The sequence below is a fragment of the Prionailurus viverrinus genome, chromosome A3 (genome assembly GCF_022837055.1).
Source record: "Prionailurus viverrinus isolate Anna chromosome A3, UM_Priviv_1.0, whole genome shotgun sequence".
Taxonomy (NCBI): domain Eukaryota; kingdom Metazoa; phylum Chordata; class Mammalia; order Carnivora; family Felidae; genus Prionailurus; species Prionailurus viverrinus.
The window spans coordinates 43,331,242-43,473,624 of record NC_062563.1 but is presented as its reverse complement, the minus strand read 5'-3'; the positions used below and the strand labels follow the sequence as shown (position 1 = coordinate 43,473,624).

The following is a 142,383-nucleotide window of genomic DNA, read 5'->3' as shown; positions in this document are numbered from 1 at the left end:
TTAATATAGCCACCTCTGCTCTCTTTTGGTTACTATTTGCGTGGAATATCTTTTTCCATTGTTTTACTTTCAATTTATTCTGCGTCTTTAGATCTAAAGTGAGCCTCTTGTAGACAGCATGTAGTTTGATCATATTTTTCATACATTCTGCCGATCTATGCCTTTTTATTGGAGAGTTTAATCCATTTCATTTAAATAGGGGGCATTTATCACTATTCATTTAAATAGTGATGGGGGCACTTGGCTGGCTCAGTTGGGAGAGCATGTGACTCTTGGTGTTGGGGTTTTAAGTGTGAGGCCCACTTTGGGTGTGGAGATTACTTAAAAATAAAATCTCAAAAAAAAAATAATTACTGTGAAGAAGGACTTACTTCTGCCATTTTGCTATTCATTTTCTGTAGGTCTTATGACTTTTTTGCCCTTCATTTCTTTCATTACTATCTTCTTTTGTGTTTAGTTGATTTTCTGGCAATGATATATTTTTACTTCCTTTTCATTTACTTTGATGTATATTCTACAGATATTTTTTGTGGTACTCTGGGGATTACATATAACATCTTAAATTTTTTTTTTTAACATTTATTTATTTTTGAGACAGAGAGAGACAGAGCATGAATGGGGGAGGGGCAGAGAGAGAGGGAGACACAGAATCTGAAGCAGGCTCCAGGCTCTGAGCCATCAGCCCAGAGCCTGACGCAGGGCTTGAACTCACGGACCGCGAGATCTTGACCTGAGCCGAAGTCAGACACTTAACCGACTGAGCCACCCAGGCGCCCCTGCATATAACATCTTATAGATATTCCCATATAATTCAAATTGATGCCACTTAACCTAATTGCACACAAAAATGCTACTCCTATAAAACTCTATCCGTCTTCTTTATGTTCTTATGTCTTGGTGTCACAAATTACATCTTTATATAATTTTGTGCGTGCTAACATAATTATTTTTGTGCATTTGTCTTTTAAATCCTGCAGATAATAAAAAGTGGAGTTACGGTGTCCCAATTATAAAACATAAAATGTTGAAGTATAATATATTTATAAAATATGGAATATTATCATCTAGTATAGATGTTTTATCTCTTCATGTATTTACCTTTACCACAAAACTTTCCCACTATTTAGAAAGTGGGTTTTTTTTTTTAAGTTTATTTATTCTGAGAGGGAGCAAGCATGAGCGGGGGAGGGGCAGAGAGGGAGAGAGAGAATCTGAAGCAGACTCTACGCACCGTCAGTGTGGAGCCTGATGTGGGGCTCAGTCTTACATACCACAAGGTCAATACCTGAGCTGAAATCAAGAGTCCACCTCTTAGCCCACTGAGCCACCCAAGCACCCCTTAGAAGGTGTTTTTTCCTTGACTGAGTGTTTATTTGGTTGCTGAAAACCTTTTGTTGGTTTCTAGAGCTCCTACAATGTTTATTCAGAGAGGTTTTGATTGTTTTCTGACTGTTTCTGTGAATGGACAAGATTCCTGAAGTAAGGCGTGCTTTCTAGTTCACCGTTTTACCCCTGTCACTCCCTTCCTTTCCTTTTGTTGTCTCATTATAGCTTACTTAATTGCATGTAGCTCTCATTTATGTTCTTGAACTTGCTTTGTTGAGTGTTATGAGTCATGGAAATATGTATGGTCAAATTTGTATCTACTGTTGGGCAACATTGTTTCTGGTGAGAGCTCTTCCTCTACCATTTTTTTTTTCTATTATTTTTCTCCTTTTGTTTCTCTTGTGGGTATTCGCATAGGTCCTTTACCATTTCGTCTTCTATAATTATTATCATTATTTTCATCATTATTATTAATCTTTGAATGAAGTGAGTTCTCTGTGGTGCTATTTGCAGGAGAAATGCATGGAAGAAGGATCAGAACATAATACAGGACCTCAAGAATTGTTCTCATGATATAAAGTTCATGGTTAGTGAATTTAGCCTTTACCTCTCCTCAACCAACCAAGAATGACTGCTCACAGTCAGGAATCTCTCTTCGTCCCCTGGTTCTCCCCAGCTTCGCTGATAGATTGAGTCTCCAAATAAGAATTCTCTGGTGATTTCTCATTCAGCCCTGTTTTCATTCTTCATTCATTCACTCCTTTGTTCAACAAATATATTTTTTTTTATTAAAGTACAACTGAGATACAATATCCTATTAGTTTCAGGTGTATGTTGATATTTTTATACATTATTAAAGAATCCCCACGACGACTCCAATTACCATCTGTCACCTTGCAAAGTTATTACAGTATTATTGACTATATTTCCCATTCTGTGCATTACATCCTATGACATTTATTTGATAACTGAAAGTTTGTCCTTCTTAATCCCTTTCACCTATTTTGCTGCCCACCCACCCCCTGTAATCAATGTTTTGTTTCCTGTATCTATGAGTCTAAATTTACAACAGATGTTTATTTGGTGCCTATCAAGGGTCAGGTGTGGTTTTAGGTACTTGGAATATATGTATATAAACAAAACCAATATCTAACCTTAAGGGATTCTTGTGGAGAAAACAGATAATACAAATATACGTTGATAACTTGTATCGTGTGTTGGAAAGTGATAAGGAAAGCCAGGCAGGATGGGAGGATTAGGAGCGCCAGTGGGGAGAGAAAGTCTGATTACAATTACAAATATGATGACCAGTGTTGGCCTCACTGACAATGTGATATTGACCAAAGATGGGAAGGAGCTGAGAGAGGAGCCCTGTGGGCCTCTGGGAGAAGAATGTTCCAGTCAGAGGGAATAGTAGATGCAAAGGCTCTGAGAAGCAGCCATGCTTGACCTGTTTGGAGCATAACAAAGAAGTGTGGCTAGGGTGGAGTGATCAGGGTAGAGAATGATAAGAGAGGGTCAGGAAGGTAATGACAGGGCCACATCATTTATTGCCCTGTAGAACACAGGAAGGATTTTGGCTTTTACTCTGAATGGAATGGATGTCATTGTAGAGAACTGGAACAATCTGAATTACCACTGAAAAGCATCACTCTAGCAGCTGGGTAGATAATAGACTGTAGAGGATAAGGGTAGAAGCAAAAGGCCAGTCATAGGACTATTTCATTAATCCTGACAACAAGGTGTGGTGGCTTGCTCCTGGATGGAAGCAGTGGCAATGACGAGAAGTAGGTAAATTCTAGATGTATTTTGAAGATGGAATCAACCAGATTTGCTATGAGTTAACTGTAGGGTTTAAGAGAAGGAAACCATTAAGGATGACTCCAGACTTTTTGGCTAGAGCAATTGGAAGGATGAGTTCACCATCTACTGAGATGAGAAAGCCTGTGGATACAGGACCTTGTAGGCAAAGATCAATGATTCAATTTGTACATGGTAAGTGTGAGATGTGTACTAGACATCTAAATAGAGATGTTGAGCAAGCATTTGAATACACAGGTCTGATATCCAACATTGAAGTCTGTTCCAATTTATACATTTTGAGGTTTTCATATACCTGGAATTTGAGGTCATATGACTGTGTGATATCACCAAGGAAATAAGTGTAAATAGAGGAGACTGAGGAAAGAGTCCTCAGACACTCCAGCATGAGGTAGTTGAAGATAAAGAACCAGCAAAGGCAACTGAGAGAGAATAGCCAGTGAACAGAAAGAAAACCAAGAAGCCAGATGTCCCAAGATCTGGTTTAGTGGAACAGTGATCAATGGTGTCAAATGCTACTAATTTAAGAAGGAGGAGGGCTAAGACTGAATTTCTCCATGTGGAGGTTACTGGTGATTATGAAAAGAACTACTTCAGGGGTTTTCTGTGGGGGCACAAACGCCAGAGTGGAGCGGATTTCAGAGAGAATACAGACAATGATGACGACAACGACAACAAAAAACAAACAAAAAAAACCCCACAAAAAACAAAAACAAAGATAGTAACACAGACAACCCTTCAGAGGAGTTTGGCTGCAAAGTAATAACGTAGGGTGGTAGATGATGGTGAAAGTAAACTTAAGAGAATTTTTGTTTTGTTTCATTTTTTAAGGTGTGAGCAGCAACAGCATCCTTGTCTCCAGATGAGAATGATCCAGCAGGGAGGGATATATTGATGGTGTGGGGAGGGAAGGGGAGAATCACTGGAGGGATTTCTTTGAATGCACAAAAGAGGATGGGAAATAATGTTGAGGAAGAGGGATTGGTTTTAGATAAGAGCATGAATAGTGATTGCAGCATCAATGGTAGCAGGGTATGAGTGCCGATGGTAAAAGTGGATAGATGGGGCTGTGGGAGATGTGGAAGCTACAGGCTAAGATTCTAAGATTCTTGCAGTAGGAAGCAAGGTCATCAGTTGAGAGTGAAGATAGAGGAGGAGGTATTGACTGTTCGAGGACAAAGGAGAAGGGTGTGCAATAACCATCTAGGAAGGTACAGGGAGTGAATGGACAAAGAAAGCATAATATGAATCCTGGGCAGCATTGGGGGTCCAACTAAAGCTCTTAATGTGCATTTCAAGTGTTTTTCTTTAGCTTGTTCGGCTACACGGGCGCGAAGCCAGAACAAGTGGAGAGGTGGATTTAATCAGTTTTGAGGTTTTGCCAAGTGAGTATGTGAAGAGAAAAAGGGATAAGCAAGGCGGGGGGGGGGGGGGGGTGGTGATGATCACTACCGGTAATAGAAAGTGAGCTGGCTGGGGATGGAACAAAAGGTAAGAGAGATGGGGGGAAAGTGACCAGATTAATGGAGTGGGGGTTCTGGTGGGTCAAATGATTCATTGTTGGAGATACAATAAGGGATGGTAGTCAGAAGTGGAACGCCTGAAAAGGGAGATTATGTCACAGAAGCAGTTATTGGCAATGACAAGGGGTAGGCAGGGCATCTCAAGCCAGCTAGCCAGCTGCAGTGATGGAGTAAGTGTTTTTCTTTCTTCTCCCTCACCCAATCTGTCACAAACTGCACACACACACACACACACACACACACACACAGAGCTGGAAAAAATGGAAACATATTTTAAAGATATAAAATACACTGACCAAAAAAACACTGATCATGTGATTGGATGCCACACCAATGTCAAATTGCTATGAAAGTCTCTAAATGCTTCCTCTACAATTTCTGTGCTTACCTCATGTGAGCCACTAATAAGAGTTCCACTAGCACTTGCCCATGGACCGCACTAAGTAGCTCTGGTCTAGGGTGTGACCGTAGAAATGAGTGGCTGAGGTAAGATAAAGGTCAAACTCATTGGAGAAGTTCAGGAAAGTGAAAGGCCAGAGGTTGGAAAGATCACCTACGTGTATATTGAAGTCACCCAGAGTTAAAAGTTTTAGAGAGAGTGATTTTGAGCCAAGAGCTAAGATTGTCAAGAAATAAGGGGTGAGGAATGTCCCCAGGGAGTAGGTGACAGCCACAGTGGGGTAGTGGGTGATACAAGCTGATAGATGATATTTAAAGCTGAGATTTGGGGAGGAAAGAAGAAGAATGATCTGGAAGCAGCAATGAGGAGCAAGGAGAACACCTATCTTACCTCCTGCCTGGTGTGGGGGAAAAAAAAAGCCACCCCTGGGAGGGACAGAGGGGATACACAGGTCCTCAGGGGAAAATCAGACTTCTGGTAGAACAGAAGAGGGTTGCTGTTGAGAGAAGTTAAGGATACAGGGGGTTTTGTTGTGGCGCAGTAGAAGAGAGGTTTGATGAGTGGCAGTGATGGGGAAAAGGACAGAACAAAGAATGGGCAGTTTTTCTGGGACAGGTGTGTATGGGTGATGAGAGATGAGCTCGGCCTCCAGGGCTCCTTACACACGAGTGAAAGGTGTAGTGATGTAAGTCTTAGATTCAAAGCAGGTTGTAAAAGCGGGATGAGTGTTGGGTATAGATAGGAATGGGGGTCTGGGGATCTCTCCTGATCCTTATCCTTGGAGAAGAGGAGAGCTAAGGAGTCTGGGTCCCCTCCTGATCCCAATGATGGGAATAAAAGGCCTGAGGAGGATTGTGTCTCAAGACTTCTACCTGAAGGGTTCAGGGGAGATGCCACCAACAGCCTAACAACCCTTTCCTGCTGTTGCAACAGGAGGTTACTTGTTTTAGGGTCTTAGGATGCAACACTTATTTTGGGAAAGTGTTCTAGGCTGATTATTTTCTAATCTCTGCAGCTGCAAATATCCTTTATCCATATTGTTTCTGCACTTTGGCTGCTCTGACTCCATATTTTGGTTTAAGGCTTCAGAACAGTCTAAGCTTTCCTGACAATGAGTTTGCATTTTTGTTTCTTGGTTTCCTTGTTGATTTTGAGTATTTCACATCAGAAAGAAGACATGTTGACTCCACTTCATCATTTTTGAACTGGAAGCTCCCTTTTTCATTTATAAGCAATCATTTTTTTTTTAATTTTTTTTTCAACGTTTATTTATTTTTGGGACAGAGAGAGACAGAGCATGAACGGGGGAGGGGCAGAGAGAGAGGGAGACACAGAATCGGAAACAGGCTCCAGGCTCTGAGCCATCAGCCCAGAGCCCGACGCGGGGCTCGAACTCCCGGACCGCGAGATCGTGACCTGGCTGAAGTCTGACGCTTAACCGACTGCGCCACCCAGGCGCCCCTATAAGCAATCATTTTTTATAGTATCTCATTCTTTACTTCATTGGAGAACCCTGAATGTTTATATCTACAGGTCTTTTCTCTTAGATTGAGAATTTCTACAAAAAAGAATCTTCTAATGTCCCGACTCTGAGGTAATAGGTCTGGTAGTCAACATCCTAGGATCCTAGCAGGAGAAGGATGCCAGAAATCCCCCATTAGGAGGTAGACTTTTGTTCAATTCCACTGTTTCCACTAAAGCCTTATCTGTGCCTGGTGTCCCCAAGTGGAAAAGTTCTCTGGTTGAGGTTCTTTATTCAGGGACTGGGCAAAACAAGATGGTAGACAGCATGGGGCAGGAGAGAGGCCTACGGTTCTACTACTCCTTCCTTATATAGATATCTACGTAATATGCCCCACCTCTTATCCCTGTGGCAAATTATATTTTCCCAAATGGGCCCACCAATCTCACTCCACAAACACTTTTTACAAACTAATGTTGACACACTTCCATTGAGAGGTGGGGGTCTATGTTCCCTCCACTTGAGTCTGCGTGGACCTTTGTAACTGCCTTGACCAACAACAGAATGCAGCAAAAGTAATATTCTGTGGTTTCCAAGCTAGATTATAGAAAGTAATATGAATTTACCCTGGACTTGCCTTCTCTCTCGGGATGCTTGCCACAGAACCCAGATTGAAGAACCCCAGGCCCCATGGACAAGCCACTTGTGGGTATTCTGCCCAGCTACCCCAGCTAGGGTCCCAGCCAACAGCCAGCATTAACTACCTATGAATGAACCCTCAGGTTACTCCAGCCCTCACCTTTGAGTCTTTTGTGTAAGTCCCAGACACTGTGGAGCAGAGACAAGCTGTCCTTGTAGTGTGCTGTGTGGATTCCTGACCCAAGGGAACCATGAGAAATGATAAATTGTTCTATTTGTTTTAAGCCACTAAGCTTTTGGGGTAATTTGTTACTCAGCAGTAGATGACTAATACACCCCTATCTTCAGCAATCTCTTGTGCCTCTAATTTGTGGGTTTTTCCAGTGTTCTGATGTTGCTTGCTTGTCTGTCTTTCAAAACTGTGTTGACATCTCTTGTCTGCATGTTATCACGTCTTCTGTTCTCTGTGTCCTAATAGGGTTTGCTTATTTTTATTTTGTTTTGTTTTGTTTTCATTTCATTTTAATCCTCATGTGGTTATTTTAGTGGACTCAGGGATGAGTGGGGATAAAGACATGTGTTCAATTCACATGCATAATTTATGGTCTTTCCTCTCTGATTGGGTTAATCCTTTTCTGAATGCTTGCAACATCATATGATTTACTTTTGTGGCAAGAAATAGAAATGAACTCCAGCTAGTTTATACATATACATATATGAAGCATATGAGGTTTTCAAATTATTGAAGAGTTGAATGACCAAGACGTGAGAAGGGAAGATGGAAGAAATTTTTCACTGAATAAATAAAAAGAAAAAAGAAAAAAACTTTCACCAAATGTTCACAGATCTCTTTTTGTCTAGAGTGCTGTCTAGGAGATAGAACATAAGTCACAGATGTCATTTTACATTTTCTAGTACAAAAACAGATGAAATTAATTTTTATATATTTTATTTGACACAGTATATCCAAAATAGTATCCTTTCAGCATGCAATAATATAAAAATTTATTAATGAGATATTTTGCATTTTGCTTTGTACTAAGTCTTCAAAATCTGGTGTGTAATTTACACTTACAGTACATCTCAGTTCAGACTAACCACATTTTAAGTCCTTAATAGCCACATATGGCTAGTGGCTACCATACTGGACAATCAGGTATGGAAAATAATTGTTATTGCCCTTGAAGAAACTCTGCTCCGGAAATCTTTTTGTCTGGTATTTTCAAGTATCTGAAATCTCTTCAGATTTCAGAAGAGAGAATCTTATTGGTCCGTCTTGAGCCTACTCTAGACCAATCAGCCATGGCCGGACACCATCATGTCATCTTGAAGACCTGACCACTGGGGGACATCTTGGGTATCAGAGAAGGTGGAGCCATAAGTCAGACCGCTATCCCAAGAAGGAGCAAATACTCTCACATTAATACTTAATCATTTATCCTATTATGCTTCTTGCCCACTCTGTTGATTTCCCTAGTGCTTCCCTTGCACACTGTACTTCCTGTTTCTTTTTTAAAAATCCTTTTTAGTGTTTATTAATTTTTGAGAGAGAGAGAGAGAAAGAGAGAATGAGCGGGGGAGGAGCAGAGAGAGCTGGAAACACAGAATTCAAAGCAGCTCCAGGCTCTGAGCTGTCAGCCCGGCACGGGGCTCAAACTCACAAACTGTGAGATCATGACCTGAGCTGAAGTCAGATGCTTAACCGACTGAGCCACCCAGGTGCCCCTGTACTTCCTGTTTCTAGGGGACTACAAGTACAAATTTCTTCCTTTGTGAAAATCATTGCCATGTCCAGTGTCCTACCATAACTGATTAAAATAAATTCTGAGTACATTTTAAAACACATTTGTTCATTTCACAAGATTTCCAAGTATAAGATGGCCCTCAGTGAAAGTTTTTCTTCCCATTTGCTCAGTTCTCCTTCTGTCCCAAGATAACCTCCGTCTTAATTTTTTCATTAATCTTTCCAGAGTAAATATATGTAAGCAAATACAAATGTTTTCCCTCCTTTCTACCAAAAAGGCAGCATAATACACCCCCTGCAATCATTTTTAATCATCTTGTATCTACCAGTGTCACTTCTATTTTTGATGTTCCTGTAGGAGTCTTAAAAGATTCTTACATAGTTCTGTGTAGTTTGTCTAGTTCTTGTACTATTATTACTATTTAATTTACCACATCTATAGATGTCTTCACAGATGTCATCTTTTAAGTTCCTGGAGGCAGGGGCCCCTGGGTGGCTCAGTTGGTCTGAGTCAGTTGGTCTGACTCTTGATTTCAGCTCAGGTCATGATCTCAGGGTTGTGGGATGGAGCCCTGTGTCAGGCTGCTTAAGATTCTCTCTCCCTCTGTCCCTTTCCTCTCTGCCTCTGCCTCTCTGCCCCTCTCCTCATCTTGCATGCCCACTCTCTCTCTCTCTCTCTCTCTCTCTCTGAAAAAAAAAAAAAATTCCTGGAGGCAAAATCTGGGTCATATTTATCTTTGACAGTGTTACCATTTATTACAGTACAAAAGCAAAATAAATTGAAAAAGATGATGAACAGATCTTTGTGGAATAAATGAGTTAACATTTGGAAAATGCATGCAACATCTCTCCTTTTCCAATAATAACTGATCTGATAAATATTGTGCTTTTTTTTTAAAATCATTTAGAAAATATAGTTGTCAAAAAATACAGTTGTCTCAGGTTATTTCTGTTTGAAATGACTTTTTGGATTTTTTTTTTCAACGTTTATTTATTTTTGGGACAGAGAGAGACAGAGCATGAACGGGGGAGGGGCAGAGAGAGAGGGAGACACAGAATCGGAAACAGGCTCCAGGCTCTGAGCCATCAGCCCAGAGCCTGACGCGGGGCTCGAACTCACGGACCACGAGATCGTGACCCGAGCTGAGGTCGGACGCTTAACCGACTGCGCCACCCAGGCGCCCCGACTTTTTGGATTTTAAGGATAGGCTGGATTTGGAAGTACTTGGGAGGTTGGGGGAAAATAAGTGTAAAAATCATATCAGAACATCGTTCAAACCTAACATATGTAAATAACCTCCTCAAATAAAGGAGTTGAGGTTTAGTATTTTTTTTACATTTTTTTATGTTTTTTTTTTTTTTTTTAATTTACATCCAAGTAAGTTAGCATATAGTGCAACAATGATTTCAGGGGTAGATTCCTTAATGCCCCTTACCCATTTAGCCCATCCCCCTTCCTGCAACCCCTCAAGCCACCCTCTGTTTGTTCTCCATATTTTAGAGTTTCTAATAGGGGCGCCTGGGTGGCTCAGTGGGTTGGGTGGCCGACTTCAGCTCAGGTCATGATCTCGTGGTCTGTGAGTTCAAGCCCTGTGTCAGGCTCTGTGCTGACAGCTCAGAGCCTGGAGCCTGCTTCCGATTCTGTGTCTTCCTCTCTCGCTGACCCTTCCCTGCTTGTTCTCTCTCTCTCTGTCTCTCTCTCAAAAATAATAAACATTAAAAAAAGAGTCTCTTATGTATTGTCCCCCTCCCTGTTTTTATATTATTTTTGCTTCCTTTCCCTTGTGTTCATCTGTTTTGTATCTTAAAGTCCTCATATGAGTGAAGTCATATATTTGTCTTTCTCTGACTAATTTCACTTAACATAATACCCTCTAGTTCCATCCATGTAATTGCAAATGGCAAGATTTCATTCTTTTTGGTTGCCGAGTAATACTCCATTGTGTGTGTGTGTGTATATATATATATATATATACACACACCACATCTTCTTTATCCATTGATGGACATTTGGGCTCTTTCCATACTTTGACTATTGTCAATAGTGCTGCTATAAACATTGGGGTGCATGTGTCCCTTCGAAACAGCATACCAGTGTCCCTTGGATAAATACCTGGTAATGCAATTGTTGGGTCTTTTTTTTTCTTTTTCACATTTTTATTTGGGAACTTTTTGTGAGGAGCGTGAAGGCATAAGACAAAACAAGCATAAATCAAACTAACGTGAGGACAAAGAGAAAGAACAGTATGTTTCCAGGAAGCTCTATTAGAAGCTAAATGGCACACAAAAACCTCTGCTCCTGAGATCATTCTGGTATGAATCCTGATCTGTGCTTTATTACAGTCCATGGCAAGTTTTTCCTTTAGAAGTGGTCTGTAGTAAGCACAGTCTAATCCCCTCCCACCCCCAGGGTGCTATTATAGGTACGTAAAAAACCTTTTTCGTCTTGTGGAAGATGGTCATTTGTTCTCATGCAGCTGTGTTTTAACCAAGCAGGGACAAAATGTAATCCTGAATTTGGGGGATTCCAAATATCATCATTCCCCGCTTTGCTATCAACGGCAAATATTTATTGAGGGCAGGGACAGCGTTTTCACTCAGCTGTGTCCCTGTCCATATTTGTTAAGCGGAGATTAGAAGCCCATTCTCAGGGGTGCCTGGCTGGCTCAGTCGGTAGAGTGTGTAACTGTTGATCTTGGGGTCGTGAGTTTGAGCCCCATGTTGGGTGTTAGAGCTTTCTTTAAAAAAAAAAAAAGCTGGCAACCAGCAACCAACAGTGAAGCTTAGCACTTTGTATACCACCACTACACACGGACAAATCAGATTAGAATAATCTAAACCTCTTAAGCATTTAAAAACACATATACTGGGCACCTGGGTGGCTCAGTCAGTTGAGCCTCCAACTCCTGATTTTGGCTCAGCTCGTGGTTGTGGGATTGGGCTCCGCACTGGGCATAGAGCCTGCTTAAGATTCTCTCTCTCCTTTTCCCTCTCCCCTTCCCCTACTCCCGTGAGCTCGCAAACACACGAACTCTCAATAAATACATACATACATACATACATACATACATAAATACATATATACAAGTAAAAGTACAAGTCTTAAGTATATAGCTTAATGACCTTTTACAAATGAGTAAGTTCGTGGAGTCACCCCCAGGTCAAGACGGAACACATTGCTAGCACCCCAGATCCCTCCCATATATCCCCTTCCAGTCACCATCCTGACTGGCATCAACTTAGGTTCATTTTGCTTGTTGGTGAGCATTATATAAATGGGATCATATGTTGTGTTCTCTTTTGTGTCTGTCCACTTTCACTTAATACTATGTGAGATTCATCCATGCGATTGCACGTACCACTAGTTTGTTCTTTTTCTGCCCTGGGTAGTATTTTGTCGTTGGAACATATCGCAATTTACATATCCATTGGGAGGCTCTCAGTTTAGCTGTCATAAATAAAGTGCTATGAACACATCCATATGCTTTTTTTGGGAAAATTCAATCTATTTACTGAATTTAGGGGGTGTCATTTTATGGGTTTTAACATGTATATAGATATATACAGTCACCAATCAGGATACAGTCCCATCATCCCAAAGAACTCCCTATCCCCTTCACCCCTAATCTCTGACAACCACTAATCTACTCTCCATGACTATAGTTTTGTCTTTTTGAGGATGTCATATAGATGGAATTATTTAGTATGTAACCATTGGAGGCTGGCTTCTTTCACTAGGATAATTCCTTTGATAGCCATCAACATTCCTTTTTATTGTTGACATGATTACATGCCTTTTGATGGGCATAGGCGCTCACTTCTATTGGATTTGTTTGCAGGAGAGCTGCTTGATTACAGTTTCCTCCTGTGTTTAAGGACGGCCACATATTGTCCCCAAAGTGATCGAGCCAGCAACATAAGAGAGTTCCAAGCATTCCCTGTCTTCGCCAGCATTTGGGAAACATTCTGGTCAGTGCGCATGTCAGCTTTTAGCCCTTCTTATAGGTGTGTATGTAATTATATTTTAAAGTTTGTCATAAATCATGGGAAGAATTAGTCATCTTCTGGAGCAGATGCTGTTGGTACCTTGCTTGAATCCTCTGGGATCCCCTTTACTGTCCTATAGCTGCTGCAGGTGCTATTGCTAATGGCTCACACCTGCAACTTTATTTAACACTTGCCCTTGGGCCATTAGAGCTGCCTCATGGTTTTTACCCCCAGCCCCAAACACACACACACACACACACACACACACACACACACACTGGGGTGGTCCCAGCCAATGGTTGGCTATTATGGGGTGCAAGAACCCAGTTCCCTTGCCTCAAGGCAGACAGATTCACAGTGTTGCGATTTATACTTCAGAGCTCCCCATGGGATCAAGCTGAGGCTGGCTTCACCTGAAACTACATCCGTGTTTGGCTTTTCCTCCCGCCAGGTCCTGTACTCCTTACTTCCTTACAAGGTTTTCCTGTGAGCACCCCCTCCACCGCCCCCCCCAAGTAAAGCACCTTCACAGCTCTACTTTTTCAGCTCTACTTCTAGGGAACCTGCCCCAAGACAGCTTTGCGCATCTATTTCTCTATCCTCTGCCCCCAAAGGCTCCACTTTCTGTGTATCTGTTGAGTTTTTTAAAAAAACTCAACACTTGACATTTGACCGAGAGGGACAAAACACCCGATAAGTGGTAGCTTAAACAAACAAGTGTTTGTTTGTTTGTTTGTTTTCTCAAGCAACGTTAGCCTCAATGTGACAAGTGCCAATTAAGTTACAGGTCTGCAGGCAGAACTAGGAGCTAAATGAAATTACCCTTGACTGTCTCACTTGCCCTTCTACCTGTGTAGGTCCCTCTTTCTACGTGCTTCCCCGACAGTGTGTCCCAGTGATCTTGGAATGCTCACTCCAGTCATTTCCAAACAGTACCTCCTGAGAATTTTCAGGTTCCTGGGGTGCTTCAACAATTCTGCAAACATAAATTAGTATTTTATCTGAAACAATGGGAAATTTTAAATCCTGAGATTTTTATCACTTGGCAAATTAATAATTGGACAGTTAATTTCATTAAACTTTTCAAGACATCCCTCTAGTTATTTCTCTTCATAGGAAGCGGTCAGATAAACTCATTTGTTGCTCAGGTGTTAATAACATTCATTAATTCTTTGGTTCAATTAGTGTTGAGGGAGGTTCTGATCCAGGCTCCTTAATTAGATGTGTCTCAAATATGAATAATATATTGGCTTCTCTTTTATTTATTTATTTTTTAAATCTTTGCTCCTTTTTTAAAAGTTTATTTATTTATTTAAAATTTTTTTTAATTTTTTAACGTTTATTTATTTTTGAGACAGAGAGAGAGACAGAGCATGAACGGGGGAGGGTCAGAGAGAGAGGGAGACACAGAATCCGAAGCAGGCTCCAGGCTCTGAGCTGTCAGCACAGAAGTCGGACGCTCACCGACTGAGACACCCAGGCGCCCCTATTTATTTATTTTTGAGAGACAGAGACAGTGAATACAAGCTGGAGAGGGGCAGAGAGAGGGGGGAAGGAGAGAGAATCCCAAGCAGGCTCCACACTGTCAGTGTGGAGCCCAATGCAGTACTTGAACTCATGCACTGTGAGATTGTGACCTGAGCCAAAATCAAGAGTAGGACGCTTAACCAACTGGGCTACCCAGGCACCCCTAGCCTTTCTTTTAAAGACCATATACATACACATATCATTGTATTTTTCACTCTGTTAACATTATCGGTTTGTGGTTTATCTTGCTCATTAGACTGTAAGCTTCTTGAGGTCAGGGACTATGTGTTATCTCTGTGCTCCTATACCTGGCATTGTGACTGGAAGATCCCATATTTGTGTGTGTGTGTGTGTGTGTGTGGAAAGCAGAGTGGCAGAGAGGGATGAGGGAGGACGGAGAAGCAGAAGCAGGTAAGGGAAGTGGGGTACGTTAAAGGTGGCCACCGATTCTTTGTGATTTTCCCAACTGAGGGACAGAGTCTATTTCTGCTCCCCTTGAATCAGGACTGATCTTGGAACTTGCTTTGACCAACAGAACATGGCAGACATGACGTAATTCCAGGCCTAAGCTTGAAAAAGATCCAACAACTTCTATGTTTGCTCCCTAAGGGAAACCAGACCGCGATAAGAAGTCCAACTCTCTTGACACTACCATGCTGTAAGAAAAGCCAAGATAACCTCACAGAGAGGACACACAGTAGAGGATGGAGGGACCCAGTCAACAGCAAGACCCTTAGCCCCTAGACATACAACCCCAGCTGGATTGTGTCAACAAGAACTCAGCCATGAGCTAATCCAGCTGAGGCCCCAGATATCACAGAACAGAGATGGGCTCTTCCCACCGTGCTCTGATCAAGTACTGGCCCATGAAATCACGTTCACGTGAAATGTTGTTTTGAGCCAGTAAGTTTTGGGTATGGTTTGTTACACAGCAAAAAAATACCTGAAACAGGAAGTATTCACCATCAAAAGGGCAATTTACAGTTTGATTGTTCCTGGTAATTTTTCTTCTATTTAACATACGCCTGTGGGAAGAGAACATTCTTAATACAAGGTAAAAGCTGTAATAGCGGAGATATTTGGGGTGCAGAGAAGATATTTCTGATACATTCCTCATATCCTACAAAGTGTATAACATGCTTTGGTTGGTCATGTGGGATACCTTGATCAGAGCTAGGAGGGAAGCTGGGGAGTTCACTACATATATTGAAACTCAATTAGGGGCGCCTGGGTGGCTCAGTCGGTTAAGCGTCCAACTTCGGCTCAGGTCATGATCTCGCAGTCCGTGGGTTCGAGCCCCGCGTCGGGCTCTGTGTTGACAGCTCAGAGCCTGGAGCCTATTTCAGATCCTGTGTCTCCCTCTTTCTCTGACCCTCCCCTGTTCATGCTCTCTCTCTGTCTCAAAAATAAATAAATGTTAAAAAAATTTTTTTTTTAATTAAAAAAAACCAAAAAACAAAAAAGAAACTCAATTAATTACTGTGGTCAGGAAGCTAAGGTAAATGAATGAAAAGAGTCCGTCATGGCAGGCATAGGGAATGGTGGGCACTTTGCGTTGGAAGCCACCAGCATTCAACTGCAGCCAATTACAGTCATGAGAGAGCATGGACCTTGTATTGCTGGATCATCCATTTTTTTTCCAGAAGCAAAAAAGCCATATTTTTATATGAAATCTCCAGATTGCCTACTAGGCTGTAACATTTGTTGGGCTGCCAATTTGAGCGTCCTAGTCCCGGGAATGAGAACGCTGGATGATGTGTCATACTTGTCATCTACTGCATGTGTGTCTCTCCTAGCATCCTGTGGCCTTTGAAAGTGAATGTGGGTCTGTCTGTGTACGTTCCGGCAAAGTCCAACTGGATCAGACTCAGTGCTTGAAGTTGTAAGTGTTGGTGTGGATATAGAGCAACCAGAATTCCCACACTGCCAATGGGTGTGGGAACAGGCACAACTATATGAAGAAGTCCCTGGCAATAAGTACCAAGGCTGAGCATGCACCTACTCTGTCCCTAGGACTGAGCAATGCCAACATAAATATTCAAGAGAAAGGCAATATATATTTGTCAAGAGACATGCATTAGAGTGTGCAGAGAAGCACAATTAGTAATAGTCAAATACTGGAACATAGTGTCCGTCAATGGTAGAATGGATAAAGCATTCATCAATGGAATATTACCCAGCAGTGCAAATAAATAAACAAGTAAATAAATAAACAAACCAACAACCACGCAATAAACCTGTGTTGCTTGTTTGCTGTATGCAGTCACTGGATAAATCTCACAAACAAAATGTTAGCTGTCAGAATTGGATATGGAAGGGTCTGTACAATATGATATACAGTGTATGAGGGTCTTGGCTGTTCCACATCTCCAGCAACACTTGGTATATAAAGTTCAAACACAGGCAAAGGTAATCTAAGGCTTAGACATGATGGCAGTTACTCTTGACAGGGAGGCGGTAACTTGATGGAGCATGGGGGGTGGGGGGCTTCCAGATCACTTTTTTGGACTTGCGCACTCTTCTTTATGCATGCTGTGTTTCAAAAATATTATTTTGAGGGTCGCTTGGCTGGCCTAGTCAGTGGAGCATGTGGCTCTTGATCTCAGGCTTGTGAGTTTGAGCCCCACGTTGGTTGGAGATATTGCTTAAAAATAAAAGTCTTAGGGGCTCCTGGGTGGCTCAGTCGGTTAAGCATCTGACTTCAGCTCAGGTCATGATGTCGCAGTCCATGGGTTCAAGCCCCACATCAGGCTCTGTGATGACAGCTTGGAGCTTGGAGCCTGCTTTAGATTCTGTGTCTCTCTCTCTGCCCCCAATCACGCTCTGTCTCTCAAAAATGAATAAACATTAAATTTTTTTTAATCTTTAGAAAATTATTTTTAAAAAACAAAATTTGCAAAACGTCATGCTTCTCCTTGAACCTGGATCCTAAAGCAAGGACACCATCAACCTGGACACACCTCTAGTGCCCAGCACATACATGTAGGCGAGTACTACGCCTTTGTTTTCTTGAGTCACCGGACAATAGGGCGGTGCCCTGGGGCAGCTCCTCATCTCTGATCCCCTCCATCTCCCCAGATAGCCCTGCCCTACGAGGGGAGCATTGTCTGGCCTCCCATACTGGGCCAGTGGCAGGTAGGCAGAAGTGAATGATATGAGCAACCTTCTGGTCTCTGACTAAGCAGAGAAGGATAACATCCTGGGGGGTGGCAGAGCCACGAAGTGGAGAGAAAGCAGGTCTCTGAATGACCACGTGACCCAGAATCACCCCGTCATCCTGGGTCCGCGGGAATGTTGACATGAGACAAGCAGACCCCTTTCTTATTTAAGCTTCTATATTTGGGGGTCTCTTTATTACCACAGCGAAGCCTCTGTCTCTTACCGAATGTTTCATAGTGCAGCTGTCATCATGCACCCACAAGCAGCAGGGAATTGGGGTTGGTGGAAGGACCCAATGGGCTGCAATCAGAATGGCTGTGTAGCCTGGGCCTTTGTGGGCATAACTGTAGAATGAGGCAGTGAAAGAAATGGCATTATATTAAGTGTCAGGGTAGGGAGGTTAGAGCAGTGGTTCTCAAAGAGGGGCGTAGAGCAGCAGCAGCACTGGGAGCTTGTTAGAAATGCAAATTCTTGGGGCGCCCGAGTGGCTCACTCAGTTAAGCTTTGACTCTTGGTTTCAGTTCAGGTCATGATCTCATGGTTGGTGAGTTCGGGCCCCCATCGGACTCTTAGCTGGCAGTTCAGAGCCTGCTTGGGACTCTCTCCCTCTCTCTGCCCCTCCCCTACTCGTACTCTTCTCTCTCTCTCTCTCTCTCTCTCTCAAAAGAAATAAACTTAAAAAAAAAAAGCAAATTCTTGGGCCCTCCCCCAGATGGAATGACTCAGAGACTCTGGCCTGTGGCTCCTCGCTGTGGGTTTGCTAGCAAATCCTGTGGGAGATTCTAACACACACTCAAGTTTGAGAACCTCTGGCTTAGAGGAGTCAGCAAACTTTATCTATAAAAGGCCAGATAGTAAATATTTTAAGTTCTGCAGGCCATACAGTCTCCAGTCTCCACGACAGTGATTCAGCTGTGCCATTGTAGCCCAAGCAGTCACAGGCCACCTGTAAATGAATGGGTGTGGCTTGATTTGACTCAAGGTGGGTCTTAGAGAATCAGGTAAATGCTTAGAGTATTAGGTGAATGCAGGGCAAAGTTATTATTATTATTATTATTTTTTTTTTTTTTTACTTTGGAGGAAGAGAATGTTCCCTGAGTCTCTGTCTTCCCTGTGGTCTGTCTAAAGTCTACACTAGGCACCCTCTGAGTCCTTTATCCTCTGTGACTGAGCCCTTCCCTCCAGGTTCCTCATCTTACCTCCTACCTGCCTTTTACAAAATCTGTGAAATGCTATAATAAATCCCCCTTAAGTATTAAAATCTAATAATAGCTAATAGAGCTGACTGTCCCAAAAGCATCTGGATTTTGACTTGGCACAATATTTGGTGGTGGTGGTTGGGAGGTCAGGGTGTGGGGGGAAGTACTGTGTCCCCATATTGACATGGGCCAGTCGGTGGATGGATGTCTTTGGAGTAAGAAAAGGCTTCCAGTTTCCCTGAAGTCACCCTTCAGGGTACAGACTGCTTTCGTGTAAATCCTGATCTGTTTGGGTTCAGATATCCCTGGAAGGAAAGTAGAAATCTGCTGCCTTTAATGCTACCCGGGTTTAGGTTGTATGTAGTATTCATCAGGAGCTGCTGACAGCTTGTTTTCTTCTGAGTTGGGGGAGTCTGGAGAGAGGAGCTCTAGCTGAACATACTGGCCATCCTCCTTCCTCTAGGCTGCCCTCTGGGCTGGGGGTGCCTGGCCCCTCAGGGACCAGAGCAGCCTGTTCGAGTTTTTCCTCCTATGTAAGCAGAGAACAATCCCCACCCATGTCTCTGTGTATGCAGGTACTAATGCCCTAGTATAGTCTTTCTGTTCTATTCGGGCTCCTCCTCCCCCCTGAGTTGGATGATGCTGCCTTCTTCAGTGGTGAGGGCAGATCTCTCAGTCTGCTGAATCAAATGCTAATCTCATCCAGAAACCCCCTCACAGACACATCCAAAAATAATATTTTACCAGCCCTTTGGGCACCCCTGGCCCAGTCAAATTAACACATTACATTGAACTTCACAATCCTCCCAGGCTCAAAGTCAGTGAAAAGAAAGTCTCGTTGCATCTCATTGGCTTGGAATGGGTCACATGCTGCCCTCTGTGGCTAGTGAAAGATCAAAGCTGATTGGCTAGATCTGACCCATCTGTTCCTTGCTGGGGCTGGAGTGGGGCCACTAGGGAAACGGAGAGAGACAGAGAGAGAGAGAGAGAGAGAGACAGAGAGAGAGAGAGACAAAGACAGAGAGAGCGAGTGGGGCGGGGGGAGTGTTTCAAGGAAATCAAACCCCAGGTGGTGTCCCCGACACAGTGAGATTGGATGTATCTTAGTTGGAGTTCCCCCGGAATCTGACCCTGAGCTGAGTATTCAAAGGCAAGTAGTTTATTTGGGAGATGATCCCAGAGGAGTAGGGAAGCATGAGAAGAACGAGAAGAGAGCCAATAAACAAGGGACATGCTATCAAGCAAGTTTCTTCCGCGGGCAGCTGAAGCCCAGTCCCACTGGGGGACTCTGGAATACAGTATAGAGCCTGCCTCAAAGTTATCCCAACAGAGGGGCAAGGAGACTGAATAGTTACCCACCAACTCCTCCTCTAGCATGTTTATTAAGCTGCTGCTAGGACTTTAATTCTCCAGAACTTTCAGCTTGCCCTGCACACCAGCCAAGCTTGCTCTTACACACTCCTCCTCCCTCCACAAAAGCCCTCAGGCAGAGAATTTGGAGGCATTTGCAGCAAGCAGCCACAAAGTGTAGAGGTGAATGCCAAGGGGATGTCTGTGACCTGCCAGCAGCGTCTGCCGCAGGATGCCAGGATAACGAATGTCCTCCAACCTTCCCTCGCCCCATGCCAGGGATCCTTCCCACAGCAGGTGTTGGGTCTGTCTCTGGACCCCCGGGGCAACACACATTCTTCCTTCTGATGAATGAAAGAGAACATCAAGCCCATACCGTAGAAATAAGAGAGTACATTAAACAGACCCTATGTCACAGGAACTGCCCTGTGAAAGAAAGAAAAGGTTTGCAGGCAGGCACTGCATTCTGGGCCACAAGCTAAAGCTCCCAAAATGGCGTGGCTGACTCAGTTGATGGGAGCAGATGAGCCAAGTTTGAGACATCTCCACCTATAACACATGGACCAGGATTGAGAAGTGTGGACATCCAAACAGAACTCAGAACTGCTCCTGGAACTGGAGTGGATGAATGCTGGACCCTCAGAAATCCCCCACCGATGCCGGCCACAATTCTCACCCTTCGGTTGGTTGATGTTTCAAAATAGGCAACAGCTACCAGTTCTCCAACACGAATAAGACAATTCAGCATCTTTACAGTACCTGCTTGCCCCCCCCTTCTTTCATGATCCTATTTTTAAGTTCTTCCAATCGTTACTTTTGTAACTGTAAAAAGGACTTATACTTCTTTATCTCGATTTCTTAACTCTGGTGGGTTTTTTTCTTATTTTTCAAAAAATACTTTACTATGATCTGCTTACTTTGTCCATGGTGTCTGGCTCTTCCGATCTTTTGGGGAGTGGGGGGCATTAGAAAAATGTCTTTTCTTCCCTTTTTCTTTTTTTGCTTTTCTTCTTTTTATACAGTAATTTGTTTTTCATGGGAATTAGTTGATTCTCATAACTTGGACACTTGGAGGATATCACTGGTAAATTGCTTGGCTCTAAGTCATTTCTTTTTTCTTTTTAATGTTTTCTTTATTTTTGAGAGAGAGAGAGAGAGACAGAGACAGAGTGCGAGCAGGGGAGGGGCAGAGCGGGAGGGAGACACAGAATCCGAAGAAGGCTCCAGGCTCTGAGCTGTCAGCACAGAGCTTGAGCGGGGCTCGAACCTACGAACTGTCAGATCATGACCTGAGCCGAAGTCAAACACTTAACTGACTGAGCCACCCATGCACCCGGCTCTAAGTCATTTCTAAGAGGTATTTTAAACTTTGAAAAATTTTATTTTAGGTGTGTTCTTTTATAAGGAGTTTATAATTGATTTGGAAGGAAACAGTATGTATCTTTAAAATGGGGGCTTAGGGATGCCTGGGTGATTCTGTTGGTTAAGCTTCTGACTTTGACTCAGGTCATGATCTCACAGTTCACGAAATTGAGCCCCGCATCGGGCTCTCTGCTTTCAGCTTTGGATCTTCTGTCCCCGTCTTTCTCTGCCCCTCCCTGCCTCATGCCCACAGGTGCTCTCTCTGTCTCAAAAAAAAAAAAAAAAATTAATTAAAAAAATAAAAATAAAGTGGGGGCTTAAATTTTAATTATTTTTAAAAAATATTTATTTATTTTTGAGAGAGAGAGAGACAGAGCGTGAGCAGGGGAGGAGCAGAGACAGAAGGAGACACAGAATCTGAAGCAGGCTCCAGGCTCTGAACAGAAGCACAGAACCTGACGTGGGTCTCAAACTCATGAACTGTGAGATCATGACCTGAGCCAAAGTCGGACGCTTAACTGACTGAGCCACCCAGGTGCCCCTGACACGTTATTATTAACTATAGTACCTGATTTATTTGGATCTCCTTGGTTTTTACCTAATGCTCTTTTTTTCTGTTCCAGGATCTATCCAGGACATCACATTACATTTCGTCTTCCTGTCTCCTTAAACTTCTCTTGAGGATGACAGTTTCTCAGACTTTCTTTGGGGTGTGTGTGTGTGTGTGTGTGTGTGTTTAAGTAGCCTCCATGCCCAGTGTGGAGCCCAACGAGGGGCTTGAACTCACAACCCTGAGATCAACACCTGAGCTGAGATCACAAGTCAGACACTTGACTGACAGAGACATCCAGGTGCCCCATGACTTTCTTTGTTTTTGATGACGTTGTCAGTTTTGAGGGGTATAAACAGGTATTTTGTAGAATGTTCCTCATTGGAATTTACCTGAGACTTTTCTCATGAGTAGACAGGAGTTACAGGGTTTGGGGAGAAAGATAACAGAAGTAAAGTGCCATTCTCACCACATCTCATCAACAGTGCACATTACCCACATGACTTATCACTGTTGACGTTGATCTTGACCACCTGGTTGAGACAGTGTTTGTCAGGTTTCTCCACTATAAACTTCCTCTTTTCTATCCTGTCCCCTTTGGAAGGAAGTCACACTTGAGGAGTGAAGAGTGATGCCTCACCTCCTAGAAAATGGTGTAGGAGTCAGAATAATCCTCTCCCCAAAGAGGCCCACGTCCTCCTCCCCAGAACTTATCAGTGTGTTACACAACACAGAGCACATAAGGATGTGGAGGGTGGGCACCTGGGTGGCTCAGTTGATTAAGGATGTGGAGGGGCAGTGAAAGAAAGGAAGAATCAAGGACAACTTGGAGATTTCTGGCTGGGGATCCTAAAGGAACGCCATTTATTGAGATGGGGAAGACTGGGGTGGGGACATGGGGAAGGAGAGATTGAGGGGGAACATCAAGATGTTTTTAAGACTTACTGGGATATTTTGGAGACATTCACATGGAGTTACCAAATAATTGAATCCCGGGAAATGTGGAGCTCTAGGTTGCACTCATAACATTAAGGAATGAGTGAAATTTCCTTGGGAGAGAAAAGGTGAAAGAGGCCAGGACCAAGCTCTGAGGAAGAGTTGAGAACAGAAGCCAGGCTGGAGTGGGTTCCATGGGAGGAAGAGTGAACACCAAGTGAAAAAGTGTAGTTACTTATTGTTGAACACATGTTGGGTTCTTGAAATCAGGCAAACACCTGTAAGGCTTATAAGACCAACATTTCTGGGCCCAGAGTTTCCAACTCAGTAGGTCTAGGACGGTACCTGGGAATCTGCATTCTAACAAATTTCCGGGTGATGTGGTTGCCACTAGCCTGAGGACCACTGTCAGAATGAACTGTTCTTGGCTATAAATGGGCATGAGAGAACTGGCAGGGAGTGGGGATAAAGGAGGACTTCTAAAGATTAAAGATAACAGCATATTTGCTTGCTAGTGGGAGTGACCCAATAGAGTTGGGAAGACAGATGGTGTGGAACGGGAAGGGACAAATGAAGACAGAGTCTTTGGCAACTCAAAAGGGGGCTGGATTTGGAGCATCATGGGGGCTTTGGCCTCTGTTAGGAGACTGAACATTTACCCCAAGGAAGCAAGTGTGCATAGATTTTGAAGATTAGTAGTGGGAGATCGAGAAAGCTTGTTTATCGTCAAGAAGGATGAAGACTTTATCTGGAAACTTCTAATATTCTGTATTCTCAGGGAAGAATGAAGGGACAGTACAAGTCAAAGTTAGAGGAGATTTGAGACAAAGGGAGAAGTTATGAACCAGACACCTTGGGGGATGGGAAGTCAACTTTCCTAGACTGGCCTAATAGAACTTTCTATAATCAGGGAATGTCCTATAATCTACACTGCACAATATAGTAGCTGCTGGTCACATGAGACAATTTATATTTAAGTTAGGTGAAATTAAATAAAAATAGAAATGTAGTTCCTCAGACTCACTAGTCACATCTTAAGGGTCAATGATGTGTTCTCAGAGAGACATGGTTAAGTTGTAGGGGGGTGTGGAGGGTGCTCGAGGTTTGTGAAACCAGCGGCCCTGGTTTGTGATTTTTTTTTTCTTTTTGTCAGCAACACTCAACAGTTCAGTAACAGGCTCAGAGAGGGCGGGTGATACAGACCTTTCAGGGTGGGCTTTTTCCAGATAGGTAGGACCAAAGGGAAGAGGCCCAAAACATCAAGGGGATTGAGGCTGGAGTGATTATAGTGCAGGACTGTGGAATGTCTCGTGCAGGACCATGGACAAGAACAGCCGTGAAGTTTAAAGGACTCTCACATGTGTCCTTAAATGTAAAAATGACCCTCACAGAATAAAACATTTATCTCAGTTTTCTACAAATTCCATCTCAGAGATAAATTGCTGACAAGGTCAAGTTTCTCTTTATAGAACATGCCAGCTTGTAAAGAAAAGAATGATACAGTTAGAGCATCAACAATCCCAACGTCACCAATGAAATAATGCTCATATAAGCAATGCTCGTTAATGGCTGCTAAAACCACAAAAAAAAGGACAAGATATTTTGTGTCTCTTGCTGGAAGAACTCAGTCCCACCTGATATATCCTTGCCAAAAAATGAACCCTGAGTCTGATCAGGCTTCTAGATCCAACAACCAATCTACAGGACATGTCAGCACCAAGAAGATAGAATCAGTAAAATCTAGACTGCAGAAAATTCTACCAAGTAAACAACTTGCTTTCTTGAACAAATTAGGAAAAAAGAGATGGGAAGGAAATGTAAAAGGGATGTAAAAAACACATCAATAATGATACTTTGGTTTTCTGTGTTAAGTGTTTATATTTTAGGAGTACATACTGAAATATTAACAGGTGCAATTATATATTTGGGATGTATTTAAAATAATCTCACTACCATTTGTAGTGTCGCTGGTTATGGGTACTTGGGGCTTCGTTATATTATTCTTTCTGCTTTATGTATATTTAAAATTTTCCATAATTAAAAGTTTAGATAAAAACAATCCTCCCTAAGTTTGCCTGGCTGGCTCAATTCATAGACCATGGGACTCTTGATCTCAGGGTCATGAGTTTGAGCCCCACATTGGGTGTAGAGATTACCTCCAAAATTAATAAGAATAATAACCCTTCCTATAGTCTTTCTAGATATACACCTGCATCTCTCCTTCCTTTCATAGCCAAGTATCTTGAAGGAATCATCTCTGCTGTTTTTTCACATCCTTACTTTCTGCTCATGCCTCTAGGCATGCATTCCTCCATCTGTCTGTGTTCCTTCCCCAGACCCGCTCAGGCCAAGGTCCGCAGGACCTGCACTCCCTTGACACTGTTGGCCACATCCTCCTTTTCCAACTCTCTCTAAACCAGGATGAATGGAGTCAGAAAACAAGGGCTCACATCCAGGCTGACCACATCTTGGCTTGATTTCTGGAGAACCCCTTTTATTGTCCACCTCCCCACCTCTAAAATCATGATAATAATAATTATATGCTTCCTAGGTTCTAAATGCTATGTAACAATCCACCCCAAAACAGAGGAATTTGAAACACTGTTTATTATTTCCTATAGTTCTGAGGATTGGTGGTCTCAGCTGGGTGGCTGTTTCTTGGGGTCCCTCAAGTGGTCTCAGTTAGATGGTGCCCAAGGCTTGGGTTGCCTTCCTTTACATACTTGGCCCTAAACTGGGGGTGCTGGAGCAGCTGGGGCTGGTCAGGTATTTATCCCTCTCTCCATGTGCTAGCTTGGGTTTTTTCTCAGGAAACTTGAACTTTTTACATGGCAGCCAGCTTGCCCCAGAGTGAGCATTCAACAAGACAGGAAGCAGAAACTTCTGCTCCCTTATAGCCTTGAAACTGGCCTATCACTTCTACCATATTCTATTGGTCAAAGCTCTCACAGAGCCTGCCAGGATTCCAAAGGAAGGCCTTAGTGAAGTGCCAGGGAGAAAAATCTCAGAGTCATTCAGATGTGAAATAAACCCTATTCTCTCTTGTAAAAGCACCCTCTCTGTCTTCCCCACTCTTTCTTCCTACCCCCTATCATTTTCTTTTTTTTTTTTCAAGTCTATTTCCCTATTTTTGAGAAACAGAGAGAGAGAGTGAGCGGGGAGGGGCAGAGATAGAGATAGAGAGAGAGAGAGAGAGAGAGAGAGACAGAGAGAGAATCCCAAGTAGGCTCTGTGCTGTCAGCGCACAGCCAGACTCGGGGCCCAATCTCACAAACCATGAGATCATGATCTGAGCCGAAACCAACGGTCAGATGCTCAACCAACTGAGCCACCCAGGTGACTCCCTCTAACATTTTCTAAATCAGAATTTCTCAAAATATTAATGTGCTAGGTATTCCTTTGGCTGCAAGAAATGATAGTGGCTTAAACAATAGATATTTTTCTCTTGTTATAAAAGATATGAAAAGGCACAGTTGTAGATATTGCTTCAGCTGTTCAAGGTTGCCTTCAAAGGCCATGCCCTTTCTTCCTGCTCTGCCAACATCAGCATCTGGGCTTTCATCATCGTGCTGGTATCCTCATGGTCACAAGATGGTTGCCACACCTCCAGACATCAAATTGAAGCAGAGCTATGTTTAGGACTCTTTGGATGAAAGTATGTCACGTGCCCATAACTAGCTGAATGGGGGCTAGGAGAGAGAATGGAGCTCAGTACATTACTGTGCTGCATAATGTTAGAGGTCCGTTATCAAGGAAAAAGTACTGAATGGATATTTAGTAGGCAACAACTGTGACATATTATGTCACTCACATTTATGTGTGTGGGTCATTGTTCAGTATGTGGTGGGTAGTAGATATGAAACGATGTTTGATGGATGGTGGCCTTCATGGATTGGGAAGTCAGGACTCCAGGTCGCCTCCTCTACAGGAGGACTCTTACTCCTTGCCCTGCGACAGAATTAATAACCACATCCTCTGCCCAACAATACTGTAAAAGTACAGACTTTTATCAAAGCACTTAAAAGATGTTAGGACTCTTAAATTGGCATTTCTGGGGGCTCCTGGGTAGCTCAGTCAGTTAAGCTTCCGAGTCTTGACTGTGGCTCAGGTTATGATCTCACAGTTTGTGAGTTCAAGCCCCCTGTCTGGCTCTGTGCTGATAGTATGAAGCCTGCTTGGGATTCTCTCTCTCTTCCTCCCTCTGCCCCTCCCCTGCTCATGCGCTTTCTCTCTCTCTCTCTCGAAATAAATAAATAAATAAATAAATAAATAAATAAAATTTTTAAAAATTTATATTTTTGTCTTCTTTTTCTAGGTTGTGACCCTCTGAGGTCAGGAACCACGATTTGTTCACCTTTGGGCCCTCATCACCTAACACAGGTTGGGGAAACAAATGTGATCTTGAGTTACAGGTTTGGGGAAAGTTTTAATGGCAGAAGGCCTACTTAGGACAAGTGAGGGAAATCAGAAGAGAAAACAAAGCGGAAGAAACATTCAGGACCAGAGTTTTCTGAAAAACAGGAATGTAAGGGACATTACTTAGCAAGTGCAAGTACTTTTGCTGATTCAGTAAAAAGCGTAGGAAAAAAAGAAACACAGAAAGTGGTTAAAGAGAATCAACATGAAGAGGAAGCACAGAAGGAAGAGAGAAAAGAAGAAGGGAGGGGAAGGTGGATATATCCCTTTCCTCGGGCTGCTGTAGCAAGTTACCACACATTTGGTGGCTTTAAACAACAGAAATTTATTCTTTCACTGTTCTGGAGGCCAGAAGTCTGAAATCAGTCTCCTTGGGCTGAAATCAAACTATTGGCAGGGCCACACCCCCATCCCCCACCCAGGAGACTTTAGCCCTCTTGCAGGGTCTGGTGACCACTGGTATCCCTCAACTGTGGCCGCATAACTCCCATCCCTGCCTCTTTGGTCCCATGACCTCCACCTCTGTCTGTGTGACATCCTTGTCTCTCTCTTATAGGGACGCTTGTGATGGCATTTAGGTCCCCACCCCAGATAAAACCCAGGATAATCATCTTGTCTCAATGTCCTTAACTTAATTATATCTGCAAAGTCTCTTTTTCCCAATAACATCACATTCTGGCTTCCAGGGACTAGGGCATCAATTTCTTTAGGGTTAAAGGGCATTTTCCAGCCTGGTACAGTGGGAGAGATAGAGGAGGAAGAGGAGGGAACATCACTGTGGCAGCCTCCCCCACTTGAAAGGCCACCTTCCTTCAGACCAGCATTGCCCCCAAGCCATAGGAATTTAGCTCTATGGATGCCACACCCGTGCCATCATATGGTGGCCACGAGAATGTGCCACTCACATCTCCAACCGCTGGGAAGTGGTCAGCCCTGGGTCTGAGTGCTGTGCTCTGAAATCCATCACCTCCCTGGTGGCAAGGCCACGCTTCCTGTGGCTTGCTCACAGCAGGGATACGGAGGCAGGCCCGCTCCCTGGAGACATGGAACTCCTCTGACAGATGACTTTGACTGAGGAGTCCCCGAAGGCCTTGCTGAACCTTCCTTAGATCTGCCTGGCAGTCTCTGTACAACACTTCCACCCAATCTCCACCCCCCTTCTGTCTCTCCTTCACTGGGGCCAGACGTCCACCCAGTCTGACCCTTCCCCCTCCCCAGCCAAACTCCTCCCAGGCCCCTCTCCATCTTCTCTCATAGGCGTACCCCTTAATAGGAGTCTTGTGCTTTTAATCTCTGCTTGATATCTGATTCTTGGACCATCTATATTAATACGTATTATCTACTTAATACTCCTCCTTAGCTAAGTCATTCAATAAATGTATTTTATTTTTTTTATGATTTTTTTAATGTTTAATGTTTATTTATTTTTTGAGAAAGAGAGAAAGAGACACACACACAGAGTGCGAGCAGGGGAGGGACAGAGAGAGAGGGAGACACAGAATCCAAAGCAGGCTCCAGGCTCCGCGCTGTCAGCACAGAGCTCGATATGGGGCTCAAATTCATGAACCATGAGACCATGACCCGAGCCGAAGTCAGACACTTAACTGACTGAGCCACCCAGGCACCCCTCAATAAATGCATTTTAAAAGGAAAGTTTACATTCACTACTAGAAGTGAAAGCCGACATCACTTGCCATAAACACAAGGAAAGCTGAAAATAGAGAGATAGATCAACAAAATGATGTTATTAAATTTTAGTCAGGTACCCTTTGCTTGCCCACTAGAGGATCCAAGTCTGGAGTCGGCTTGCATTAAAAGGAATCTGGCCAGTGTTACAGATGTGTGAAAAACCTATTAGCACCAAGCTAAGACCTTCTCCTGAACCTCATCAGAGAGATCAAAAGTGAAAATAACTTTCTCACTTGGGACTTCCAAGTTAACGCTTACCATAGACCAGGGAGCCACCTCAAATGGTCCCAGAGTCTTGCACATGGTTGATAGGCAACAATGATGAATTCATTATTGGTAACGGGAAAATTCCTAAGATATTAATTTGTGTTTTCTTCTAGCAGTAACGTTTTCTCCATTCGTGCCAGTCAGGTAAATGTTCCTTCATGCTTTCTTGTCTTTGGGGAGGTCTGTGTTGCAAAAGTGAAGTCTTTTGAAGGCACCTCTCTTGGAGTCTTTAAAGAAAGCCTAAAGTCATGAGTGAGGAACAGAGAAGTGTGGCGCATGGAGGGAGAAAAGGGGTGTCTTAGGCCAGAGAGATGGATAGAGGCCCAGGATCCAGAGAGCCGAAGAGATCCTTCCCGTAGGGACGGCATCTAGAGGGGTGGGGTACCTCCATAGCTCTGAGGTTAGAGCACGGTTTTATAGAGCATTTGTGGCAAATCCACTACATTGGGATGGGCCCTTGAGTCAAAATAAAGACAATACAATCATGGGACATTGTGTCCCACCCTGGTTTGTGGATGTGCATTCAGGTATTCCTGTACGTATCTTAAGAACGTTAGATCGATAACTTTTATAAAGATAGCCAACTCACTCCCAAGCCATCTATCTATTTACCTTTATATTTTTGTGGTACCCCAAATGATAGAGATTTGTTGTTTCACAAGTATGCCCTTAATTCGCATAACCATGCCCTCTGTCTCACAGGAGTAAGCTGAAAAGTAACTGTGGTCTGGTGGCTTTTGGACAACCGGCTTGCAGTTCACCAGGAAAGGACACGTTGCCTTTTCCATGAGTCACGGGACAGCAGAGAAGTGAGCCAGTGTCATTTTAATAGGTGTTTAGTTGACACTCTTGGCAGTAAGTAAGAAAGCACAATTCCAATGGGCTTAAGCACAAGAGAGAGAGGGAGGGACGCCTGGGTGGCTCAGTTGGTTAAGTGACTGACTTCAGATCAGGTCAGGATCGTACAGTTTGTGAAATCGAGCCCCGTGTGGGGCTCGGATTCTGTGTCTGCCTTTCTCTCTCTCTCTCTCTGCCCCTCCCCTGCTTGTGCTCTCTCTCTCTCTCTCAAAAATAAAGAAACTTTAAAAAGAGAGCTGGGGCGGGGGGGGGGGGGCGTCCAGCCAGGGATAGATCCAGGACTGTCATGAGCACTCAGTATTGCTCTCCCATTCTCCTTGCTTTGCTTTCTCTGTTGGCTTCAACTTCAGGCTGCTGCTGGTGAAGGAAAGTGGCGGGCTGTCCCAGGCTCGTTCCTAGTCTCTCTCAACCTCAAGGGAACGGAATCTCAGTTTAGATCTCATACGCCTGCCCTTGAGGCAATCACTGTGGCCAAGGCAAAGGCTCTAATTAGCCAGGTTAGATGCCCGCCTTCCCCAGAGGGGGTGGAGTCCACCTGCTCAAAACTACACTGTTCAGTTACTGGAGGAAGGCAGCATAGATCCCGGGGGGGGGGGGGGGGGCAGGTGAAAACGCCAGGTGTCCGCAGGTAGACCCTAGATATGCCCAGGAGCAGAGAGAGCTCGTTAGTGCGGAAGACACACTGAGGTCTTTTTTTTTTTTTTTTTTTTTTTTTGTGGAAAGTTCTCGGTGTGTTTACAAACTGAGTAACCCGCAGGTAAGGGGGTCCCCCACATGGCACATGGCGCTGACTGAATGCCCTCTTGGACTCACTGCTGTTTTCTGTTTAGCTCAGGATGCACATTCTTGGCACCCGGGTGGATCCCTAATGACAGGCTTAAGAACAGGGGTTCCTGACTTTTCTAAACCTTCGCTTTCTCTCTTGTGAGAGATGGGTATAAAACGAGTCTTTCTCTCTCACAAAGGATTGCTTAGTGAAACAGTATGTCTGGGGCACATTACCCAGTGTCCAGATCAGAGAAGGCATTTAACTAACATTGGCCATTGTTATTTGAACAATAGAAAAATAATTCCTACAAGCACATTCACAAATATGATCCCATTTGATTCTCATAGTAACCTTGTGAGGTTGGGTAAGAGACACATTATTATCCCATTTTAGGGATGAAGACACTGAGACTCAAAGAATTTAAATGATTTTGCCATAAGCTTAGAACTTGTCAGTGGCAGAGCCAGGTTTCGAAGCCAAGTTGTTGTTGACTTCTTGTCATTCTCCAAATCACAATGCTGACCAAGAAAACATGGGGATGAATAAGGACCACCTTTCAGAATAACACAGACTGTTTATGGCAGTCATTACAGTGTAGACCAGCCCTATCCAACAGAAATAAAATGCGAACCACAGATGGTATGTTAAATTTTCTAGTAGCCACATAAAAAAGTAAAAACAAGGGGCGCCTGGGTGGCGCAGTCGGTTAAGCGTCCGACTTCAGCCAGGTCACGATCTCGCGGTCCGTGAGTTCGAGCCCCGCGTCGGGCTCTGGGCTGATGGCTCAGAGCCTGGAGCCTGTTTCCGATTCTGTGTCTCCCTCTCTCTCTGCCCCTCCCCCGTTCATGCTCTGTCTCTCTCTGTCCCAAAAATTAAAAAAAAAAAAAAAAAAAAAAAGTAAAAACAAAACAAAAAAACCCAAATAAACAAGAAAACACACAGAAGCTGATATTATTACTATATTTTATTTAAGCCAATACATCCAAAATATTATCGTTTCAACATGTAAATCAGTATACAAAACTATTAATGAAATATATTAGTCTTTTTGTAGTAAGTTTGCAAAACCTGGTGTGTGTTTTACACGTATAGCACATCTCAGTTCACATCAGCTACCTTTTCAAGTGCTCAGTGGCCGCATGTGACCAACCAGTGGTTCTTGCTTTGGACAGGGCGGGACTAGAGGTAGATGAGGCACATATTTAGGGCTCCAGAAAAGCAGGGGGTATGAAAGACAGGGGACTAAGGAAAGAGAAATAAGGATTTTTCTTCAGTGAGTTTACCCAAAACCTTGCAAATTATTCTAGAAAGAAGACATTTAATATAAGCACAGGTAAAAAAATAAAATAAAATAAAATAAAATAAAGTAAGCACACGTATTTTGTGGGTTAGCGTTGTTTTTATTCTGAATTACAGTAAAATGGGGATGATGAGGCACCATAATCTTGTCCTTGATAAAGACAACAACTGAAGATCTTAATGCTGTCTGCAGGACAACGCCAATTGCAGAATAGATGAGCCAAGATGTGGCAACAGAACCCACTGTAGCTAGTTGAATCAGAAAAGCAATTCATTAAAGGATGTTAGGCGGTTCGCGGAACCTCCGGGGGAACCATAGAGTCAGTCTCATAAGGAAGAAGCCGGAAATGGTGCTCAAACTGTAGTTCCTGGCTTCTCCAGTAGCTCTGTCGCTGCCATCTCTGGCCCAGGGCACTTCGGCCTACCACCCTCCCTGAGCACAGGACACGGCTACCAGGACCTGACCAGGGCCTCCTTCCTAAATGGAGTCTGTGCGTGTATCCTAGTTGTAGAACCTGGGTCACCTTCTTGCACCGTATATAGCAAGGGAGTCTGGGAAAACTATTTTCTGGCTCCCTTGTGAGGAAGAGAGACTCATAACATAAAACTACCCCAAAATTAAGATGAATAACGGGTTTCCTCATGCATGGTGCATGTCCACTCCACAAGTTAATTGGTTTTTTCTTTTATTTTTATTTATTTATTTTTAAAGTAGGCTCCACGCCCAACGTGGGGCTTGAACTCACGACCCTGAGATTGAGAGTTGCATGCTCTACTGACTGAGCCAGACAGGCACCCCTGGTTTTCTCTTTTAAAAATTATTGTGAAATATATCACACAGACAAAAGTGATTATAATATGGGTACATGGTTAAATAATAACAATTATTCTTATCCTCCAGGTTAAGAAATACAGCATTATTAGTACCTTGGAATCCCTGCCCCCGTTTGTCCCTCCCTACCCATTCCAGGTGATTACAACTATTCTGACTTTTGTATCATTTTCTTGCTTTGCCTAGTGTTTAAGTTGAGATATAATTGACATGTGACAGTTATTAGTTTCAGGTATATAATGTAATGACTTGATACATGTACATATTGCAAAATGACCACCACAATAAGTTCAGTTAACATTCATCCCCACACATAATTATAATTTTTTTCCCTTATGATAATTTTTAAGATCTACTCTCTTCGCAAATTTTTTAAAAAGTTTATTTATTTTTGGGGCGCCTGGATGGCTCAATTGGATAAGCATCTGACTTCAGCTCAGGTCATGATATCACGGTTTGTGGGTTCGACCCCCACATCCGACTCTGTGCTGACAGCTCAGAACCTGGATCCTGCTTCGGATTCTGTGTATCCCTCTCTCTCTCTGCCCCTCCCCACCCATGCTCACTTGCTCGCGTGTGCTCTCTCTCTCTCAAAAATAAACACTAAAAAAAATTTTTTAAAAAAGCTTATTTATTTTTGAGACAGAGAGAGAAAGAGCGTGAGCAGGGGAGGGGCAGAGAGAGAGGGAGACACAGAATCCGAAGTAGGCTCCAGATTCTGAGCTGTCAGCACAGAGCCCGATGGGGCTCGAACTCCAAACCATGAGATCATGACCTGAGCCGAAGTCGACCACTTAACCGAGTCACCCAGGTGCCCCTCTCTTCATAACTTTTGATTGTTTTGAAATTGAACTTTTTACATTGAGATCATGTAGATTTACATGGCAATTGTGTACCTTTCATTCAGTTTCCCCCAGGCATAAATTTTATAGAACTAGGGCACAGTATCACTAGCAGGATATTGAAATTGAGACAATCCACAGGTCTTTCTCAGATCCAGTTTTACTTGTACTCGTGTGTGTGTGTGTGTGTGTGTGCGCGCGCGCGCGCGTGTGTGTGTTTAGTTCCATACAACTTTATCACATGTGTAAGCTTGGGTATCATCTACCACAGATCCTGAACACTTCCATCACTACAAGCGTCCTTCGTGTTGCCCTTTTAGAAATCAACTCCTGACGACCACTAATCTTATCCCCATTTTCATGATTTTCTTATTTCAAGAATGTTATATGAATGGAATCAGATAATACATTACCTTGGGATTGCTTTTTTTAATTTAGCGTAACTCTCTAGAGATTCTTCCAGATGGTTGGTTGGTGCTTAATGGTTTTAACATGTGGGTTTGTATTCCTAAGCAAGATATTGTTTACTTTGATTAATTTTTAATAATCATTTGAATCATATTACAATTCTTCTGTAACTTGCTTTTTTTCATTCAACAATATGTTTTTGAGATTTACCTTTGTTAATATGTGTGGCTGTGGGCCATTCATTTCCACTAGATGCATTTTATCACAAAACATCAGTTATTGATGTACATTCTAGTCGTGTTCAGGTTTTTATATTTTTGAATATGATGAATGACATTACTATGAATATTCTTGTCTGTGATTCTTGGTGCAAAAGTGCAAGACTTTTTCTACATTTAAAACCTTGGTTGGGGGGGCAGAGGGCGGGGGGGGGGCACCTGGCTGGCTCAGTGCATAGAACATGTGTCTCTTGATCTTGGGGTTGGGAATTTTGAGGCCCACGATGAGTGTAGAGATTACTTAAAAAATTTTTTTAACAATTAAAAATAAATTTAAAATGAAAAAATAAAAATTGGAATGGAATTTCTGGTTCATTGAATATGTGTATGTTTAATTTTACCAGATAAAGTCAAACTTTCCCAAAATGTTTGAATGAATCTATATACCTATTAGCAATGCATAAACAGTCTTATTGTTCTATATCTAAAGCAACACTTAGTAGTATTGTCAAACCTTTTAATTTTGCCAGTCTGGTAAACATGAAGTAGTATTTCATTGTCATTTTAATTTGCATTTTCCTGTTTACTAATGAGACTGAGCATCTTTTTATATGTTGATGGGCCATTCACGTTTTCTCTTCTGGGAAATGCCCGTTCATGTCTTTTGTCGTTTTTAAAACTTATGTTACTTCTGACATTTGAGTTCTTTACATAGCCTAGATTCTAATCATTTATAAGAGAAATATGTTCCAAAAGTTCTCACAATGTGTGATTTAGTTTATCATTCCCCTTACCGGGTCTTTTGATAAAGTCATTCTTAATTTTTCTGCAGTCGGGTTTATCAAATATGTTCTTGTATGGTTTATTTTTTGTCCCTTAAGAAATTCCGCTCCATTGTGTGTCAACTATACTTCAATAAGATAAATAAATAGCAAACACACAAATAAACATAAATAAATAAATAAAATTCTGCCCTATCTTATGGTCATAAAGATATTCTCCTACCTATGCATATACATACACATACACTTTTAAAGGTTTAACCCACTGGAAATTGATGATATGTGTGTGCATTACTCAGTTTTCCTTATTTTTCCCCAAATGGATTACCAGTCGTTCCCATTCCATATTTGAATAGCACATCTTTCCCCACTGAGCTGTGATGCCTTCTGTCATAAATCAAAGTCCACATGCGTGTGGGTCTGTTTCAGGGCTCTCTCCTCTGTACTAGTGGTCTCCGTGTACCAGTGCCACACAATTACTAATGATATCTGATAGAGTGAATCCACACACCTTGCCTTCACAATAATGTTTTAGTTATTCTTTCATATAAACTTTAGAATAAATTTGTCAGATCTCACAAAAGGATATTTTTTTTCAGGTACATTTAAGAACTGTATTCAGTCTACAGATGAATTTAGGGGTTTTTAACCTCTTTTTCATTCGGAGTCTCCTAGTCTATTACTGTGAAAAATCTTTCCATTGATTAATGTGTTCCAATCAAAATTTTTCTAATATTACCCACAAAGATCTTCCACAATATTAAAAAAATTTTATTTCAAGGCACTTTGTGTTTCAGTTGTAGGTCATTTTTTTCATTAGATTTTTAATTTTTCTAAATGCTATTGACATTTAGAAATGCAACTGACACACAAAGATTTCCTATAAAACAACCTTCCTAAACTCTTATTAATTCCAATCATTTATCTGAATTTCTTCCGTTCTCCACATAGATAATCATACTGACTATAAATGGTGATTGTTTTGCTTTTTCCTTTATAATTCTATAAAGGAATTATAGATTTCCTATCTTATATTTCTTTTTTTCTGTCTTGTGCCCACAAAAAAGCTGGTCTAGTGTGAAATGGAGTGATCAGAGCAGACAGCTTGGTCTTGTCCTGGGGTGCTGGCTCCACAGGTGAATTCAGTTTGTAAAAATGTATCAAGCTGTGTACTTATGATTTGTGCATTTTTTTCTAACACTATGTTATTCTTCAACAAAAAGTTTAAAAAAAAATTTTTTTTTTTTTTTTTTTAGGAATATTTCCCCAACATCCTAACCTCTCCTCATGCTCTCAGGATGCCACTGAACAGGTCTGTACCTGTCTATTTTCAACCTGACTACATATTACTGTAGAAAGGAAGTCTTAAGTGAGAACACTCATGCTTGTTTTCTTGCATTTGAAGAACTACCAGGGGGAGGGGGCACAGAACTAGTCTCCGCAGCTTTAGAGGGCAGAGTGCATAGTGCAGAGGGGAGGTGAAAGTACAAGGAAACAGACTTTCCATTAAGCAGAAGGAAAGCATTCCAACAGCATCGTCGTCTAACCAGAGAATAGCCTGCTTTTTGAAAAAGTGAGCTCCCAGCACTGCTAAGTATTCAAGCAGGGCTGGATACAAACCTACTAAGGACACTACGCACAGCCACCCCCCTCCCCCAGCCAGTGGAGCGGTGGGGGCGGGGAGTGGGCCGAATCACTGCTTCTGTCTCTTTCAACGCCTAGCTTTGAGATTTTTAAAGAATTGAGTTTATTTCTTATCCTATGTTGGGGGGATGCTTGCTTTATCAGCTCCGTAGAAAGCTACTTAGAAAACTAACCTTAAAATAAAGAAGAGTCAACAAAAGCAAAACGGACTGCTCCAAAATGTTAGTACTATTGATAAACCCCTAAGTCCGATCAAGAAAAAGAGAAAGATAACACATTAGAATCCCCCCCCCCCCGAAACCAACCAGCAAGTGCGCCTCCAACAATCTTTGAATGCAAGTGTACTTTATTCTTATTTTTTATTCCGAATCCCCCAAACCTTGCACTGCTTCTCGAGGTTTCTAGCCTTATTAGTCTGTCATTCTACAGCCTTTTCAGATAAAGGACAAAGTGGTTCAGGCACTCATTGATTTGAAATCCAATAAGAGAAAAAAAATCTGTTAATGGGGCTGGCTGACTTTTTCATGAAATCAGGAATTTTGAACGAAGGGAAGTTCTAAAGATTTTTATTGAGATGGGAGGTGATTCTGTGATTTCACAGTTTTACTTTATTTTACTTTCATTCCACCAAGCTCCTTCTTTCCGAAAATCTTCAGTTTGTTGGTAGGTAAAATACATCCTCAGAGTCTCCCAGAAGCTGCGCCATCAGCCTTAAAGACTAAAAAGAAGCCTCGTTTCCTTGTGCCGCTATAGAAATGTCTTCCTTCTCCACACCCGGCTTAACCGGATCAAAGTCTTTTTCATTCTTCGTTGATTGTTCTCAGAAAATCTGGAGTCCAGACAGGCTTGAGCCAAGACAGGGTGACCTCTTGAGGGCAGACCCCGAGGCATGGCGCTTCTCTTCCCTTCGCAGACCCAGGAGAGCTGCGCCCCCTCTCCGTGCGCGGAAAGAGTACTCCAGCCGAGCCGAGAAATCCGTTACCAGGCTGCTGTGTCCCCAAGGGCCATTCCAGGGCGGAAGAGGACGGGGAAAACCGCTGTGTCGATTCCTCGGCCCTGTGGGCCGGGCGCGCAGCGGGTCGGGTTACAGACAGGTGAGTCTGGCGGATGGGCGAGCTGCGGGCGCCAGGGAGCTCCTGGCGAGACGCGCCCCGGCAGCCCCCGAGCCCGCACGAGTCTGCTCACCCACAGGAGGGGTGCGCCCACCGCAGCGGTGGAGGCAGTGCTGCGCGTCCCCGGGCGCACCCGAGCAGGGGCCGTGAGAGGGACAGCGCGCGCCCCAAACGCCGGCACTGCTGGTCTTAGAAACTTGGCATCTTTCTCTTACCAACTCCTCTTCCTTCTCTCCCAACTCCCCCTCCGCGAATAAAGCCCGAGAGGAAAAACCAAAACCAAAAATAAATACAAAGCTCTCCAGCCACCTCCCCAGTAGCAGCCCGTCTTCGTTTACTGGGAAAGGTATTTCCCAGCCTCTGATTTCGGGGAGCGGGCAGTTAGGCGAAGACTGTAATGGGAGTGGGCAAGGATAAGAGATTTGTTTCGGAGCTGCGTTTGCATAACAGGCGCTCGGCTTTTGTTTCCATTGTGTGTTTATTTGGGTTGATGAGGCTCTTGGGGTGGTAGGTCTTGGGATGGAAGCTGCTTTAGCAGAGCAAGCCGACTTGTTTTCCCCAGATTGTGTGGCACAGATCAGTAATAACGACGTGTTCTAAAGCTGCCGAGCTTTAAGTCATATTATTACTGTGCTTATTTGGGGGGGCGGGCTGTTGTAAATGATGGGGATCTTGAGTCCCCAAGTCGCCCTCTTTACCAGAACAGAGCCCTGGGTAATCTCCCTGCCGCCTCCCCCTTCCGCCCGCCGGGATTTCAACTAGCCGCGGAAACCATCCACAAAGTCCGGAGGAACTGAGCCATTTTCTTGCTTGCTTGTCGGAGACAAATCCACCCGGGGGCGGGGGATGGTGGTGGTGTGTGCAACTCGCAGGAAGCTCCAGCTCTTAGGATGGACGCCCCGGGAAGCGGACCTGGGGGTTAACCTCTAAGAGTTTGCCCTGAGGTGCTCGTGATGGGGAATGGGGCGAGAGGCTGATCAAAAAACGTTCTTCCCTTTTTAAAAAGGGGAGGGGGGGAAGAATCAGACGTTAAATTCTTTTGCAAACATTCATGCCTAAGGAAGGGCTGGAACAGGCAGCCCCGGCCGCCGGAACCGGTCGGACAGGTAGCGAGCTTGTTGACACCGTTATGTTGCAGGGCGCATGCTCACTCCCAAGTTTCCTGGTGTCTCTTCTATTCCACCTTATGAAACTTTTTCCCCGGCGTGGTCTCACCCGCGATTTAAGGCATAGGTGTCGCCGAGCCCGGAGGCTGGGAGTCGCCGGGCGTGCGGGGGAGAGGCCTGGGCCGCTGCGCGGCGGGGGGCGGAGGGAGAGGGCAGGCTAGGCGGGAAGGTGGTCTCTGGCCGCCGGGAGCCGGGGACCGAGTCACTGCCGCAGCCCCTATCAGGGAGCAGCCGGCAGGAAGGGGGCCGCCGGCCGGGGAGGGGGCCACACCATGCCCAAAGTCTTCCTGGTGAAGAGGAGGAGCCCGGGGGTCTCTGTCCGCAGCTGGGATGAGCTCCCGGATGAGGAAAGGGCAGACACCTACATCCCAGGTGAGCGCCGCGCGGGGGCCGGGCCTGGGCGCGGGACTCCCGGGGTGGGGGCAGGGGTGTTCGGGTCCCCTCAGCTCACCGCAGGGGCCGGACGGCCCACCCCATGCCCCCTCTTTCGGGGCGGGGGGAGGTCCTTGAGGCGCGTGAAGACGGAGAGGGAGAGGCTGGGGAACCCGCGACGCCCTGCGCCCCCTTCCTCCTAATGGGCGCCTGTAATTGCCCGGCGGCGGGACCGTTGGCTGCAGCGCGGGACGAGGTGGCCCAGGAGGGGAGACTGAAGGCCAGTAGGGGCTCCTCTCGGTCCCATGCCCTCATAGAGTCGCCCCAGGATCCGTCAGCCCCTCGGGCTAGGTAGGTTGAAGTCAGACCCCTATCCCCTCATCCCAGGGAGAGGCAACTTGGCGCGTAGTGTCCCCAGCCGCCCAAGGCCCTCGGTTCCTTGTGGGCGCGGAAATGGGACCGAGGAGCCGCCCCCCCCTCCAACCCCGTGCTCGCTCGGGAGGCCGAGCCGGGGACTCTCTCGCCCACCTCCGCGTGTTGCCCACTTGGCCTGGTGCCCAGGTCCAGGGCGGGGCGGCGGCACCGCCCGCAGGTCAAACTGCCGCGGACTCCCGGGCCTGACGCCGCGTGTCTGTGTCGGGGCGCCGCCCCTCCCTCCGCAGTGGGCCTGGGCCGTCTGCTCCACGACCCCCCCGAGGACTGCCGCAGCGACGGCGGCAGTAGCAGCAGCAGCGGCGGCAGCAGCAGCGCGGGGGAGCCTGGAGGCGCCGAGAGCAGCTCGTCCCCGCGCGCCCCCGAGCGCGAAATCCCCGAGCCTGGCGACGCAGAGGGCCCGGGTGGACACCTGGCGGCGATGCAGCGCCCAGTCGCTAGGTCGAAAATCAAGGTATGGTGTCGACTCTGCCCCCGCCGCCACCTGCACCACGCCCTGGCGTCGGGCTCCGGGAACCCGCGCCCCTCCCTGCAGCTCCCGCCCGCGCACCCGGGCACCGGTGTACCCCGGCACCGAGCGCGCCCGCCGCGCCGTTCCTGCACCTGCCTCTGGGTCTCGGCCAGGGCGGCTCAGCGCGTCCTCCCGCCTGCTGGGTAGCCAGCGGCCCGCGCCGCTGAGCCTTGGAGCCGGCACAGTCTGCCGGGGTGGCCTCTGGAACTGCTTAAAGGACCCAGGCCCAGCTTCCTCCCTCCAGCAGCCCAGTGTGTGTGCGGGGCCTGAAGAATCACCGGGCCGTCGGGGTTCCCGGGTTCAGAAAGGAGGGACCCAGGCTCTCAGCAATTGCGTTCTCTGGGGCGCATTTCCTAGCGCTATGTGAATTCTGAGTTCCACACACTTGGTTGCGTTCTGGAGACCGAGGCGGCAGTTTGGCACACAGTGGCCCTCTCGCAATAACAGCTATTCCCAGTGACAATTATGGAGTGCCCGTTAGACTCCAGGCCTGTGCTGGGCACTTTAAATTTGTCATACCTCTCCAATCTTCTTTAATTAAACTGATGGATAAAGGAGTTCACCTGAAAATTGCCTCAGTGCCCCGCCCCCAGTGGGTTGGAGTGTTTGTTACCCTCCCTTACCATCCTTCAGCAACCCCCTCCCCCTAGTCTTCTAGAATTGTAGGCGACATCTTATCAGGACACCCATCTGGCTTTTCTGGGTAGAACTTTCATGATCGCCTGCTCAAATGTATCCGCTACCCCCAAGATTAAGGAATCCCATTCCACTGACTCAGTCAGCTGGAGCCAGGGAGTGGTGTTTTAGGAATCACATGACCCCATTTCCGAGCTTGGTGGTACTCTGCGGGCTCCAGGCCCTCTTAGTGGGCGATAATTCTGGAGCGCTCCAGGGCGGTCCTGCAGCCCAGCCTCGGGGGGGGGGGGGGGTATGGGGGTATGGGGAGGGGGAACTCCAGTGTTCGCTGTGGATTGGGTGACACTAGGTTACTTTTCCTGGGCGAGGCCATCCCTCCCTATGCATGTTCCTGGTTCCTGGAGTTTAGCTTGGGGGCGGGCTAGGGTACATTTGGTTTTGAATTGAGGCTAGAGGCTGGAGCTGGAATCCTCGGGAAAAGACCTCTTTAAAGGTTACTGCGGTGCCGCGTGCTGCTCGCTGGTAAGTGGTGCTGCTGAGGTTCAAAGTCAGCTGGCCTGAGGCTTTTCTGGGCCAGATGGGGTTAAGTGGGAGGGGACAGTTTGCCTGAGGCTGGTAGCTCTGCCCTCCAGGAAATTCTACTAAGTGTCCCACTTGCATATTTATCACCGGGCTGGAAGGACAATTGCAACGTTGTTTTGGGATTGACTGTGGTCCGTTTGCCCCTCTGTCCCCCAATTTCCCAGATTACCCTGGGAAGAAAGTGGCAGGGGAGAAAGGTCTAGTCCCTTAACCAGCATTTTAGGAGCTCTCTCTTGTCTCAGGTAAACAGTGCCATCGTAGCCCTGGATTAAAGGAATAAATAAACCACAATCTTATTTCTGTGATCTTGCCTACAAACCGCCCCAAGGGCTGCGGGGTGGTGAGTTTGCTCCTCAACCTTAGCATAGCTTCCGGAGAAGTTTTATTTGTTTACTGAGGATGCTTAGATTCCTTTTCCCTTTCAGCTTCCGTCCGAAAATAGGAGATATCTTGGTGTTAAGATGCTCCAAGCCTCCAGAATTATCATCTGTGGTATTGGCCGTTTTTAAATGACTGTCCAAATTGCCCGTGACTTAGCATATTGGGTAATTCTCTAGTTCTGTGAAAAATATGCTGGACTCTTAAGAATTAGGTTCTCCAAGCGTCTGGTGGCTCAGTTGGTTGAGCATCCTCTTGATTTTGGTTCAGGTCATGATCCTAGGGTCATGGGATGGAGCCCCTCCTCGGGCTCCATGCTGAGCATGGAACCTGCTTAAGATTCTCTCTCTCTCTCTCTCTCTCTCTCTCTCTCTCTCTCTCTCTTTCTCTTTCTCTGCCCCTCTCCCCTGCTGGTGGGCTCTCTCTCTCTAAAATAAATTAAAAAAAAATTAGTTTCTTAACTAGAAGAAAAGAAATACCACTCAAGAATGAGGCCCATGCATGAAGCATAATGATTGAGTTTGAATAACTTCAAGACACTCACTAAGCAGCTGGCTCAGAGGAGTAGAGGAGGGGCAGGTTTGAGCCAGTGCCCTGTGGAGAGAGGCAACATCCCATCTAATTTTTTGGAGTGCCTGCTGTGTGCTAGGCAGCCGGGAGATAAAAATGTTCCCAGCTTGGTGTTCTACAATCATTTGACCGAAACAGTTAAGCCCCCAGGCTCTGGTTTTGTCACTTCTTACCTGTGTGACTTTAGGCAAGTTGCTAATCTTTCTGGGCCTCTGTTTCCTTGTCTGTGAAATGGGAATAATAATGAAACCTACCTCATAGAGTGGTGAAAATAAATGAGTAAAGAGGGGAATGTGTTAGGTGCCCTTTAACTCTAGCTGGGATTGTCTGGGTTGGTGGGGAGACACAAATACTAATTATTAACTCTGTTACAGCAAAGGGAATGCTAAAGCATGTGCAAAGATGTAATTCTGAGCAGGGAAGTTTTCTTGGTGTGGATTTGAGGGTGAGGAAGGGGGGGAGAGTCAGGCTTTAGGGGCGTATGGCTGAACCCAAAACTTGAGTCAGTAAAGGACTCAAAGCTATGGTGCCCGAAGATAGAAAATGGGCCTGCTGGGTCAGAGAGCAAGTGGGAGGTGAGAAACTGGGACAGGATGAGGTGGTGAAGGGGCCAAGCCAAGAGGTGGGGGTGCGCTTGGGCAGGCGGAGGAGGGCTCTGGAAGGGTTTTGAGAAGGAAGACCTCAGTTGGTTCCATCTTACCAGCTGTCTTAGAGATATATTATCTGTCTTTTTTTTTTTCTTTTGTATTAGAGAGGGTGCAAGTGAGCAAGGGAGAGAGGGAGAGAGAAAGAAGCAGGGCTCCCCGAAGCAGGGCTCTAACTCATGAGCCATGAGATCATGACCTGAGCTGAAGTCAGATGCTCAACTGACTGAACCACCCAGGGGCCCCTCTGTCCTGAGTCTTACTTCCCTCATCTGTAAAATGGAAAAGCAATGGAATCAGCCTCTCAGAAGTGGTGGTTAGATGAAATAAGGGCTGCAGAATGTCTAGCACTTCTGCATGTATAAATTGCCAGTAGGAAGTTAGTTTAATAGTGATGGATGGCAGATTTCGTTAACGTCCAGTATTTTGTTGTCTCCAGTGGGGACTAGGGATTTGCCAATCTGGTTGTGCTTGTGAGTAGATCTGGAAAGGAGTCCTAGGTGCTGGTTAGGAAAATGGCTCTTCCCAGCCTGTCTGCCTTCTGTGTGCCTCAGTGCTGTTTGCAAAATCGTCTCTTTACTGCTGAGGATTCAGTAATTTTCCAAACAGATTCGGGGGTGGGGGGGGTGGGGGGTAGATCATGTGCATCTGAGAAGGCGGTCGTGACAGGTCTAGGTGGCTTTAAGTCTCTTTTGTCCTGGGCCCATTTGCAGGAATCTAGCTGTGGAGCAGAGACCCCCAGACACCCTGATCACCATTGCCCTTCCTTTGAAGGTTTATCAGAAACTAAGTAACTCTGAAGTGAAATCAGTCAATTGACTGATGTTTTTCCTTCCTGTCTCAGTGGGTGGTGGGACCCAGGTGCAAGTATAGAATAGCAAATGAATCTCCTCCTTTTCCCCTTCTGTTCCCTTCCTTTGGCCTCTTCCAAGGATACTTCAAAAGGAACTGAGAGTAGAATTCCTTCTAAAGTATTTTTGGTCTTTTACCTGGCTCTGTAGTCTGAGTCTTCAAGTAGTGCCAGATATGTGAAGGTGCAGTAGTCTTTTTCCTTTTTTTTTTCTCATCATTTTTCATTTCTGGAGACTTTCAGAGGCATAGGGCCCGTTACCCCACCCCAACAACCGTTCTTCTATGGCTGGTCCTGCCCATCCAGCCCCCATCTAACACCCGACATGTGATTTTGAAGCAAATCTCAGTTATCCTATTATTTCAACCATAAATAACTCAGAATGTGCCTGTGATAGATAAAGATCAAGGTACACGATCACACCCATGTTAACAATGGTGTTCACATTGCTAATTGTCTCATAAATTCATACTTTTTTTTTTTTTTTCCAGTTTGCTGAGTCTGGTCCACACAATGTCTATACATTGTAATTGACTGACATGTCTTTCAGGTCTCTTTTAATTTACACATTCCCCCTGCCCCCCATCTCTTGTCCATTTCCTTACAAGTTAATTATTGAAGAGATGAGTAATTTGCTTGGAGAGTTTCTAACAATCTGGATTTTGAGGAATGCATCACCACAAAGGCTAATGCTCCTCGGTCTCCTAGATTTTTTCTAAATAGGTAATCGGGTAGAGTGCCTGGGTGGCTCAGTTGGTTAAGCGTCTGACTTCAGCTCAGGTCAGGATCCTGCTGTTAGTGGGTTTGAGCCCCACGTCGGGCTCTGTGCTGACAGTTCAGAGCCTGGAGCTGCTTCAGATTCTGTGTCTTCCTCACTCTGCCACTCTCCACTCGTGCTCTGTCTCTCCAAAATGAATAAACGTTAAAAAATTATTTTATTTTATTTTTTTAATTAAAAATTCTTTTTAATGTTTCTTTATTTTTGAGAGAGAGAGAGAGAGAGCAGGGGAGGGGCAGAGAGGGAAACACAGAATCTGAAGGAGGCTCCAGGCTCTGAGCTGTCAGCACAGAGCCCGACACGGAGCTTGAACTCACGGACTGTGAGATCATGACCTGAGCCGAAAGTCGACCACTTAACCAACTAAGCCACTCAGGCACCCCCAAAATTTTTTTTTAAAAAATGGGTAGTTGGTTCTGCAGCTGCACTGCCCAGTGTAGTAGCTAAAGTCACGTGTGACAATTTAAATTTAAACTAAGTAAAATTAAATATTAAGTTCCTCAGTTGCACAAGCCACATTTCAGGTGTGAGCGGTGTGAGCGGAGGCTACTGTATCGGACAGTACAGATTAGAACATTTCTTTCATTGCAGAAAGTTCTATCAACACTGCTTTAGGTGTCTGATCAGGTATGTTTGTTTTAGCCAAATAGTCTGTCACAGTGGGGGGCACCTATTAACATCCAGAAAGCACATAATATTTGGTTGTCTCTCTGTGATGTCAGCAGTTGTTGATATTCAGGGTCTAAATATTGTAGGTTATTAGGGGTTGTGATATTCCGTCCTTTGTTTATTAGTTGATATTCTTGTACAGAGATACACTTCACCTCATCTGCTGTTTAGTTCCCAGTGAGACAGTTCATTCAGGAAAGGCCAGATAAGATTCCCTTTATTTACCAGTTTTCAAGATAACCAGTTGGGTCACCAGAATTCCATAGCTATGGCCAACTTGTTTATTTTTAGATATGTTGTGAATCACGGATTTCAGTAGTTTTAAAAAACCCATCCATTTGATATTTGGAAGAGAACATAGCTCTGTCCCTAACTCCTTACCTATTGTCTGTTATAAGACAGAATTGGATGCCCCTCACCCCACCCCTATTGTAACTCACTGACCGTGTCCCTTACATTTGGCTGACCAGGCTCCTCTTCTTGACTCTAGACCCACCAAAGGCAAGGAACATTCCTCCTGGGCTTCTTGAATCCCCAGCACCTGGTACAGTAATGCCTGACTCATAGGAGGACATAGGTCAACATAGGACAGAAGTACAGGCAGGGAAGAAGGAATCAACAGTCCCTAGATGTAAATGACAACACTTGGAGGAAAATAGGCGAGAAGAAACTGTAAATCTGGGGAAATATCTGGACTAGATGCTCGAAAAAGGCCAGATTAATTAAAAGGGGGAAAAGGAATGGGGGAACCATGTAAGTGTTAATTGCACCAGCTTTTAATTTGAACATAGGTGAAGTGGGTTTAGCTGCAGACAACAGAATCCACTGTAGTTAGCTTCAGCTGGGAATGGTTAATGATAGGGTAGTAAATGGGCTAAAATACCAGGATTGAACTCCCAGAGCCACACTGCAGAACTGGGCCACCAAGGGAGGTCCACCTTCTGCCTCTATGGCTACCGACTGATGTAGAGTATAGAGTGATTGCCATGTGCCTGCCTCTGTCCAGTTAACTCAGGCCCAAATTCAAACCTCTTGATAGTGTGGGTCATTGGCGGAACCCCAGTCACATCTAGAACCTGTAACTGTAAAGGTGTCTGGGAAATGCAGTTTGTAGCTTTTTAGCCTCCAGTATGGGAAGGCGCACCAGAAAAAGTAGAAATAGCTGCTGAGAAGAGTGTCCATCCGTAGGATCCACTACAGGGAACTTTAAAGCTTGTGTGGTCCAGTCCCCTCATTTGCAAGGAAAGAAAGGTAAAGCCCTGGGGGGAGGGGGACGGGAGGTGTGTTCATTGAATTTATCACAGTTTTTAGTAGCAAAGCTCAACCCAAGGATCCTTGTTTTTTAAGGGTTGCTGTATTGCATTTTAGGAGGTATCTTTGACACCACAGCCATTAGCATTGATGGTCTGACAGGAAGCTGTGATAGGAGACAAACAATAGGATTCATCCCCTCCCTTTCCCCCACATCATGCCCAGACCCGTGGGCCTGTCCAGGTGAAGTGTAGGCACAAGTTTTGCAGACAACAGGCCACATCCAGAATCTCAGTGTGCGCACCGATAAGTCAGGTGACCAAGAGCAGGTTAGATCTCTTGGAACCTCAGTTTTTTCTGGATTCTAAGGATACTCTTCATTATCTCCGCATTTGAGAAGGTTCTCCATTCTACCAATATAGCAGAGCGGTGAAGCCTAAAGAAATGGTACAGGGACCAGGAGGGAGTCTTTCGTCCCAAAGGAATTGGGCAATATGCTTAGCATGTTTTGTTTTGTTTCTTGAGTAATCTGTATGCCCAACATGGGGCTTGAACTCACCACCCCAAAATGAGGAGTCCCGTGCTCTACCAACTGAGGCAGCCAGGCGCTCTGTGCTTAGCATGTGTTAATGCTGAAGCATAGCAAATGTGTCAGTTGGAAGTCTTGTCCAAACAGCCCCCACAAGGTGGCCTGGACGCAGTACTCTCCCACAGGAAATAGGACCATTAATACTTTAATAGACTTGTCTGGTGGAAGCATCAACAGACAATAAAGGATTTTCATTTCATTTTTTTTTTTTTTTGGTTTAGAAGTTTGACAGGTAAGTGACCTTAGCCAGCTTTCAAGTTGGTCGGGGGCCAGCCTAAGTCCTTACCTCCCCCGACACTCCTGAAGTTTTCCACAGCCCTGATACAATGATCAGTTTGTTTTTACTGCAAAGACTTTTTTTTTTTTTTTTTTAAGAAGAACTAGAGGGGAACCTTGTGTGTTTTTTAAAATGAAAGCCAAGGTCCTGCAGAAAACAGGACAGCAAGCAAGAAAGCGCCCAGCCATGGGGTTGGAGAACCACTCAGTCTCTCTTCATCTTTCTTGCCCTGAATTAATGTCCAGATTGATGTCCTCTCCCACTGTCCACGGTAGCTTCCCCATTTCATTAGTAAGCCTTTTGCAAAGTGTTGCTTTTTGATTAAGGGTGAGACTGTCAAGCTTTTCCAGAACATGGCATGGTGCATATGCCACCCTGGTACGTCTGGAGCAGTAGCCTATAATTAAACACGTTAGTGATTTCCATATCAAAACACATGAATATTGACCCCCAACGGGATCAAGTCTGCACGGCTTCATGTCTGCTCAGGTCCAGTTTTACTGCTAACACGAGATATGTGAGAATGTTGGTTTTCAGAGCTTTTTGGATTTCAGAGTCGTGGCGGAAGGACTGGGAGTTGGCAGCTCACATTGAAGGTCACTTCTCTTCTTTTTCCCAATCAGAGGGAAAATTCACAAGGCCAATGGAGAATCAAGGGATTTTGACCAATTACCTTTTACTTAGGATCCCAGAACTTTGGAACTGGTCTATAAGAGTGATAAGTTATTGACCATCAGGTCCTTTTTAAGTAGCTTTTCTTATTTGATTCCTTAATAATCCTGAGAGGCAAATATAGTTATTGTCCACATTTTACGGGTGATGAAATTAAGGCTTAGAGAGGGGGAGTTACCTGCCTACGTCCCACAGACTGTAAGTGGTGGATCAGGGCTTGAACTTAAGAAAAAGGAACAGAACTGTGCTCTCAGATCCTCATACTTGTGAAGATGGCTCATCTAATACCATTTTATCATTTTTAAAAATCTCTACACGAATGCGGGGCTTAAACTCACAGCCCCGAGATCAAGACTTGCACACTCTACCACCTGAGCCAGCCAGGTGCCCTGCCATTTTATCATTTTTACACGTGGGAAATTGTGGCTCAGGGATATTAAATGACATCCCGCAAATAGCTGACAGCCAGTCTAGGTTTTTATTTGATACTCAGCATTTCTTGTCTGTTCACTGCACTCTCATTTTGTAACTAAGATAGCCAAGATGTAACTAGTTTGGGTCTACTTGCAGAGTAACAAGGTAAGACTGGTTAACCTTATTTTGAACTTTTAGGAGGTTCAGTGTTAGGTATAAACCTGTGTACGGGGCACCTGGGTGGCTCATTGGGTTAAGCGTCCAACTTCAGCTCGGGTCATGATCTCGAGGTTCATGAGCTCAAGACCTGTGTCGGGCTCTGTGCTGACATCTCAGAACCTGGAGCCTGCTTTGGATTCTGTGTATACCTCTCTGTCCCTCCCCTCTCTGTCTCTCTCTGTCTCTCTCTTTCAAAAATGAATAAACATTAAAAAAAACAAAAACAAAAAACATACGTAAACATTGTAAAGATGGCCCAGTGAGCTGACGTGTGACCTGGGGAGGGATTGCTGGCCCTCTAACCCATGAGATGTCATTCCAAGGATCAGATGTGTTGTCTGTACCCTGCAGCCCATCCTGGGAGAGAACATTAGGAAATGTGGCAGATCTGATGTTCTGGAGAGAATGTGCTGCATCTCTTACTGTTCCAGTTACGCATTGCTCTTTCACAAATTACCCCAAATTTAGTAGTTTAATTTATTATTCTGAATTCGAGTTCTGAGGATTGACTGGGCCATTCTTGCCTGGGGTTTCTCTTGTGGTTGCGGTCAGATGGCAGCCGCCTGGAATCTTCTGGGGGCTTGACTGGGCTGGACATCAGAGGGCTCACTCATTGTGTCTGGCAGCTGATGCTCTTTCCTTTCTCTAGCTGTTTTGATTATATGGTTCTAGCATCTTTTAACAGTCCCTCTTGACGGACATATAGGTATTTCCTGGCCTTTTGCCGTTACAGACGGAATTTCAGGGTACCTGATGTGTGAAATACACTCTGTGGGATAAATTTCACATGTAGGAATTTATCCTACAAATATTCCTTCCTTTCTGAGAAGTGAAACAGTCTGGCAGAAGCTGGCTTCTTCAGCCATGATCCTTTGCCATTAGTTCATCTTAGACCTTTCAACAAGGCTCTCTTAAGGCTTCAAATAGAATTTGTTAATGTCTGGGTGCTGGATTGGTCATAGGTATAGAGAGGTGGCAGACAGTGCTTCAGGGATTGGAGGGTGCACCTTAGGGAAATTCCCCGAAATGAACCCCTGGGTGCTGGCTCAGTTTTCCATCCTGTGGAATGGGGATGTGTATGATGGTGGAGAAGTGAAAAAATTGCCTTTGTTGAGGCACATTTGGAGAATTTCTATTTTGTTCCAAGAAAACCAGAAGGAAACTCCCCCTTGGACTGGGGGAGGGCAGTTAGTCCTCAGTCTCCTCCCCCGTTATCATGTTTTCTCCTGTGTTAAAAGGCATTCTGTAGCTTGCTCAGATGATCCATTGGCCCTGCACTCCCTCAAAATGTCACTAATCTCCTTTCTATCTTTCAAGATTTTATTCTTTTCAAGCAAAATAATGCCAGTGATTTGAGGTTTTCATCTGGGACTGTAATAGAAGGTAAACAGGAGTTTGGGTTTGGACTGTAAGTTGGCAAATCCTTAAGAACATTCTGCAGGAAGACAGTTCTAGCTTTCTGCACGTTCCTAATCAAATTACCTGGGTCAGTTGTCTATGTTCTGCTTTATTAGGCACTTGCTAGCTCTCAATGGCCTTTTTCCTGCGTAGACATGGCCTCGAGGAGCTCCAGGTATTCAGTTTGCGAAGACTTGGGCCATATTTAGTCTTTTCACATCCCTGCAAGGGTTGAAATGACCAAAATGGGGACTTCTGGGCAAGGAGAAGACCTGACCTGTCCTGGTGACAGAAATAGGAAAGTCTTGGGCTCAGCTGGGTCTCCCTCAGGACAAATGCCAGGCCCAACCCTCTTTGGGGGATGCAGGGCAGAGGTGGGACGTGAGAGTTGGAGGCCCAGGATGGTTACCCACTGGGTCAACAACCCAACCCCCGAGGCTGTCCTCCACTGTAGCTTCCAGGGGCCCCTCTGCCTTTTGAGGTAGAGCCCCAAGGAGGACACTGCCCTGCTCTGCTACCACGGCTCTATGGCTCAGGCTAGCCATGTGGAACCACACACAGTCTCTCTCTTTTCCACTGCCCTCTTCTGGAATATTCTTTGCCATTGCCCTCCTCTTCCTCCTCATCTTTGACTGGCTGAGGAGCTCATTTCCTCTGGAAGTGCCTTCCCTCACAGTTTATGTCTGGGGTAGGTGCCTCTCTGAGGTGTCCATTGTGCCCTCGGGCTTCCCAGATATCAGGGGCCTTTTGACTGATCTCCTTCCCTACTAGACTGGCAGCTTCTTGGGATGTCATCCTGGTGACGTATTGCTTCCAGCTCTGAGCACAGGGCCTGTTGCAGAGAGGGCACTCCAGTGTCAGCTGAGACAAATTAAGCTCCAAGAAGACAAGGAGGCTGACCGAAAAACCCTGTTCTGGGGTCTTGTGCCTTCCCCAAGTCTCTTTGTATTTTGCCACCTGTGAGCCATTGCTCATCAACACGCTGTGCACTGGCCTGAGTCTGAGCTTGGGGTGTGGGGGGCAGGAATGTGCACAAACACTTCCTGGCTTCTGCAAAGGCATTTAGTCGAGGAAACCAGATGAACTATGATGAAACATCTGTGCATGATGGAACCTTCTGGAAATAGTGGAATCAAGTACTGAACTGTGTGAGGGCCAGTACCCTAGCCTCATGTCTCAAGGATGGTCTGTGCCACAGTGGCATCTCCTGGGAGCTGGTTAGAAATGCCGCGTTGAGACTCCACCACATCTCCTGAATCGGAACCTGTGTTTTAACAAGCCCCCCAGGGGATCCGTGTGCATGCTGGGGTTTAAGGGCCTTGGCCTTAGGGGTATAGGAAACCAGTTTGGGCAGAAGCTGCAGAGAAGCTAGCTACATCAGGGAGGCAACAGTTGAGCTAGGTCTCAGTGGAGGGCAATACCCTGGGTGGAGGGGAGGGGGGTGGTTGGTGTTGGAGGCTAGGGAGGTGTGTGGAGCCAGGCAAGGACCAAGTCTTCCTGCTAATGATGTTTGTATGAAAATAAGGTTATTAGGCCCTTTTATAAGTAGTAGAGCAATTGGATCAAGCTTCTAAATGATCTGGTTTGGTAACTAAGAAAACTTTGATGAATATATTAGATCTGGTGTTTTTCACCACTTAATTATAGATTCAATTTTCTTCCTTAGAGGCGGCCAGCATGGTTGAGGGACCATGGGAAACAAGACTGGGAGCCCAGGGCCTGGGGTTTGGTTATTGTTTTGCTGCTAATGCAGCTGTGGGATCCTGACCAAGTCCCTTCCCCAAATGATCATTTTAGTTGTTGATACTTTGGCGGATCAGGAGCTGGGGCACGGCCAGGCAGTTCTACTGTGGATAGCACTGGCCAGAGTCACTTAGCTGGTGGCTGCCATGGGCTGGGCTGGGAGGTCCAGGGAGGCTTTATTCATATCTGGCACGTCAGTGCCTCTCCCAATGGCCTTGCTGTCCAACGCCACCGGACCACTGGCCACTGGCCACCGGTTGCTTGGGCTTCCTCACAGCATGGTGGCTTTGGACGTCTTACATGGCAGCTGGCTTCCACGAGGGAACATATAGAAGCTGCAAAGTCTCTTAAGACCTAGAACTTGCCTCCATCCCAGGGGAGAGGAAATGGTTTCCGTCTCTTGATGAGTAGAGCAGCATGCAGGCACGGGGAGGAAGGAGTGGATTGTGGCTGTCTTTGGGGACTCTACGGCGGGCTCCATGACGTCATCAGGACCTGGACTCCCTTCTTTCTGCTCTTCCATCCTCAGCACTGGCTTCCCTGTCATGGTCCAAAGGGGCAGTTGGAGGTGTAGCCAGCAGGAAGGAGAAAAGGAGGAAGAGGGCCCCATCTTCCCCCAGAGAGGAGTGTAGTTTTCACTGGCCTGCTCGTCCTGCGGCCATGACTTGCTATCAGGCTGGCAAGTATAGACACTTAGCTGGGGGCAGGGAACACAAGTCTGTTCTAAGGTGAAGGGAACTGTGTGTGGGGGGGGCACCTGGGTGGCTCAGTCGGTGAAGTGTCTGGCTCTTGATTTTGGCTCAGGTCATGATCTCTCTTTTGTGAGGTCGAGCCCTACATCGGGCTTTGTGCTGACAGTGGGGAGCCTGCTTGTGCTTTGTCTCTCAAAATTTTTAAAAAAAGAAGTCTGTTCTCAGGAAGAAGGGGAGAATGAATGCTGGGAGGAGCAGCCAGTGATCTCTTTCACCTTCCCCAAAACCCGCTTGGAAGTTCTTAGGGGTCAGGAGCCGCAGCCTGGCCACACGGGGAGGTGGGCTCCGGGCTGAGCCCACTGGGGGTGCCCGCCTGTGCCGGGGCCCTCACCCCCACTCTCTCTGTCCCAGTTCACCACAGGCACATGCAGCGACCCGGCGGTTCACAGCTGTGAGCTGTGTGGCAAGGGCTTCCGCCTGCAGCGCATGCTCAACCGCCACCTCAAGTGCCACAACCAGGTGAAGAGACACCTGTGCACCTTCTGTGGCAAGGGCTTCAACGACACCTTTGACCTGAAGAGGCACGTCCGCACGCATACAGGTGAGGAAGGGGCGTGTGCTTCGCGGTTGCTTTCGCTGTTCTGGCTGACAGAGCTCCTGCTCCCTCGCCACCAAAGAACTAAATCGGGAGCTTGGAGCAGTGTCATATTTCTGGAAAGACTGCAGGATGGGGCATCTGGGGCCAGTGCATCTCGGTCCAGCTCCTGGTTGTGCCACCAGCCGGCTGAGTCGCGGTGGGCCAGGCAAGCCCCTTTTCTGAGGCTGTTTGCCTCTGGAAGAGATGTGATGATGGTCCAAGTTCTGGGGCCATTTAAGACAGATCCCTGGCTGGAAGCGTTCTGGGCTGTGACGTCTGGTGCAACGCGGGGGGGCATAGTTCATTCAGCCCTCGTCCGGTTGCCTGCTAGAATGGGTTCTTGTGGTCTCACTGGTGGTGTCTTTTCCTCCTTTGTTGGGGTGTGAGCTGTCTCAGAATCAGGTCCTGAGAGCTCAGAAAGAGGAGGAAACGCTCAGCTCCTCTGTGAAGCGGGCAAGTGTTTTCCTTCCCTTGGACCTTCCGGAGTTCCCCGACTTGAGCATGGATCTAGGTCCTCACCAGCTCAATTCACAGAGAATCCTGGGAGTGCCCATTTGCCTCTCCTCTGGCCCATCTGACTGGGTAAAATCTTGTTAGTTTAATTTAGAAACATCTGGCCTCTAGGCTTCTCCTTGAGGCCCATAGTTCCACACCGGCCAGAAGGATCCCTTGAGGACAATGCTAAGGGTGCCCCTGCCCTGCTAAAAATTCTCCAACTCTGGGCAAGATGAAATCCCAACTCCTCATCTTGATGGGTTTCATATAAAGCTCTTTATAATCCGGGTTCCATTTTCAAATTCCTGTCCGGTCCCATCCCATCCTGGCCCACTCCAGCCCACCCCACCCCTCCCCACCCCAACCTGTCCTGTCTCCATCCCCATTCCATCCCCATTCCATCCCACCCCCTCCCTGCCCCATCCCTTGCCCCCCAACCCCTCCCCATCCCATCTCCATCCTCTTTAATTTCATCTCATTTCAACCCATCCCATCCTAACCATTCAACCCCAACCTGGTCATGACCCATTCTCCCTATAGCCTCATAGAATTTACTATATATAGTCTCCTGATCCTCAAGCCCTTTCAGAATTTGGGGTTTCCTCTGGCATCTTGGTGGGATGGGAAAATGTCTACTCCTCCCTCCTCAATCCTCACACAGGGCCCTTCCTCGATCCTGTGTATTCAGATTTCTTTTATAGCTCCTATCACACGGTTTTGTTCTTAGACTGTTGGCCGTGAGCTGTTTGCCCGGCCTGGGAAGAGTGTCCCCCACCTTAGAGAGTGGGCTGGGATACTCAAAAGTTTCTCTTTTCCTTTTAAAAAAACCTTTAGTGAAGTGGATTTTTGCATCCAGGAGAGCACACATATCATAAGCATATAGTTTGACGAGTTTAGGAATTTTTACAGAGTGAACACACCCATATAACTAGCACCCAGACCAAGAAACAGAATACAGTAGTACCCCCTTATCCGTGGGGACACGTTCCAAGACCTCAGTGGATGCCTGAAACCACACGTGGTACCAAACCCTATATATTCTATGCTTTTTCCTATATATACATACCTACGATAATATTTAATTTATATAGTAGGCACAATAAGAGATTAACAACAATAACTGGTAATAAAATAGAACAGTTATAGCCATATACTGTAACAAAAGTTCAGTGAATGTCGTCTCTCTTTCTCAAAGTTTCTTATTGTACTGTACTCCCCCTTCTTGTGATGTGTGAGATGATAAGATGCCTACGTGATGAGATGAAGCTAGGTGAATGACCTAGGCATTGTGATGTAGCGTTAGGATACTACTGACCTTCTGATGTTATGTCAGAAGGAGGACCGTCTACTTCCGGACCACAGTGGACCACGGGTAGCTGAAATCACTGAAAGTGAGCCCTCGGATAAGGAGGGCTACCATATGCCCTGTGCCCAGAATTCCTGCTCCTCCCTCTGTCACTATCGCCTTCCCTCCACGAGGCACCACTTGTGTGACTTATAGCAGCATTGATTACCGGGCCTGGTTTTGGGATGATAGAAATGGAATCCTATGGTGTGTACTCTTCCGGGTTGGGTACAAGGCTTCTTTTTTTAGTCCCTAGCACCAGTGAATCAATTCAAGTTTGATCTCTGTGTGGTCAGGTTGGCACCTTAGGTTGGGGTGGGCGGAGGGTTCTCTGGGGTGGCAGAGCTTTCTGTAGGATGTGGGGAGTCCTGCAGGGGGTGGAGGACCCAAGGCTATAGGTGGACTCATCGGGTAGCTACCAATCTGGCTTCGTAGACAGCCGACTTGAGGGGCTGGAGGAGATTGGGGGCCACTCACTCAGTCCTCTGTCCCTGGTTGCTCTGGACCGTTTCTCGGCTTTTCATCTCTGTCTGAGGATGTCCTTGAGGACATGGTCTTGTTCTTCTGAAACTCCTTGCCTGATGGGCGCTGTGGTCACTCCCTGACCCTGGCCTTTAAGACAGAGTGAAGAGTCTCAGGGAGCGTTGCTGGCTGTGAGTACCTTCAACTGGAGTAAGCAGTGAGCCAGTGGGGTGGCCTCATCTGTGACCGAGTTGACTCTCCATTATTGGAAATATCAGGGACTGCTTCTCCGAGAAGAGTTTGCAAATTCACCCAGTCACGTACTGATTAAAAGCTACAGATCTGAGTTAGCTGACTATGCAACTGTATCTAAATTACTTATCTTTTTTTTTTTTGGCCTTAGTTTGTCCATCTCTAAAATGGGCATAATTTTGGGAACTGTAACCTAAAATAATAATTGTGAGGTCTCAGGGCAATAATTGTAAGCACATAGTAAATATTAAATATTATTAGTAGCAAAAGTTCAAATAATTGGCAGAGGTTTCCTGAGACCCTGCTGTGGGACAGGCCCTAGACTCCCCTCTGTGCTCATGGAGAGCTCAGCCAGCCTGGGGAGAAATCAGACATCTGACTGTCACATGAGAAAAACAAGAGGTGTCAAACAAAAGAAAAAGTAGCATAGGTATGCCAGTGGGGAGGCCTGGCACGTGCATTGTTTCTGACAGGGCATCAGGGAGGCTTCTCAGAGGAGGTGTCTTTTGGCTGACGTTGAAGGATGAGCCAGATTTCCACAACTGGACGGGGAGGAAGGGCCTTGCAGGTGCCGAGTGTCTTAGTTTGGGTTGCAGACCCTGACCTAAGGATTTGGGTGTAAGCGGTTTATTTTGGGGGTGATCTCAGGGGGCATAGTTGAGGGGTTACGGAGGGGAGGTGGGGAGGGGAAGACAGCCAATAAGAGCAAGCTATTGAGCAGGGTGTCACCGTGCGCACGTGGGGCTCAACCCCACTGGGGGTCCTCTGAAGAACCATGTAGAATGTACCACAGAATTGTTCCAGGGGCAAGAAAGCTGGGGGATTTATCCTGTCACTCCCATCCCTCCTTGATGGGGGTCCATCCTGGGACCCTCAGGTCCTAGGCAGCTCCTCCTCCCCAGCCCCTTGAAGGTCTCTGGTGTCTCCTGGGGAATCTCCTCCAACAGAGAGATGCTGGAAGCCACTGACCTTACTGGAACTGAGATGACCTGGTGGTAGGCTGGGGGCTTGGGGTGGGGTGTTGACGATGTCCTCTAAGGGAGAAAAAGGGCTCGCAAGTAAGGAGGGTGACTCGGCAGAGACTGGGAGTCCCCGCAGAGGGTGACTCAGCTTCCTCAGATGGCAGCGAGCTACAAGTAGCCACTTTCCTTCATGCTGGGCCCTCAGCATTTATCTATTACTTCATACAACCCCAAGGAGTCAGTTAGCCCCACTTAATAGATGAGGAGACCAGGTTCAGGGAGGTCAGATAACCATGGATGGTGGAATTGGGAACCAGACCAGTTGGTGCCGAAGTTCATGGTCCTCTATTTCCCGTAAGTCCCCTCGTCTGTCCCCTTTGCCTCCTGCTGCTGTCCCCAATTTTCTCCCCAAGACCAGGGCCTCACCGGCCTTGCCCTGTTTCGGTTTCTGGAAGCCTGCTTGCTCTGCAGGAAGGTGAGATAAAGGGACACCTGGGCCTGGCAGAAACTGCACACTGCAGCCTGGGGTTTAGCAGGTCGCAGAGGAGTCTGTGTGTGTGTGTTCAATGGTGCCAAGATGCCCACGGTGAGCAAGAAAGAAGATGGCCTGTGTCTCCAACTCTTGAGCTCCTCTGTCTCTTGATCCTCAAACGTGAAATTTCTAGTGACCCCGGGAGGGGCTGAAAATTGCTGACATTGGTGAATAATAATGCCTTCCACCCAGGGCCTTCCCAAAGAGCTTCACGGTTTCTTCTCTGGGAGGGGGGCATCTAGAAGGTAAAAAGCACAGCAGCCCCAGGCCACATGTAGCGGGTGAGACCCCCCCCACATGTGGCTGGTCTGATTGAGACGTGTCGATAAGTGGAAAACCGACACCAGATTTTGAAGACTTGATGCAAAATAAGAATGCAAAACATCTCGGTTTTTAATGTTGATTCCCTGTTGGAATGGGAATATCTTGAATACGTTGGGTTAAGCGAAATGGATCGTTGGAATTAATTTCACCTGTTCTCTTTTTACCGCTTTTAATGAGGCTACTGGACATTTTAAGGCTACAAAGTGGCTTGCATTTTAATTTCTGTTGGACAGCCCTGACTATAAGGTCGAATCTACAGGTAATGACTTAAAAATTTTTAAATCCTGGGGCGTCTGGGTGGCGCAGTCGGTTAAGCGTCCGACTTCAGCCAGGTCACGATCTCGCGGTCCGTGAGTTCGAGCCCCACGTCGGGCTCTGGGCTGATGGCTCAGAGCCTGGAGCCTGTTTCCGATTCTGTGTCTCCCTCTCTCTCTGCCCCTCCCCCGTTCATGCTCTGTCTCTCTCTCTCCCAAAAATAAATAAACGTTGAAAAAAAAAAATTAAAAAAAAATTTTTTTTAAATCCTAATTTTGACTCTTTTTTTTCCTTTTTTTAATTTTAATGTTTATTTATTTTTGAGAGAGAGGGAGAGAGACAGAGTGTGAGTGGTGGAGGGGCAGAGAGAGAGGGAGACACAGAATCCGAAGCAGACTTCAGGCTCTGAGCTATCAGCACAGCCCAACGCGGGGCTCGCACTCGTGAACCTCGAGATCATGACCTGAGCTGAAGGCAAACGCCAAACTGACTGAGCCACCATGGTGCCCCTAATTTTGAGTCTTAAAGTGATCAACAGACAGAATTATGGAAATGTCTTGAACCTGTTTTTCCTGCCCTGGTTTATTTGCTGCTGGAGATGTGCCTCCAGGTAATAATGGACCAGAATGAGGAGGGAGGAAAGGGCTTACTGACAAATTAGGTGGTAGCAAACTGAAAAAGGAGTCTTGGCTGTGGGGACATCCCCATGCCAGGACCTGGAGGAGCAGACCAAGGTCCACCCTGCCATCTCTTGAGCTCTTTACAAAAGGGTTAATCCATGAATCAGTAAAGAGAGCAAAAATTTGGGATTCTCAAACATTAAAAAAAAAAAATTTTTTTAAATGACGTGGGGCTCGAACCCATGAACCACAAGATCATGCCCTGAGCCAAAGTCTGGCGCTTGACTGACTGGGCCACCTGGGCACCCCTCAAACATTTTTTTTTTTTTTTTTTTTTTTTTTTTTCAACGTTTATTTATTTTTGGGACAGAGAGAGACAGAGCATGAACGGGGGAGGGGCAGAGAGAGAGGGAGACACAGAATCGGAAACAGGCTCCAGGCTCTGAGCCATCAGCCCAGAGCCCGACGCGGGGCTCGAACTCACGGACCGCGAGATCGTGACCTGGCTGAAGTCGGACGCTTAACCGACTGTGCCACCCAGGCGCCCCCCCTCAAACATTTTTAAGGTTCATGTGAACAACCTCTCTGGTTCCAAAAGATCTTAACAGAAGTCTGCAGATTCGGGTCTTGTTTGAGAGATGAAGGTTGGATTTTTGCTATTGACTGTTACAAGTAAATGTATTTAGACCAGAAGCAAAGATGTGGACAGTGTTAACACAGGTATAGCAGACAGCAGTTGAGTGAAGGGTATGTTTGCTTATAGGCTGATTAGACCAGTCATGACTAATTTTTTTAAACTTTTTTTTTTTAACGTTTATTTTTGAGAGAGCACAAGGCCAGAGAGGGGCGGGGGGGTGGGGGTGGACATAGGATCCAAAGTGGGCTCCCCGCTGACAGCAGCCCGATGTGGGGCTTGAACTCACCTCGAGATCATAATCTGAGCCAAAGTCAGACGCTCAACCGACTGAGCCACCCCTGCACCCCCAGTCATGACTAAAGACGTATCTGGGATCTCAGGACCCTTCTTTTGAGAATTGTAGCTACAGTATCGATGAGGTGGGCAAAGAGAGTGGCATAGAGAACCAGGATTAATCCATCCTCCCCCACATCTCCTGTCACATGCTAAGAGGGACAGGGCATCCAAGGAAAGACTCAGAACAGGAGACATTTCGGAAGAGACCCAGGGAAACCGGAGCCTGTAAATGTCTTACCTTAATATCCAAGTGGATGAAAGAAAAGATTAAGATGTCTTTTTTGGATGACTTCACCAAGAAAAAAGTAACTCAGAGGGTGTGTGTGTGTGTGTGTGTGTGTGTGTGTGTGTGTGTGTGTGTGTGTGAGATGGGGAGGGGGGATGTTAGTCAAATGACATCTGATTCAAGGTTGGGAGACAGAAACTGGTGCAAAAAACCTGTGTAACATTTCATGGAAATAGATCAGCAAACAAGGGGCTATTTTTCAATCCAAATTGTCTTGGGTCGGGTTCCCTAGAAGCAGATTCTGAGATGGTGATTCTTATGAAATGATTTATTGAGGGAGGGCTGTCAGACGAAACCTGGAAGGGAGGGGGAAGCAGAGAGGTGGTCTCATGGGGAGTCTGGCCTCAGCCCGGTCCCACGGGGCTTCTGGAGTGTGAATGGCACTATAGGCCAGTGGCGGGCACTTTTATGTCAGACATTGGCTGAGGGCTGCCTTTCCCCTTGGCTCAGATGTCAATTGACCAGTGCCCATTCCTTGGAGAAGGGGACAGCCGGGAGCTGGTAGCTACCCACACACATGATAGATGCAGAATGAAGCACTAGCTCAGAAAAGGGGGTCAGCGTAGGGGACCAGCAGCATCCACTACGCACATAGTGGAGGAAACCATGCTATTTAAGTGGGGTTGACAGGACCACTGAGGCCAGCATGGGAGATTATGGTCAGAATGGAGAGAGGGAGCCATGAGCTTTAAAGAAACGAACGCACATCTAGTTCACAGCCTGTGAAAAACATCATGGGCCTGTTTTTAGAGAAGATTCTTTTGGATTTGTTTAAGTGTTTAGGTTGAGCCAGCTGGGATGCCTCCTAAGAATGGCCATCCATGGAAGGAAATGGTTTGCTTTTGGTGGGGGAGATCTGTATTCTAGAATAAAACATAATAGCCGGTATTTGCATGTGCCAGACTCCTCACCAAGTGGCCACCCTCACTACTCCTGAACCGGCAGCACCAGCACCACCTGGGAGCCTGCTGGGAATGAAGAACCACATTGAGGGCTACAGCGTGTCAGGTGTGGTCTGGGCATTGTTTACTGCTCCCAACAGGTGCACCAGGCTCTTCCGACAAGTACAGCCTTTATTGAAAGTATTCTATTTTTCTTGTTTGGAAAATGGCTACTCATTCTGTAAAAGTCCCCAGCCAATGTAGACCAGAAAGTATGAGCCACTATAAGCAGCTTGAAAAGGACACAGGCATCCGTGGGGTCTCCAGCGCAGCCTTTGTGGAGGGGGGGGTGGTGCCATGGCATATAACCCATGTTGATTATAACTTTATGACTCGAATGAAGGAGTCCGTTCAAGGCACCTGTCGTTCCTGTGGAAGCTTCTGAGTTCCAGGGAGAGGAGCAAAGGAATTTAGATTCTTGAGGTCAGGGAAGTGGGGAGGGGGGCACTGGCCAAAGCTGCAGTATCTGCCCCACCCCTTGGGACGCCCTCTGGCCTTATCTTCCAATCAGACCACATTGAGAGGGACTGGAAGGCAAACAAATCCCATCTTGATTGAAGAAGAGGAAACAATGGTGTCTTTGTTTGGAGCCTACAGGGAAGGATTGACTAGTTGGGAAAAATGCAGATTGGGAGAAGTTTGGAGTGGGGCCGATGGCTGCCAAAGAATAAAGTCAACTCCACCCCTAGGGAGTTGAATGCTGTCCTATGGGATCACCTCTTTCGTTCATCAGACTGTCTGCTTTATTTTGTTTTGACTTACATTTTAGCTAAAAAAAAGTAATACGAAAGGGAACAAAAAATGAAAGGAAAAAAAGTCAGCCTTCCTCCCCCTTCCAAGCCCCAGTTCCACACCTGAAAGCAAACCACCATTTCACTTCCAAGTTTTTAACACACATAACTTTTTTCATGCCCTATATATCTTGGACACTGTTTCATATATCTGCACAGGTAGACATACCGTAACTGTCTTTAATAGTTATCAGAGCATTTTTATTTTTATTAAAAAAATTTTTTTTTTCAATGTTTATTTATTTTTGGGACAGAGAGAGAAAGAGCATGAACGGGGGAGGGGCAGAGAGAGAGGGAGACACAGAATCGGAAACAGGCTCCAGGCTCTGAGCCATCAGCCCAGAGCCTGACGCGGGGCTCAAACTCACAGACCGCGAGATCGTGACCTGGCTGAAGTCGGTCGCTTAACCGACTGCGCCACCCAGGCGCCCCTATCAGAGCATTTTTAAATACAAGATGAAGGGGCGTCCAAGTGGCTCAGTCAGTTAAGCGTCTGATTCTTCATTTCAGCTCAGGTCATGAGCTCATGGTTTGTGTGTTTGAGCCCCATGTCGGGCCCTGCACTGACAGTGCAGAGCCTCTTGGGATTCTCTGTCCCTCCCCTCCCCCTCCCCCCCCCCTCATGCTGTCTCTGTCTCTTTCAAAATAAATAAATAAAGTTAAAAAATAAATAAGAGATTTTGACATAATTTCAAATACGGAGGCACCATCAACAAACACCATCTCAAAGTTTCCTTCCTTTCCTTTCTTCCTTCCCTTTTTCTCTTTCTTCCTTTCCTTTCCTTTCCTTTCCTTTCCTTTCCTTTCTTCTTTTTTCTTTTCTTTTCTTTCCTCCCTCCCTGCCTTCCTTTTCTTCCTTTGTTTCTTTTCTCTCTTCCTTCATTTCTTTTCTTTCTTTCTTTCTCTTCCTTCCTTTCTTTTTTAAATGTCAGACTGCCATCGATATTCTTGTACATACATCCTTTGTCTACCTGTGTGAGTCTTTCTGTAGATAGTTTCCCTCATGTGGGCCAAAGGGTAGACGACGTTACAATATTTTGTGGTCATTACCACACTGCCTCCAGAGGAGGTTGCCCTAGATATCCACTCCCACAAGTTCATGTTTATATAAAGTTCAATAACGGAGCACTTAGCTACAGCAAGGACAGCAAGCAGAAAGCACCAGTAGCAAAGAATTTTCTTTGGAGATGTGTGATGCGAACCTTTATTTTAGTAATAGGAATAGAAAATTTGGGGCACCTGGATGGCTCAGTTGGTTAAGCATCTGACTCTTGATTTCATCTCAGGTCATGATCTTATGATTTGTGGGTTCGAGCCCTGTGTCGAGCTCTGCGCTGACAGTATGGCACCTGCTTGACCTTCTCTTTCTCTTCCTCTTTCTCTGCCCCTTACTCTTGCTCTCTTTCTCTCTCAAAAACAAACAAATAAATAAATAGGGAATTTGAAGAGAGGAAACCATTTTGGATAACCCAGTGAAGTAGTTTTTGGATGAGGTAGTAGAAGCCTTACAGCACAACCTTCAAAAAGGTGACAGTGAAGGAGGTCTCTCTGCATGCTTCTTCTGCACCAGACACCTAATGCCCACATTAAAAAAAAATTGTCCCTTTTTAAAAATTTTTCTTTCTTTTCTTTTCTTTTCTTTTTATTTTTTAAGTATAATTTATTGACAAATTGGTTTCCATGCAACACCCAGTGCTCATCCCAACAAGTGCCCTCCTCAATGCCCATCACCCACTTTCCCCTCTCCCCCCACCCCATCCCTTTTTTTCAAACCACTGTAAGATAAACAATACATTCCAAAGTGCTTGCAAATAGAAAAAGTGCATATACCTGTATATATATATATATATGGACAGTGTGTGTGTGTGTGTGTGTGTGTATGTACAGCGTATAGACAAATACTACATATGTGCCCACCAGCCAGTTAATGAGTAGAGCATATTTGTGTTCTCTTGAGCTGTATTGTAAACTCTTGAAGCTGTATCCTACCGAGTACTTAATGTTAATATGTTAATATGCACCAGGCCCTTTGCATGTGATGTCTTGATTAATCCTCAGAGCAGCCTAACAAGGGGGTATGAATGTTATCCCCATTTTATAGGTGGAGAAACTGAGGCTCGGTGGGATTCGGCCATCTCTCATGGGCTCACATAATGAGTAGTAGATGTGTGGCCTTGGACTCTTGCTGTGTGGGTGTTAGTGAGTTACTGATGTCTGGAGCAGGCATGGTGTTTTCTAGTTCTGATATCTCACTCCAGACATGAACAAGGTTGGCCTTTGCTCCAGAGCACTAAGATGGGTGAGGCCCCAAAGTCAGGGGGGACTTAGCATCAGTCCCCCTTGCCCAGGGCTCCTCTCTGACCACTTTCCTCGCTCAGCCACCCCCACCGCACCAAGTTCACGGGGGGTGGGGACTCCAGGAGGAAGGGGTTTGTTCCCAAGCCTTAAAAGGGTCACCCAGGGGCTGCTGCATGACAATGTCAGTGAGTGAGGGATGAGTTTGGTGTTTGCACAGAGGGGAGGAGGAGCAGGTGTGCAAAAGTCAGAATTGCCCTAACTAGAGCTTTCGGCACCTGCTGTCTTCCATCCATCTCCGTGTCTGTGAGTCACCGGTCCTCCGATCTAGGCTCACGTCCCACCCTCCCTGGGAAAATTCCACCACAGCGGCCATCCCCATTTTCTCTGTCATCTGGGTGATGTAGGACTCTGCAGTCTGTAGCCTTTGCTGTCCAGACCTTACTGGGTGTTCTGCCCGTGGAAGGTGCTCGGTGACCTGTTGGATGCAGGGCAAGGAGACCGGTTCCTGGCACTCTCACCTCTGCCAGGGGGCAGGGATCAGGCGAAACCCTGGTCGGCAGCCACTTCAGATCACCTTTTTGGGTCACCGCTGGGGCTAGGCCTCCTAGAGCAGGGCTGGAAGAATCTGTCCTTTCCCCGGGGCCCAGGAGCTTGCCTGGGGTAAGTGTGCTCCCCTTTCCACATATTTAGTTTGAATGTTTTAACACAGTAGTGGGTTGAGTAACTGGTCTCTGGGTGAATTTCTGTTGTGATGAGCTGTAGGTTTGAAATCAGGTTGGCTGCTTGATCTGCCAGCTGCTGTCCTGGCCCAGAAGGCCTGATGAAACACAAAGCCCTCTATGGCGCAAGCATGAAACCCCAAACAGCCCTATTCCTTAAATTTGTAGAAGACTAGCTCGGAGGAAGTAACCTCTGTGACTCCTCCTTCACCATGATGGTAGGGGTTCATTCATTCATTTGTTGAAAAATTATTTACTGAGCACCTATTATGTTCCAAATGGCAAGGATTATGAAGGAATTTCTTAACTTCTGGCAGTTTTTCTAGAATGTGTGGAATATAACATAGGCCTGCACTCTGCTTGAGGAGACTGGAGTAACAGCTCACCATTGCATTGACCCCACAGTTTTTTCACAGGAGTGTTCTAGGATATGCTTCATGAAAGGGATATCCTTTCTTGGTTCATTCAAGTGCTTGGATGGGGGTGGGGGAGACTTTTTTTTCCATTTCAACTTACTTTAATTTCCTTCAACTTCCATTTCAACTTCCTTTATCATCTGTGCACTTCATGAACAGGAAGGGGCTCTCTCAGCCCCCTCCACAAGCCACCATTAAAGAAGTGGGGACATTTAGCCTTGAAGAGAAAATACTGGGGGAGGGCAGCTTTCAGACACCCAAAGTGCAGTCCTGACGCCTAATTTGGTAGAATTTGCCTAGGAAGCTGTCTGGTCTTGGACTTCGGTTTGTTGGGGGTTTTTGGATTATGTGTTCAATCTCCTTGCAATTTTCTGTTTCTTCCTGCTTCTGTTTTGGTCATGCCTAATTTGGCGTGGCTTGGGAGCTGTGACTCCCTGAGAGATCCCAGTGCAGGCAGCTTCAGCATCACTTGGGAACGCGTTAGAAGTGCATTCCTACCCCAGAACCAGAAACACCAGCAGTGGGGCCAGGAATCTGTGTTGTGAAAGCCCCCTAGGTTTGAGGACCACTGCTCCATGTTCAATTCAGTCTGGGGTGGGTCCTGGGACTCTGCATTTCCAGCAAGCTCTCAGGTAATGTGATTTGACTGTCGGTCCGGGAAGCGCACGTTGGAACCCTGTTGTACAAGGCAGTCTGTCTCTGGCTTGGGAAAGATAGCATTTGGGTATAGCTGTCCAACAGCACACCATGGTGCTGTTGAAAAGGAGTGAAGCTGAACAGTAAGCACCAGCATGGGAAAATCCTCATGATGATTGGGAAGCTAAAAAAGTGGATTTTGAAAATATCTCTGGGTAAGTTTGCTTCCATTAAAGCCAGGGTAGTAAAATCATCATAAATTTCATTTTTGTCTAAAAAAAATAGTTAAACATTTTAAAACGTGAGTTTTAATACAGCTACTTTTCAATTTTTTAGTATTTTTCTTCAACAATTAGAACATTATGGGGAAAAGAATAACCAGTTAAAAAATACACAAAAACACCTACATAGGGCTCACATCTTCCTTTTGCCTCCGGGTCCTGTACAGCATTGTTGGGTCTTGTCCCTGTTTAGGATTTTGATAACTTGTTCATATGGATTTTTTTTTAATGTGTTTTGGTTTTTGAAATATTACCTTTTTTTTTTTTTTTTTTTAAATTTTTTTCAACGTTTTTTATTTATTTTTGGGACAGAGAGAGACAGAGCATGAACGGGGGAGGGGCAGAGAGAGAGGGAGACACAGAATCGGAAACAGGCTCCAGGCTCCGAGCCATCAGCCCAGAGCCCGACGCAGGGCTCGAACTCACGGACCGCGAGATCGTGACCTGGCTGAAGTAGGACGCTTAACCGACTGCGCCACCCAGGCGCCCCGAAATATTACCTTTTTTAAATGTTTATTTGTTTTGAGAGAGAGAGCGCATGCAAGCACCTGTGTGAGCAGGAGAAGGGCGGAGGGGCTGGGGGGGCGGGAGAGAATCCCAAGCAGGCTCTTGCTCAGCGTGAGCCCCACACAAGGCTCAGTCTCACAAATGAGAGATCGTGACCTGAGCTGAAATCAAGAGTTAGACGCTTAATGGACTGAGCCACCCACGTGCCCCGAAATATTATTTTATCTTGACTGATGAGTTTTTGGCATACTCTTAAATTTGGCATCTGAGGCTTTGGGGGTTCCTATAGGAGATAACTCTGCTAACCTCTGGGCTCTAAGATTGTCTGACTGTAGTGGCCGCCCTCTGTGTTCCACGTACCCCTAGCACGATGCGCGCCCTCTCCCGGGCTTCCAGGTTGTGTTACACTGTGCTTCCTTTACAACCAGGATCTCCTCCTTTAGAGCCTAAGTTGGGCCCGCCCTTACCGCTGCTTGTGTGACATTCCAACCTCACATTCAGGATGAGTGCTCTTGGTGGAAATAGGAAAGCCTGTGCTTTGATGAGGCTGAGCTCCCTGGTGTATATGGCACCTGCGAGCTCTCCATCTAGAAGGCGAGCCCCACTAAGATTAGCCCGGTTCTAAGGCCAGCATGAGATCCAATTTGGAAATGCTTTCATACCTATAGCAGATGCCACCCATGTCCAGCCCACGCCCCTGGCTCCTGCCTTTTCTGGGCACACCTATCCATGTAGCAACTGCTCACACCTGCAACTCTGCCTGAGGGTGTTCCTGCTGACACAGGACAGGGAGGGACAATCAGTGCCACCCAGAGGCGGCCCTAGACAGTGCTGCTGGAGGAGGGCTGAGGCGGGGGGGTGACTCAGAGGTGAGGGTTCTGCATTGTCCCCTGAGCTTGCCTGGTGCACTTGGACTCTGGCTGCCTACAGCAGTGACTGCCTTGCTATCCCCACCTTGTAGGGCTCCTTCCTGTCCCTCGCTTCTTCACTCACCTACAGGTGCTACTGGAATCTTTGTCACAGGGTCTGTTTCCAGGAAAACTGCAACTAGAATAAAAACAAGGTTTACTTTGCCCACTATAAAATCAAAACATTGAAGCATACAAGTGGGAAGACTAAAGCTCTTCCTCCCAAAGCCACGTGGTGTTTCTTTGCCAAGTTTGCATCCCTTTTTATGTTTGCTCATGTGGATGTTGTGAACCTTTGTGGACACACTTTGTGTCTTGCCTTAATCGTATTCCTCATGTTGAATCCCTCCCCATGCTGATTTCCTTTTTCTCCTATTTCTCCTACCCCTCAGCTCCTGGCAACCATTTTTCTACTCTGTTCCTATGCGTTTGACTTTTCCATATAAAAGTGATACCATGCAGTATTTGTCTTTCTCTATGTGGTTTATTTCACATAATGCCCTCATGGTTCATCCACGATGTTGCAAACATCTATCTCCTTCTTTCTCATGGCTGTGTAATATTCCATTGTATAAATATACCCATTTGTTTTTATCCGTTCATTCGTTAATGGACACCTAGGTTGTTTGCATATCTTGGCCATTGTGAATAATGCTGCAGTGAACCACGGGTGTGCAGGTGTCTTTTTGAGATCCTGTTTTCATTTCCTTTGGATATATATCCTAGAAGTGGGATTGTTGGGTCATAGGGTAGTGCTATTTTTAATTTTTGAGAAACCTCCATACTGGTTTCCATAGTGGCTGTACCCGTTTACATTTCCATCAACAGTGCACGAATGTTCCCTTTTCTCCACATCCTCAAGGACACTTGTTATCTCTTGTCTTTGATGATAATCATTCTAACAGGCGTGAGGTGATCATTTCAGTGCAGTCGTGATTCACATTTTCCTGCCGATCAATGGCGTCGAGCACCTTGTCATGTCCCTGTTGGTACTTTGCACGCCTTCTTTGGCAAAGGTCTATTCAGTTTCTCTGCCTGTTTTTGAATCAGGTGGTTTGGTTTTCCGCTATCGGGTTGTGCATCACGATTTTAAATGGCTTCGCGGTTGGGAGGCTGTGGCTTGGCAGTGACCAACTGGTGATGTGTCTGCCCATCGACCTTGCAGGCATTCGCCCCTACAAATGTGACATCTGCAACAAAGCCTTCACCCAGCGCTGCTCCTTGGAGTCCCACCTGAAGAAAATCCACGGGGTGCAGCAACAGTACGCCTACAAGCAACGCCGGGACAAGCTCTACGTCTGTGAGGATTGTGGCTACACGGGCCCCACCCAGGAGGACCTGTACCTGCACGTGAACAGTGCCCACCCGGGCAGCGCCTTTCTCAAAAAGACATCCAAAAAACTAGCGGCTCTTTTGCAAGCCAAGCTGACGTCCACACTCCAGGGGAATGTCACCCTGAGCGAGGAAGAGGAGAAGTGAGGAGGTGCAGGAGGAGGAGCAGGGAGAGACGCTCGAGCTGCCACGCTTACGGGGATTTTTGGTTTTGGAGGGGTCCCCCGCCCCACTGGGCTCAGTTCATCCCTCTGCCCTCCCGGGGCCACGGCAGGGGATCTGTTCCAAGGTTGTCAATGATGATAGTGATGTCCAGCCCCCTGTAACCCACGTCCTGTTGAACAGTCACATTAACAAAAGTTTGTGGATGGCCACGATCGCCGTGCGGTATTTTTTTTTCCTGTTTTTTTTTTTTTAAACGATTTTCACATGTGGAGGCAGAGGTGTTCTTAGACTATCATTTTATGGTGCCTTGAAATAAAAGTCCTTCCACCTGAAATGCTACTCAAGCAAGGAAAAGGAATTTTATTATTCTGAAAGAGTTTACAGGAATTATTTTAATGAATGAAACGTTTTTGTGAAACTTCCCTTATAAAAACAAGTCAGGAGAGCATGGAGTTCTAGCTCCCTGTTTAGGGCTTATTGTGGGACATTTGACTTCAGGTTACTTTGGGTGGGTGATTTTGTATTGGTGGGTGGGCTTGAAGAAGCATATCTTGAGCGCTGGGTAGGAGAGCAGATAAATGGGGGCCTCAGGGCTGATGGGCAGAGACTCCTGGGGTGGACGGGGCAGGGCACTTACGGATGCTTTGGTCACTCTTTGTGGCCGTGGTGTTACTGTGGAGATGCCTCTGGCTTTCTGGGGCTGGGACTTGCTGGCTGCAGGCACTTGTCCCTCCCTTGAGTCTGGCACTGGGGGAGAAGTGGAAAACGCTGGACCGTGAGGAATGCTCGCTGGCCTGGCCCACGTCCTGCTCATTTGGGAGGCATAGCAGTCTCTTTCGAGGCATGTGACTGCTGAGTGCTGTGACCTTTGGCTATCTGCACCTCCTCACCTGGGAGGCCTGGCCCCAGAGGCCCAGGAGGTTAACAATAAAGCCGACCTGAGACCTAGGTAGGGCAGAAGAGAGGCAACAGCCCATGGGGGTGAGGGGGCTGGCAAGATGGTTTCCAGGGTCCTTCTGTGACTGGAGGGCTAGCAGGAAGGGCCCGAACCGTCAGGGCACCATGGTGGCCAAGAGAGAGATTCTCCCCAGTCCTGGAGCTGCCAGCACTAAGGGTTCAACCTTGGCTCCAGGACCGATTGCTGGCATCACGTTGTGTTTCCTAATGCTTGACACAGAGGAGAGAGTCTAGAAAGCTTTTGATTTGCTTTTATCTGGGTAATTTTGACAACAAAAATGAGTATTCCTATAAGGGAATCTCTAAATGAGTAGTTATTTAGGGGCAGCTGGCCTGTGGCACGGAGAATTGTGAACTAGCTGACACGACATTCTCTTTTAGGGATAGATTTTTATTTATTTTTAAACTTTTAAGAAATTTTTTAAAATTTTCAAATAAGCCAACATGGGGCTTAAACTCATGACCCCGAGATCAAGATCTGCAGGCTCTACTGATTGAGTCAGCCAGGCACCTGGGGCAGATTTTTATTAAACAGAATTCTCTGGGTTGCAAGTGACAGAAACTCAGTTTAAAATGACTTGAACAGGAGCGCCTGGGTGGCTCCGTCGGTTAAGCGTCCGACTTTGGCTCAGGTTCTCACAGTTTGTGAGTTGGAGCCCCGTGTCAGGCTCTGTGCTGACAGCTCGGAGCCTGCAGCCTGCTTCGGATTCTGTGTCTCCTTCTCTCTCTGCCCCTCCGCCACTTGTGCTCTCTCTCTGTCAAAAATAAATAAAATATAAAAAATTTTTTCTTAATGACCTGAACAGAAAAGAGAATGTATTGACTGATAAGTCTAGGGTTGTCCAGCTTCAGGGGTGGCTGGATCCAGGTGCTTAAATCATGTTATCTTCACTCATCTTTTTCTCTTTTATTTGGTTTTCCCACAGGTGAATTTTTCTCAGGCAGCTTCAAGTGGGGGCCCCATGGCCACCCTGTGCTCTGGATTTCTGTCCCGTAGTGCAGCAGCCCAGAAAAGGGGTTTGTCTTTCAGCCAAAGATCTTGGGCTGGTGCTTGTCTGTGATTGGTCCGATTTGGCTTTCGGGTCCACCCTGAGCCGGTCAGCTATACCTCTGGTCTGGGAATAGGAAAGTGGTTCCCCAGCAGCAGAGCGGTGCCATGACCAGAGAGGAAATAGATGTGGGGCAGGTTGTTGTCCTAGCTAAGACAGGCACAGCTGCTGTAACAAAGATTCCCTACAAATTCTGGGGCTTAGGAAAGAAGGCAGATCATTTCTCACTTAGCAGCCCTGGATTGGCGGATGGTTTTCCTCTTGCCATCACTCAGAGACCCGACTTCTTTCCTTTGTTGCTCTGCTGTGCCCTAGGACGTTTTTAACATATGCCTGGATGAAACTGGGTCTCTGTGGGTTTGGGCTGTTAGGAGGGTTGTCTTGGTTTGCTTTCTCCGCAGATTCTGAGGCAAGGGTTCAGATTCAAGTCAATGGGTTAGGAGGCAATCCCAGGAAGCATCTGTAGTGGGAGTGGGGAAGTGTGACAGGAAAGAGCAGACAGCCAATAAAGGGAGTTACTGTGGTGGCACCTGGAGCTTAATCCTAGTGGAGATCTCTAGGAAACAAACAGGACAGATACGTCTCCGTGCTGCCTCCCTCGAGAACATAGGAAACTGTTTGTCCACGAACTCCCCATCCCTCTGGATTTAGTTGAGGGTGCTGGCATCGGGGGCATTCATTTCTGGGCCCTTCCAATGTGCCCTGTGCACTGGCCAAGCGTGTTTCCCACATCAGGAAGAACCCTCAGGTTACAGGGGTTGGCTGTAAGCAGTCTCCAGCACGTAGAGCTGAATGCTGAGGAGACCTGAGGTGGGTAGTGCCGGGTCTGGAACAGGCGTGGAAGGGTCACACCTACTTGTGAAGCTGCTGGCCCGGACACGGCACAGAGCCCTTCCACTCTTGTTCCGGGGTGAGGATTTTGCCATATTACCTTCTTGGCCATATGCCCTCATATGCTGGGACCAGGGAATGGAACGAGGTGGACGTCTCACAGTCTCTGCTATGGCAGGCAAAGCCAGCTGACATCCACCTTGGCCTTTGGCCCCCTCCCCCTCCCAGTCCTGTCTGCGTGTCCTGCTCTCAGCCAGTTGTCGGGGAATCCAGCTAATGTGTCCAGGATCACAATTTAGGGGGCACTAGTTCTCAGGCTGGGGGCCTTGGGACCTTAGGTCCATGGATAGTGGGATAGCAGTACATGCGTTATGGTCAATATTTTATATCCCTCACTGGAAACCACATATGCACTGTACAAAGTCTCCCCAACAGTCCTTGCTTTGGGTTGGTACTAGGTCAGTACAGTGTGGAAACTCATGCATCTGCTGGTCAGAAGTGCCTATTGGTGGTTCCTTTTGGAGAAAGGCATCTGTTATCAATTAATGGGCGTGGTTTAGATAAGTTTCTAGAAGTAGACCCTGAGACAGGGATTCTGGGCTAAATGATTTCCCTGGAGGAGACTCTCAGGAGAAACCAGTAAGGAGGAGATGGAAGCAAGTTACAACAGAAGAAACCAGGTGAAGATGTGGGCTCGGCTGGAGTCTAGCCTCAACCTGATCCCAGGGGAACTCTGGAGGGTGAATGCCACCATAGACGCCATCCCACCTTGAGGCGGGGCGCCAGTCATTGGCTTTGGGTTATCTCTGGTGGGGAGGGGGAAAAGGACATGACCACTGGGCTGTGTAGCTGCCAATGCTCTCAGCAGCTGGGGGCTTAATCACAGGAATGGATTATTAGGGGTGAAAAACTTTGAGATCCGTAGGTTCTGGCTATTTCTCCATGGATTATTTACTTTTAAAAAAATTGGTTTAAAAAAAATTTTTTTTAATGTTTTTATTTATTTTTGAGACAGAGCATGAGCAGGGGAGGGGCAGAGAGAGAGGGAGACACAGAATCCGAAGCAGGCTCCAGGCTCTGAGCTGTCAGCACAGAGCCCGACACGGGGCTCGAACTCACGAACTGTGAGATCATGACCTGAGCTGAAGTCAGTCGCCCAACCAACTGAGCCACCCAGGTGCCCCCCACAAAAATTGTTTTTTTGATGTTTATATCTAGTTTTGAGAGAGAGAGAGAGAGAGAGAGAGAGCAAGTGGGGGAAGGTTAGAGAGAGGAGACACAGGACCTGAAGCAGACTTCAGGCTCTGAGCTGTCAGCACAGAGTCTGATGCAGGGCCCAAAATCATGAACCGTGAGATCATGACCCAAGCTGAAGTTGGATGCTTAACTGATTGAGCCACCCAGGCACCCCTATTTACTTTTTGATAAGGGAACTCTTCTGGAGCTAAAGGAGCAAATCACTCATTGCAAATTATGTCATGTTTTGGGGAGAAATAAAAAACATATTAAAACACACACAGAGGGGCGCTTAGTGGCTCAGTCGGTTAAGCGTCCAGCTTTGGTTTCGGCTCAGGTCATGATCTCATGGTTTTGTAAGCTCGAGCCCCACATTGGGCTCTGCGGGCATCAGGCAGTGCAGAGCCTGCTTGGGATTTTCTCTCTCTCTCTCTCTTCTGCCCCTTCCCTGCTCACGCTGTATCTGTCTCTCTCAAAAATAAATAAACTTGAAAAAAATGTATACAGTCTTCCTTCCGGACCTCTGCCTCATCTGCCAAGCCTCTCTACCATCATTTTTTAAAACACATTTTTGTAATGTTTATTTATTTTTGAGAGAGAGAGAGCAGCAGAGGAGGAGCAGAGAGAGAGGGAGACACAGAATCCGAAGCAGGCTCCAGGCTCTGAGCTGTCAGCACAGAGCCCGACACGGGGCTCGAACTCAGAAACTGTGAGATCGTGACCTGAGCCGAAGTCAGATGCTTAACCAGCTGAGCCACCCAGGCACCCGACCTCTCTACTGTCATCATCAACCACTGTTAGCTTCTTGTATAACTTTTTAAAAATGTTTTTATTGATTTAAATACTCTCTACACCCAACACGGGGCCCAAACTCACAGCCCTAAGGTCAAGAATTGCACACTCTTCTGACTAAACCAGCCAGGCTCCCCTTCTGTAAATGTCTTGAGTTTCCTCACTCACATATAAGCAAACAAGAATACAAGTATTATTCTCCAGGTGTTTTAGAATTAGTAGATAGCATCATGCATCCTGTTCAGAACCTTGCATTTTCCTTTCAATAATGCATCTGGTAGATCCTCCCATAATAGTACACCAAAGTTCTCATTCTCCGTTACGGCCATCCAGTCTTGTGTTGTATGCACGTGTCATAATGTAGGTCATCCCGTCTCCTACTGATGGGCATTTTTGTTGTTTCCAGTGGTTTGCTATTTTGAAGGGTGCTACAGAGAGTGATTTTATATGTATGTTATTTCACATGTGTGCCAACCTATCCATGGGATAAATTCCCACAAAGGTACTTGTCGGGGCTAAGTCATATCCACCATAACACTGATTGACACGAAAAAATCTGCAGTCCCACCGGTGACATGTGAGAGCAGCCCTCTCCTCATCGGCCTGCCAGTCCTGGGTCACCATGGTTCAGGATTTGGGCCAATGTGATGGGTCTTACTTTACATGAGTAAAGTTATGCGTGAGAGAAAGAGGTTGAATGTTTTTGCACATGGTTAAGGGCCGTTTGTGGTTCCTTTTTCTGTGAACTGCCTTGAATGGCCATGTTTCTACTGAGCTGTTGGCCCCCTTTTCTGTCTAATTTCTGTCTAATTTCTAGGCGTTTGCTTGTTTGTTTATATCAGGAGGTTTAGCTCTTTGTGATGGAAGTTGCTGGCTTTCCTCCCAGGTTGTCATTTATCTTTTGATTTTGCTCATGCTGCTTTTTCTTGGCCAAAAGTTTTGTGATTTTTATGCAGTTTGCATCGGTCCATCTTTTTCTTTTATGGCTGCTAGAGATTGAGTCGTCGTTAGAAAGGCCTTCCCCCTCCAAGGTTCCATCGGAATTCTGTCGTGCCTTTTTCTAGGACTTTAATGGTTTCATTTTATCACGTATAAATCTTTGATCCGTTTGGACTGTTTCCTGGCGCATAGTGGGAGGTATAGATCCAACTTTATCATTTTCCAGATGGCTGACAAGAGATATTTTTTAACAGGGAGCTGGTCCAAAACACACCAGAGACGCTTTCTTCAGGAAAAGGTCGCGTGCCTCAGCAGAAGGTGTTGCAATTATAGTACGGAGCAGTTTTCTTTAATTAGCAAAGATTCGTTTGTTCAACAAGTATTTACCGAGTGCCCGCTGTGTGCCAGGTACTTTTCTAGATACTGAGGCTGGGGAAGAACGGACACAAATCCCTGCCCTCTAGGAGCTCCTGTTTTCTTATGGGGAGACACAAGAAGTAAGCAAGTACATATACACAGTCTTAGCTAATATACAGAAAAATCAAGTTTGATGTTTTAGCTGCTCTGACCATGTAACAGACTGTGCCAAACCTTAGGGGTTCTTGGGCCAGGGATTTGGGCAGGGCACAGAGCAGGGCAAGGGGGTGGCTTTTCTCTGCTCTGTGATGGCCAGGGCCAGAGCTGGAAAACTCGAAGCCTGGGGCCTATGAACCACCTAAAGGCTTGTTCACTCATGCAGCTTGTGGTGAATGGTGGCTGGGGCCTTGATTCCTCCTCACATGGGCCTCCCCTCATGGTCTCTCCATGTGGGCTAGTTTGGGCTTCCTTTGATGTGATGGGCTACCAGGGAGAATGCCCTAAGAGAGACAGAGAGAAAGAGAGAGAAAGAGAGAGAGAGAGAGAGAGAGAGAAGGCTGTATTGCCTATGAAGAGCCCACCCTGGAGTCCTGCAGTGTCCCTTTTGCCACATTTTATCTGGTAGAAGTGAGTTCCTAAGGTTGGTCCATATTGAACAAATAACAAAGGGGAGTAAGACTCCCTTTGGAGGGGAGGAGTGCTTCTAGAAGAGTCTGTGGGAGCATACACATTGCTATGGCCATTTTTAAAAAATGCGGACTGTCACACGTGGCAAGGAGGGCTGGGATGAGGATGCATAGGTTACGTTGGTGGAGATTTTTGGCGTTTTAAATAGGGGGCAGGGGCGCGGTGCGCGGCTGGAGGGAGTGAGCACGCCCAGTGGTTACCTGGCAGAAGCCTTCCAGGCAGAGGGACCAGCAAGGGCACAGCCAGGAAGCAGGAGCCAACCTGACTAGTCTGAAGAGCGAGGATGAGTGTAGCTTAAGCGGGAGTGAGAAGAGTTGGGGAGATAAACCAGGTCAGAAGCTGGGGGAGCAGCCCTAGTTGCAAGCGTATTGTAAAGGCTTAGGCTTTTCCTCTCAATGAATTGGGAGACCGGTGAGAATTTTCAGCAGAGGAGTAACACGATCTCACTTACGTTTTAATGGGCTTGCTGTGGCCGCTGTGAGAACAGATTTGGAGGTGGGAGGCACGGGTGAAGTGGGGAGACCAGTCAGGAGGCCACTGCAAAAATCGAGGCAGGGCAGGATGAATGCTGGGCCAGGGTGATAGTGCAGGGTCGGGGGAGGCTGGCCGGATGCCGGATGGGTACTTAAAAATAGAGCTAACTGGGTTTGCTGATGAATTGCATGTGGGTTGATGGACAGACCACACATCCAGGTTTGTCTGGGACAGTTCTAGCCTATACAATGAATGACACGGCACCCTAGTTATGAGAAGCAAGATTGCAGGCAGGACCGGCTTTAAAGTTTCTGGCCTGGGCCACAGGGAGCATCGTGGTGCCATTCACCGAGATGGAGTGACCGAGAGTCGCTGGTCAGGGAGGAGCGGAGTCAGGAGGAATCAGCGAAGTCCAAGTGCCTCGGGAGCACAAGGACAAGTTGAACAGGTGGAGGGGTGTCGTGGGCAGGTCTGGGGTGGAGGCGGAACGTGAGTGTTGCTGGACCAGAGAGAGAGAGGAATAAAGAGGAATCCAGGAGGCTGGCCGCGGTCACACTCCAGCGATGACGAGAGCCCTGGGCACGCCAGGGCAGAAGGTGAGGTGTGCGGGAGCCCCGTGGAGAATAAGGAGCTGCCTGGGAGAAGAGGGGTCGCGGTGAGAGGCGGTGGGGGTGCTGTGAATGAACGTCTTTCTCAGGTAGGTGTGCCTCTTCGTCTCAGGAGACAGCGCAATCTGATCTTTTCAAAGTGACTTAGTCATCCTCATACATGTGGCCTGCCGTCATACCATTTGTAGGCATGGCATCCATGGCCCATAGGTCTACGTCGGGGACTGCTCTGCTCTGTACCTTCCGTGTTCACTTGGAGTTTTCTGCCTCCCCTTGCTGGCAGGTATCGCTTTTCTTCTTGTCCTATCATAGCCCCCCCCCCCTTAATCCAGGTCTTTCCAGGCCACAATTGCTCGATAACCGGCTTATCGAGCACACTAGAATCATAAAATGAGGGGCTGTCCTGTGACCTTTAGTCACTATTGAGGCTGCTATGAAGGATTTCTTCCTTTCTTCTTCGTTTTCCCCAGCTAATTGCTTACTGGAAGGTAACTTCTAGATAAGCATAGTGGGATTATAAAAGTTGTTTTGTTGCCAAATTAATTCAATACTTCAGTATTTACTGGGCACACCCTCCCCACCGGACCTGTGAGCTAGACACGCCTGATTTATCATTCATATAACAAACATTAGGGGGGCCTGCAGACAGAACAGCCCCAAATCCCGGCCTGTTTTGAGTTTACAGTCTAGAGGGAAAAGATAAATTAGTAAATAGCACGTATGGAGTCGGTGCTGAGTGCGTGGAGAAATCATCAGAGGAGGCGCAGGGAGAGAGCGAGGGGTGGAGGGTGCAGTTTAAATAGGGTGACCCTGGGAGGTCGGAGTGAGAAGAGGGAGTCTTGACCCGCAGTCAGGACCCGGCAGCGTTACCAGGTGAGCACCGTGTACCTCGGCACATCCCGGGCCTCCTGTCACACAGAGATAGCTCCCAAATCCTTTTCTATGGCCTGCATCGCTGAGGCGGTCTGACGCCCGGCTGCCCCTTGACCTCATGGCTCACCGCTCAGCTCCTGCTGCAGCGGACTGTGCTCTCCTCTCACACCCCAAGCACACTCCTGTCTCAGGGCCTTTGCATGCCCTTGGATCGCGCCATATCACTCCTCCACTTGATGCCGGTCTCTGCTCAGATGTCACACAATCAGTGAGGCCTTCTGGGTGGCTGGCCCCCAGTGAGCCCTGCCTCCCAGGGCCCACTGCCCTGTGCAGTCCCTTGCATGCACACACTGAGTATATGCTGGCCCTGTGACCCACTTGAACCAACAGAATGTCAGGAGTGAGGCTGTGCCAACTCTGGGCCTGAGCCATAAGATGGCCTGGCAGCTTCTCGTTTTGAATTTGGGGAGCCCTGGGCTGCCATGGAAGAAGTCTGGCCACTCTGCTGGAGAGGCCATGTGCAAGGGCCATCTGGACAGCCACCTGGACAGGGAAAGGGACCACCTGTCCCGACATTCCAGCAGAGCCCAGCCTCCTTGCTGTCCCGGCCAAGACGCCAGACACATGAATGAGGCGTCTTGGATATTTCTGCTCAGTGAGGCCTCAGCCGACTGCAGCCCCAGCGAAAACCTGTGGGGAACAGCAGAACCCCCAGCCGGGCCCAGTCAGTCCACAGAATCTCAGGAGATCATAAAATGATGGTTGTTAACAATCATCTTGAGGTGCTTTGTCACCCAGCTGTAGATCCTGGGACACTCCTTGACCACTCAAGCTGTAGCACCCTTCTGTTTCCTCTCTTCTGCTTTTGCTTCACCACATTTCAAGTTTTTGGACACTGATACATACATGCGTTTGTTTATCGCCATCTCTCCCATCGGACTGTAATCTCCATAAGGTGGGGGAATCGTCTTTGTTCTGCTCACTGCTTCCTTCCCGGAGCTCAGGACAGTGCCCAGCTCGTAACAGGCACTCAAGTGTATGAGTAACTCTTGAATGAATGAATAACAATGAATGAACGTGTTGAATGGATATAATAAATAGTCACTCTTCTACGATCAAAATAGCCTTGGTTTTAGAAGGACCCTTTTCTTCTGAGAAGAAAACAGCCAATCCCCAGCTCATAAAGGCACACACTATTCCATGCGGTACCTCCTGCCACTGACCTTGGGCCTGAAACCTACACGTCTTCTACATGGAATGCTGATTGGAAAAGTAAGCCGAACGTTTACAAATAAACAGCAACTTTAAGCAGATCCAGTTCTGTGTTTGGGGAGCGCCCTGTGTCCCCGAAGAGGGGGCAGGAAGCAGTAGCTGACACTAAGCCAGGCTTAGGAAGGGGCAAAGAGCACCTGGGTGCCAGGAGGAAGAACATAGGGCCCTTCCCCCACTCCTCCTGATTCCCAGGGCCCACCTGCACCCCCTTCTCCGTGACAACTCCCCAGGAGTGCCTTCCAGGTGAAGGGGCAGATCTGTGTGGTCCCCATGGTCCGCACAGTTGCTATTTCGGTACCCCCCTCTCTTCCACCGGCCTGACATTTTCCCAACTGATTCCAAGCCCAGTGCACCATTTTAGCTGACGTGGGTGAGCGTTTCGTGGGGACAGCAGATGGATGGGATGACAAATAGCAGGATGGTGGGGACAGCTGAGAAGTGCTTTTTCCTGTGCCAGGGCTGTTGGCTGTGCACGTGCTCCAACGTAGTCTAGACACTGCGGAAGCAGCAGCATGTGCTAAGGGACAGCGGGCAAGCTGGCTTCCATTTCTTTCTTTGCTGCTAAGCATCCTTAGCTACATCCAATCAACCAACTCACCAACTGTCCCAGAAGCAGACCCCGAGACAGTAGTTATTTGGCCCCAGGGAATGTGACAGGGTGGCAAGGAGGTGAGATAGGGGAGAGAAGAAAGGCAACACGGGGTGTGTCAGTGAGCAAGTGACCTCGACGGGGCTGTCCCACCTGTGGTGTGAGGAGGCGGGGCTGTTCATCCACCAACTCCTGTGTTTCTCCTGTTGGCTGAGGGTGGCTGCAGGGGACTTCCTCCATGGAACCTCAGCCTGCCCTGCCACTGGACAGAACCTTCAGGCAGCTCTCAGCTTCCTAGGAGACATCTGGCTTAGTTCAGGCTGCTCTAACAACGCACCATAGACTGGGTGGCTTATAAACTATGGAAATTCATTCCTCACAGTTCTGGGGGCTGGAAGTCCAAGATCAGCGTGTCGGCATGGTCAGGTTCTAGTGAATGCCCGCGTCCTGGTTGCAGACTGCCATCGATCTCATATTCTCACATGGTGGGAAGACGGCAAGCTGGCTCTCTGGCTTCTTCCTAGAAGGGCACTAATAATTCCACTCATAGGTCTCCACCCTCGTGACCTAATCACCTCCCGGAGACCCGGCCTCCAAATACCATCACACTGGGATTAAGGCTTCCACGTGTGAATTCGGAGTGACACAAACATTCAGTCCACCGCACCGTCATGTGGAACAGTTAAGTGCCGAGGGTGTACGGGTGGGGCGAGACAGGGTTCGCTCCGCCAACCAGCCCTGTCTGTCGTCTGCCCCAGTCGGGTGCTGTGCTAGCACTGGGGCAGAGGACTTTTTTTTTTTAAGTTTTTATTTATGGATTTTGAGAGAGAGAGAGAGAGAGAGAGAATCCCAAGCAGACTCTGCACTGTTTGGGCGGAGCCCCATGCGAGGCTGAAACTCACAAACCATGTGATCATGACCTGAGCCCCACAGTCAAGAGTTGGATGCTTAGCCAACTGAGCCACCCAGGCGTGGAGCAGAGGGCATATTAAACCAGATCCTTGCTCGTAGCCTAGTAGGGGAGATGGTTAGAAAGTAGACGAGGTGAACAGGGGCGCAGAGGCCTGCGTCAAATGCCGCGAGATGCAGATCACCGCTGAGGGTACCGGGAACCTTTGCAGAGCAGGGAAGATGAGTGGGGGCTTGAGAGCAGATATGAATGCAGGGTTACATATGTGTAGAACTGCACTCACATGGCAGCTGCCTTCTGTGATGCTGGACACATGGGATTCCTCACTAGCAAACTCTTCCTGGGCGTTCAGCACAGAAAGCTACACGGTGCAGGAGCGGGTGGAGGCCTCTCAGTCCCACATGTTCAGTAACACCTGAGGTGCCAGGCTAGGAGGGAGAGCTGGCTGATGGCCCTGGTGACAAATCAGAGGGTCCTGGAGCTGGAAGGTGGTTGGAGAGGCCACTGGCCCTGTCTCCCCAACTCATGTCCTACAACTGGCTGGGATTTGAAGACCGCGTGGGAGGGGAGCGTGCCAACATCTTGTAAGCTGTCCCAGTGGCTAGTGAGCAACCTCTCCCTTCCTCTATGGCCCGCCTCTTTGTGCACTTCTTTATGCCTAGCCTCGGGGAATATTCTCATAATCTGCCCCATTTATATACTACTTTATAGACTGAGATGCACTGTGATTTACAGGCCCTTGATTAGTTCTTACAGCAACTCAGTGAGGCAGGTATGATGATCTTAACTACGTTCTTCAGTTGAGGAACCCAGGGTCCCCCAAACGTCCCTTTTCTCTCCCTCCTCTTCCTACCCTTCAGAGGTCTCCTGGGCCTTCATGAGGGTGGGAAGCGATTCTCTCCTTCTGTCTCTGGTCTGGCCTCGTGTTTCCTAAATGACTTCAGACCGTTTCTGTACTGCACATTTTATGTGCTACTGTGGAGAGAACACTGGTGAAAGTGTTAGCACGCGGTCAAAGTCTTCTATCCTGCTGGTTATATGGAGAAGAAAACGTCAGGTTTTTTTGGGCAACTTTTTCTTGAAGACCCTCTTCTAACAAAGAGGTAGCAGGCCTCGGATCTGGTCTAAATAAGAACCTCAGTGATCCTCAAACATGGCCAAAATCCTGGCACAAGAGTGAAGTTTAGGAAATACTAGTCCTTAGTAGAGATTATTAAACTTGATCATTATTCGTTATCATAATAAAACAGTTACTATTGAATATCTGTTATATGCCAACAACTTTACATTTGTTATTTTTAAAAATTATTTTTGAGACAGCGGGAGAGAGAGCAGTGCGTGTGCCCGCGTGGGTAAGTGGGGGAGGGGCAGAGACAGAATCCCAAGCAGGCTCCGCAGCAGAGCCAGAGGCAGGGCTGGATCTCACGACCATGAAATCATGACCTGAGCTGAAATCAAGTCAAACACTTAGCCCACCGAGCCACCCAGGCACCCCTACATTTGTTATTTCTAATCCTTGTAAAAACTTTATGAAGTCATTGTCTTGCCTATTTACAGATGAGAAAACCAAGGCCCAAAGACTTTGGGTAACTTGCCTGAGTCACACCATCAGCACGGTAGATTGTAAACATGCCCCCAGTTCTTCCCTTCCCTGGATCCACACCCCTTTGCAGTGTGACTTTTTGGCTTTTCTCGTCAAGAAGTGATGAGTGGAATTAACGGCCCCCTGCCTCCTGAGAACTGGGGCTTCAGTGAATGTGACCCAGACAGGCTTGAAAAGCACAGTGCACTGGGGCTTGTTCTTTTGCAGCTCCTGGGAACCCCTTCCAGCACTGCCTTCTGAGCGAGCCCAGGCTAGCCCACTGGAGGATGGGAGGTGCAGGGCCAGGCATCTCCGTGGCCCCGGCTGATGTTGAGCTACCCTAGATCGACCTCAGCTCGGTCCCCAGACCAGAAGTGCCAAGCTTGTCCTCGGACTCAGGAGAAATAAGTTTGAAGCCACTAATTTCGGGGTGATTTGTAACTGCAAAGTGAGCTAATGATGCTGTCGGCAAGGGGAAGAGCTAGGATTTCACCTGGTTTGTTCTCTCTCTCGTCTTTCCCATTCTAGCAAATGACACCCACCTGCTCAAGGGCTGAACCCAGGAGCTACCCTTCATTTATACTTTGTCCTCACCCTGCTCATCCAAATGGCCAGGCAAGGCTCCCAAAGTATATCTCGGATCTGGCTCTTGCCCGGCATTTCCTGCCACCTCTCTTGCCCAAGCCACCATCAGCTCTCTCTCATCCAGACCAGGGGACGGCCAACATTTTCTGAAAAAGCCCAGATAACAAATACCTCACACTTTGCAGGTCCTACAGCCTTTGTTGCAAATACTTAACTCTGCAGCCACAAACAATATAAAAACAAGTGGGTGTCGCTGTATTCCAATAACACTTTATTTTTAGACAATGAATTTAGAATTTTTATAATTTTCTTGTGTCACTAGTCTGCTTGTGACTTTTTTCAAACATTTCAACAATTTTTTTTTTTTTTTACATTTTATTTATTTTTGAGAGAGAGACCGACCACAAGTGGAGGAGAGGCAGAGGGAGAGGGAGACACAGAATTCGAAGCAGGCTCCAGGCTCTGAGCTGTCAGCACAGAGCCCAATGGGGCTCGAACTCAAAACCCGTGAGATCGTGACCCGAGCTGAAGTCAGACACTTAACTGACTGAGCCACCCAGGCACCCGTCAAACATTTCAAATGTGAAAACAGTCCTGAGCTCACAGACTGTACAGAAACAGGCAGCAGGCCGGATTCGGTGTCTGCCTGATGCTGAGGCCCCTGCTTTCGACACCACGGCATCTTCTTTCTTGCGGAGTTGGGAAGACTTGAGGGAGGATTGGGTTTAGACCCGAACACTTAGAAAATTAAGATCTGGCTGAACAAAGGGAGGAAGGGAAGTTATTTGAGGCAAAGGCATTCGCAAAATAACAGCTTAGAAATGGGCGTGAGCTGGGAGCACCTGGGTGGCTCAGTTGGTTAAGTGTCCGACTTCGGCTCAGGTCATGATCTGGCCATTTGTGAGTTTGAGCCCCGTGTTGGACTCTGTGCTGACAGCTGAGCCTGGAGCCTGCTTCGGATTCTGTCTCTCTCTGCCCCGCCTCTGCTTGCACTCTCTTTCTCTCTGTCTCTCAAAAATGAACAAACATTAAAAAAAAAAAATTTTTTTTTCAAGGAAATGGGCACGAGCCTGCTGCTAAGGGACAGTCTAGATCAGCCCGAGTGGCTGTTTCTAATCACAGCTGACCTATGCTGCTTGTTGAGACTTTTTCTTTTAATATCCCATTAATTTAGTAACAGTACTTGATTAAATGCCTGACTAAGGTTATATAACCTTTCAGTAACATTGCTTTATTTACACCTTTATCTTTCATGGAACATTTTTGTACAGATCTTTAAAAATGTACCTATGCCTTTGATGATTAACCACTAACATTGTCACACACTCTTAAATCTTTGTAGGCTATGATTTTAAAAGTCTTCACAGCAGGCGGTCCAAGTGCCTGATTTGGAAGGGCGATAATTGGGACCCTGGTCACCCCTCTGTGGTGGCTTGAGGGAAGGAGGCTGATGCAGGCGCTTACTTGACCACTTGCCCAGGGGGGAGGTTAGGATCGCTCAAGGAAAGCCCGCCCTGCTGGGAGCCACAGTCTCCTGCCAGTTTGTAAATAGCCTCGTTCCTAATTTATCTCACTCCTCTTTTGTGAGCCAGTGACCCAGATTCATTGGGCTGTGAGGCCGCGCGCACGGGGTTGCACAGACAGGTCTCCATGTTGCTGTGCCAGAGAAGATGAAGAGAAAAATCACGAGCTGCTTAAAAGTGGGGAAAGATAACAGAAGAACCCTCACACAGTTGCCTCAATTCCAACTAGACCTGTGGTAGTGATGCAAATGCCTAAATTAACCCCAAGATACAGGTAGGTTCACCGGTATTTGGCTTGTGCCACATAACTGCAGTCTGCTTTTCCCACCACTAGATGGCAACCCCGCTTTAAAGCAAATTTTATTCAAACAATAACGCTGTTCAAAATAAAAAGTAACTATTCTCACCCCATCGTGTTGGCACAAAAAAGTCCTAAAACTCTTGGGTTAGTGAATGTGTGGGACAGCAGGGAATTCAGAAAGCACCGGTGGAAGAGTGAGTTGATAGCACTATTTTGGAGCAATCTGGCAGTAATGTTCATGCTGTGCACATTATGTGACCCAGCCACGACACGCGGAGATTTGATCAATTGATTACGACGATGACGGCTAACGTTTACTTTGTCCCCACTATGTGCCAGGCCCTGCCCTAAGTGCTTACCTCATTTGCTCCTTACAACTCTCCCGTCCCCGCCCCCCCCCCCCCCAACTTACCAAGGAGGAATCCAGGCACACAAAGGTCAAACACCTTGATTGAGGTTACAGAGCTATTAAGCGGCAGAGCCCCAACCTTCGCCCTGCTTCCACTACACTGCACGTGCCTCGTGTGCACCCGGAAACACACCACACACATATAGGAGGGAATCCACTGCAGCAGTGTCTGTTAGCCTAAACAGTGCGTTAGCGAGACAATAAAGCACGAGGGAATGCTGCAGAGCCGTTAAAGCCAGGCACTAGACCTAGAAGCGGTCAACCGGGTACGCATCTCAAAATCAAATGCTGAGATACAGTAAGCAAAAATCAAAACGAGGAAGCAAAACTGTGTATCATTCATTGAGACCAACAACGGGAGTAAAACTATAAAAGGACACACCGGAAAGGTATATACCAAATTTACGATGGTGTTTCAGGGGCAAGGTTAAATGGGATTTGGGGAACAAAAAGGCAAGGGCTTTTAAAGTCATCTGTAATGCTCTGTTATTTTCTCTCTAACCTACCTGTCTCTTGAGCAAAGAGGCAAAAGCTCAAAGCCTAGCCTGATCCAGAATATCATTTTTTATGACTGGATCTTTACAAATGCAATCCTCAAGCCTGATAACTGCTGTTGTCAAGCCACCACACAAACCTTTTCCTCCATCAGGGACATCTCCCCAGAGAGCTTTTCTCAAGTTCCCTTCTAGAGTAGAAATCACTTAAGAGGTTCCGAAGGTGAGACTTCCAGCGGCAACAGCATATGGTTTTTGCTTAAGGTGCAGGACTCTGAGGCTGGAAAGAGGGGAGGGAAGAGGGAGACAGGGAGTCAGTTCTAACTTGTACTTAGTGATTAAGACAGCGGTTCTCTTTAGGGCACCAGCTCCAAACAACTTAAGTGTTTCTTTTATTTAAAAAAATTTTTTTTCTTTAAGTTTATTTTGAAAGTGTGTGTGCATGCAAGCGGGGGAGGGGCAGCGAGGGAGAGAGAGAAGAGAGAGAGAGAGAGAGAGAGAGAGAGAGAGAGAATGAATCCCAGGCAAGCTCCTTGCTGTCAGCGCAAAGCCCCTCATGGGTCCCATCTCCGGAACCATGAGATCACCACCTGAGCCGAAACCAAGAGTCGGGCGCTCCACCAACTGAGCCACCCAGGCGCCCCTGAAGTGTTTCTTTTAAAGTTCAAACTATTCCCTTGCTTCACCGTTTTTTGTGGGGGGGGGGGGGGAAGAGGGGGGCGGAGGGCAGGTTATAATCAAATGTTTAATTGCTCAGGTGGAAAGACACAGTGATTCCAACAAATTACCTCCCTCCAACTCCATTTAAAGCCAGTAGGCAAACTGGTTACCTAGAAACACAATGACTTACAACTAACCCTCTTCCTGTATTTACCAGAGTCAACACATATGAAACCACAGGTCATATGTTGACAAGTTTTCCTAGAACTATAATAGGTTTATAGAGGTTAATGCTCTCAGATTAAACAGGGATAATGGCTCCGAGCAAGAAGCCAGGTCTGGGGGTGGGGATGGGGAGGGCAGAAGGCATAATTTTAGAAAGATTTGAAAATTGGTTTTTAGTGCCAGCATGGACCTTTTGTCAGCAGCTGAGTGCACTAAGAATGTAAATTACAGAGAAGGCTATGTGGGTAGCTTTGAATCTAATGGATTGTCTCAAAGCCGAAGACTGTAATACTGTGTCCTGTACTGTAAGGAAGCCTCCTCACAAAAGCAATTTATACCTCCTTTTAAAAATATTTTAAGCATCCTCAATCAGAGAATCCCTCATCACAAATCTTGTTTCATTTCACTGGAGTTAAATATGCCATATCACTTAGGGGAACAAGTGGTATCCACAGTTCAGTAACATACATAGTAATTTTTTTTTTTTTTAAGTTTATTTATTTTGAGAGAGAGAGAGCATGCGCGGGTAGTGGAGGGGCAGAGAGAGGGGGAGAGAATCCCAAGCAGGCTCCACTCTGTTAAGTGCGGAGCCTAACGCTGGACTCAAAGTCACAAACGGTGAAATCATGACCTGAGCCAAAATCAAGAGTTGGGTGTATAACCGACTGAGCCACCCAGGTGCCCCCATAGATGGTAATTCTTGAAAAATTATCTAGTTAAGAAACGAAGATTTGGCTTTCTCCTCCTATGTGTTAGTGGGGAAACAACTTTTCATTGACATTTCCCTCTCAAGAGGACTGCGACTTCTTGAAGTAGTGACATCTGAGGAATATCAGGATTGTAGTCAGGAACTGGTGTGTCCCTGGGTTTTTCAGGGAAGCCTGCCCAGGGATCAACCCTCATTGTTCTCATAGAACCGTCTGCCTGGTCAGACTCTGAGTCTTTCATGGAACTCTTCACGCCATTAGCTTGGGAGATTCTTGATGCAAAGTGACAGGTCCAAGGTGCATTTATAGTAACCCAAGAGAACTGTATTAAAATGAAGTCTTGCTGGGCCCTGGTCTCACAGGGTGGCAAAATCTGTTATAACTTTTAATTATCTCACTTGATTTTTCATTTTGGAAATGACAGGCTACATGAATATCTGCTGCTTGGAAAGAATGCAGAGGTGTATAGAGTCAGTGAAAGGTCTCTCTCAACCCTCCTCTCTCCTACCTGAACCTTACTTTCCTTGCCAGGTGACCATGGTGGACAGCACCTCCTTCTTGTGTGCACTTACAGAGAACACATACCAAAGCTACTGAGCCAGCAGCAAACATGTGAATTCTGGGTGCGCCCGGGTGACTCAGTCAGTTAAGCGTCCAACCCTTGACTTCGGCTCAGGTCATGATCTTGCAGTTTGTGAGTTCGGGCCCTGGCTCTGCGCTGACAGTGCGGAGCCTGCTTGGGATTCCCTCTCTCCTCGCTCTACCCCTTTCGTGCTTTCTCTCTCAAAATAAATAATTAAACCTAAAAAAAAATTGTGATTTCTGAACTTCTAAAACCAAATCTAAACAATTTCCAGGCTTATGAAATTACTCTAGAAACACATAAATCTAAATAAAAAGAAACAGAAACAAAAGCTTCATTACTTTACGCACATCTTGTATTTTATTTCTTACAATTAACAGCTAAGAAAAAAGTGGTGGTAGCACCCTATTATTTTAAGACCACAGCTGTCACTTAAATGCTAACCCATCCCATAAAACAGGGAACCTTCCCCCAAAGCTACACTGGCCATTTATTCAAGTTTCCTGATCCCAGTGACAACTAATAATTTTTATTACTTATCAAACACAGAAAAATTAGATTATTGTTCTCCCTAGCTGAAAAATCTCACAAATGATACTTTTTCTCTGTGCACATGGTTCACTGACTCAAACCAGAATAAAGCTACTAAAATATCTATAGTTACGCATGTCAGACTGGGGTCTGGATACCTGTGGGAGTTATTTAGTGTATGCTGGGGGGACTGGCAATGATGCTCCATCTTCCCAGAGAGCAATGCTTATTTGAGGCTAAGGACTCACATATTTATTTTCCAAAAAAGTTAAAAGGAAGCTTTTTTCCCCCAAATGAAATATATAGAAAACTTCAGGGGCACCTGGGTGGCTCAGTCAGTTGAGTGTCTGATTTTGGCTCAGGTCATGATCTCATGGTTCGTGAGTTTGAGCCCTGTGTCAGGCTCTGTGCTGACAGCTCAGAGCCTGGAACGTGCTTCAGATTCTGTGTCTCCTTCTCTCTGCCCCTCCCCTGCTCATGCTCTGTCTTAAAAGTAAATTAAAAAAAAGAAAGAAAACTTCAATATATAAAACCAGTTTTAGGAGGCTGCACTGGCAGTAGGAGTTGGCTGATGCAAGTTCCCCCCACCCCACACATAGCCTGGGGGCGTGTGGCCCCTTACCTCCCAGGGTACCCTGAGGGAACTTCTTGCACACCAAGCCTCACCCTCTCCAATCTCAATTCAAAGACTGGGCATCCTCCTTGGGATAACAGAAAGTTTGTTGGGGGAGTCCAAGGGACACCAATGCTGTGTGAGTCCTGCTTGCCCTTTTCCAGGTAAGTGACAGACCTTACTTCCTTGTGCTTTTTTTTTATATGCTCAAGTCCAACCTTTAAAATCTAAACTCTTCTGGCTTTTCAATCTTTTTGGCTGTACTACATTTCAACAAATACTTCCACTTGTGTAATGAAGCTCTTAGATCCTGTCACATCTCTACAGTAAATAACAATATATCTTCCCAAACTGTGAGGAACTACTGAATGTTCCCAAACAGTGTCCTGTCCTCTAATCTGGTTTCTGAATATTCTGGTTCTTTTCCTTCTTCGTATATTCTTCTAGTCGAAGAAGCCACTTGGCCCAGTACTGGGAACAGAGCTCAGTGTCCATGAAATGGGGGTGAGCAGGGGATCCATCCTTGTAGGCAACCACAATTAAGCCACACTGAACCTAGGAAGAAACACAGGGCAGTTCCAGTATTTATACCGTAGGGCCAGAGTTGATGTTCATTTCCGTCTTGCTTCAGGGCAAACTCAGAACAAAACAATCTACAATAATATCTCCTAACGGTTTCGAAGATGTGTTGATGAAAGATTGTATCAGGATACATAAGAACACAAAGATGACAAATAAGATATCCAAGAATGGACTGTAAACACTAAAGCACTATTAGCAATGACAGAAAGCTCAGGAACAGAGGGAAGTGCTTCTTAAGGTGGTAAAAGGACAAGGAATGGAGTAAACAGTGGGACACAAACAGAATAAAAATCATAAGGAGTTAAATGGCCATACATAAGCACTGACCAAGGCTTTACATAAGCAGAGGTGCAGTGTCCTGACCTGAAAGCTGTAGTTGGCATCATTATTTATGGCACCAACATAGGCCACAACCTGCAGCGGGTTGTCAAACGTATTTCGGATATAAGGTTTTGGTTTCTCCGATGTCTTCCAATCAATCACACACAGCTTGCCCCTAAAGAGAAACCAAAGGAAGTCTTAGTAGGTCACCGTCCAAACTGAGAAACCCTAATAGGTTAAGCCTCTTCTCAGGTATAGTTTATTATCACTCAATGACCTCTCCCCACTTTTCTTTAAAAATAATTTTTTTTTTCTTTAATGTTTACTTATTTTGAAAGAGAGAGAAAGGCAGAGGCAGAGAGTGAGAGGCTCCCAAGCAGGCTCCGCGCTGTCAGCACAGAGCCTGACGCGGGGCTTGAACTCAGGAACCGTGAGATCATGACCTGAGTGAGTCAAGACCAAGAGTCGGACACTTAACTGACTGAGCCACCCAGGCGCCCCTTTCTCCACTTTTCAAAAAGACAGCTGCCCTGATCTCTACTTCTGAGGATTAGAGAAGTGTGATGTTCTCTTTCTGATGAGCCCTATACTCAGCTCAGTGACAGGCCTGCCAGGGGTGTGATGGGAAGTGCTTCCTGAAGTACCCGGCTGACAACGACAGGGGCAGGCCCATGTGGAAGTGCTAGGGGACTTTTCCACAGTTCTAGTTTCTAAACTTTCTCGAAATTCCTTTGGACCCTCATGGCTTCCTTTTCTTTAACAGTTGACAGGGGAATTGAAACTATGTCTCTATCACTATCTCAGTTGATGAAGCACAACAGATCAGTAGCAAAGTCCCCATCATGAAGGATGAAGCATGGTGCTTCAGAAATCCTCTTGCTCAGAAACCAAAGCTGAGGCTAAAATCTGTTAGCATTTAATAGGCACCAACTACAAGCAGAGATACAGATAAGAAGACCTGGTCCCTGCCCTGAAAGTTTACACACAGGGCAGGGGGTCTTCCTAGTAGGGATATTGGGGGGAAAAAATTCCTGCCAGTTTCTAAAGAAAGTCAAATAACCAGTGCATTCTCCCCATTACCCCTCTCCTGGTAGGATTTTATACTTGCCAAATGCAGAGATCAGAAGGATCACAGGGACAGTAGACTGACAACTGGTGACTACTTGTTCAATCTTTCATGATTTCAAGTTTTAAAAAATTTTATTTATTCTGAGAAAGAGAGTGTGCACGAGTGGGCGGGGGGGGGGGGGGGGGATAGAGATAGAATCCCAAGCAGGCTCTACACTATCAGCACAGAGCCCAATGTGGGGCTCGAACTCACAAACTGTGAGATTATAACCTGAGCCAAAACCAAGAGTCAGCTACTTAACCGTCTGAGCCACCCAGGGGCCCTTCATAATTTCAATTTCAAACCAGCGGTCCAAACGGAGATTTTGTACAAAGTATGCATGTTACGTACCTGTGACCATAGCTCTAGAGTTACAACCTATGCAATGTATTTATAAGTCAGCCTAGAGTAGCACTGTCTAAATGAAATAAAATGCAAGCTACGTGTTATTTCAAATTTTCTAGTAGTTACATCAAAAAAAAAAAAAAAGGAAACAGGTGAAATTTTAATGTTTTATTTAACCCAACATACCCCAAATTTGATCATTTCATTATGTAATATGAAAAAAATTATTAATGGGATACCATACCTTCTTTTTTGTACTAAGTCACTGAAACCTACTTTGCCCATTTACAGCATACCTCAGCTGAGATTGGCCACACTAAGTATTTAAAGGCCGTATGTAGCTAGTGGGTATTCTCTTAGATAGTGCAGGTCTAGAGGTAGTTTTACTATTTCTGTCAAACTTTGTAATATTACAAAACAATTATAATCTATGCAAATGAAGAGAGGGCCCCAGTAACCCCAGAACCTCAGTTCTCAACCTGGAGCAAATCAAAATACCCTAAAATAAAGATTTCTGATATGGACCACTGTCTCTTGCAAAACATACTGTAACTTGCAGAACTATAACTTGCAGAACTTAATAATGTGGAAAAGATTTTTAGTAGTATAACTCCAAATTAAAACTGAACAAAGACAGTTCATAACAAATGAAAAGATGTTCAGTCTAACCTAAGTGAAATGCAGACTGAAATTATGAGATACAATGTTAATAAATTACATCTAACACTGTGTCATTAAAACTGTGCAGAAATAAGCACACCTTCATCTGGGAAAATTTACAATGCACATACCCTTTAACATAGCCATTTCCTTTTTAGGTACCTGCTGGAGAGAATGGTTTGATACCCTGGGGATAAATGCCTGGGAAAATGTCATAAAAGTGACAAATGCCTGGAAAATTTAAGTATTCATATCCAGGCCTACTTCAGACTAACTGTATATATCATCCACCAGAACAAACCAGCAAATGAACCTGTGCGCCTGCCTAGAGAAACTCTCACAACAGTATATAAGGAGACACGCTCACTGCTGCAGTTCGTGATTGTGAAAAACTAGAAATTACCTGAATTTCCCCAACAGGGAAATGGATGTGGTTCATTAGTAAAAAGGAATACCAAATAAGTTAAAAACAGAGAACAAGATCAAAATAATCATGCTAACAGTTACTGAGTAGATAGTATTCATTTTAAGTACTATACAGAGAATGTCTCATTTAGTCTCTATAACAACTCTATGAGGTAGATCCTATCTTTTGTCTTATTTTATTTTTTTCTTAAGTAGGCTCCATGCTGGGTGTGGAGCCCAACACCGGTCTTGAACACACAACCCTGAGATCAAGACCTGAACTGAGATCAAGAGTTGGACGCTAAACCAACTGAGCCACCCAGCGCCTGTCTTATTTTACAGATGAACAAATTGAAGTACAGAGAGCCTAAGTAACTAGCCTAACGTTAAGATGAAAAGCCAGAAATGAAACCCAGCCAGCCTGGCTCTCGACCCTCGTATCTTACCAGCTTTGTGATAAGACATATCCAGAAGCTTGTGACTATTACAGACACGTACGTAACAATACACAGTGGTGTTTGTATGCAGAGTAGACTGGCAGTGTACCTATGCATGCATTATACAGTGTTGTGGGTGTGTTAAATAATATAGGAAGTAGCCTAGAAGGACACAGCAGCAAACTTATCACAGTGATTGTCCTTGGCCAGGGGTCTATGAGAGGAGATAAGAGGTGGTTATAGGTGATGCGAGCTTAATTTGTGTTATATTTAAAAAAAATTGGAAGCAGATGTGACGAAGTGTTAATAACTGCTAATTCTGAGTGGTGGAAAATTATTAAAAGAGAAAAGGATGTTGCAGATCATATAAACTCTAATAAGGATCTCTAGAATGTTTTCAGAATGAAAAAAGCAGGGTTTGGCACTGTGAGTAAGTGGGGGTGGGGACCAATGATAGTGCATGCAGTCATAAAAATATCTCAGGATCACAAGAACTTTTAACCAAAGGTTAAAACCAGGATGGGGGTAGAGGATTCTAGGAGGATGGAAGAGTAGGACGCACCACAAATCTGTAGGCCCACCTTGACAACAATTGCAACGGCAGAATCTGTCTGATACAATTATTGGAAATCCAGAGGCTACTGAAGGCTTGGATGGTAAACTGTGGTTAATTTTGGTCAATTTCAGCTCTTAGCAGCTACCCATCCCCCTCCTCCTCATGAGGCAGGCAGCTGTGCACATGATCCTGGAGCAGGGTGTACTTGGCTCTTGGGAATGGGAGGGGACACAAAGGACCCCTTCTCCGCGTTATCAACACCGACTGCAGTTTCTGTTCACAGAGGTGTAGACAAGAGGAGGGTAGCTATTGTTATTGCAACTCCACCCACTGCTGCAAGCCCCTCTCCTTCCACCTGCCTGACTTCCTGGGGATTTAAAGGGCCAACGCACATTTTTTCCACCCCTTCATTTTTTTTTTTCCTTTTTGGGAATTAGATGCTAAAGACTACAACATCCAAAAGCAACTGCATATATGCGGAAAATCAAAAAGTGACAGTAACTGTGCATGTCCAGGGAGAGGTACAGGCTCAGAAAAGACCTGAGAAGACCTTAAGTTTATACCTCAGACTGATCCTTAGGAAAGAACCTACAACACCACCCCCAATAAAAACAATGAACAAAATCTGGCAAACCCAGGGGTAGAGGGAGAACCTGATTTCCAGAATTACATACTAGATTCAAATGCCCAGTTTTCAATAAAAAAAAGTCACAAAGCATACAAACAAACAGGAAAGTATGGCCCATTCAAAGAGGAAAAAAAGAAACATAAATTGCCCCTGAAAAAGATGTGATAGCAGATCTAGCCAAAGACCTTTTTGGTCTTAAAGATGCTCAAAAACTTCAATAAAGGTAAATACACGGGCAATTATAAAAGCAAGTATTATTGTAACAATGGTTTGTAACTCCACTTTGTTTTCTACAGTTTAAAACAAAAAACTTGAAGCAAGCAAATTTATTCTTCTCAGGTTGGTTGATCATACAAATCTTGATCAACATTTAATGAAACATCAGATAGCATTGGCTCATCATGTTCTTCCACTCTGCTCAGGTGAGGTGCCCCATACAGATCATTAATTTCAACTTGTGTTTTCTGGGGTCGGCTGCTGTATCTATCCTCTGAATGTGAAACATCTTCACTCTTATTTTCTATACACATTCTCATCTCCTTCTCTAATTGTTCTTGAGCTCTCTACAGTTCTCCTGTTCATTTTCTTGCATTTCCAACTCCAGCTGAACTATCAGCTATTGCTGCTGAAACATGAGCTCCTTTTACTTAAGTCTCTCCCCCACTTCAGGCTCCATTGGAGCTAGTTCTCATTCATGCTCCAAGTTGGCCATTTTCTTTGGTCTCAGCTGCTCCATGGTTACATTTTCCTTACACCTGTAAATCCCAATACTACGTATTGTATTGGATCCACTAGGCAAATTCTTGCCACTTCTACTAGACCCCGAGTTAGACATGTTCCAAGGTACTTTTGATGGTATGTTGACTCCCTCTCTAACTCTTAACCTTAACCCGCCAACTGCACATATATAAAGACAATTTTGTGATATCAACAACTGAAAGGGTTAGGGACAGAGCTGTCAAAGGAGCATAGTCTGTGTATGCCATTGAAATTAAATTGGTATAAATTCAAATCAAAGCACTATAACTGGGATGTTAAATGTAATCCCCATGGTAATCAAAAGGAAGATAGCTATAGAATATACACAAAAGGAAATGAGAAAGGATTTGAAATGTTTCATTACAAAAAAGGAAATAAAACACAAAAGAAGACTGTAACATACAGGAAATGAGACCAAAAAGCTATAATGCATGTAAAAAATAAATAACAAAATGAAAGAAGTTCCTCCTTGTAACTATTTTTTTTTTTTTAATGTTTATCTATTTATTTTTGGAGAGAATCCCAAGTAGGCTCCATGCTATCAGCACATAGCTAGATGCAGGGCTCAATCTCGTGAACTGTGAGATCATGACCTGAGCCGAAAATCAAGAGTCAGATGCTTAACTGCCTGAGCCACCCAGGCGCCCCATTTACATTTGGCAGAATGGATAAAACATATGATTCTACTATATGTTGTCTACAAGAGATTCACAGTATAACCAAAGATACAAATAGGCTGATTGTGAAAAGACAGAAAAAGATATTCCATGCACATAATAACTGAAAAAGAGCAAAGGTGGCTCTAAAACCAGACAAAACAGTCTTTAATAAAAGGTTTAATACATCAAGATATAACAATTATAAACATTTATGCATCTAGTAACAGACTAACAAAATATATGAAGGAAAAACTGAAAAAAGTTGAAGGGAGAAATACATTTCTTTCTTTCTTTCCTTTTTAAGTTTTATTTATTTAAAAAATCTCTAGGGGCGCCTGGGTGGTGCAGTTGGTTAAGCGTCCGACTTCAGCCAGGTCACGATCTCGCGGTCCGTGAGTTCGAGCCCCGCGTCAGGCTCTGGGCTGATGGCTCGGAGCCTGGAGCCTGTTTCCGATTCTGTGTCTCCCTCTCTCTCTGCCCCTCCCCCATTCATGGTCTGTCTCTCTCTGTCCCAAAAATAAATAAAAAACGTTGAAAAAAAATTAAAAAAAAAAAAAAAATCTCTATACCCAACATGGGGCTTGAACTCTGACTCTGAGATCAAGAGTCGCATGCTCTTCCGACTGAGCTAGCCAGGTGCCCCCAAAACAGTTCTATAATAATAGTTGGAGACTTCAATATCTATTTTCAATAATGGGTAGAACCAGACAGAAGGTAAGTAAGGAAATAAAGGACTTAAAACAACACAATAAACCAACTAGATTAACAGACATATAGCACTTGCTCCCCAACAACTGAATATGTATCTTTTCAAGCACACACAGGAATTTTCCAGGACAAACCATATGTTAGGCCATAAAGAATAAGTCTCAATATATTTAAAAAGATGCCATACAAAGTATCTTCTCTAATCACAAGATTAAGTTAGAAATCAATAACAGAAGTAAAACTTGAAAAAAAGTCACAAATTTGTGGAAATTAACACAATCAGCCAAAGAAAAAAATCACAGGGGAAATTAGAAGATACTTAGAGATGAATAAAAATGAAAATACAGCATACCAAAACTTAAAGAACACCATTCTTTTAATACTGTAACAGTATTACAGAAGAAGTATATAGCAATAAATACATTAAAAAATAGAATTAAATCAATATCTTAACCTTACAACTTAAGGAACCAAAAAATGAAAATGTACACCCAAAGCTTATAGAAGGAAATAAGAGATTTAAGATAATTGAAATACAGAATGGAAAAACAATAGAAAAAAAAAATCACTGAAACTAAACATTGGTTTTTTGAAAAGATGAACAAAATTGACAAACTTTTAGCTAGATGGATTAGAAAAAAAGAAAGACTCAAATTCCACAAATCAAATGAAATTGGGGACATTACTACTACTTCAGAAATAAAAAGGAGAAGAGTACTATGAAAAATCATATGCAAACAAGTTGGATGAACTAGATGAAATAAATAAATTCCTAGAAACATAAAACCTACTAGGACTAAGTCATGAAGAAACAGAGTATCTGAATAGCTCTATAATTAGTAAGGAGATTTCATCAGTAATCAAAAATCTACTAGCAAATAAAAGCTCTAGACCTGATGACTTTATGGGTGAATTCCACCAAACATTTACATAACTAATACCAATACCAACACTTTTCCCCAAAAATTGAAAAGTAGGGAACTCTTCTTGACTCACTTTATGAATCCAGCATTACTGTGATACCAAAGCCAGACAAAGACACTCTGACTGCAGAACAATAATCCTTATGAGGGGTGCCTGGGTGGCTCAGTTGGTTAAGCATCTGACTTTGGCTCAGGTCATGATCACGTGGTTTGGTTTGTGAGTTCAAGCCCCACACCAGGCTCTCTGTTGTAGCTTTGGATCCTTTGTCTCCCCACTCTCTGCCCCTCCCCCACCCTCTCTCTCTCAAAAATAAATATTACAAAAAAATAATCCTTACGAACGCTGATGCAAAAATCCTCAACAAAATGCTAGTAAACCAAATTCAGCAACATACTAAAAGGATTATACACAATGACAAAGTGGGCTTTATTCCTGGAATGCAAAAATGATTCAACACAATGAAAATTAACCAGCGTAATATACCTTAACAGAATGAGGAAAACTACATAATTACCTTAATTGATGAAGAAAAAGCATTTGACAAAATTAAATATCCTTTAATGAAAAAAATACTCAACAAGCTGGGGATAGAAAAAAACTACCTCAACATAGTAAAGGCCATATATGAAAAACCCACAGTAAACATCATACTCAATGGTATAAGACTGGAAAGTTTTCCTCTAAGATCAGGAACAAGGCACAGCTGTCTGCGTTCACCATTTCTATTTAACAGCATCTGGATATTCAAACCAAAGCAAGTAGGCAAGACAAAGAAATAAAAAGCATCCAAACTGATGGGGCGTCTGGGTGGCTCAGTCGGCTGAGCGTCCAACTTCGGCTCAGGTCATGATCTCATGGCTCGTGGGTTCGAGCCCCATGTCGGGCTCTGTGCTGACAGCTCGGAGCCTGGAGCCTGGAGCCTGCTTTGGATTCTGTATCTCCCCGTCTCTGCCCCTCCCCCACTCGTGCCACGTCTCTCTCAAAATAAATCAACATTAAAAATCTTAAAAAAAAAAAAAGCATCCAAACTGGAAAGGAAGTAAAATTATCTCTGTTTGCAGTTGACATGATCTTTTATATTAAAAATTCTAGGAGCACCCGGGGGGCTAAGTTGGCTAAGCATCCGCTTCTTGATTTTGGCTCAGGACGTGACCTTGCAGCTGTGGGATTGAGCCCCATGTCAGGCTCCGAACTGAGGGTGAGGCCTGCTTGGGATTCTCACACTCTCTCTCTCTGCCCCTCCCCTGCTCATGCATGCACTCTTTCTCTCTCTCTCTCTCTCTCTCTCTCTCTCTCAAAATAAATAAAAATAAGCTTAAACAAAAAAACTCTATAAAGAATTCACACAAAAACTGGTAGGACTATATAAATAAATTCAGCGAAGTAGCAGATACAAAGCCAACAGAAAAGTCAGGAGCATTTCTATACGTAAACAATGAACAATCTGGAAAGAAAATTACAAAACAATTCCATTTATAATAACATCAAAATGTGTAAAATACTTGAGAATTAACCCAGGAGACTAAAGACTTCTACAATGAAAACCACAAATCATTGCTGAAAGAAATTAAAGGCATAAATGGTAACATACACCATGTTCATGGATTAGAAGATTTGATATTGTTCAGATGTTCATACTACCCAACGTGATATACAAATTTAATATAATCTCTATAAAAATCTCAACAACAATTTTTGCACAAATAGAAAAACCCATCCTAAAATCCATATGGAATCTCAAGGGACTCTGAACAGCCAAAACAACCTTGAAAAAGAAAACTGGAGGACCCATACTTGATTTCAAAACTTACTACAAAGCTATAATAACTAAAATAGTGTGGTGCTGGTATAAAGACAGATATATAGACCAATAGAAATGAATAGACAGCCCAGAAATAAACCCTCACCACACACAGTCACATGATTTTGGACGATGGTATCAAGTTTATTCAATGCGGAAACGGCAGTCTTTTCAACAAATGGCCCTGAAGAGTGTGGCTATCCACATGCAAAAGAATGAAGTTGGACTCCTACCTAACCCCATATACAAAAATTAACTCAAAATGGATCCATGAACTAAAGGTAAGACTTAAAACTACATAAAACCCTTAGAAGAAAACACAAGGCCCAAGTTTAATGACACTGGATTTGGCAATGATTTAATGGATGTGACACCAAAGGCACAGGTAACAAAAGAAAAAATACAGGAAAATTTTTTAAAAATTGTGCATCAAAGGATAAAGATAAGTCAGTCACTTTGATTCTACCTACATAAGGTACTTAACAGTAGTCAATCAAATTCATAGAGACTGAAAGTAGAATGGTGGTTGCCAGAGGCTGGAAATAGAGGAGATTACAATGATTACTTTAACGGGCCCAGGATTTCAGTTTTATAAGATGAAACGTCCTGGAGATGGGTGGTATTGATGGTTGTACAACATTATGAATGTATGTAATAATACTCAACTGTATACTTAAAAATGGTGAATTTTATGGTAAATGTTATGTTATATATACTTTACCACATTAAAGACCTTTTTTAAAAGAAAAAGTGGGGATGGGAGATTTACTTTTAATAGCTTGGATTAACCAAATGCATATATTACCTATTAAAAAGTGTTTTTAAAATTTCTGAAAACTTAATTTTCAGGAACGTTCAATGTTCATATTCTTAACGTTGATGCTTTTCACTTAAAGAGCAGAAAACAAACGTCAGCACTGTGTACAGCGCGGTTAAGCATTTGGCGTCATGAACTTCTTGTAGGCCTTGGGTAGAACTGATCGAACGGCGGCCTTGGTTAATCTAAAGGGCAGCTAAAAATAGCTTATTAAATTTCTAGGCACATAGACCGCCTCACAGGTACAAAGCAGCTATGGCACAAAACTGTTTGGTTGCCTAAACAGTTTCCAGACTTCATGAATGCTCTGTCAATTGTTTTTTAATTCAAATTTTAACTAGAATTCCAAGAGTTATACTCACAGGTTTTTCCCTATCCTTGTGTATTGCATCCTTTTTTTGGAATAGGGATATCTGCAGGTTATATCTCCCGTTGGAATATGGAATAAATGGGAAAAACAGTAACACAGCAGCAATTTAAAAACCACAGGAAGCTTTAGGAAGCTCAGAGTTCCTATCTATGTCAAACACTGCCTGGAAGCCAGGAAAAGAGTTAATTTTCAGGGCCAATAGATAAAGGTGCTATTTTTAGGGGAATGGGGAAACAGAATGCAGGAATCAAATTGGATGTTGCAGCTGGTAGTTTGCTTGGGCTTAGGGGAGGTGGAACATGCTGGATATTGAAAACTTATACCTTTTCTCCAGCAAATACTTTGATTTTGGAACACAGATTTACAAGAATTAGGAGGCTCTTCCTCCTATATCTGTCCTTACTTCCTGCCCCATACCCAATTCTTTTTTTTTTTTTTTTAATTTTTAATTTTATTAGAGAGAGAGAGACAGAGGGAGAGAATCTCAAGCAGGCTCTGTGCAAAGCATGGAGCCTAACACAGGACTTGATCTCATGACCCTGAAATCACGACCTGAGCTAAAATCAAGAGTTGGATATTCAAATGACTTAGCCACCCAGGCGACCCCTGCCCCCAGTTCTTTTACGTATCATATAGGTTTTGACTTCACAAGACTACACCTTGGAGCAGGAATTCAGAGGAAGAAACAGTATTTGATAGGCATCATCAGTTCCACCCTGTGTTAATTTATCTCCACACTTCGATGGAAAAAAAAAAATCTAATACTTACTGATACTCAGCCACACAGTCCAGCAGACCTACATACTTTAAGGTCTCATGTTGAACAGCACTTTCAAGAGCTCGCACTCCACTGACATCTTTCAGAATATGCTGGACACTTTCGACATATCCAGATTCAAGATTCTCATCTCTCTCTTTCAAGTCTCCTTGGGGTGAAAGTATGCTTTCCAAGGCTTTATGGAACCGTTTCCCTTGTAAAAATATGTCTGAAAAGAAAATCAGGGGAAAAAGAAAAACAAATAAGAACAAAGCTAGTACTAAAAGACAAATGCCTTAAAACTTGTGAACAGTAAAATTAGAAATTACATAAAGTACCTTTAAAGTGACAATCCCTAAAATACACATTTCAGCCTCTTGTGAAACCTGAGAATCGCGCTTTGAAAACCAAAGGGACTAAAATAGCTTGAACAATAAAATTCATTAAAATAAAGAATTTCTAGGATTAGGCCAAAGCTACAATTGAAGATCTGGGGGCAATAGGACCACACCTAGTTTAGGGTACTGTGAATTTAAGTATCCATTAGTGTAACTTAACTGGTTGTGATAAGTAATTATTGGAAATTTAAGGAACTTTGCTTCTGTTCACAATTCTTGTTACAATCAACACTTAATGAATACAGGTGGGGGAATCCTTTTACTAAGGCTTAATGAATGGGAAGGAATGAAAATCAAGGCATATACAAATTAAAAACAACAAGTTGGATGTTTTGGAACTTGGGGGTGAGGAGAAGAAATATGTAACACTCTTCTGCATTTTTTTCTAGGGCAAGAAGAGCCTAATTTTTTTCCTGAATTTTTTTCCTCATATGCTTAAAAAAATTTGACCTATAGTTGCCATACGTTATATTCATTTCAGGCACACAACATAATGACTTGATATCTGCATATCCTCATACACTTTCAAGAAAAGAAAACCAAACATATTTAAGAAACCCAAGAAGTTCTATGTATTCACTGGACTCTTGATAAGGGAAGGAGACAAAGAAGAGGCATTGTGCTAAGCAGTGGCCTTGGCACTTTCAAAATATTATTTAACTTTCAAACATAACAGCCCAGCAAGATAAGAATCATTACTCCCAGTTAATGATTGAAGCCTACATAGTGCTGTTAATTGCCCCAAAGCAAAAAGGTGGACTAGCAGCTTGGCACCAGAGTCCATGTTCAATTCCAGTCTGTTATACAGCACAGTGAAGAAGGCAAAATCAGAGACCATCATTTAGATACGCACAGGAGCAGAGTGAGAAATATACATGCCTGGAGACACCCATAGAAAATGAGGAAAACAATCTCATCCACTAAGGTAATAGCAAAACCATATTACATTTGTCAACTATTGTTTTACCAGGATTTTGAAAGGTCAGTTTTACCACTGACAAAAAAAAAATGGAATCACTTCTGGGAAATTACTTGGAGAGTTAAATGAAATTCAACTGAGAAACTGAGTTATTACACTCCAAATGTACTTGGCTCAATTGGACTTACTAGCATATGAAAGGCCTACAAGAAATTTAAGACCGATGGAATTAAAACCTAGGTAAGAGTACAGTATTCATCTATACATTAGCTTAATGAAAAACACAAACATGTTAAAAACAGGAAGAAAAAAATCCTACTTTATCAACTGCCAAGCAAATAAACTCATTCTCCACTGCAGACTTAACCCCTGGCTGGGTTCTTCACATAGAAGAGGCAATGAACATCAGAAGCTAGATTACATCCCTTAGATTGTAAGGCTCAGAAGTCAGCCAGTCAGAGAAAATTAATATGTAATTTCACTCATACATGGAACTTAAGAAACAGAACAGATGAACATAGGGGAAAGGAAAGAAAAGTAAGAGAAAAGAGAAAGGCAAACCATAACAGACTTTTTTTTTTTTTTAATTTATTTTGAGAAGGAGAGAGAACAAACGAGCACAAGCAGAGCAGGGGCAGAAAGAGAATCCCAAGCAGGCTTTGCACCCGCAGCTCAGAGCCCAAGTTGGTGCTCGATCTCACCAACCATGAGATATGACCTGAGCTGAAATCAGGAGTTGGACACTTAACCAACTGAGCCACCCAGGTGCCCTAAGACTCTTAAATAGAGAACAAACTGAGGGTTGCTGGAGGGGTGTTGGGCTAAATGGGTGATGGGCATTGAGCAGCGCACTTGTTGAGATGAGCACTTGGTGTTATACCTGAGCGATGAATCACTAAATTCTACTCCTGAAATCATTATTATAATCGCTTCTCGGCCTTTTGGCTTAGATCAAGTGTAGTATCTGAAATCATTATTATACACTATATGTTAACTTGGATTTAAATAAAATTAAAAATTTTTTAAAAAGAAAAAAGATTGGGGCGCCTGGGTGGTGCAGTCGGTTAAGCGTCCGACTTCAGCCAGGTCACGATCTCGCGGTCCGTGAGCTCGAGCCCCGCGTCAGGCTCTGGGCTGATGGCTCAGAGCCTGGAGCCTGTTTCCGATTCTGTGTCTCCCTCTCTCTCTGCCCCTCCCCCGTTCATGCTCTGTCTCTCTCTGTCCCAAAAATAAATAAACGTTGAAAAAAAAAAAAAAGAAAGAAAAAAGATTGTAAGGCTCAGAACATTAAATATGATTGAATTTGTCAAAGTAAAATTTAAAAGGCATACATTTACTGCAGAAAGCATCAAGTCAGAGTATTCATTCAGTAAATTAAAGTAATGAAAGAAAAAAAAATCCATGAGTCTCCAAGATTCTGACTGATAGAACCGGCAGGATTAAAAACTCACTGTAGCAAAAAAAATGAAGAAACCCATCTTTTCCACTATGATCAACACATATAAATCAAAGTCAAACTTTGTTATCCTTGGCAATCTTCAAAAGGTAAATTGATGCTTGAGAAACTGACCAAATGTTTGACAGAATGCCAGCTCTGGGCACTTCTCTATGCTCTAGCCTTTGGGAAGACCAGGCGGAAAGGAATTTATCAATACACTACTTAAAAACTGCCTCTCCTGACGCATTAATCAATTTAGCGGGTTAGGATATGCTCTTTTTCTTTCTTTTCTTCCTTTCTTTTTTATTGGTTAAGAGGATCAGGACACTAATCTTCATGTGATTGCCCCCTTGAGAAAACAAAAAAAAAAGCAATCCCCTCCACCACCCCCCCCCCTTCTTTTTTGTTGTTGTTATTTTTTTGAGAGACAGAGTGCGAGCGGGGGAGGGGCAGAGAGAGAGAGGGAGATATAGAACCTGAAGCAGGCTCCAGCTCTGAGCTGTCAGCACAGGGCCCGAACCCACAAACCGCAAGATCATGACCTGAGCTGAAGTCGGATGCTTAACCAACTGAGCCACCCAAATGCCCTGATTCTGTTTCTTAAAACTGATCCTGAGTTAACTGAGAAACACATTCGAGTAATAATCTAGATCAACAAAGTTGATTATATGTAAAACCACCATAGTTTTCTCTCTGCTTTGGGATGGTGGAGCTCGTTCACATTCCCCACAGAAATTCCTTTTCTTTATCAAGGAGGCCCCAGAGCACTTTTTTACTCTGCCAGGGGCTACAAGTTCTAGGTTCCCACAAGTCCTAGCAGGTTTCTGCGTTTACTTTTCTGATTCAGTAATTCCAGGATTCCCACAGCTATGACATTCCAGATTTAAGGAAAATGAAAAACAACTTCCCATGTGGAAACCACGTCAATTCTAAATTCTTGTGGTACAAATAAAAAACTTAAGATGTCATTAAAAGATGTTTTTATGTTGCTTGTTTAGAAAACAGAGAATAGTTTAGATGTTGTTACTTATTATCTAAAGGCAGGTGGCCCTTGCATAGATTCTTGGCCCCACACAGCTGAGGAATGTTCTAAGAGATTAGGACCTTGACCATTTTTGCCATATGCAGGTACAACCTATATAAATACTTAACAGATGTGACCACATGTTTAATGTGATACCCACACACAGTTTTTTTCTAAGGTGCCTAAAAACAAGTACATTACTCCTAAAATTAAAAATGGAAGTGCTCTGTACCACCTACTAGGGGTACACATAACTGCTCTGGGAAGCATGGGCTAAGGAATGATCGATGTAAAACATAGCTCTAACAAAAAAAAACAACTATACAATCTTGATGGGGACCAGAGAGTTCACCTGTGCCAATGGTCTTTCGTCTCACCTTGCTTTTGAATGGAACCTGTTTTTAAGGAAACTATTCTCCTCACTTGTCTAAGAAGTTAATAAGTTAGGAGTTGAATGCTAAAGTTTACTTATTTTCAATTACCAATCAAGAGCATCTATTATCTCAATTTGCCGAGATCTGAACAACAAATTATGTGTTCCAGCTTATTGCCAGTCTTTAAACTTACATGTCAAAGAGGAAAAGTAGAGCAAGGGAGTATTTCCTAGATTCTGAATAGCATGCCTAGCAAAGTAGAATTGTTATCAGGTGACTGATTCCTTAATCAGAGAAAACAGGCAACTCCAACACTCAAGTTTGTAGCTTATGAAACAAAATAATTTTCTACATAATTTGGTCAAATACTTGATCCCTGTGCTTGTTTCATCTGTGAACTGGGAATACTAGTATCTATGCTTCACAGGGCTGTCATGATTGAGTTAATATAGAGTGCTATTTAATGCTAATTATCATTTTAAAGTAGCGCCTCACTAGTTCAGGTCAAAAAATACCCTCATTCTTTTGATACCAGTGCTCTATTTTCTAGAAAACATAGTAACCATACAGAATCAGGATTGAGAAAATTACTTGAAGAATATTCTGCAAAGCCATCTTCTCCCAATTCCAGAATCATCCGCTGTTTCCACCTCTCCAAGTAGAAAATCTGTTCTGATGTCATGGTCTGTTGAAGGACCTTGGTCACACTTGGAATCGTGTTTCTTTGCAAAGGGATTCTCAAAGGAATTGTAGGAGTACTTGTTGCATTTGGTTTCATGCTTTTCTCTGGATTGAAGAGAGGACACCAGTTTCCTGGAACTTTTGCCGCCTCATCTTGCTTTGGGGGCTTACACTTACTCACAGGTCCATACAGTAAATTATCCTCCTCGAACAATGATTCTGGAGTCTGAGCAAGGCCTCTGGATGACAAGACAGACTGTACTAAATCAGAATACCTTCCTTGGTCCACTTCTTCATAAGGGTTCACTTTTTTCTTCCGGCTACAGGAATAAGAGGAAGTGGAGAAATCCACACGGGTCGTTGGTTCTACAGAAAACCCCTTTGAACTTCTGAGCTGCCGGCAGATGGTCTGAAACGCCTTCATCTTTAGATGCTTTTTCACTTCCCTCTAGTCTACTTGCAATGTTAAGGTCCTTTTATTTTTGCACTCCTACTAAAAAGAAAAGTGGCATTAGATACCAAACGTATTAAATATCTAAACCGCCAAAATGAAAGCCGCATTAGCATAAGGCATATCAAATTGTATTCCATTAAGCTTTTTCGATGTGTTTGGACAAAGCTATTTCCAAAGACTCTCTTTGCCAGGAAGGACAATACTTGTTAAATGTGAAATGCTCCAGCTTGGGGCAAGACGTCCCCGATATTCAATCATAAGAAACGGGACGCCTAGAAAGGGAGGTGTGTGTGAGACACACAAAAGCAACGCTCCAGCCCGTCCTACAGCGGCCACCATGGTCACGGTTAACCACTGATCCCTACATACCAGGCTCTCTGCTAGGTATTCCGGGCGGAGACTTCTCATTTAAGCCCTTACACGCTTTAAGGTGGGTACTACTGCGACACCGTTTTACAGACGTGGAAACTGAGCTTCTGAAGGGTCCCACCAGGTCCGAGCGGGTAAGCGGTGGTCAGCGGGGCCCACCAACGTGATCCCCAGAAGGCGGCCTCCGCCTCCGCCCTACGTGTGGAACCACGGGGTGGGGACTGGACGGCTGCGGCCCCTCGTGTGGAAATCGAATTTAAGGAAGAGAAGGCTTAAACAGAAGCCCAGCTCACGGCACCGATATGTACCTCTGAAGCCACCACACTTCGCTGAACTTCCAAAGCGCCGACAACCACTCGGGACCCGTACTTTCCTCGATCCCGCGCTTGGATCTCGAGTTTGGCTCCGCCCAAGGGGCGGTGGTCCCGGCATGCACTGCGAAGCTCCTACTCCCGCAGCTAGCCCCTCCTTCACTGCCATAGACACTCCCGCGATCCGTGGGGAATCCCTCCTCTCAGGCGTTAGCGCGGGCTCCTCCAAATCGCGCCCTTGCGCTCTCACGATATCTTGTTACGTCACGGATGGTCGCCATCTTGGACTCTGGCTGAGTAATAAATTCTCCCGCACGAGAGAGCGGGCTTTCTTGACACGCGCTTTGCTGGGAGAGCGTCCGCTTCTCGGCGTCCTTCTCGCGGCCCTGCGGTCGGTGGTTTCCGCGTGGCCCGGAGCGAGGGTAGGCCCCGAGTAGCTTTTTTGCCCGGCTCCAAGATGGACGGCAGCGGGGACGGGGGAGGCCGTTCTGGGGGAGCACGTGGCGCGCCGCTGGCCTTTCCCGGGGCTGCTGGGATGGTGGAGGAGTCCGGAGGCCTCCTGCCGCCGTCGGTCAGGGAGGCTGGCGGAGGCGGGGCCGCGGCCGCCCCTGAGAGGCGCCCCCGAGGCGGCGGCGGCGGCCCAGTCTCTTCTTTCCTCGCACAGCCAGGCGGCCCCCGCTCGAGTCCCGCGTCGCCATGGCCGCGGTTCCCGAGTTGCTGCAGCAGGAGGAGGACCGCAGCAAGGTGAGGCCCTCCTCGCTCTCATGCTCCAGGACGGGAGGCCCCGCCGACCTCCCGGACCCCCACATTCCTTTCCCTGTCCCACGGGGACTGCTCGTGCCACCGTGTCTCCCCGCGAAAAGCCTTCCACGCGGGGGTACTCGCTGGTCCCCGCGCGCCCTCTGCTTCGTCCCCTTTAAGGGCTCTGCCGGCGCTCGCTGCGGACCCGAGGCGACAACCAGAGTCTCGAGATCGGTGTCGGTAGCACGAGCCCGGGTGGCGGGTACCGAGAGCGCGCGGCGAGTCCCCGGAGCTTCTCTCTGGAGACTCGGGAATGTGCTCTCGCGTGGAAGGTTGTGAAAACTCTTAGCAAAGACTGAACGGTGAAGGTGAAATCCACCTGACATGCCGCAAATGGCATAATTTGGTGCCGTTGCCTTCAAACTCACCCCTCTCCCCCGCCCCCCTCACTTTGGGAAAGGTCTCTTTGGCCCAAATACTGGGGAAATTCCGTCAAGTCCAATCTGACGCTTGCTCCTCACAACTTTGTAAACGCCAAATGCGTCACTGCGGGAATTCTGTAATTTTTAGTAGGCGCTCTCCAATACTTACTGAACTTGGTTTTTTACTTTTAAAATTTTGCGCGTTTATGTAAACCGCCCCCGTGCCCCCTAAATCTTGAGGTCTGAAGGGTAACTGTTGCAGTAAATTCAGGGTATTATGGCCAAGTAAAGATTTAGAGGCCAGTCTCTGCTTATTACTGGTCATTTACACTTAAGATCGTTTGGCAATTTGTAGAGGTGGGTGCGAGCCGCGACGTTATGTGCAGATGAATCATCACCAGGAAAGTTTTTCTGACCTAAAACGAAAAAAAAGAATACAAGGCGCTTTCAAATGTAGGTGACCTGGAAGGCACCTTAGAGTTACACATACTTAAAAGTCAAAGACATCCTTTGATCCACAGCACGTTTGGAGACACTTTCATGTAGTCAGTAGCGAAGTTAACACAGCTAGCTGGATTCTTCCAACAAAGTTCTTGTTGTCGTGTGTGTTTAGTTTTTTCTTCTTCTTTTTTTTTTAATGTGTACATATTTTAGTGTTTATTTTTGAGACCGGGGGGCAGAGGATCTGAGGTGGACTCCAGGCTGACAGCGGAGAGCCCCTAGGGAGTCTGGGACTCAAAGGTGAGATCGTGACCCTAGCCACCCAGGTGCCCCTCACTGCTCTGTTATTGAAATGCAGCTTTGTGTGTGACAGTAGAGTCTTGATTGGGGTAGTTTTTTTTTGAAATTTGAAATAAGTAAACTTATCTTTCTTTCTTTTTTTTTTTAACTAAGAGGTAAGTGGGAACTTGAGACCATGATTCTTTGTAAAATACAGCGGTAGTTTTGTCTATAGAAGTTTAGGTGTTGAATAGGAATTTTGACAGCAATTTCTATCACCTGATACCTCACCTCTTCCTCCAAAATCTGTTTTATTACAGCATTTTAAAAGGAGTTAACTCCTTCAACTATCTTCTGTTACCACACTAGATTGTAGCTGGCTTTTAAAATAATTTTCCCACCGCGCTGATGCTCCGGCAGAATTGGAAGTTTATAAAGGCTGTTTCCTGCCTGTTGGTTTTAGTGGGTGCAGGCGAGGATTATATGGAATTTTCCTGATTTTTTTTTTTTAATTACAGAAATTGGGAAATAATAAAGCTTAGTAAAATGCTACTCTAAAACTCAGCTTTATTTTGCTTTTATCTGTGATGCTTAGCCCCGTGCTGTGTATCAAGTCTAGGTGGTTTTCACTGTTGAGCAAAAGGGAGTTTGGGACAAGTGTAAAAAAAGCCCAAACAAACAGGAAGTCAAATCTTAGGCAAACTATCCTCTTGCCATAATACAGCTTTGTTAGTCAATTGAAATTTTTTACATTTAAAACAAATTTTTTTTTAATGTTTATTTTTGAGAGAGAGAGAGCATGAGCAGGGGAGGGGCAGAGAGGGAGGGAGACACAGAATCTGAAGCAGGCTCCAGGCTGAGTTGTCAGCACAGAGCCCAATGTAGGGCTCGAACTCAACGAGCTGTGAGATCATGACCTGAGCCGAAGTCGCCGCTTAACGGACTGAGCCATCCAGGTGCCCCTGACATATTTTACATTTTTAAACTGAAAATGTTGTAAGTTTAAATATTCTGATTATTTTGGGATTTCCTTGAGGATAAGGGTTCGTGGGGTTTAGGTCCACTAGTTAAGTAGGGAACATAAATGATTCTTGAGGGTTTTGAATGCTTGTACAGCAAGTGCTCTTTTTGGCTTGTTCAGCAAAACTAAAAGGAGTATTGGTTTGTATTTGGTAGCCTGATATTTCCGTTTAGTTACATCCGTTAGCTGAAGGTTTTGGGATTTGTCTCCTTTCCCCAAAAGTAGTTTATGAGAAGAGATACATGATTGATGTTGTTTTTTTAACTAGTCCTCAACTGATAGTAAAGATTATATCTTGGTCTTTAAATTCAGGAAAGTAGGTTTTTCCCAAGTTTAGTTCCTGAAAAAGTCAACTAAAGGATTAACACCATTAGGCCTTCTCTTCATGATAAACTAGTAATGAGCTTCCCTGTCCCCCAGAGTTCCCTGGTGTCCGGAGTTTTCTGTGATGGGTAGAGGAAAATAATTGGAGATTATGCGGAACCTTTTTTCTGCAACAATGATAGTTAACCCTGGCCTTTAGTCATTCTGTACTTTCTAGGTTCTCTGAGGCTTCCCTTTGCCAAAAAGTCATTAAAATAGCCGGGCAGCATGTTTGAGTTTCTACTCAGGTTCAGTGTGTATCTTTCTAAGGGTCCTCATTGATCTTGGATTTTTTTTTTTTTTCAACGTTTATTTATTTTTGGGACAGCGAGAGACAGAGCATGAACGGGGGAGGGGCAGAGAGAGAGGGAGACACAGAATCGGAAACAGGCTCCAGGCTCTGAGCCATCAGCCCAGAGCCCGACGCGGGGCTCGAACTCCCAGACCGTGAGATCGTGACCTGGCTGAAGTCGGACGCTTAACCGACTGCACCACCCAGGCGCCCCCCCCTTTTTTTTTTTTTTAAATGATTCTTAAATTGCTACTGGACTGAAGCTTAACACAAAAGCTTTGCAAGAGCTAGGTGATACCCCTCCCCACCTACTGCTGTTACAACTTGGTCTTTCACTAGTTGGTTATATGGACTTTGGGTGGATGGTGTCTCCTCAGAGCCAGTCATTAATATTTGAGATACTGCTCTGGTTTGCAGCGAGTTTTTCTTTAAACTGGTGTGGAAGTTGTAGGGATGCTACTCGCCTCCAGCTTGGATGGAAGAATGACCTACAATTTGTGTTAGTATAGGAACAGTCTTGAACTTTTAACAATACTATAGCAAGTCCAAACTTAGTAATTTTTGTGGACTGGAGTTTATACTAAATGACTTCATTTTTCTTTTAATTTTCTAAGCTTGGGAAGCATGACTTATCAGAGCTGCCCACACCTTAGTTCTGGATCAGTAACTTGCACACAGTGTCTTAGGATCCTCATTTGTGAATGCCGCTTTAGTAGGTCATAATCTCACTTTTTTTTTTTCTTTTTTTGTGCTATGGGAAGAAATGGCCAAGGGAGAATTTTCTAGATTCTGAGGTTAAATTTTCATTTGGTGAGACTTAGATTATGTCTAATATAGAGTTTTAGTTTAAGGTGGGATTTCTCAACCTGAGTACTATGGATATTTTGGTCTTGGTAAGTTTTTGTTGTGGTATGTACATAGTAAATGTGTGTTTAGCAATATCCCTGGCCTCTACTAGGTGACCACTCCCTTCTCTCCAGTATCAAGAGTAAAATTACACATTGCCAAATGTCCCTTGACTGAGAATCACTTGTTAATTCTTCTCTCTAAAATGGTGTGATATGAGTGGGTTAGGTTGTGTTAGAGGCTAAATACTTAGTAAGCCTATTTCAAATCTTGTCAGGTCTAGGACTGATAAATTCTAAGGCAACAATATGCTATATAAAATATAAGCGTTGTTGACCATTTTTGAAATTAACTTTCCCCCCAGTATTGAGGAACCAAAGATGGTTAAAGGTGGTTTTCTTCAGCAGCTTCTGGGCAATTGAAGGTTACAAAGGGGCACATAAGTGTTTACCATGATGGAGTTCAGTGCCACTTTGGACAGTGGAAACCTGAGGCTCTGATGACAGCACTTGCAGGACATTTTGGGCTGGGATCCATTGAGTTACTTTTTTTTAATTTTTGAGAGAGAGACAGAATGAATGGGGGAGGGGCACAGAGCATTCCAGGCAGGCTTCTCCTGACACGGTGCAGAGCCCAACACTGGGCTCAAACTCACAACTGTGAGGTCATGACCTGAGCTGAAATCAAGAGCTGGAGGATTAACCGACTGAGCCATGCAGGTACTCCGGTTATTGAGTTACTCTTAAGAGTATCTTTCTCCTAAAAGAGGGATGTGGAAATCATCAGCTGTTTCATATCCCAAATGCAAGCCATAAATACACAGAGGGGAGTGTGTAAGTTGTAGTTGAAGGCACAAAGGAATGACTGAACTACCTTTGCTTTAGAAATTGGGTCTTTGAGGGGCGCCTGGGTGGCGCAGTCGGTTGGGCGTCCGACTTCAGCCAGGTCACGATCTTGCGGTCCGTGAGTTCGAGCCCCGCGTCGGGCTCTGGGCTGATGGCTCAGAGCCTGGAGCCTGCTTCAGATTCTGTGTCTCCCTCTCTCTCTGCCCCTCCCCCGTTCATGCTCTGTCTCTCTCTGTCCCAAAAATAAATAAAAACGTTGAAAAAAAAATTTTTTAAAAAGAAATTGGGTCTTTGGCTTGACTCCCTCCCACTTCTCCTTTAACACATTTGTTGTGATATTTTAAGGTACTACTGTGTGGTCTGGAGAGGAAGGGTAATTTTCTCAAGATAGTTGCTTATGTTAACCTGTGGTAGGCGTTTTCTGCCTGAAGAGTTTACGATTTACGTCTCTTGGTGGGTCAGACCCATAAGTTTTCATTCTGGTCAGTGTGAATCATGAAGAGTACAAATGTAGGTGTTACCACTTGCAAAGCTTTTATTTGGCTTTTCCATGGAGGGCAGTACAAAGCTTGAACATTGGTGCTGATGGGTCCCAGGGAACTGTTGAGTTATAAAAGTGAAGAATTGAAATCTTTGTATCAGAATGATCTGGGAAACGTCCTACTTCTGACACAAAGCAGAAGAAATCCCACCATGAAGCAGGCGACCTCTTTGTATGCTTTTTGTGTCTCAAATTTAGATGACACAAGCTTAACCTCAGACAGTTCTATCCATGTTGCTGAACCATCTGCATTGGTGGTGAAGGTAAATTTTTTTATTCTTAAACCTATTTCTATTTCATCTTGGGTTGATCATAAAGTAAGATCATAAGGATAAGGTGGTAAATGTTTCTGAATACTCTCATCAACATGAGTAATGTGTAAAATGTCAGGTTTTGGAGGGCTGTGGACATAGTAGACTAGGGAACTGCTGGGAGGAGTCTTGGTGGGGATGCAGAGGATTTGAGCTTTGAATGAATTTGTTGGAGCTACTTCCTCTGTAGCATTGGTGTTTTGCTTCCCAGCAAAAGATCTGTACAGATCTCAACTCATTTGTTTGTGAACTCCTTTGAAAAAATAATCCAGGTATCTGGCAAGTAGATGGATTTTTTTAAAGTTTTTTTTTTTAATGTTTATTTTTGAGACAGAGTGCAAGTGGGGGAGGGGCAGAGAGAAAAGGCGACACAGAATCTGAAACAGGCTCTGAGCTGTCAGCACAGAGCCCGATGCGGGGCTTGAACCCACGAACCGTGAGATCATGACCTGAGCCCAAGTCGGACGCTCAACCGACTGAGCCACCCAGGCACCCCTAAGTTCTTTTTTTTAATGCTTGTTTATTTTGAGAGAGTGAGAATGAATGGGGGTGGGGCAGAGAGAGAGGGAGACAATCCCAAGCAGGCTCTGCAGTTGTCAGCCCAGAGCCTGACCTATGGCTTGAGCTCACAAACCTGTGAGATCATGACCTGAGCCGAAAGCAAGAGTCACACTTAACTGACTGAGCCATCCTGGTGCACCAGTAGATGGATTTCTTGAAATGAAGGTATTTAAGCTGATAAATAATACAACTTAATCTCTTTCTGGTTCCTTGTTGGGATTTGACTGGTTCAAAGGCTTGCAGCTCTGTGAAGTGATGATTCAGTTTATCCATTCGCTGAGTGTGCTGCACTGACCTTCTTCCAAGCCTCGGTTCCTGTTCTAGGAACTCGGAGCTATGTAGCCTCTAAATGCCCTGCAGTCTGCAGTGTTCTACCGTGGACAGCTTGTGTGTTGGTAGACTACCGGTAAGAATGGTTGGTGTCAGCAGGGGTGGGGCCCTCTGGGTCCCATCTCACCAAGATGAGTGGTGGAAATCTGATCACTTGCTGCAGCCCTTTATCTAGTTTTTAAAGCATGTGACTAACTTCCATAGCTATTCTCTATGTTGGTAGCCTGAGATTTTCCAGAAGTCTTTGGTTCCATTGTCTTTGAGGATTAAGATATAATATTGGCAGGCCTGAATTATAGGAAGGGGAGATCCAATTGGTGTGAGGGAGGAAGGAGGCAGGAGATGAAGACAAAGATCTATAAAAGCAGAGCTCCTACATTGCTTATAGTCCATTGAATTGTTTTTTATGCACCAGTGCTATGATGAAAAGCTGGGCTTGAATGCAGATAATAAACAGGTTTTGGTTACCTTTCAGGATGGAAGAAAACTAACAATTGGAATAGCAATACTTGAACCATAAAGAGGGTTTTGGAGGAGGATATGGCATTAGAATTTCTCTAATAGAGCACTTCCTAATGAATTGGAACCATAATACAGTATTTCTTAAATATATTTTTTTAATGTTTTTAATTATTTTTGAGACAGAGACAGAGCATGAGCAGGGGAGGGGCAGAGAGAGAGGGAGACACAGAATCTGAAGCAGGCTCCAGGCTCTGAGCTGTCAGCACAGAGCCCGACGCGGGGTTGAACTCATGGAGTGTGAGATCATGACCTGACCTGAAGTTGGACGCTTAACCGACTGAGCCACCCAGGTGCCCTGAGTATGTTTCATAAGTATCATGTGAGTCTTGCTTTCAGAACTAATGCAGATCTAGAGTGTGTCTGCAGCTGAGCATTTTTGGATTTATTTCCTCACAAGTAAGTATTGGGCTATGTAAGGTATCCTTACCTTTCTAGCTGAAATAGTCTGTTTCTTGGTTCTTGTGGTCAGAATGAAAATCTGATTTACAAGGCAGGCTTCTTGCCTCCGTTTTGGCTCCATGCTGTTGACACCATTCATGGATGACTTGTCATATTGGCCCTCTCCCTAACACAGGTCTTAGTTCTGTAGGCAGTGGGAAGGATAAAGCAAAATCCTTAGGAAAAAGGAATAGTTTGAAGGGAAGACATACTGATGTCGCATGTGCTAGCGTATTCAATTCCTTACTATGTACAGAATAAGTAAGATTTATTTTTATTTCCAAGGTTTTATTTAAATTTTTTAATACTGGTTTCAGGAGTAGAATTTAGTGATTTATCACATATAACACCCAGTGCTCATCACAAGTGCCCTCCTTAATACCTATCACCCATGTAGCCCATCCTCTGCTGCAAAGCTAGTTAGATTTAATGGTTATTCAGGTAGTCCCCATTCTAGCAGAGCACAGTTACTGTGGAGATAATTTCTTTTTGTTGTGTCTTGTCGTTTTGGCTGCATGGTGCTAGTTTAAACTGGAGTCTGTAGTCCCCATAACATTGATATTTTCTGTAAGTATTTCTATTCTCCCTGTGGATTCTGAATTTCAGAATCTACCCTTCTGTGTTGTCCAGTCACATAGGTACCCTTTGCCATCTGTAAGCCATTAAACCATTTGAAGAAGGAGCTTTGCACTTGATGCTTTTGTACCAGAGTGAGTCATAAATGAAATTTGGACCAAAAGTGGTTTTTAGCAGCTCAGAGCTCTGCAGAATTGTCCTGTAACCAGTGTCAGGTGCCCCGACTGTGAAGGTGATGATCAGGTGAGGAAATGCACAGGGATTCTTTATCAGTTTTTCTCCTTTTCAGGTTCTCTTACCACAAAATTTACATTCAGAAACTTAAATTCCATTGTTTGAGACTAGGCAAGGTTTTTATTTTATTTTTTTTTAAGCTTATTTGAGGGAGCACGCAAGCAGGGGAAGGCCAGAGAAAAAGGGAGAGAGAATCCTAAGCACAGTGCAGAGCCTGATACAGGGCTTAATCTCACAAACTGTAATATGACAATCATGATGTGAGCTGAAATCAAGAGTTGGAACCTTAACTGACTGAGCCACTGGGTGTCCTGAGAGTAGATACCTTTTAATTTAAAAAAAATTCTTTTTAATGTTTGTTTTTGAGAGAGAGAGAGAGAGAGAGAGAGAGAATGCAAGTGGGGGAGGGGCAGAGAGCAGGAGAGACCTCAGGGACACAGAAATCCGAAGCAGGCTCCAGGCTCTTAGCTGTCAGCACAGAGCCTGACATGGAGTTTGATCCCATTGACCTCGAGATCATGACCCAAGCTAAGATTGGACACTTTTAACTGACTGAGCCACCCAGGTGCCCCAGAGAAGATGCCTTCTAAATTCACTTCTCAGGAGATATACCTGAGGGAACTGGGAAACAGAAAAATTACATGCCTGCTCTCAGATAGTTCTGCAGTTTGCCTCCTTGCTGATTTAAACAGCCATTTTAGGCATTTTGATATCTGTGGCCCAAGTCAAAGACTGACATGTTGGCCTGCAGTGCTAAATAGTACTCTGAATTCTTACTTGGGATAGAGGTGGGTGAATGGGCAAAAGTATATGAAGGGATGCCATCCACTCCTTATACCCTCCATGCTGGTGATTTATTTAGCACGTACTGTGGCATCAAGCTGTGGAGAGTTAGTTTTGTTGACTAAGGAGAAGAAAGAATGCTGACCTTTTAATCACACTTGTGCTTCCGGAGTCAGGATACAGTGCTGACTTAAAAGCTTTGAACATTTCACAACTTTTTACTCCTTGATGATTTATCTTTGGTATCTGGAGGGTTATATGCTTCAATACAAGAAAGTTGATTTAACTTGTGAATGAGAACTCTTGAGTTGGTGATGGATGACCTGAATGCTTAGAATTTTGCCGGTATCCCTTTTTAGACAACTCTTTAATGCACAAATACAGACTTACTGTGCTATCTGGGCTGTTTTTGTTTGGTTTTTGATGGTTAAGACTATCATGTCAGGTGGTTGGATTTTTGTTTGAATCCCTTCCTGGGGCAGTGTATCCAGGCAAAAATGATTTCTTGCTGGAGAAACTTAGGTCCTTGATATCCTGCTATGGTGGAAAGTCTTTTGAAACCTTTAGGGGTTTTTGCTATTTCTCTGTGTCCTCACTGCAAAAAATGAAATTTGTATGCTGACAAGAAAGGAAGGCGGTAACATAATAGTCTGGAGTTTTACCTCTGTGTGGTTGAGAGTATAGGAAGAAAGGTGAAACCAGAGTAACTTTAAAAAAAAAATGTTTGTTTTTGAGAGAGAGAGGCATAGACACAGAATCTGAAGCAGGCTCCAGGCTCAGAACTGTCAGCACAGAGTCTGAGTGTGACTGGAACTCATAGCCATGAGATCATGTGGCCTGAGTGGAAGTTGGAAGCCTGATCAACCTAGCCACCCAGGCACCCTGAAACCAAAGTAATTGTTCTGTGGAACAAAAAGCAGTTGGGAAAGTCCATTGTAGCTTTGACTATAGTGCTTAAATGAATTCCATTTACTAGATTACATTCCCCTGGGGTCCTTCAATCCTAATTCACAACGTAGGCTGTGTGCAGTTTGTAGGCTCATAGAGTTTGCTTGGCTTGTAGTGAGCTAAAATGGAATTGTCAGCATGTTAAAAAAAAATTGGCTGGAAACCAGGATTTGTGACTTCTTCAGGAACTGGAATCTTAGGCACCGTAGCAGTTGTTTAAATGCACCTTAGACCTGTTCCAAGGGCTACTCTACCTTTCTAGCAGTATTTCTGGACTCTTTTATACCTGGCCTACTTTATCTCCTAAACTGCCGGACACAAACATGAGATAGACAGGATGGCCAGTATTCTCTGCAATCAAATTCAGTGTGTATTTTGAGATCTTTTTCAACATATTTGCCCAGTGGTAAGTTAACAGAAGGAAGGAAGCTTTTATCAGAAATATGTCAGAGTTGTGATAAAATGAAGTGTCCCTGACCTTGGGGCTTTATCTTTGTTTGCAGAGATCTCATAAATGGACATGTGAAAATTAAGCCAAACAAGCAAATATTTCATAGGAGTCATCAAGAATTCATTTTGAAGAAGTGTTGAGGTTGAGATGTCAGGGACTGTTAAAGTATACTGTGATTTTATTAATATTTGATGTTTGAATTATTTCTTAGAGGAGAGCCACTGTTCCAGGGCTACTGGTTTTTGCAATTTAAAATTTTTCTTCGTTGCAGTGCTTAACGGGAAAGGGGGAGTACTGGCAGCTTTTAAGATAGAAAAGAGAAAGAAATAATCCATGCGTTTTTTTGTGTGTGTGAATCCATTTTTTGGTGTCTTTATAGGCCTGGTTGAACCAGATTTTCTAGTTTCAGAAGTCAAACCTTGGTCTTGAATTTTTTATTTTGAGGCAAAGAATCCACCAGGACATACATACCTTTATATTCCCTGTTCTCTCATCCTCTTGATGCCAGTCTTCACTTGGCATTCTCCAGGTGCAGTAATCTAGAGTGTTGTGACATGTTATTTCAGCACTAGTTTCCTAGTTGGGTGGAAGAGGGATGAGCTGCTTATGCTGGTGCGCTGTCAGGCCATGTTTGTGTCAAGTCTTCAGATTGACCATCAGCTTGTCTGCTTTAAAAATTAGGAAATTCATTATATTTTAAGTTTAGTAGGAAAGCATTTTAGCCACTTTTTAACAACAGTGAAGTTCTTCCAGTTGTCTCCCCCCAAATTCTTAAACTGGCAAACATGTGTTTTGGGGTATTATTTTCCTCTGAATTACCAACTCACAGAATCAGTTACTTTGGCTTCCAGGGCAGTGTTTTCACACTTGTCCCTCGTGTAACCACAGTGGGATTTTATAATTCACCTCTTGTGTCTAGATTTCTCACCTCTTTGAAACAATCCCTGAATATAAATTGGTTTACTCTTGAGCTGGATTTTTCTGTCTACTCAGGAATCTCATACCACTTTACTGTTGTTCTCTATGTCTTCTCTTAGTTTCTAACTTCTTTCAGTTCTGTGTACTATCGGGTTAATGCCTTTTGAATGTTATTTGTAGTTTGGGCATTTATGTGAGAAGTTCAAGCTTTCGTTCTATCTAGTTCAAGACTTCTTACTAGTACAGTTGAAGTGTTTGGTTAAATGTATTTTTCACATAGACCTAAAATCATGTAGTTGCTTTGTTCAGATTACATAAATATTTTGGACCTACCTATCTGCAGGTTTCCCTGCAATTTCAAATAAACTTAAGAGATACCTCAGCTGACTTTGTCATAAATGATCTTTTTTTTTTTAAATTTTTTTTTTAATGTTTAATTATTTTTGAGACAGAGAGAGACAGAGCATGACCGGGGGAGGGGCAGAGAGAGAGGGAGACACAGAATCTGAAGCAGGCTCCAGGCTCTGAGCTGTCAGCACAGAGCCCGACGTGGGGCTGGAACCCACAGACCCCGCGAGATCATGACCTGAGCCGAAGTCAGACGCTCAACCGACTGAGCCACCCAGGCGCCCCAATGATCTTGTATAGAACACCTTTTAATTACTAGCTTCCATTTTTAGAAGGATACTTTTTAACACTACAGTGAAATTGAGACTAAATAGCCAAAAAATGTATTTCAGCTGAGATCTGTATCTGTGGACCTGAATGTTGATCCCTCGCTTCAGATTGACATACCTGATGCACTCAGTGAGAGAGATAAGGTCAAATTTACAGTGCACACCAAGGTAAGTGACAGAATGACTTCAGTAATCAAAGCAATGTTAGGTTACAGCCTTGTGATTCACAGTGATGAAGAGACCTCCTCAACTGAAATGGTTGCCTTTTTTTTTTTTTTTTTTTTGGCAGTGTAGAACTACTGCTGAGTGAGTACATCCCTCATCTTGCTTGTAGTGAGCATCAGATAAATGCTCTTGGTTCAGCATTTTCCACTATGGTGGAGCCCTTGGGCTGTGGGTATTGCTGATATTGTATATACTCTGCTCCATGAGGAAGCCGAACCAGACGAAGTGATACAGGTGGAGCTGCCTACTAAGCAGAGCACATCTTCCACCTTTGTTTTTAATTAGCATGCATGAGAAGTGCTTGCTTTCTCCGTATTTACTAAATTATTGGCCTTTGCCCCTCCTGTTTCTTGTGATTCAGAACAATTTCCAGAGTTTTTGACAAAGGCAATATGCTAATCTGAAAAACATGGAAAGTAAATGTAATTTTGCAGAATCCATCCTTTCTGGAACATGTTCAGCCTCCTTTCTCCTTCCATACAAGTTAAAATGTATTGAATGCTTGTCTTATGCCAGGCATTGTTGAAAAGGGTTTATTTACCTTTATTTTATTCATATTTATTTAGTTTATTTATGGATTTAATTTTCTCTTCACAACAACTTTATGATGGTATCCTATTATCCCTATTTTACAGATGAGGAAACTGAGCCACATGTTTAAAGAAAGTAAATGGCTGAGGCACAATTTGAATTAGGCAGTTTGATGCTAGATACAGGCCACCTCCAGCATACAGACCTGCTGTCTGTATGTAGGGTCCTCTCCCATGTGGTTTTCTTTTAATACCTTGGTGGCTTGATTAGCATGCCTCACTCAGGAGGCAGTGTGACACCTATGTGATTATATCTGCCTAAGTTGACCTCAGGTGGAGTTTTGTGAAAAGAATTCCTTACAGAATATGTTGAATCTTAGCTATGATTTTAGTGGGAAGGTCATGTGTTGCTGCTTTTGTTCTTTACTGAGTCTCACTGAGATGTTTTATTATGCAGAATTTTCCCATAGCGCAGCCCAGGAAATCCAAACCACTTTATCAAAAAGTGGTAGTTACCAATTAACTTCTTACTCTGCTCTTTACAGACAACGCTGCCCACGTTTCAGAGCCCAGAGTTTTCTGTTACAAGGCAACATGAAGACTTTGTGTGGCTACATGATACTCTTATTGAAACCGCAGACTATGCTGGGCTTATCGTAAGTGCATTTTAGAAAATCAAACAAGTCAGTTTCTTCTACCTTATTGTTCATTTTGTTTAAAGAGACTTTTACCCACTTTTTATAAGGGGTTGTGAAAACTGATTTCATCTACCAACTAGAGCAGGTGTTATTGGTAAAGGCTAAAAACATGAGAATGGTGTTATAGCTGTGAGGTGAAGCGTAGTCTTATGACCTGTATAAGAGAAGAGGCTAAACGGTTTCATGATTTGAATCTTCCCTATCTTTGGGTTTGGGGTTTCTCTGGCACTTTCAGCCATCAAGAATTGATTTCTAGGAAAACCTCAGTAGTGCTGATGGCGTACATTCAGTAGATTTCTCAAAAGTGTTGTAGTCTGCTCAAGGAGTGAGGGAAGCCGTTGTCTTTGTGTTAACAAAAGTAGTATTAAAGCCTTTGTTTGAGAATATTCTCTTCACTCAAAATTAGAGTTGTTTCCTTTGATATCTAGAGACTAATTTTGATGGTGCTTCATCAACTTCATTTTATTGCTGATTATAGTATTTACATTTTAAACTTAAATGGAAGCAGGCTGATATTATACCCTATCAGTCGTCCATCATAGGTAACCTGAACAAATGCTTGCAGTCTGAGTGCCCAGGTGTGGGGAGGAGATTTCTTTTTTATATGGCCAAAAGGAATCAGATTAAAAGAAAAACAGAGATTGACCTGTCAGCCCCACTGGGATGGCTGCCTTCTGTGCATAGGCACTGAGTAGAACACCACCGGGACAAGAATACTCTCAAGTTAATCTGCTTCTCCTACAGATTCCGCCTGCTCCTACAAAGCCTGACTTCGATGGCCCTCGAGAAAAGATGCAGAAACTGGGAGAGGGTGAAGGGTCTATGACCAAAGAAGAATTTGCTAAGATGAAGCAAGAGCTGGAAGCGTAAGTGGATTTTCTTGACAGGACGGTGTCTTTTGAGAAAAAAGTGGTGATGTGTACAGAAATCAGGAGAACCTGGCAGCTTTTCCAAAGTATGGCAGTTAATTAGTGGCCCAGTGCTGTCTTGTAAAACTACATTTTGCAGTTTGTACTTTAACTTTGATTCTCTGGGGGCCACTGACACTGGATGGACCCAGTTGTTTCCCCCCATGTAGACCATACTCGGAATGCTGGTCTGGCATAGTGAAGTAAACCTTTGTCTTTATAGATAAAGACTCTCAGGCTGCTGATAATGTACAAAGCCTTACTCCCTGTAGTTTGGTTACTGGAGTTATAACTGAAACTAGATTGCAGTGATGGCTCTTTCAAGGCAGCACTCTGAATAATAATCATATTGATGGTTTGAAAGAAGTCCAGGTTCACAGGAAGCGTATTTTAACTTGGTTATAATTTATTTCAAACAAAAATGGATTCTTTATTCTCTATCACCGTTGGGGGTTTGCATTAAAGTTTCTTATGAAATTATTGTACTTCTCTCTTGACTCCCTCCCCCTTCCATAATCAGTGTGGTGCCCGTTTCAACAGCTCTCTTCTGTGCCTTGCCCTACGCATGTCGCTACTCTCTAGGGCCAGTGCTCATACGCCTCCAGGTACTAAGTCATTCCCCGCACATGGCTTGAGTGTCTATCATGGGCTGTTCTGAGCATAAAGCACTGAATGCAGCCAACTGAAGTCCTACCATTGAGAAGTTTACAGTGATCTTGAATACCTAGATTGAGATGAAGTCACTTTATAATGTCTAATAATTCTAAGGCTTAGTAGATAGACTTCAGTGCTTATGTACGTGGCTACAGGATTAAAGGGTTTTCATTATTTTACAGAAACCATGTTCTGTGGCTGCTGAATACTAGCACTGATTGCATGTAGGTTTGGACTTTTTGTAGACTTGCTCAACTCTGGTTATACTTTACTTTTGCCCTTCTTTGGGTTCGTTCCACAGATTCCCAATTGGCAAATGCCGTATTACCTAATTAGATATAAAGTTATACCAAAATGTTTTGGTCCAGTTCAGGTGTTTCACTTAGTGGTATGAAGCAGAACAGTGATAACCAGGACCAGTATTGGTCGTTGAGTCGAGTGGTACCAGTTGAATTCCTTGTGTGCTTCTCTTCCAGTGAGTATCTTGCAGTCTTTAAGAAGACTGTGTCCTCTCATGAAGTCTTTCTGCAGCGGCTCTCCTCTCACCCTGTTCTCAGTAAAGATCGCAACTTCCATGTGTTCCTGGAATATGATCAGGATGTAAGGCATTTTTGTTCCATTTCCATGATCCAGTGAAAACACACATGACCATATTTTTAAAAATATGCTTGAAGGGCCCCTGTCTGGCTCAGCTGGTATATAACATGCGACTCTTGATCTCGGTGTCATGAGTTTGAGCCCCATGTTGGGTGTAGAGATTGCTTTAAAAAAAATAAAAATAAGACATGCTTGATATATTTTCTGAAAAATTGACTTTTAAAGTACTGAATTTTTTAATGGCATAATGGAATCCTTTTTTAGATGCTATTTCCCTCTGCCCCATAGATCCATTGTGTAAGACATTTTTAAAGATGCTGCTTAAAGATTTTTACTTTTTATCCCCCAATAATTTGGGGATTATTAAGAGGAATTTTGATTCACATTTTTTTTCTCCTTGGCTACCTGTTTGTTGGAAGGAGTCATATGCTTTGCCCTTTTTTCCCAGTGTTATGTTTTTTATTACTTAATATGCGTGAGGCAAGCCCTGACTTAAAAATTTCCTCAGCATTTTTTTTTTTTTAAGTTTATTTTGAGAGAGGACAAGCCGTGGTGGGGGTGGAGGGCAAAGAGAGAGAAGGAGAATCCCAAGCAGGCACTGGTGCTGTCAATGCAGACCTGACAAAGGGCTCAGTCTTGTGAACTGTGAGATCATGACCTGAGCTGATACCAAGAATCAGATGCCTGACTGAGCCACCTAGGCATCACACTTCAGCATCTTCTAACCAGTGAGTTTCAATAATTTAAGGATTTAGAGGCCACAAAGACATGCCTGGCTAGCTCAGTCATAGAGCATACAACTCTTGATCTTTGGGTCATGAGTTCAAGCCCCAGGTTGGGTGCAGAGCCTACTTTAAAAAAAATAAAAATAAAGGCCAAGACTTAGTGCTAAGTAGCTTCCCAAAATAACTTTAAGTCATGCTTTTAGAATTATTGCTTGTATTTAGGTTTGGCTGTTTATTTGATATTTTAGATCTAGTGGTAAGATGGAAGTATCTTCTGTGTGTGCCTGTGTTAGTAAACAGTACCACTTAGAATGTATTTAGGGTTTTAGATTTAGAAAAATGTGTGTGCCATAAACTGTTCTTTTGGATTCCCCCCACCCAGCTAAGTGTCAGGCGGAAAAATACCAAAGAGATGTTTGGTGGCTTTTTCAAAAGTGTGGTGAAAAGTGCTGATGAAGTCCTTTTTTCTGGAGTTAAAGTAAGTGGCTTTTAGCTGTTGTAGAAAATTCTGACTTCGTGTGAATAGGTGACCTTTTATTTCTTCAGAAGAGCTATTTGTGAAACAAATGGTATTAACTTCACAGAAATGTAAATAGTTTTTTCAAATTTTGGTTATTTTTTATCTACTCATTTAATTTTCACTTATTCTCTTAAAATACCCTGTTCTCTTGAGGAGATAAGAACCTTCACACACTTAATTCTTCCATTTTCTCCTTTTCTGTAAACAAAGCAGTTGTTCAATTATTTTTAGAAAGAAAATAAGCTACAGGATTAGTATTTCATGCTATTCTCCAGAACTACAGTGTCCACTTTGGTAGTCTCAGCCACATGCAGCACTTGAGCACTTAGCATGTAGTTACTTAGTATAATTAAAGAACCAGATTTTTAATTTTACCTATGTGTTGGGTTTTAAGAATTTCATAAGAAGAAAAGAATATAAAGTATTAAAAGTAGTTTCACCTTTTTTTTTTTTCTTTTAAATGTGGCTACTAGAGATTTTTTAAATAGCACATGTGGTTCACATACTTCTGTTGGACAGAGCTGTTCTAAAAGACCAAATTGACATACAAGTCTCCCATTTACCCTGGCGATAATTAATCTCTGACTCCTCAACCCCCTTCCACTGATGGTTACCGTCCACTGAGTTACCATCTTGTGTCTGACTTTTACCACTTTTGTTGAGGGCTTGGGCAGGGAGCCCAGAGTACAGGTGCTGGGTGGAGGGCGTTGTCAAAAATTTGTAACTCTAGGACTTCGTCCTTGCCGTGTTTTAAGGTGTGTCGGGCTGTCCTATACCCACACATTGCTGGATGTTTGGCATCCCTGGCTGGTATGCACCAGATTTACCCCCCATACACACAAATGTGGCTAGGTTACAATCTAGGCAAGAACCACTTCTCTACCAGGATTGCTGGATCTTAGTGCCAGAGTTTTCCTGGGCATTGTTGAATGACTCTTCAAAGTGGTTTTCTCTGTTGACATTTCTTGCCAGCACTTGAGTTTTGCCAGTCTTGGGTATGAAATGCTGTTTTGTCAGTTTGGATTTCCCTGATCCATAGAGGTTAAAGTTCTTATGGATGAACTTATGTCCTTAATGTTTCTACTGATACAAAATGCATTCATATTCTTAAGAGTTTTGCTTCTTACATATCTTCTTTTCCTCTTTTAGGAGGTAGATGACTTCTTTGAGCAAGAAAAGAATTTCCTCATTAACTATTATAATAGGATCAAGGATTCATGTGCAAAAGCTGACAAAATGACCCGATCTCATAAAAGTAAATACCATTTACCCACTAGCCACCTTAGCTTTGCTCAGTGTGCCAGCTTTGTTCATATAAAAAGAACTGTCCTTATTTCTGCAGATGTTGCAGATGACTATATCCACACTGCAGCCTGCCTGCATAGCCTGGCTTTAGAAGAGCCCACGGTCATCAAAAAGTAAGTTTTTCTTGGAAAAGCATTTTCCCTTTCTGTTAGTCAAAAACTCCTGGGTGTTATAATGAATAATGACTATAATAATTTCACTTCTGCTTTTGGGTGCCAGCTCATCAAGAGTAGATGATCGTCTCCAGCACTCAAATCTTATCTACCCTATGAATGTAGACAGATTTAAGGTGTTTGCTGGGGACTCGGGGCACTTCTATACCAAACATGGTAGCTGTTGTCAAAGCCTTTATTTTTGTCAGACTGTCTCCATTTTTTAATTGATTTGCTTTAATTTTGGAGTTGTCTCTGAATTAAGTTTGCTTTGTATGTTCTGTGGCAAATGGTGCTTTGTCTGGTAATGCCCTGGACTTAACATTTGTTTTGGTTAAGGTGGTCCTAAGGGTAATGCAATGACCCCAGTCAGATTGTTGAGCTTTTTTATATGAACTTTTCACAGTTTCTCCATCCTGAGCATTTCTGGTGTGAGGTTGTATTCTACTTAACACCTAGGGCTTGGTATAACAGGTATAACATTTCTGATTTGAAGGTGGAAGACAGGATAATAGCAGAACCCAGGTGAAATAGTAGCTTTTTGTTTTTGTTTTAAATAGTATATTTATGGCTTTGGGATACCCATGGTGGTGGCTTTTTAGAACCTGCCCTTGGTTAACACAGCTTTGGCATTGGTTAAAGACTATCTTGGGACATGGTTTCTGCATGGCAAGGTTGCTGAAGGGGCGGCAAGAGAGGCCGATAGCCATGAGTGTGGCACTGTCCGTGTGTGCCCAGTTCTGTAATCGTCCTCACTACTAGATTGTGCCAATTGATGATGAAAGTGCTACTTTGATAAACTGATTGTAAAGCACTAAAGGCTAGGACTCCTGCATTTACTCATTCATGTCTTAAGAGTATTGATAAGGTCCTGTTTCATACATGATTTTAAGACCTTCTGCCAAAATCATGTGTATATTTTCAGGTACCTTTTGAAGGTTGCTGAGCTATTTGAAAAACTTAGGGTAAGGATTTTTATATTGGTCTTCATAATATTTTATAATCTGTAGATGTCTGCTTAGGTGATGGTGACTTTTACTTTTTTTTAATAGAAAGTAGAGAGTCGAGTCTCCTCAGATGAAGATTTAAAGCTGACAGAACTTCTCCGATACTACATGCTCAACATAGAGGCTGCTAAGGTAAGTAAGACAGGAGTTCCTGCATTGGAGTAATTCGGGACCACCTTGCCAAACTGAGAGACATTTGAATTACCATTAATTGAGTTCATTCAGGAATAGCAAGGGATTTGCAGTTTGGGGAAACACATGCTATAGCAAGGTACAGGCAAGTCTGTTCAGTGTTTGGGCTGGGCTTGTATTTAGGAGAGTGAAAAAGGGATGTCCAGCCAGAGTCCAAACAGTAATCCTTTGGCTTGTATCACTTAAGAGCAGTAGGGGTGATGCTGAGTTGATCAGATAGTAATTTGGGGGGTCGTAGGATATTGGATATGGGTGTAACTGAACACACACCAAAAGGGCTATTTCTGAAGGAGAAAAGATTTTGGGGTTTGTGAGTGTTTATTGAATTGCAGTTACTGAGTCATAAACCATTACTTACCAAAAGGCAAGACTAAGTGGTAAGCAGAATGACCATTGGGAACGAAACATGGATTCACTGGGCATAACACTAAACAAAAATATTTAAATTACTCCTGCTGAATCAGGCAATGTAAAATTAGGGAAAATAATCATTAGGAAGTAGGAATTCATTATTTCCCTTACAGTCATTTTATTTTATTTTATTCATTTGTCTTTTGGCATGTTTCCTGAGTCTTCTATTTGGATATATATATATATATATATATATATATATGTATATGTATATATATATATATTTTTTTTTTTTTTACATTGGATTGTATCTCATTTTCTATTTTAATGGACTTAAGAGCTGATGATAAACACAGATTTTTTGAGTGAACACAAGAACACATAATTGTATGTTGAAACTCACATATCTATCAGATTTTAAATACGGAGGTAACTTGTACTTTGCCATAGGTTGCAAATGTCTTTATTTCAAATGAGAGCCTGGGGTTAGACTCCTCAAGGCAGGACTTGTGGGGCAGGGTTAGAGGAAGGTTCTTCCTGCCTCACTGCCTAGTTGTGTTCTAGCAGTATCACTGGATGCACCCAGTAGTGCCTGCCTATGTTTCAGTAGAAGGTGGTTAATTTTCTGAACTTGCTTTCCGTGACTGAATCAACTAAAAAAAAATCCTTTAGTTTTCACTGTTGGGTTTTTTTTCTTGATCCATATAAAGAATTCCAAAACCTCTCGGCAATGCCATAAGAATTGCTGTTCCCAGCCTAATCTTGAGATTAAAGAAAACATAAAAACATGGGAGGGGAAGGTAGAAGTGGATTAGATTGTTGCCATCTGACATTTCAGGCAGTGCACTGACATCCACGGTACTTGGGCTGGTTTTTAGAGTGGTTCAGGTACTTAGTCTTCCTGTTGTGTTCTCTGGCGATTTTTCAGGATAAGTTTAACTACCATGTCCTTTGTGTTAATTTTATTCTCAGGATCTCTTATACAGACGCACCAAAGCCCTCACCGACTATGAGAACTCAAACAAAGCATTGGATAAGGCCAGGTTGAAAAGCAAAGATGTCAAGTTGGCTGAGGCACACCAGCAAGAATGCTGCCAGAAATTTGAACAGCTCTCTGAATCTGCAAAAGAAGGTTGAGCAGGGCTATTCTTTACTTTTTGCTTTTTATTTGGAAATAATTTCAAGCTCACAGAGAAAAGTTGCACAGAAAGTAAAAAGAACACCCATTTATTCTTTACTTGGAGTCACCTAGCTGTCTAGTTTTCCCCTTCTGCTTCGTCTCTTGCACGTGCACCCATGCTGCCACGTTTGTGTTTATAAATACACGTGGAGTGGTCTTTTCTTTTTTAGCCATTTGAGATTAAGTTGTATGTATTATGGTCCTTTTATCCCTAAGCTTTGTTGAGTATTTGTCTTACATCCCTATAGTACACTTACCCACTTTGGTAAACTTTAATACAACACACTCCAACCTGCTCTCTCTATTCTCATCTTATTGTTGGCCCTAATAATGGCTTCCCGTCTGGGGTTGCCATTAGGTTACCATTGCTCTTGTGTCTCCTCTAATTTGGAAGGAACCCTTCTCAGGCCCCCACCCCTTCACCTTTTTTTAAAATGACATTTGGGGCGCCTGGGTGGCGCAGTCGGTTAAGCGTCCGACTTCAGCCAGGTCACGATCTCGCGGTCCGTGAGTTCGAGCCCCGCGTCAGGCTCTGGGCTGATGGCTCGGAGCCTGGAGCCTGCTTCCGATTCTGTGTCTCCCTCTCTCTCTGCCCCTCCCCCGTTCATGCTCTGTCTCTCTCTGTCCCAAAAATAAATAAACGTTGAAAAAAATAAAAAAAAATAAAATTAAAAAAAAAAAAAAAAACAAAATAAAATGACATTTGCCTTTTTGGAGACCATAGTCTCTACAAACAGTGTTCTTTGTTTTCAGATGGTCTATTTCTGCAACGAATAGGTTCTAGTTATGCATTTCCAACAGAATATTCTGTGAGTAATGTGTCTTTCGGGTGTCACATCTGAGGGCATGTTCTGTTCGTTTTCTCCTCATTTGTAGTGTTAATTTCTTTGCTGTATAGTTAATACCCACGTCACTAATCAACTGTGTGAGGAGACCATTTAAAAACCCTGCAGATAGTTTCTCCCTAAATTTAGACTGTGTTGAGTCTTGCCTGAGCCAGCTCCTACTGTGCTGGTTGCAGAAAGACGGTTCCCTGCTCCCCAGTTCTAGTGTTCTCTTCCCAAGCCTTTGGCATCATCATCATCCATTAAGCACAAGCCTTCCCTTCTTTTGCACATTTCCTTTCTTGTCATTGTTAGTCATGGGTTTCTATTTTTGAAAATAGTTTTTAAATTCATTATTGTAGTGCATTATTTTGGCGCTCAATTTGTCCAGACTTAGGGGGAAGCACCTTTAAGTTGGCATGTCCTATATCTTCTCTAGCCCTAGAAATCACCATTTCTTCCAGAAGTGTAGGTTCTGTTTAGTTACAGAATTGTGACAAGATTAGGGTGTTGAGTGTGCTAATTTCTCCTAGGGTGTCTTTCTAGGCCATTCAGGAGACAGCCAGGAAATAGAGGGGTGTGTAAATCTCTCCAGGAGTCATGGTGGCGATACAGTTCCAGTCCACAGCCGCAGGGTTCTTTTTTGCCTTATCTCATTCCAGAGTAGGGGGGATTATGGCTTAACTTTTTTGGGGAGATAGTGTTCCATTTCCACAGAACAGGAGTGTAAATTGTAGTTTTCCTTATTAGGCGCAGGGCGGAGGGATGGGGTGGTCTAACCTGCAGTTCTCAGGAGCCATGGAACATGCTAGAGCAAAAGTCAAGAATGTGTCTTCCTGAATGTAATTATAGTGGTAACTGTACTTGATTCACTCCCAGACCTTGGCTTTCTGTGACAAATCCCTAGCTCATTTTAAGACTGTTTTCTCAGAATTCCCCCTTCCCCCACACCTTTGGTTCCAAAATCCAGGCATATCTGAAAACATCCTGATACTAGCAATAAGTAATAGAGTTCTTGTCCTTTGTTTTGTCTTGGCTTATGTTTTCAGTACTATAACTTAGCTGTAAGGGACAGAGCTTCTCTGTACAGAAATCTTGCAAAAGCCATGCCACTATGCTCATGTGGCCGTCTTTTGGATTCTTTTGAAGGAATCTTCTTGCTGCCATAGTAAAATAAATTCTTGTCCTTTGTTTAATTAGCTAATTTTAGGTTTTTGAGAACAAACTTCAAAACTGTGGAGTTGAAATCTTAGATTATTATATAGGTCAAAGTTTGGTAGCTCTGACAACTTTAGAGAGGATTAAGGAAAAACTACAAAACTTTAAAGTGGTGCCAATTTAGGCCTGTCCTGATTGCCTAAGGTTTGTCCATGTGTTGTTGGATTTTTATCCTCTTTATTCAAAGCGTAAGCCTGGGTGTACTATATTTAAAAGTACAGTGTTCTATAGGATACTGCGATGAATGGATCTTAACCTGTTTACCTCTAATCCGAGTTCTTTCTTTTTTTTTTTTATTTTATTTTAAAAAAATTTTTTTTTTTCAACGTTTATTTATTTTGGGGACAGAGAGAGACAGAGCATGAAGGGGGGAGGGTCAGAGAGAGAGGGAGACACAGAATCGGAAACAGGCTCCAGGCTCGGAGCCATCAGCCCAGAGCCCGACGCGGGGCTCGAACTCACGGACCGCGAGATCGCGACCTGGCTGAAGTCGGACGCTTAACCGACTGCGCCACCCAGGCGCGCCTAATCCGAGTTCTTTCTAAACTTCATAGCTGAACTGACGAGTTAGTTGAATGAGCACGGTACAAGTGATAGTGTGGGCAGGCATCATGGGTGGTCTGACAGGTTAGTGTTGAGTCCTGGTCCTGGGTGCAGGCCTAGAGGCGGGAGGTGAGTTTATATGGACATCCAGAAAGACCTGTTTACTATATCCAAGGTAGTGTTACTAACTTATCATTGTAAGTGTTCTTGAAAGTTTACTTTTTCATGTGGCTGCTTTCGTATTTCTTTTGGTTAGTGCTGCACAGACCTGATACAGGAGGGTATGTTTGCTCCTGAGGACTAGAGCACCAGCTTGATCTGGGAGATTTGAGCAAAGGAGTGGTGGTTCTCACTCGTGGAAAGAATCTGAGGGAGGAAGCACTTATTTTTGGCTTAGCCTGATTTCTAATGGGGCAATAGTCCTGAACAGTATTTGGCAATAGAAAGAATAGATGTAAAGGTGGCCTGTTGTACAGATCACATCCACAGAAAAGCTGTCTGAACATGAGTGGTCATTTGAAAGTTTAAAAATAATCGTTTAAAATAGTCATTGGCACAGGTATGTATGACTCACGACCTCTCCCAGCCCTCTTTCCACAAGCACTGGGAGTTAGAGGTTTGGGGCAAGACTGACCATTTCAGAGATTCTCCTAAGTAGTCTGTGGCATTATCTGGATTTTGATGTTCAGTGATTGAGTGCGGTGTTCATTTTCAAGGCAGTGGCAGGCACGTTACTACGTTGTCCATAAAATGTCAGGTGTGTGTCCCAATCACTGAGGTAATAAAAATGTGAGAAAATGTATGTATCAAAGCTTTGAAGATTGTAAGAATGATATTTGGAAGTTAAAGAAAATTGTTCAGCTTTTGCTGGTAAACTCTTTTGCAGAACTAATCAACTTCAAACGAAAGAGAGTGGCAGCATTTAGAAAGAATCTAATTGAAATGTCTGAACTGGAAATAAAGCATGCCAGGGTAAGTGTTTTCCTTCACATTAAGCCAGAAGCTTTTTAGGGTTCAAGTTCTTTCCCAGTTCACTGTCCCAGTGTCATCAGGCAGATGGGGTTTGCTTTGTGTGTGTGTTTTTTTTTTTTTTTTTTTTTTTTTTTTAATTTTTTTTTTTTTTTTTTTCAACGTTTATTTATTTTTGGGACAGAGAGAGACAGAGCATGAACGGGGGAGGGGCAGAGAGAGAGGGAGACACAGAATTGGAAACAGGCTCCAGGCTCTGAGCCATCAGCCCAGAGCCCGACGCGGGGCTCGAACTCCCGGACCGCGAGATCGTGACCTGGCTGAAGTCGGACGCTTAACCGACTGCGCCACCCAGGCGCCCCTGTGTGTGTGTTTTTAATACTTATTTTTAAGCGAGCGTGCATGAACAGGGGAGGGTCAGAGGGGAGCGGGGCAAGGGCAGGCTCCACCCTGACAGCAGCGACCCCATGTGGGGCTTGAACTCATAAACCGCAAGATAATGACCTGAGCTGAAGTTGGAAGTTCAACTGACTTGAGCCACCCAGGCGTCCCTGCGTGTGGTTTTAATCTGTAATGTAGGTGGGAGTTGTTGGAATATTTTTTTCTGCTTGCAAGCCAAAATTCTATAACTTATTGATGAAACACTGCTTTTGAGAAGAGCATATACTTGTCTTCTGATACTAATTTCTTTTTTGTTTAGGAAGGAAAAACTTCCTTGAATATTTAATGTCTAGCTTAATACAGAAAAAATGGAGAACAGTGATCCTCAATGTTAGATACACATTCTACTTAAGGAGCTTTTAAAGACATTTCGGTGCACAGACCAATTCACTCAGTTTCTGGGCATGGCTTTTTCGGTGGTTCGTGGATACAGTTGAGTTGAGCACCAAAAATGCTGTAAGGCCCAAGACAACAGGGTCAGCAGAGAGCCACTGGAGAAGGGGGAGCAGTCATTGGCCAGTCGTCATTGGTTAAGCAGGAAGACCTTGAACATATGTGTGTATTTTGAATTTCTTAGACTGTAACATTTACTTCTTAAGTCCAAGTCCTGTTGTGTATGAACTTTTAAATTGGGGTTTTAGAGTGTCATGTATACATAAATCATAACTGTAACATTCTGGACCTTTTTAAAGTTTATTTGAGAGAGAGAATGTAAGGGAGGGGTGGAGGGGAGGTGGAGGGAGGGAATCCCAAGCAGGCTCCATGCTGTCAGTGCAGAGTCTGATGCAGGGCTCAATCTCCCAAACTGTGAGATTGTGACCTGAGCCGAGATCAGGAGCCGGATGTTCAACCAACTGAGCCACCCAGGTGCCCCTCATTTCTTTTAAAATGAGAACTTTTCTAAAGCAATTTGTGCTAGGTCCTATATGAATATTTATCATTTATAATCTCACTCATGAAAATTTGTAGCAACTTTTTATCTGGTCTTTCCAAGGCCTTCAACTTCAAAGAACAACTCTTAGATAGCATTTAGGTTAAGTCACAGTAAGCAGAATTGGTGTGAGTGCATTGAGAGCAAACCTCAGGTGGGGGAGGTGCTGGATGGCCACGACTACCTTCAGTGGTGAGCCTCTCCAGGCTGCAGTCCCAGACCCTCAGAGGGGAGGAACTTGACGGCATGAAATTGGTGTGCAGGTTGTGATTTAATAAAGAATAGGACCAACCCAGTTTGGCAGGCTTCAAATCTCTTGTGAAAAGCTTTAAGTTGGTGGGTTTGAGTTTACTTCTTACAGATATGTAGGAGGTCTGGAATGTAAAACGATTCATTGGTCTACCTTGACTTCTTTCTTCCAGAACAATGTCTCCCTCCTGCAGAGCTGCATTGACTTGTTTAAGAACAACTGATCTGCCTTTTCTCTGAATGAAGGACACAAATGTGAAAGAAAGCCAGCGTCACTTGCACTTAAATCATTACCACAGAAGATTTATTACCTTTGACTTTAGTTTAAAATTATGTGAATAAATATTTTGATTTCTAAAAATCTTAACACTTAACCATGTTGGTTTAAAAATACTTCTATTGCATGCTACTTGGACATAACTAATCCTTTCCTTATGCATTTAATACCTCAAAGTGGGCAGAATCTAAATGCTGGGTTCTCCTGTAAATTTGTCTTTAGTTCTTAAAGAGTGCAGGAAACATGTGCCTTCTGGAAACAAGTATAAGCAGTTGCCTGGCACATGTTGTCTCACTTTCATGTGCCCATGTCCCTACAATTTAGAGTAGGTGCCAATTACAGCAAATAAGTCAGCTGCTTATTACAGGTAACAGACATTCCATTCCTTAATTAAGGTGATTTTTTTTCTCCCTTCTTATGGTTCTTCAGTCACCTTAAGTGATTGCACTGTAACAGGAGCAAGATCTCATTTGTCTTTATATACCATTTGTGGCTTCATTTTTTGGTAGTTTGGTAAATATTTGAGGGGAGAGAAGTATCTTAAGATTATAAAAAACAAATAATACAGCCTATTTTAGAAGATGGCCATTCTACATTAAGAAAGATGTGAATCCCTTCCCTGACCATGGGGGCGGGTGTGTGTGTGTGTGTGTGTGTGTGTGTGTGTGTGTGTGTGTGGACTTTTTATAAAGTGTACAATAAAATAATAAATCATGTTACCACATGGAGTGTTTTTGTGGAAAACAAGGCCCAAGTTGCCCCAGGACTGCAGTTGGTGCTCGCTCTTGATGGTGGTGAGGGCTTCAAGGTCTCTGCCCACATCTTCCTGGCCTCTGTTCTAATATTCATGTCTCTTGAGACTATTAATGGCCAGTTTTTTGGAAGGTCCTCACATCTGCTCATGGTTTGATTCAGGTTTGCATTTTTTGACCGGCTCAGAAAAGATGTGTCTATCCTATATTTGGTGATGACTGAGCACTTAAGGTAGTGCCTGCCATGTTCCCCCGTGAAGTTTCACATCTTAACCTTTGTAGTTAACTATTGGGAAGAGACTTGGAGACTGTGAGAGGTTTACCCACCATGTTTATTCTCTGTTCTTTAATTAGTTGTAACTGGTATGAGGGTTGCAGAACACTGATATTTGAACACCATTGGGAGCATTTTTCTTTCATTGGCATCGGAAGTGTCACCTCCCCATCTGCCACTTTAAAATTAGCCAGACGGTACCTTCTTCAATCACATTTGGGAAGCATGGTGCACAAAATGAATAAAGTAGTACGACTCTGATTCGGGTTCCTGAGCATATTTGTCTCCCACTTACCTGTCACTCCCATACTGTTCAGAGGAGCACAATGTGTGGTTTCGGTGGGTGACTTAGTGGCCCTGGGTCACACGGGTCTAAGCCCACCATGCTTCAAAGCTTGGGTGGGGGAGGAGCTTGTTGCACTTTGGGTCGGTGTCTGGGTGGTAAATAAGCAACCAGTACATGGGTTTTGAGTCCTGGCCCCACATGCTGAGTGTAGCAATTCTTTAGGTACCCCTCAAAATTTTTTACCAGTGATTTCAAGTACAGCTCTGGGCACAATTCCAGGTGTGCATCTGAATTATCTTGGTTTCAAGGATAATCTTGGAGTCCCAATTGGGTCTGATGGTGTTCACAAAACCATGCAGTTGTGAGTAGATGAGGTGTTTCTGGTCCTTTCCCTCTACCATCTGTCAGAGCAATCACTGCCTTTGTGCCATCTTGTGCTTGGTGTTCCTGAAGAACCAGGTGGACTGGTGGGAGAGGCAGCCCACCCTCGCCCAACATGAAGGCAAGGCAGTGCCGGATGCTGGTGTGTCCCACACGTTACAGAGCCTGTGCTGATTGGGGTGCAGATCCCCAATCAAAGGGAAGGCAGCTTCCATGTGGGAGGAAAGTCAAGTGGGAAACCAACTGTGGAGGAAACTTCAAGAGTGAAGGGGGGCTTAGAACATTTCTAAATGTTGTAAAGCCAGCAGGTGAACTTGGGTCACTTCAGAATGATTTGTGGGGATGTCTGTTGTAAAGCTTCAGTGGGTGACAGTGATACTAGGGATGTTGCATTGTAGCATACACAGCCGCAGTTCAGTGATGCATCCTCCTACCAGAAGATGGGATGCAGGTTGGTGAGGAAAGGCCACCCTGGGTATGTAAAGCTTCAGTCACTTCCCTCCCCATATGTTCACTTGTCCCAACTCTGTTTTTCCAGCTGTCTGCATTTGCTTTCCCCATCTTTTGGGGTTGTGAGGTCCATTTGAGATAATGCCCAGACCCGGTCCTGAGAGGGGTGGATTTTCACTGGGAAGCTCCTTGCACCATCAGCCTTCCGCCTGTAGGCGGCAGAGGCTCCTAGGGCAGCCACACGCCCTCTTCGGGGGCCTCTTCCCATGCAAGGGAGGGGGAAAGCCTGGGGCTCCTGCAGAGTTGCTCAAAGGATCATCGTGTAGCAGGAAGAGAAAAGTCATGGGATTAGAGATTTTGAGTTTCTCCGGATGGTGTGTTCCCGGGCCAGCCGTCCTTTCCAGGATTCATGTGGGCCTCTGATCCCTGGTGACCCAAGGCTGACTCTCTGGCTGAGGCTGCTCCTCCTGTTCTGGGAACTCGCCTTCTGGGACTAGTGTCAAACAGCTGTGAGGTAATGGGGGATTCAGAGCTGGCCAAGAGACATGCCTGGAAGGACGGCAGGGGGGACCCTTTCCCTCCCCATCCCCTCAACATGTGGCTCCCCTTGCCCGGATGGGCAGAGTAAAGATTCCTTACTGGAGGCTTGGTTTGTCGCCATTTAAAGGCATTTACTTTTTGTTTTAAATCCTTATTTATAGCTATAAGAGCAATTCATACTTAGAATCCAAACAATACAAACTATTAACTAGAAAGTAAAGGTCCTCTATTTTATTGCATCCTATAAAAGTCAGTCCTGAGGAGTGCCTGGGTGGCTCAGAAAAGCATGCATCTCTTGATCTCAGGGAGTTTGAGCCCCACGTTGGGTGTAGAGATTACTAAAAACTAATAAAAACTTGTTAAATATGCTTCTGATATTTTCTATCCATATGTATAGTGTAGCTTACAGAAAACAATTTAGGGATGCCAGAGTTGGGGTCGTTTCTGCTGTAGAGTATCTCTCCCTTTGAAATGGTCACCATGGTCCCCTCCCCCCTCACCTGAACATCTCTTTGGCATCTTGTCTTTTCCCTTCCATCAGCTGACTACTGAACCACCCCCAGCTACCCCCACCCCTGCCCGCTTCCAGCCCCGCCTTCCTTCAAAGCCTTCACTACTTAGACTGTGAGTAACATATGTGGCCATTTTAGGAGGATTTTAATTTTAACTGGGTCTTAACTTTTATGCTTTACAAAACTCCTTTAAAGCTTGTTAAACTGTGGGACCTGTAATACTCAAAACAGTTAGGAAAAGGAGACCCATAATCCCAGCCCACGGCCATTTTTTTTTCTGATGGTTGCCTTCCAACCCTTACATTAATTCATCGGTGCACCCTCAGTCATGGGGATTTTTAGCCTCAGTCTGAGGGGAGAGGTCTGAGCGGTCCAAGGTGTGGGATTCCCATTGAACTTTGCCGCAGGGATTGCATGGTGGAAGGCTGCTTATGTTTCAGGAAATGTTTGTTACTGGCCTTATTTTTTTAGCTGCCACGTTGCAGATCTCCCCTGTCACTTTATAGAGTTTTTGCAGATGGAATGGAAGTTGTCCTTTCTTTACCATGGCCTCTACACCTCAAAGCCACAAAAGGAAATTTTCACACCCCCGATGATGAACCTAATATGAGGCAAGTTTCCAGAATAGCAAGTAGAAACTGCTGTTGGGGGCATTAGGCTAGTACCAATCATTCCTGATTCTGGCCTGATACACATGGTAATTCTTGGCATGGTTGGTGGAAGTCGCAACTCCCCATTGCCCTGTCCTGCCAGTAAGGGAGGTTTCTGCAAAGCAGTTTGCTCAGTGTGGAAACTTGGAGCCAGAGTCAGCCTTGGCGATTCCAGCTGGCTCCAGCTGTGGCTCCCAGGGCCTCTGCTCCTTGGAGCTGCTGATTGTATCACAGGAGCCCATAATTCGGTCGTGCTGGGAGGCAGGTGGCTGAGCATGTGTTTGGGGGCAGAAAAAGGGGCAGGGCAGGGAGGAAGAATACAGGAAAAGGATCCTCAGCGGGGGCAGAGGAGACGGAGCCAGGGAGCGTGAGCTAATAGGCAATGGATAAAGCCCCATTCCTTCCTTCCTTCCTTCCTTCCATGAAGCTGATCTTGGCCTGCTCAGCAAATGCCCCAGAAGACAGGAAACCCAGTCTGGGCGGTCACGAGGGAAATACTGGAAACGCCCGCTGTGTCCGTAGGGCTTGCACAGGGTGTTTTTCTAAGATCTGGTTTGTGTCTGCAGTGCTTTTGACCCTTTTTTGCTGTTAAAGTGCTTGTCCCACTAGGAAGGGTGGGGGACAGAGAGCTGGCTGGATGAGACAGAGTTGGGGACAGGAGATGGAGATGGCATGTGGTGGTCTCCAAGTGTCCTTGCAGGGAAGGCAGAGGGGTGTGGGGGCTGGAGGCTGGGACAGTCCCACAGAGCCTGCCAGCCTAGCTAGGTCCTGGATGAGCTCCCACTCCTACCTTCACCCCTAACACTTTATTTTAAAACCTAAGTCCGATTATGACCCTTTCCTACATTCCATGACTCCCCATTTGATGCAACACAAAAGCCCAAGTCCTTCCAATGACTATGTTTGCTGCCCCCACCCCGAGGAGGTGTCTTCCAAAGCTGTCCAAGACAATATTTCCAATTCCATGCATTCTTTTGTAATGTGACCTTGCCGCTTCCCTGTCACAGAAATCGAATCTCCCCACACCACTCCGTTGAATCTGAGCTGGCTTCAATTACCCATTTGTAAGTCATAGAATGGGACAGAAGTGATGTGGGGAGGTAACTTTCCAGTATAGACCAGAGGATGCGATGATCCTTACTCACTTGGGGCCTCTCTCTCTGTGTGTCTTTATCTCTCAATTCAGCTGCCATCTGGGGAGAAACCCAGCCTCATTTGGGAGAGACCACAGGTCCCAGCTAAGCCCATCCTTTCAATCATCCCAGCCCAAGAATCAGACAAGTCTCTGGAAGAAGTCTCTAGATTGGCAGAGTCCCAATAAAACTTTGTGTTGATGGAAGTGTTCTATGTACGTGCTCTCCACTATAGTGGCCATTAGCCACATGTCAGCTACAGTTTAGAGAGAACACGAACACACTGTTAAATTTGAATTTGAGTTAAAGAGTAAATACTTCTTTGGTATGAGTATATCTCATGCACTATTTGGGTTACACTTACATTTTTAAAAAATTTTTTTTTCTTTAACGTTTATTTATTTTTGAGACAGAGAGAGACAGAGCATAAATGGGGGAGGGTCAGAGAGAGGGAGACACAGAATCTGAAACAGGCTCCAGGCTCTGAGTTGTCAGCACAGAGCCCGACGCGGGGCTCGAACTCACGGACCGTGAGATCATGACCTGAGCCGAAGTCGGCCGCCTAACCGACTGAGCCACCCAGGCACCCCTGGGTTACACTTACATTAAGAACAGTTATTCATTGTTGACCTGAATCCAAATTTACTGGACATCCTGCATTTTTATTGGCTAGGTCTGGCACCTGGAATGTGGCTAGGGCAACTGAGGAAGCAACTTTCAAATTTTGTTTAGTTTAAATTTTAATTTGAGTAGCCACATGTGCTTGGTGGCTATTGCATTGGACAGAGCATGCTAGAGGATTCCAGATCCAGTCATTCTTGTCACCTCAAGACAGTCAGGTCTCCCCGGCTGAAGCCCCAGACATTGTGTAACGGAGACAAGCCATTTCCACTAAATCTTGTCCTGAAGCATGAGATGGTGGTTGTTTCAAGCATGAAATTCGTGGTGAGTTTTGCTCTCAGCAATAGCATCGGAAACTCCCCTGACCTCTCTGACCTCCCCTCCATAGACCCCTCCCTCATTCCACTCTAGAGAACCCCAGGCAAACTTCTGCCACAGGCCGTTTGCTTCACCTCCTCCCTGTGCTGGAATGTTTTCCCCCTATATGCCCTTGGCTCATTCCCTCACCTGCTTCCAATCTTTGCTCAAAGCTTACTTTTCAATAAGGCCTTCCCTGACCGCCTTATTTAATCCCTGATTCACTTTACCTTACCGTATATAAAAATTTTTCACAATCCTCTTCATCTTGACGCTGTGTACATAGAGCTTATTTTCCATCTATTTCTGTTCAACTGTAAGATCAAGGAGGGTAGGCTGTGCTCTTCCCCCTTAAGGTTTTCTGATGTGCCCCAGATGCCGAGAAGAGTGCCTTTTCATACAGTGGGTACTAAGTAGATATTTGTGGGATGAATGAATGTTAAGTGGATGACGGGGTGCCATCTTTCCAAATGCACCTCAAATATGGCTATGCTGTTCACCGTGCCTAGATTCTCTGTTTGTTAAGAGTATTCATTTGGGGCACCTGGGGGGGGGGGGGCTCAGTCAGTTAAGCAGCCAACTCTTGATATTGGCTCAGGAAGTCATCTTGGGTGGTGGGATCAAGGCCTGCATTGGGCTCTGTGCTGAGCATGGAAGCTGCTTAAGATTCTTTCTCCCTCTCCTTCTGCCCCTCTCCCACACATGCATGCCTCCCCTTTCTAAACAAGTAAAATGTTCTCTAAAAAAGAGTATTCATTCAACAAATACTCCAAGCCAGGTACTGCCCTGGGACCTGGGGGTTCAGAGGTGCCCATGACAGGTGAGGGCCCTGTCCTCAAGTAGTCTTTCCATTAAGAGGGTGAGGGTCTGGGAAGATGACCCTCAAATTGCCGTTTAATTTGGTGTTGGTGACACGAACACAGGAGTTGTAGCCGCTTTCACAGGCATGGTCTTGTCTCAAGCTGTCGCCGTGGAAGATTAAAAAAAAAAATTTCTTTTTTAATGTTTATTCAATTTTGAGAGACAGAGAGAGACAGAGCATGAGCGGGGAAGGGGCAGAGAGAGAGGGAGACACAAAATCTGAAACAGGCTCCAGGCTCCGAGCTGTGAGCACAGAGCCCGATGTAGGGCTTGAACTCATGAACTGCGAGCCCATGACCTGAGCTGAAGTCGGATGCTCAGCCAACTGAGCCACCCAGACGCCCCTGTGGAAGATTTTTTACAATGCTGGTGCCTGGGCCCACCTCCATAGATTCTGATTTCAATGTTACGGAGTACAGCCCAAATGTTGGCAGTTTACAAAATTTACCTGGTTGTTCTGAAGTACAGGCAGGATTAGAGCCACTTGCATGTGTGAATCCTGGTTATTGTCTGTGAGCCAGTCCCATTTTACAGATGAGGAAAATGAGGCTCAGAGGCTCTGCCAGATGCCAGAGGTAGGGTGAGAGATGGTGCCTCTGGGGGTCCCTTTGTCCTCCCCCTACAGTGAGGGGACAGTGTCTGGCCAGAAGGCAGAGGCCTCGGGCTAGGGCCTCCTGGGCTTTGGAGGGACCTCTGTCCCACAGGAGGCAGATAACCACCTCCCCCAGGGCCTGTCCTCCCTCCATCCGGGCCTCTCCCTGTAGCTAATCAGGCTAATGAGAAGCTCTCTGGTCCCGCCCACTCCCCCATCTGTAATTTGCTTACCGTCCTTCCCTCTAATTGTATCGCCTCCTCAGCAGTTTCCCAGGACCTGGGGTCTCCGTTTCCAGTGGGAGGCCCTCCCCTGACTTAATGAAAGGGGCTACTTTTCCTGCAGCTGGCAGACTGTCCTCTGGGGGTGGGGGTAGGGGGGTGTGTGGGAAAATCTGGTGGCAAACGTTTTAGAGTAGAAGGCAACAACCCGCTCCATCCACCAGTGTCACTCGGAGTACTTTTTCAGACACTTTTTGGAAACTTCACAAAATATGTAAAGGGAGCCACAGGGCTCGCCACCAGGGGAGGAGGGGCTGGGACATCTGGGTGCCCAATGTGTGGCTCCGGGTAGGTCAGGTCGTAGCCTCTCCAGTGTGACTGCTTTGTGCTGGGGTTTAACTAACTCCCCTTTTGCTCCCTTTCCTCTGGGTCTTGTTTCCCCCACCAGCCCCTGGCTCCTGCGGGAGAGGATTTTGTGACATTTTGGAACCATCCAGGCCTGGCATGGGTTGGTTTCTGCCTCACTTCCCTGCGGTGGTGATGGTGGGCAAACTCCTGAGGCTCACTCCTTTCCACGTTCGTGAAGTGGGGCATCTTGACTCTGAGCACAAGAAGCGGGTCTGTTTGGTGAAGTTTTTGGCTCTCCTGCCTGTACCTTAGGGGGCATTTGGAATATCAGTCCCGGGGCACCTGGGTGGCTCAGTTGGTTAAGTGACCGACTCTTGATTTTGGCCCAGGTCATGATCTCATGGTTCATGAGTTTGAGCCTGTGTGTAGGGCCCTGCGCTGACAGTGTGGATCCTGCTGGGATTCTCTGTCTTTCCCTCTCTCTCTGCCCCTCCCTGCTTGTGCTCTCACTCTTAAAATAAATAAATAATAATTAAAAAAAAAAAAAAAAAGAATATCAGTTCCCTCTGTGATGAGGATAATTCAGGCCAGTTTGAGGGGCTGTGAGACCATAGGAGGGAGTCCACGCCAAGCCTTAGAAGCCCAGTGCTCGACACAAAGTAAGTGCTTAATAAAT

At 44.8% G+C, this 142,383-nt stretch overlaps 3 protein-coding genes, 1 non-coding gene and 2 pseudogenes across 9 annotated transcripts; 4 read left to right on the top strand and 2 right to left on the bottom strand.

Moving 5' to 3' along the window:
- Positions 1–37,785: 37,785 nt before the first annotated feature.
- Positions 37,786–70,610, top strand: OVOL2 (ovo like zinc finger 2). Of its 3 annotated transcripts, none has more exons than XM_047851262.1 (4): positions 38,010–39,659; positions 40,322–40,545; positions 53,376–53,565; positions 68,770–70,610. In XM_047851262.1, the coding sequence occupies exons 1-4, from the start codon at positions 39,560–39,562 to the stop codon at positions 69,081–69,083; spliced, it is 828 nt and encodes a 275-aa protein (XP_047707218.1). In that variant the 5' UTR covers positions 38,010–39,559; the 3' UTR covers positions 69,084–70,610. The 3 variants fall into 3 exon arrangements, with proteins under 3 accessions (XP_047707220.1, XP_047707218.1, XP_047707219.1); XM_047851263.1 differs by lacking the exon at positions 38,010–39,659 and adding an exon at positions 39,676–40,010; XM_047851264.1 differs by lacking the exon at positions 40,322–40,545 and having other exon boundaries at positions 37,786–38,103.
- An 18,063-nt stretch (positions 70,611–88,673) lies between these two features.
- MGME1 (mitochondrial genome maintenance exonuclease 1) lies at positions 88,674–106,888 on the bottom strand. Of its 3 annotated transcripts, none has more exons than XM_047851259.1 (5): positions 106,691–106,888; positions 105,470–106,052; positions 100,738–100,954; positions 89,834–89,966; positions 88,674–89,443 (listed from the first exon to the last, which is right to left on the bottom strand). In XM_047851259.1, exons 2-5 carry the CDS (start codon positions 105,981–105,983, stop codon positions 89,282–89,284), a joined length of 1,026 nt encoding a protein of 341 aa, XP_047707215.1. In that variant the 5' UTR covers positions 105,984–106,052; positions 106,691–106,888; the 3' UTR covers positions 88,674–89,281. The 3 variants fall into 3 exon arrangements, with proteins under 3 accessions (XP_047707215.1, XP_047707214.1, XP_047707216.1); XM_047851258.1 differs by having other exon boundaries at positions 105,470–106,049; XM_047851260.1 differs by lacking the exon at positions 106,691–106,888 and adding an exon at positions 106,383–106,648.
- LOC125162033 (DPY30 domain-containing protein 1-like) lies at positions 93,230–100,383 on the bottom strand (annotated as a pseudogene).
- Positions 102,968–103,115, top strand: LOC125163179 (uncharacterized; annotated as a pseudogene).
- An 88-nt stretch (positions 106,889–106,976) lies between the features above and the next one.
- Positions 106,977–133,819, top strand: SNX5 (sorting nexin 5). 2 transcript variants are annotated; one of them, XM_047851257.1, is made up of 14 exons: positions 106,977–107,115; positions 107,358–107,437; positions 119,297–119,401; positions 120,534–120,644; positions 121,431–121,552; positions 122,725–122,848; positions 123,953–124,048; positions 125,240–125,345; positions 125,433–125,508; positions 126,473–126,512; positions 126,600–126,686; positions 128,070–128,229; positions 131,749–131,834; positions 133,626–133,819. In XM_047851257.1, exons 2-14 carry the CDS (start codon positions 107,390–107,392, stop codon positions 133,674–133,676), a joined length of 1,212 nt encoding a protein of 403 aa, XP_047707213.1. In that variant the 5' UTR covers positions 106,977–107,115; positions 107,358–107,389; the 3' UTR covers positions 133,677–133,819. The 2 variants fall into 2 exon arrangements, with proteins under 2 accessions (XP_047707213.1, XP_047707212.1); XM_047851256.1 differs by lacking the exon at positions 107,358–107,437 and having other exon boundaries at positions 106,983–107,115.
- On the top strand, positions 113,604–113,840 carry LOC125163167 (small nucleolar RNA SNORD17). Its single transcript, XR_007151324.1, has one exon. It is a non-coding gene; the product is annotated as a small nucleolar RNA SNORD17 (small nucleolar RNA).
- Positions 133,820–142,383: the final 8,564 nt, after the last annotated feature.

Excerpts from the sequence above, each read along its gene's own strand:
- OVOL2 (XM_047851262.1), top strand. The coding sequence starts at position 39,560 with ATGCCCAAAGTCTTCCTGGTGAAGAGGAGGAGCCCGGGGGTCTCTGTC. Across the intron at positions 40,546-53,375 it reads TCGCTAGGTCGAAAATCAAG|TTCACCACAGGCACATGCAG; the intron begins GTATGGTGTCGA and ends TCTCTGTCCCAG. Across the intron at positions 53,566-68,769 it reads GCACGTCCGCACGCATACAG|GCATTCGCCCCTACAAATGT; the intron begins GTGAGGAAGGGG and ends TCGACCTTGCAG.
- SNX5 (XM_047851257.1), top strand. The coding sequence starts at position 107,390 with ATGGCCGCGGTTCCCGAGTTGCTGCAGCAGGAGGAGGACCGCAGCAAG. Across the intron at positions 120,645-121,430 it reads CAGACTATGCTGGGCTTATC|ATTCCGCCTGCTCCTACAAA; the intron begins GTAAGTGCATTT and ends CTTCTCCTACAG. Across the intron at positions 128,230-131,748 it reads CTCTGAATCTGCAAAAGAAG|AACTAATCAACTTCAAACGA; the intron begins GTTGAGCAGGGC and ends ACTCTTTTGCAG.
- MGME1 (XM_047851259.1), bottom strand. The coding sequence starts at position 105,983 with ATGAAGGCGTTTCAGACCATCTGCCGGCAGCTCAGAAGTTCAAAGGGG. Across the intron at positions 89,967-100,737 it reads GACTGTGTGGCTGAGTATCA|GGGCAAGCTGTGTGTGATTG; the intron begins GTAAGTATTAGA and ends GTTTCTCTTTAG. Across the intron at positions 89,444-89,833 it reads ATGCCAACTACAGCTTTCAG|GTTCAGTGTGGCTTAATTGT; the intron begins GTCAGGACACTG and ends GTTTCTTCCTAG.